At 42.4% G+C, this 131,971-nt stretch overlaps 5 protein-coding genes, 1 non-coding gene and 1 pseudogene across 14 annotated transcripts in view; 3 read left to right on the top strand and 4 right to left on the bottom strand.

The window, feature by feature from the left end:
- Positions 1-6,371, bottom strand: part of CCNJL (cyclin J like) — a 105,623-nt gene extending 99,252 nt beyond the window's left edge. The window contains exon 1 of the mRNA XM_043464811.1: positions 5,731-6,371. The gene's annotated coding sequence lies outside the window, so the exon portion shown is untranslated. The remainder of the gene's footprint in view (positions 1-5,730) is intronic.
- Positions 6,372-10,307: 3,936 nt separating this feature from the next.
- On the bottom strand, positions 10,308-69,054 carry C1QTNF2 (C1q and TNF related 2). Of its 3 annotated transcripts, none has more exons than XM_043464807.1 (4): positions 69,001-69,054; positions 68,082-68,159; positions 13,769-14,021; positions 10,308-11,078 (listed from the first exon to the last, which is right to left on the bottom strand). In XM_043464807.1, exons 3-4 carry the CDS (start codon positions 14,010-14,012, stop codon positions 10,465-10,467), a joined length of 858 nt encoding a protein of 285 aa, XP_043320742.1. In that variant the 5' UTR covers positions 14,013-14,021; positions 68,082-68,159; positions 69,001-69,054; the 3' UTR covers positions 10,308-10,464. The 3 variants fall into 3 exon arrangements, with proteins under 3 accessions (XP_043320742.1, XP_043320740.1, XP_043320741.1); XM_043464805.1 differs by lacking the exons at positions 68,082-68,159; positions 69,001-69,054 and adding exons at positions 19,123-19,185; positions 32,308-32,369; XM_043464806.1 differs by lacking the exons at positions 68,082-68,159; positions 69,001-69,054 and adding an exon at positions 32,308-32,447.
- On the top strand, positions 20,853-20,955 carry LOC122441086. Its single transcript, XR_006269229.1, has one exon. It is a non-coding gene; the product is annotated as a U6 spliceosomal RNA (small nuclear RNA).
- ZBED8 (zinc finger BED-type containing 8) lies at positions 63,588-69,063 on the bottom strand. Of its 2 annotated transcripts, XM_043464804.1 has the most exons (4): positions 69,001-69,063; positions 68,082-68,159; positions 67,269-67,310; positions 63,588-66,021 (listed from the first exon to the last, which is right to left on the bottom strand). In XM_043464804.1, the coding sequence occupies exon 4, from the start codon at positions 65,970-65,972 to the stop codon at positions 64,188-64,190; it is 1,785 nt and encodes a 594-aa protein (XP_043320739.1). In that variant the 5' UTR covers positions 65,973-66,021; positions 67,269-67,310; positions 68,082-68,159; positions 69,001-69,063; the 3' UTR covers positions 63,588-64,187. The 2 variants fall into 2 exon arrangements, with proteins under 2 accessions (XP_043320739.1, XP_043320737.1); XM_043464802.1 differs by lacking the exon at positions 67,269-67,310.
- A 1,747-nt stretch (positions 69,064-70,810) lies between these two features.
- SLU7 (SLU7 homolog, splicing factor) lies at positions 70,811-86,031 on the bottom strand. Its single transcript, XM_043464795.1, has 16 exons — positions 85,919-86,031; positions 84,047-84,230; positions 83,060-83,213; positions 82,662-82,742; positions 82,200-82,364; positions 80,352-80,420; positions 77,090-77,137; positions 76,766-76,897; positions 76,406-76,503; positions 76,177-76,244; positions 75,903-76,042; positions 74,996-75,157; positions 73,537-73,641; positions 73,330-73,401; positions 73,105-73,221; positions 70,811-72,419 (listed from the first exon to the last, which is right to left on the bottom strand). Exons 2-16 carry the CDS (start codon positions 84,214-84,216, stop codon positions 72,240-72,242), a joined length of 1,761 nt encoding a protein of 586 aa, XP_043320730.1. The 5' UTR covers positions 84,217-84,230; positions 85,919-86,031; the 3' UTR covers positions 70,811-72,239.
- Positions 86,032-90,820: 4,789 nt separating this feature from the next.
- On the top strand, positions 90,821-98,342 carry PTTG1 (PTTG1 regulator of sister chromatid separation, securin). Of its 6 annotated transcripts, none has more exons than XM_043464801.1 (6): positions 90,821-90,920; positions 91,378-91,478; positions 92,423-92,604; positions 94,090-94,183; positions 97,305-97,463; positions 98,190-98,342. In XM_043464801.1, exons 2-6 carry the CDS (start codon positions 91,388-91,390, stop codon positions 98,267-98,269), a joined length of 606 nt encoding a protein of 201 aa, XP_043320736.1. In that variant the 5' UTR covers positions 90,821-90,920; positions 91,378-91,387; the 3' UTR covers positions 98,270-98,342. The 6 variants fall into 6 exon arrangements, with proteins under 6 accessions (XP_043320736.1, XP_043320732.1, XP_043320734.1 ...); XM_043464797.1 differs by having other exon boundaries at positions 92,420-92,604; XM_043464799.1 differs by having other exon boundaries at positions 90,844-90,967.
- Positions 98,343-120,165: 21,823 nt separating this feature from the next.
- LOC122440813 lies at positions 120,166-123,864 on the top strand (annotated as a pseudogene).
- The last annotated feature ends 8,107 nt before the right edge of the window (positions 123,865-131,971 follow it).

Below are 131,971 nucleotides of genomic sequence, written 5' to 3'. Positions count from 1 at the left end.
TATTCTTGCCACCTCTTCTTAATAGCTTCTGCTTCTGTTAGGTCCATACCATTTCTGTCCTTTATTGTGCCCATCTTTGCATGAAATATTCCCTTGGTATCTCTAATTTTCTTGAAGAGATCTCTAGTCTTTCCCATTCTATTGTTTCCTCTCTTTCTTTGCATTGATCACTGAGGAAGGCTTTCTTATCTCTCTTTGCTATTCTTTGAAACTCTGCATTCAAATGGGTATATCTGTCCTTTTCTCCTTTGCCTTTAGCTTCTCTTCTTTTCTCAGCTATTTGTAAGGCCTCTTCAGACAACCATTTTGTCTTTTTGCATTTTTTTTTTCTTGGGGATGGTCTTGATCACTGCCTCCTGTACAATGTCACGAACTTCCATCCATGGTTCTTCAGGCAGTCTGTCTAGCAGATCTAATCCCTTGAATCTATTTGTCACTTCCACTGTATAGTTTTAAGGGATTTGATTTAGGTCATACTTGAATGGTATAGTGGTTTTCCTTAGTTTCTTCAATTTAAGTCTGAATTTGCAGTAAGGAGTTCATGTTCTGAGCCATAGTCAGCCCCTGGTCTTGTTTTTGCTGAATGTATAGAGCTTCTTCATCTTCAGCTGCAAAGAATATAATCAATCTGATTTCAGTATTGACCATCTGGTGATGTCCACGTGTAGAGTCTTCTCTTGTGTTGTTGGAAGAGGGTGTTTGCTATGACCAGTGGGTTCTCTTGGCAAAACTCTGTTGCCCTTTGCCCTGCTTCATTTTGTGCTCCAAGGCCAAATTTGCCTGTTACTCCAGGTATCTCTTGACTTCCTACTTTTGCATTCCAGTCCCCTATAATGAAAGGGACATCTTTTGGGGGTGTTAGTTCTAAAAGGTCTTGTAGGTCTTAATAAAACTGTTCAACTTCATCTTCTTTAGCATTACTGGTTGGGGCATAGACATGGATTATTGTGATATTGAATGGTTTGCCTTGGAAATAAACAGAGACCATTCTGTTGTTTTTGAAATTGCATTGAAGTACTGCATTTTGGACTCTTTTGTTGACTTATGAGGAGCACTCCATTTCTTCTGAGGGATTCTTGCCCACAGTAGTAGATATAATGGTAATCTGAATTAAGTTCACCCATTGCAGTCCATTTTAGTTCACTGATTCCTAAAATGTCAATATTTACTCTTACCATCTCCTGTTTGACCACTTCCAATTTACCTTGCTTCATGGACTTAACATTCCAGGTTCCTATGCAACAAAACCCAATTCATATATTTATTGTTATTACTTTCCCAAGATTAAGTATTCTATTGCAAAGCTCCTCTATAGGTTAAATTGCAATGGCTACAATAAGAGTGATCTTCTCAAAATCCAAGGTTGCTTATTGTTCCCATCCACTTAAAATCATTCTGTGGTTTTCCTTTATTCTCAGAGTCAAGGCAGAAGTCTTGAATTTGACCTAGCAGCCTTCAAGCTCTGAGCTCAGACCCCTTACCTTATTAGTTTGCAGTGTTCCTCCATCCCCCCATCATGACCTGGGGATCATGGTGGTCATCATACTTTGATTCCCCCAAACTGCCCTTCTGGTCCCACCACAGGGCCTTTGCATATGATGCTCTCACCCCTCAGATACCTTCCCCACCCTGCTTCAGGACTTCCCTGGTAGCTCAGCTGTAAAGAATTTGTCTGCAATGCAGGAGACCCTGCTTTGATTCCTGGGTCGAGAAATTCCCCTGGAGAAGGAATAGGCTACCCACTTCAGTGTTCTTGGGCTTCCGTGGTGGCTCAGTTGGTAAAGAATCTGCCTACAATGTGGGAGACCTGGGCTCGATCCCCGGGTTGGGAAGATTCCCTGGAGGAAGGCATGGCAACCCACTCTAGTATTCTTGCCTAGAGAATCCCTCTGAACAGAGGAGCCTAGCGGGCTGCAGTCCATGGGGTCGCAAAGAGTCAGACACCACTGAGCGACTAAGCACACACACGCCCTGCTTCTCCAATAATTTACCCTGCAGTTTTCAGCTTGTTCATATCACTCAACCAGTAAAGTTCTCCTACCTTGCCATTCTCATGACACCGTCTGGCAGCTGACATTTTACATTTATTACTCTGGTCATTTGTCCAGTGCTTATTGCCTGTGCTAGACTCAAGGGTGCAAGAAGACAGAGACCATGTTTGCATTTTGCTTATCCCAGCATCCCCAGTGCCTAACTCAGGGTTTGGTGCTGAGTTGAGGGTTGTTCAAATATCTGTTGAATAAATGAACTGGCCAAAATTGGTCTCATGATCAAGTCCACCAGTCCAAGTTCAGCTACTCACAGCAGTCAGTGCCCTGGACTCCAGGACTGCCCTACAGGACTGGGCAGGTACCCTGCGGACCCCTACCCTTCTCTCCTCTCCATTCCTTATGGGAGGGGGCTCTTCCAGACCTCCGTGTGCTCAGGAGCTTAAGTGTGATTTGTCTGTGCAGTTGTGCCAGGTGAAGGGGCTGCTCAGAGGTGTTTCAGAATTTAATGCCCTCCTTAGCCTTTCACCTCTGAGGCCCTTGTTCTCCATGTAATTAAGTTCAAACATTAAATGAGTCTTAGAGAATGGGAAAGCCCCATGTGGAATACCAACTTTTCACACCAGGAGGCCACTTGGGGCAATTGTCAGCCTCAGCTTGAAAAGTCACTTGAGGTAGGGATGAAAGTGTGTTGTGAGTTTACAAGGGTGTCGGTGAAAATAAATTCAAGGATGAAGCTGAACTCTTCTTTTTTGTTACTTAAAAAAATTTTTTTTTTCCTATTTCGTCTGTGCTCTGTGGCTTGTGGAATCTTAGTTCCCCGAATAGGGATTGAACCCAGCCCCATGGCAGTGAAAGTGCAGAGTCCTAACCACTGACCGTCAGGGAAGTTCTTTCCTTCTTATTTTTCATCAGGGTCAGTCTGAGGCCAAATGATAAAGCAGGTGATGAATGTCTTTTTTTTTTAAAGTGACTCGCCCAGAGCCATTTGGGGGTGCATTTTGGGAAATTCTGTTTAGGCTTTTGTCTCTGAAGCAGGGAGAGGCCTGGAATTTTGCAGAGGTTCTTAGGAGCCAATAAGTAAGCACCTGCCCTCCTCATGCCCTTGGCTGCTGCCTGAGGAGCTGGACCTCTCAGGGGAGGTTACCGTCCATCTCAAGCTCAGAGCGTCATGGCCAGCGGCCACCAGGGCCTGAGGATGGCTGTGGAAGGGACCCCAGGAAAGGAGAAAATAACGAAAAAGGGACACACGCAGGTTCAGGCCCCCATTACAGAGCAGAATCCAAGCCTTTTGTTTGGTAGTTTTCCCCTCAGCCTGGCCCAGGGGTCGGCAAAGTGGCTGTATTCCAGAGTTGGCTTGAGGAGCTTGTTGAATGGGCCAGGATCCCAAGCCCCGCTGAGGAAGCTGCAGGAGATGTGGCTGTGTCCACAGCCTCCTCTGCCTGGCAGCTTCTGACTCCCCACCTGTCTTAGGGACCACGGGCAAGTCCCCTGGCCTCGCCACACTGAAGCCTTAGGAGGTGTCTGCTGAAAATGAAATCTGTAATCTTTAATAATTTAGGCAGAATCCTGTGTTGTGGGAAGGAAGTATTTGGGGCCCAACCCACACCATGCAGGAGTGCTTCTAAATTTGGGCTGTCCTGATTTCTCTGGGCCCACCGAGGGGCCCATTCATGTCCAATGTCGCTCAAAGTGCAGACTCTAGAATCGCCCATTTGGTTCCAGTCTTAGCTATTGGATCTGATCTTGGTGAGGCAGCAGTGAGCGGTGGTGTGAGGTGAGATCTTAGTTTCCTACCCAGGAATTAAACCTGGGTAGCTGGATGAAAAGCAGGAATCCTAGCCACCAGACCAACCACGGATATAGGCTAAAGATCCAGGGGAAAAAAGATCCAGGGGCAGATGCCCCCAGTGAAAGATGCATTTATCACAGAGGCAAAAACTATAAATGCAGGTCTAAAGTTTATTACTAGGCACATAGCACAAGACATAGGTCGGTTCTTCCAGGCCTTTATTTACCTTTAGCCAATTATCTGGTTTCCTTTTCCACGCCTGACCTGCCCTAGGAAACTCCCCTGAGTGTGCATGCACCCCTCAGCCAAGATGGATCTTAAAGGGAAGGCTTCTGGGAGGAACAAGACTCATGGACTGGGGTTATCCCCTGACTTTTGACCCACAAGGAGACTTTACATATATGTAGTGTCTTCCTTGTCCCAAAGAAAGGTGGTGGTGGTGGGGGGGCAGCAGTAAGCAGAGATCCCGTAATCCTTTACCCAAGAAGGGTTTTGTCCCTCTTTGTCCTTGTTGTGACTATTGCCTTGACTATTGTCATGACTATTACCTTAAGGTGTTTACAAGAGACAAAGACTGGCTGTTTACCCTGTTTCTGTTGTTCCTTTCATTTTGGAGGGAAAACAGGAGGCTGACTGTAAAATTGCTCAACTGGAGCCCACCTATCTCTTGTCTCAGGAAGTGCTAAGAGTTGTAAGCATCCAACCTGAAGCCCACTTCTTTGTGGCCCATGAAAGGCAAATAGGAGGCCAGTTGTAAATGTCTAACCTGGAGACCATCTATCTCCTGCCTCAGATTGACCTTTGGCATTGACCCAAGCTTCTGAGGACTCAACTGTCCCCATCTGTAAAGTGGGAATGGTGGTCATGATAACTGCTCACAGCGGGGTTGAGAAACTGAGAAGAGACGACACACGTAACACCCAGCATGTGGCTAATGTTCACTAGTAGTGAGTCTTCCATCTTCCAGCTCAGGAAACCTAATAATAGCAACCGACAACTGTCTTCCGAAGAAGCAGAGGGCCAGATGTGAAAGTTCAGTGCTTTGGAGCATGCTGGCTTGATACATCCAGCTGCTTTAATTTATGTTTCAGTAATTTCAGGCTCTTTTCTTAGCTCTGCTTTGGAGACCGAAGCACAAATGTTTAGCGCTAAATGGATTCTGAGATCACCTGATCCATCCTTTGCTTCACAGGCAGTAAAACTGAGGCCATCTGACATGAAATGACTTGGCTGAAGCCACACAAGGGATGGGAAGACAGAGCTAGGGCTGGAACCCAGATTTCTTGTTTCCTGGACAACTGCTGTATTCCTGCACTCTGCCAGCTGCCTCTGTAATTGTGAATGTACGCACAGAGAAGCCTGGTGGGCTATAGTCCATAAGGTCACAAGAGCCAGACACGACTGAGTGACTGCACGCACAATCCCTTTAACTGAAAATGCTAGGAAGATGTGTGGCTCTTGGGTTCTTTTTCTTTTCTCTAGCAGAGGGTCATGGTCGAATAATATCATGGATCAGAATCTCTCTTTCTCCCCACCTCCCACCCCCGCCCTTTATTTCCCTTTGGCTCAGAATCTAGAAACAGCAGAGAGAAGACACCAGGAATGTCTTCCAGCCTCTAAGCAGCGGGACTGGTGAGGTTTGTGTGGTAGACGCTCGCCCCCTCGTGGAAAGAGTGAAGATGACACCCACGGGACTGAAGAGTTTCCACCTCTAGGGCCTGGCTGCCCAGGGCGTCTGAGGCATGCTCGCATAACTGGGCCTCCCTTACCTTGCCCGAATGCCGGCACTGTCAGACCCCATCTTTACTTAACATTTTGATGTTTTGTTCATCAAAACCTTCTTTTCTATTAATTTTGATTTATTAAAATGTTGCATTAAAATATTATTTCTATTGACTACTTTGGGGGGCACCCCTTGAATTCTGTGCCTGAGGTGACTGATTTGCTTACCTCCACTTGATCACAGTCTTAATTCAGAAGGTAGCACTGGAAGACCTGCGGTACCTGATGTGCTGACCCCCTCGTCGTCAGAGGCACCCTGAGGCTGGGCTGGGCTGGCCTGTGAGGGCAGTGTGGGTCTGGGGCTCTCCGCACATAATAGTCAGAGCTGCAGATTCCTCAGGCCTTCTCCAGAAGTGAATGGTGACAAAGATGCTCTCCTTCCCCAATCTCCAGCTAGGCTCCTTCTTCTTTACTGGGCCTGTGGATTGTGGCCATAAAGACTTGAACAAACACTAATAAAGCTTTCAACAGCTCAAGGCCACATCCTTAGGATGACCCATCCCCCCACTTAAAGTGTCTGCCTGAAGACACTCAAGGCTGCCAAAAGAATGTACTGATCGTTCCACCCAGCATCTGAAGATAGCACCCCGTTTCCCAGTCTTTGTGGGAGGGTAGGAGCGACATTTTGATAAAGGCCTGTTTTTTTTTCGTTCAGTCGCTCAGTCGTGTCTGACTCTTTGCGACCCCATGGACTGCAGACACAAGGTTTCCGTGTCCGTCACCATGGGCTTGCTGACAGGCATAAAGGCACATCTGAGATTCACCTGGATCAGCCCCTCCCACTTCTGTCATTTTCCATTTCCCTGAGTCTACAGAGCTCCTCCCCCCCAGCCCCACCCCCACTCCCTCATCCTTTTAAAACACTGCTGCGCAAACCAAAGTGATTCCAGTGTGAACTGGACTTCCCTACAGCAGTGATACATGACTGGTTAAAATCAGTCCTTCCCACTTTAACTAGTGGTCAGCTTTGTTCCTGTTTGATAAAGGCTGCCTTTTGAAGTGTGTCTCTTATGAGAAAAGACCCTGGGGCCAAGGGAAATTTTATTCCACAAAGATGCACTGAGTTCTTCATGACCCAGATAATCACGATGGTGTGATCACTCACTAGAGCCAGATATCCTGGAATGTGAAGTCAAGTGGGCCTTACCAAGTATCACTACAAACAAAGCTAGTGGAGGTGGTGGAATTCCATTTGAGTTATTTCAAATCCTAAAAGATGATGCTGTGAAAGTACTGCACTCAATATGCCAGAAAATTTGGAAAACTCAACAGTGGCCACAGGACTGGAAAAGGTCAGTTTTCATTCCAATCCCAAAGAAAGGCAATGCCAAAGAATGTTCAAACTACTGCACAATTGCAATAATCTCACACCCTAGCAACGTAATGCTTAAAATTCTCCAAGCCAGGCTTCAACAGTGAACCATGAACTTCCAGATGTTTGAACTGGATTCAGAAAAGTCAGAGGAACCAGAGATCAAATTGCCAACATCCTCTGGATCATCAAAAAAGCAAGAGAGTTCCAGAAAAACATCTACTTCTGCTTTATTGACTATGCCAAAGCCTTTGTGTGGATCACAACAAACTGTGGAAAATTCTTAAAGAGATAGGCATACCAGACCACCTTACCTGTCCCCTGAGAAATCCTTATGCAGGTCAAGAAGCAACAGTTAGAACTGGACATGGAACAACAGGCTGGTTCCAAATAGGAAAAGAAGTATGCCAAGGCTGCATATTGTCACCCTGCTTATTTAACTTATATGAAGAATACATCATGTGAAATGCCAGGCTGGATGAAGCACAAGCTGGAATCAAGATTGCTGGGAGAAATATCAATAACCTCATATATACAGATGACACCACCCTTATGGTAGAAAGTGAAGAAGAACTAAAGAGCCTCTTGATGAAAGTGAAAGAGGAGAGTGAAAAAGTAGGCTTAAAACTCAACATTCAGAAAAATAAGATCCTGGTATCCGGTCCCATCACTTCATGGCAGATAGATGGGGAAACACTGGAAACAGTGAGAGACTTTATTTTTTGGGCTCCAAAATCACTGCAGATGGTGACTGCAGGCATGAAATTAAAAGACGCTTGCTCCTTGGAAGAAAGTTATGACCAACCTAGACAGCATATTAAAAAGCAGAGACATTACTTTGCCAACAAAGGTCCACCTAGTCAAAACTGTGGTTTTTCCAGTAGTCATGTATGGATTTGAGGGTTGGACGATAAAGAAAGCTGAGCACCGAAGAATTGATGCTTTTGAGCTATGGTGTTGGAGAAGACTCTTGAGAGTCCCTTGGACTGCAAGGAGATCCAACCAGTCCATCCTGAAGGAAATCAGTCCTGAATATTCTTTGGAAGGACTGATGCTGAAGCTGAAACTCCAATACTTTGGCCACCTGATGTGAAGAACTGACTCATTGGAAAAGCCCCTGATGCTGGGAAGGATAGCAGGCAGGAGGAGAAGGGGACGACAGAGGATGAGATGGTTGGATGGCATCCCCCAACTCAATGGACATGAGTTTGAGTAAGCTCTAGGAGTTGGTGATGGACAGGGAAGCCTGGCGTGCTGCAATCCATGGGGTCGCAAAGAGTCAGACACGACTGAGTAACTGAACTTCACTGAGTTCTGGGTCTTCCTCAGTGCCTAAAGCATAAAGGCCTAAAGACAGGTGCTGTCTGCCGAGTCCCACAGGAAGCACCCAGACTTGGAGGAGGGGCTGGTGCCCCAGGATGTCTGGGAAGGCCACCTCCTTGGAACACCTTCCTCAACTGGGCCTGCATCCTGCATCACCTGCTGGAAGACTCCAAGTCCTCACGGCACCTAGGAGGCAGGCACCCTCAGAAGTGTTAGGGGTGCATCAGCCCTCATCCTTGCTATCAGAGACCCCTCAACTGTGTCACCTGCTTCTGTCCACCCGCCACAAACCCAGCAATCTTATCTCACCCTTTCCAGCAGCCCTGGGCCACATCCACGGAAGAGAAGACCCTGGCCTTTTGGTCCTACAAGGCCTCTCTGTGCCTCTCTCCCACCCCCACAAAGAGTGCTGAGTGATCCCTATCATCCCTACCACCCTTTCTGGGGTTTCCTGGCAGGCTGTTAATGGGACATGAGTTTAGATCAGGCCCAGAAGTGGCAACTATGGGGCCCTGCCCATCTTTATCAGGCTGGATTTATCACCCAGGCTTCACAGGGTTGCCACCTGCCTTCAAATATCTACAACCCTAGGGGAAGGGAGAGGAAGTGGCTAAAGATGCTCTTTTAAAAAGAGTAAAAGAAAGAGACAAAACAATTGTTCATAGACAAAGATGCTTCTTGAGCTCAGAAGCTGGCCCTTTTTTTACAGGGAGCTGGGGAAGATCCCAACCACATACTAATCTGCTTGGGCCCCAAACCCTCCCCACCCCATAGGTTTTATACATCAAAGAGAATGGAATTATTTTAAGCACACTCCATTTTGTTTATGGATGGGTCCACTTCTTCCAGGACTACTCCAGGCAGTGTTTCCTGTCCCCAAGGGTCCCCCGGTCCCACTTTTCCAGCCAGAAGTCAGTCAGCACAATCTGCTAGCACTGTAGCTCCATCAGAAAATCCTATCCAGTAACTGACCTGGGGGGGAAAGGGGCCTTCTCAGCACCAGCCTCTCAGATCCCTGCATGCTGGAAACCCCTGGGCCAGGGGCAAGATTCGTCTATAGGCTCCTCACGTCTTCCCGGTGGTTCTCAGGCAGGCTGGAGTACCCCGTGTACCCCACTGAGGGAGAAGTGGGCCTGGGGGTGATTTGTAACTGATAATGGAGCACTTCAGTATGACGTTGACTTGACTCATGCCTGGACCAGATTCAAGGTCATCCCTATCTGACCATCATGCTCACTCTTGCTTTCTCGAGCAGAATGATCTCTTTGCCATGGCCTGTGAGGTTCTGAATAAACTTCCGGCCTCGCATCTCTTGTCCTTGTCTCCTTTCTCACTCACTCATCCTGCTGGCCTTCAGCTGGTTCCTCGGATAGGCCAAGCTCTTTCCTACATTGGGGCTGCTCCTTCTGCCAGGACACCCCTCCCTGCTTTTGTTTTGCTATAGCTCGAGCTTCGGGGCCCAGCTTAAAAATTAACTTCTTTCTGTACTGATGTGGAGGGGACTTCAGATTGCCTTAAGGAGTTGGGGAGCTGGTGATATTCTGTACTTGAGCTACACGAAGGTGACAAGGTGTGCGAATACATGAAAATTCACTGAGTTGTCCATTTAAGATTTGTATACTTCATGTGCATGCTAAGTTGCTTCAGTCACGTCCGACTCTTTGTGACCCCATGGACTGTAGCCCGCCAGGCTCCTCTGTGCATGGGATTCTCCAGGCAAGAATACTGGAGTGGGTTGCCACGCTCTCCTCCAGTGGATCTTCCCGATCTAGGGATTGAACCCAGGTACCCTACTTTGCAGGCAGATTCTTTACTGCCTGAGCCACCAGGGAAGCCCAGATTTTATGTAAATAAACCCCAAAAGACAATATCTAAAAAAAACAATTTCACCCACTTCCCTGTCTCCTGTTCTTCTATGACTCTCCACCAAGGCACATGCCTTTCCATCCTGGTACAATAATTACACTATTTGTTGTCTGTAAATTGTTTCTCCCGTTAGAATGTAAGGAGAACCTTTCTCTGTCTTGTTCACTGAGGTACCTTCTGGAGTGTAGTGCAGTGCCTGTCACATCGTGCCTATTAAGAAAATTAGCAAATGGATAGATGGAAGGATGAATAAAAAAGCTTGGATTTAATGATGGAGGAAAAAGGGGTGGAGGAGGTCAGCCTGAGGTTAGATGCTCCCGACTTCCAGCCCGCAACAGTTTAGGGGTCTTGTGCTGGAAGCCCAAGTCCAGGAGCTACTGGGAGACCCAGCACTGGCCCGTCTACACCTCACTGGGGCTGTCCTGGTCAGCGTAGATGAGGAAGCCCGTGAAGAGGCTGTCGGTCCAGTATGGGTCGTAGAAGAGCCCGTTCTGCTCAGAATAGAAGATCTGCAGCCAGACCTCATCCCCCTGCCTGAGCGCCAGGATGGTGGAGCCTGAGGCCACGTCGTGGTTGCCCGTGTTGGCATCGAAGGTCCGGATGCGATACTGGCCGTTGTGCACCAGGCCGATGGCCAGGTGCTTGTTGGCCAGCGTGATGTCGTAGGTGAAGTAGTAGATGCCCGGCACGCTGCAGACGAACTTGCCACTGGAAGCGTTGTAGTGTCCGCCCTCGTTCATTAGTATCTTGTCGAATTTGATGGGCAGCCGCTCCCGAGGATAGCTCTTGGTCACCGCCACGGAGAAGGCCGACTTGGCGTGGCTGCTGCCGCAGCTGCAGGGCCCCGGGAGGCCCGGCTCCCCCTTCTTGCCCTTGGGCCCCTTCCTGCCGGGTGTCCCGTGCTTGCCCGGGGCACCGCTGATCCCTTTGGGGCCACGTGGGCCGGCCCGCCCAATGGCCCCGGCTTTGCCCTTCGGGCCTGGCTTCCCACGATTACCTGTCCGGCCAGGTGAGCCTGGAAGACAGAACAGCTGGTGTTATGGAGGGGACCTCAGAGAACTAGGCAGAGGGTGGGCTTTGGCTTTCCATTCTTGGAACACAAGGCTTTGGGGAAAGGAAAGAACACAGTCTGTGCACTCACACAGAAATGAAATCATGATGGTATCACCAGGGGCATTTCTCCCATCTTATCTGTAAAGTGGGAATGGTAATATTCACCTTCCAGCATCATGTAGATTGGGGCAAAGATAACTTGTCATAATTCATGCCCTTCCCTTGTCCTCCTGCCTTTGAAGGAAGAGTCTGGTTTGTCTGCCAGGTCAGCCCTTCCCCAGGCTGTGCTAAAAATGGGTTGAGACAAGAATTGTAAGAAGCCTCTTGACTTCAAAGCACTGACCTTCGTGAAATCCTTGACCAGTGCCCGAGATCCCTGCCCACGTGGACAAGGGTTTTTACAGCAGCATTGCTTACAATAACAAAAACTAGGAACAATTAAATGCCTATCCAAAGGGAGATGATGAGAAAAATTATGGTCTATCTCTTATATGCAATTCTCTGCAGGAGTTTTAAAAAAAAAATGACACAGATTTACACATACAATATGAAAACTTCTCTAAAATATACTGTTAAGTGGAAAAAGAAGGTGGCAGAAACTCTGTTTTGTTCAAAGGAAACCACAATGCCCATTACTTTGCACTTTTGAGTGCCTGGCACCTAGTAACCATTTGCTAGATGTATACACTTGGTGTATCCTACAGAACATTTCCATGGTAATGTGTGCCTGAAGAACACCTCTGAGTTTTTAATTCCCTTATTCTAATAATGTGCATTTCTCTCAACACAGTATTTTTGGCTGATGATTATATAAAAACATATGTATTTATGTTCCCCAAACGCAGTACAACATTTTACATTTTAAACAAAATGGATGAGTAACTGGAGTCATATCCAAACACAGTGGTTAATTGAAACAGTTGGCAGGCTGGCAGAGCTAGGGGGGTGGGCAGATGTTTTGGAAAGCATGTTTATGCTTAGTCGTGTCTGACTCTTTGCAATGCTTTGGACTATCCCTGCCAGGCTCCTCTGTCCATGGGGATTCTCCAGGCAAGAATTACTAGAGTGGGTTCCCAGACCCTCCTCCAGGGGATCTTCCGGATCCAGGTGTTGAATCTGGGTCTCCTGTGTCTCCTGCATTGCCAGTATATTACCCGCTGAGCCGTCAGGGAAACATGCTGGATCAATTAAGGAGCCTGCCGCTGGAGGTTGCCAGGTGTAAGCAGTGTCTTAGCGTCACTGCACACAAAGCAAGGGTCCGTTAACCACCCTATGAACTGGGTGATCAGCAAGTAATGCTGCAGATATTTTACATTCTAACAAGGTGCTTTGCTTTTCATATGTATATATACAGGCCTTTTTTGTGTGTGTGATTTAGAGTTTTGGGTTAATGTGTAATGCATTAAAATTTTTCCTATTTTAAGTAATTGGGAAATAAATTCCCAAACAGCATTTTCTTACTGAACATCTAGTTTACAGGAAACAGATTGCTTATGCTAAGTACTTGGCAATGTTTTGTATTAGTATATATATATGTAAATACACAGAAAGATACCAGAACAGGTATGCATTTAACCAGTTAATAGTGATAACCTTTGGAGGATGACAGGAGGATGCTGAGGTGGAGTGAACAGTTTCCAGTTTGTCTGTTGTCTGCCTGGCACCCCTTCCTTTGGAAAACTTCTGTTCACTACTGAATGTGGTCCTAGCGAGGCTGTCAATCACAGTGATCAACTGCCCTCACCACACACACAACACACACTCACACCCAGGGGTGGGCACTTGACCCAGTCCTAGCGAATGGTGGTACCTCACCTCTATGGTCAAAGTGATTGGTTCAGAATGAATACGTGATCAAGAAGAATCAGTCCTCCTGAGAATCGCTCTATGGATCAAGTGGGCATTTCATAAATTCCAGCCTTTGTGAGAACCAAGCCAGTGTACAGAGAAGCAAAGCCTTGACAATATTTGAGCTCCTGGATGCGGCTATTCCTGAAGCTTGGCTCTCAGACTTTCTAGTTGTATGAACCAATACATTCCATTTGGGGCGATAAATTGGGTTTCTTTTTTAATTTTTATTTATTTATTTAAATTGGGTTTCTGTCTCTTGCTACCTAGAGAGTTCTGAGTACTATTTCAGGAGACTTGCTTAAGGTCACTGAGCAAATCAACAGTGCAGATGGGGCAAGAACAGAAAATTGAGGCTCACTGTTCCTTTCCAGAGAATACACCTTTTTTTTTTTAATTAAAAAAAATTATTTTTGGCTGTGCTGTGCAATGTATGGGATCTTAGTTTCCAACCAGGATTGAACTCGTGCCCCCTGAAGTGGAATGTCCTAAATACTGGACTGTTGGATAATTCCTACTCTGTTTTTTAAAGAGACATTAGTTTGGTTTATAAGGAAATAAGATTCATACATATTATTTTTCATAACTTTGCAAACCCCTTTTGAGTCAGATGTTATCAACAGGCAGAGAAGGCACTGGCAACCCACTCCAGTATTCTTGCCTGGAGAATCCCATGGACGGAGGAGCCTGGTGGGCTGCCGTCTATGGGGTCCCACAGAGTCGGACACGACTGATGCAACTTAGCAGCAGCAGCAGCAGTTGTCAACAGGTGGGAACAGGAGGGACAGGCCCTGGGCTTCTTACCTTCCTCTCCGCTCTCCCCTCGGTCCCCGTCCTGGCCATCCTGGCCATCTTTGCCTGGAAAGCCCATTCTTCCTACCATTCCTGAGGGCCCTGGGGCTCCTGGGGGGCCGGGTGGACCCTGGGGGCCAGGCATGCTGCAGATGAGTTGAGGGGAGCCCTTCTGGAAGTCTCTGCGGGCGAAGGCAGCCAGCAGTGGGTCGGCCGCGCAAGGAAGGGCACAGGCCAGCAGCACCCAGGGGATCATGGTGGTCACCTGCGGGAGGGCAGAGAGCTGTGAGTAGGTGAGTCTGGCCACGGAGCTAGCTGGAGGTCAGTCACCAGAGTAAGAGAGGGCACCTGCTCCTCCCTCTCTCTCACATCACAAGCAAGTAGCCGGACAGTGTTCTCACACCCGGATATCTCTGGCTGAGCCACGTCATGGGCTCAGAATACACTTTAGAGGAGTCCTGGATGGGGGAGGCACTCATCCTCACATCCTCGTGCTCTGGAGTGGCAGGACTGAGCCCAGTGACCGTTGATGGGGAGGAGCTGTGGATGAAGAGAATCGATCCATGGTTTCATTCCAATATGTGGCCTGAATGGGAAGTTACAAGGGCAGAGACACTTCAGACTGCTGGTGGTGATTTGTAACTATGCTAGAGGATTCGGGGCAGCACATTAGCGGGTCAGAAGTGAGGCATCAGTTCTGAGTGTCGGTGCCGCAAGCCTGAGCAGCACTGGGAGACGATGGGCACAGCTTTTCTGCCAAGGGCTCCCTGTGTACCAGGCCTGGGCCAGGAGCTTTCCACACGTTACTTAACCTCATAGCATCCTAACCGAATAGATATGAGGAGGAAAGGGAGCTCAGAGACGTTCGCAAGGTGACTAAGGCAGGCAATTAGCGTGGCAGGGCTGGGATTTGATTGAGGCCATGAAGAGCCAGAGCACATGTGCTTTGCTCCAGGCTACGCTGATTTTTTTTTCACTTAAAGAATAATAAAAATAATATACTCACATTGTTATAAAGTCAAATAATAACATAAAGCTTATAATGAATAACCGTGCGTAATCTTCAGCCCCACCCATCTTCCACATCAACCCTCTCCCCTCCCCCAAACTCTTTTGGCTATTTCTTAAGAAATTTATTGACATTAAAAGATAATATGCTTATGTAGCTTCTTTTTATCTGTTTTAAAGTTGTTTGTTGTTTTCTTTTCTTTTGTACTGTGCTGTCTAACATGCAGGATTCTAGTTCCCTCACCAGGGATTGAAACTGTGCCCCTTGCAGTGAAAGCTCAGAGTCCCAATCACTGAACCACCAGGCAGGTCCCATCAATTTCAGACATTGCCTTTTGAATTCCTATTATGACAGATGAGGATTCAGCCCTCTTGCATCACTCAAAGACCCTGTTATCTCCCTCGTGCTGTTTAAACATAATTTTTGACTAAACCAAAATTCACTCTTTGAAGTATTATAACTATTATTTACTGCTAAGCTAAGCACCATACTATAATCACACTTCCTTCATTATATACACGTTTCTTACTGGAGATATTAATAATTTTATTTGCTTAGTTTTCTACATCACTAATTTGTACATTATCAAATATATCAGATAATTTACCTCTCCCATCTATTTTCCTGAAGACGTAAGTCCCAGAGCCCTCCCTCCTCCTGTTCCAACTGTGTACACACTTTACAGCCCAGGATTTTCCTTTATAACCATCATGGTGATTCTCTTTGCCTCTCTCCCGTGTTTTATCTCCTGCTTTACAAATCCATGCCTTCCTTTTATTTTATTTTTTTCACTCTCTCATTTTGGTGACACATATCCTACAATAGCTTCCTGGATAAGAAGTGTGGGATGTAATTTTGGGGGACACTTTGCAAGTCTCAATAAGTCTTAATTTCACGCCATGTTCTTAAGGCTGGGGCAGTGGCAACATGATCACACTAGAGACCAGAGTGTTACATGACCAGAGATTATCTACCCCAGCCCCTCTCTGGGAAGATGCCAAAGCCAAGGTCCAGAGCAGAAATAAGCCACTTATTCAAGATCTCTCAACAAACTGACTCAGTCACTTTGCAACCAATAGTCTCTCTCCTAGGAATGAAACCAGGAGGGGGAATATTCTAAGCAAGACTTTCTGCCTCTAGGATGGGCTCTGAAGCGGTAACTGGCTTTGTGAATTTAGGTAAGCCCTTTTTCATCTTTGGGCCTCAGTTTCTACCCCCTGAAACATAAGGGATTGGAGGACCTCCCTGGTGGTCCAGTGGTTAAGAGTCCGTCTGCCAATGCAGGGCACATGGGTTCAATCCTTGGTCTAGGAAGATTCTACATGCCATAGGGTAACTAAGCCCGTGGGCCACAGCTACTGAGAATGGGTTCTAGAGCTTTCGAGCTGCAACTACTAAGCCCACGTGCCACAACTACTGAAGCCGGCACGCCCTAGATCCCATGTTCTGAAGCATGATAAGACACAAAATGCGAAGCCTGTGTACCAAGGAAGTGACCTTCCCAGATACCCTGGGGGACCAGCCCTTCCTCCAAGTCTGGCTGCTTCCTGTGTGACCCGGCAAACACGATCTATCTTTAGGCCTTCATGCTTTAGGCACTGAGGAAGACCCAGAACTCTGCAATAAAATTGTCCTTGGTTCCAGGGTCTTTTCTCATAAGGGACACACTTCAAAAGGCACAACTAGAGAAAGTCAGCAATGAAGACTCAGCACAGCCAAAAATAAAAATAAAACTTAAAAAAAATCTACCAAAAATAAGGGGTTGGTTTCCACACTCGAGTGTGCATCAGACTCAATTGGAGGGCTTGTCTAAACCCAGCTTTCTGGGCCCAGCCCCCAGAGTTTGCAGTTCAGTAGGTCTGCGTTGGAGCTGGAGGATTTGAGGTATTTTGAGGAATGCTGAAGCTGGTGGTCCAGGGACCCATTTGACTGCAACCTGGGCTTCCCAGGTGGCACTAGTGATAAATAACTCACCTGCCAAGGCAGGAGACACCAGAGACGCAGGTTTGATCCCTGGTCAGGACAATTCCCTGGAGAAAGGCAGGGCAACCCACTCCAGTATTCTTTCCTGGAGAATCCCTTGCACAGAGGAGTCTGACAGGCTACAGTCCATGTAGGGGGGGAGGGTCTCAAGAGTTGGACACGACTAAACTTAGCACACACACAGACTAGATGATTTCTAAGGCCCCTTCACCTCTGATGCTGACTGAGACTCTCAGACTCCACTCTGCCCTCTCTTAAAAGATGCAAAGCCTTGCTGGCTTCTCTGTTCCCACATAACCTTCGTTCGACCACTTCATCAGAGCCTTCAAGCATGACAGGGCTTCCTGCAACCGTAGGACTGGCAGTAAAGCTGAAACACTGTTCAGGTCTCACCCTCAAGGCTCACACTTCCCTCCTGGGCCCTCAGCTCCCTTCACATCCTGCTTTGCCTGGGGCCTGGGAGCCTGTCCAGACCTCTGCGCTGGCTCTGGAAACAGGTTGACTCTGCCCCTCCTCCTTGCCCCTCCAAATCTTTAACCCTGGGAACACATGAGGAGGAGAGAAGACCAGGCCTCCCCTGCCAGGAAGAGGAGTGAGACTCGGGGAGCTGGTCTAGTTCTAGCTCCGTGGCTCACCAACCTGGTGACTTTGCACCAGTCACTTTCCTTCTCTGGACCTCAGAGAAGAAATGTCACAGAAGTGTCCCTGGCCAGGGAGAGATGATTTAGTACCAGACACTGCCTTAAATAACACGTAGTAACAAAGTTACTATCTTTTCAATTTCTGTAGTCCTAATTAAGGAAAGAAAAAAGGTTTCACTTTGCTGACAGTATATCTTTCATGTCTCCATACCCCTTCCTAATATCACTTTTCAATAAAGAACACTGTCATCTGTGGCAGTGCACACCCATTCTTACGAAATTTTGTGCAATTTGGAAACCTTGGAGACCTCCAGACAGGACTACGGTGCCAGACACCCTGGGACAGAGCCTCTGCTGGGGTGCAAGGAAGGTCTGTGGCCTGATGTGAGGAAAGGGACTCAACAAGGGCACAAGTTAGCCCTGGGGATCTAGTCCTTTGGAGAGGATGAAAAGAAGACCTAGTGGGTGATAGAAAGAGTGTGTTAAAAATCCATATTTTCATCTGGGCACCAGGACATATGAGAGGACATATTGCATGCTCAATCCAGGGGTCAGGCCAAAGTGAAGAACTGACAAAGGAGGACCTTTTTTTCTTGTTTTGTTTTTAAAGTTTTTTTTCTTTCTTTTTATTTATTCACTTATTTTTGGCTGCACTGGGTCTTCATTGCTAGGCACAGGCTTACTGCAGTTGCAGCGAGCTGGAACTACTCTCTAGTTGCAGTTCACAGGCTTCTCACTGTGCTGGCTTCTCTTGTTGCGGAGCAGGCTCAGGAGTGTGGCTCTAGAGTTCCAGCTCAGTCGCCGTTGTTCAGGAGCTTCGCTGCCCCAGGGCCTGAGGGATATCCTGAGCCAGGGATCAAACCCATGACCCCTGCATTGACAAGCAGATTCTTAACCACTGGACCACCAGGGAAATCCAAAGGAATGGTTTTGAGAGCTCATTTCATGACTCTGGGCACTCTTGGATTTTAAAAGGCAAACTCTGGGAATTCCCTGGTGGTCTAGTGGCTAAGATACTGTTCTCCCAGTTCAGGGGGCCCAGGTTAGATCTCTGGTCAGGGAACTAGATCCCACATGCTGCAGCTAAGAGTTCACATACTGCAACTAAAGATCCCGCACGCCACAACAAAGACCTGGCTCAACCAAATATATATATATAAAATGCCACCCATGAGGCTGGGAGGGGGAGACCTGTGGACATGCATCTGAGGATTGCATGCCAAGTTGGCGGCTGGGAGAGCAGCTGCTTGCCGCATGGAAGGAGGAAGAGAGCTCTCTGGGGCACAGGAGGGAGCAGACTGCCTTCTCACCCTCCCTGGTACATGGAAGGTACGAGACATTCTGCAGTAGGAGCCAGCCTGGGCCAGAGGGACCAGGACAGGAAGTGAAGGGCCCAGCAGGGATAATCATGCAGGGTTATCTGAAAATGAGAAGCCTGGACTTGCCTGCAAAATGAAAGTGTGACAGACTGCTTCACTGTTGTTACAGTCAGAGGGCTTAACTTGGGAACACCCTAGGACCCCCACAGAAGGTACCCCCAAGAAAGAGACATCATCGTTTCTGCCGGGTCCAGGGGAGCTTAGCCCTATCCCAGCCATGAAACAGGAACCACACCCACCCCTGCCATCTGTCCCATTAGTGCTTCTTCTGCTCCTTCCTTCAACCTGGAAAGAGTTAGCTAAGGTGTCCCAGCCAGCATCATGGCTGCACTGTGGGACAGGAGGAGGCCTCACCTTTGAATGATGATTGAAGAGCAGATTACCTGGGAGTAGACTGTCAGGCGGAAGGGGGAGCACCTTTGGAGAGGAAAAGTTAAAATTTTACCTCCTTTGCCTTCTGCCTCTGTAACTCAGCTTGCTCCTTGCAAAGTCTAGATCATGTAAGCCTCAGAAAGTGGGGACTCACAATACTAGGAACTGGAGCTTATCTCACTCACCCTTGTCCTGCTCTTTGCAATTGTCCTAGCCCCTGCAAACCTGAAAACCTGCTTAATCATGCCTGTCCATGTATAAAAACTCTGTAACTTTGTTCGGGGCTCAGAGCTTGGAGTGTTAACTCCTCTGGGCCCGCTGGCATAATAGACCTGAGTTCTCCAACTCTCCAAGTGTGGTGCTTGGTTTCTCGAGTACTGGTTTCTGCAACACCTTCACTGGCTAAATTATAAAGGGGCATGTGTGCTGAGCTGCTTCAGTTGTGTCTGACTCTTCGATCCTATGGACTGGAGCCCTTCAGGCTCCTTTGTCCATGGGATTCTCCTGGCAAGAATACTCGAGTGGGATGCCATGCCCTCCTCCAAGGGATATTCTGACCCCGAGATCAAACTCTATGGCTCCTGGATTGCCAGGTGGGTTCTTTACCACTAGTGCCACCTGGGAAGCCCTATAAAGGAGCATTATAGTACCCAAGAATACTGGAGTGGGTTGCCATTTCCTTCTCCAGGGGATCTCCCTGACCCAGGGATTAAATCTGGGTGTCCTGCAATGCGGCAGATTCCTTACCATCTGAGCTATAGGGAAATCCCTATAAAGGAGCAGAGGGAGGCAAAAATTAAGCTGCAGTTTAATTAAGCTGCTGTCTTCTGGTGCCTACTGTGCTCAACATGGGCCATGTAGTCAGTGGTAGAGACGGGAGGTAGACTTAGGAAACGTGGTGGAAACTTACATGTTTGATATACTTTTGGAAAACTGTGTCCTAGAGTCCCCAGGCTCCATCGTCTTCCCTTGTCTGCTTGACAGGAGTCTTGCAAAACTAGTCTTGGTGTTACTTGTGAGCTGGGACACATCTGAGACCCCAGAAGAGAAACCCACTTCTCAAAGCAGATTTGAAATAATTTGAAAAGTTGCAACCTGCAGGTATTTGGACGAGGGAAGGAGGGAAGAAGGAAGGAAGGAAGGAAGCAGGTGGGAGCAAGTCTTCCAGGCAGATGAGAGAGTCTGTAAGACAGGCAGGAAAGACAGAAGGTCAGAGGAGAGAGAAAGGTGAAAGGGGAACCCTGTGCTTCAGGTTGGCTCCCCTCTTGCTTCTCATCTCTACTCCGGACACACAAGCCCGGCAAGAGGGAGCAGGCTCCGCTCTCCAGCCTCTGTGGACAGCAGGGGATCTGGCTCAGTGAAGCTGGCCCAGGGCAGGCCCCAAGGGCTGGGTGGAGGCATGGGGCTCTGGACGGGAGGAAGGGATTTCTCTGAGCTGGAGCATGAAGGTTCCTGCAGCTCCAGCCAGCAACTGTTTTGGAAATAGAGGCGGGGAGACTAGGTTCTGACTCCAAACCCAGAGGGAGGGAGAGGAGAGTTTCCTTCCCTCTGCGGCTCCTCCAAAACAACCAGCTCCACACAGCCCTGTTCCCAGCCTACTCTCCACACCACAGTGGTGAAAAAACTAGGGGTGAGTGCGTGGAGAATGGACAAGTGCCTAGGCATCCAGACAAGTGAACTCTTGCTGAGTTTTAAAAATAAAACTTAGGTGCTCGCTTTGGCAGCAAATATACTAAAATTGGAACTATAGAGAGAAGATTACCATGGCCCCTGCACAAGGATGACATGCAAATCTGTGAAGCGTTCCCTATTTTTAAAAATAGATAGCCAGTGGGAATTTACTATATGACACAGGGAGCTCAAACCAGTGCTCTGTAACAAGCTAGAGGGGAGGGATGGGGTGGGAGGTGGGAGGGAGGTTCAAGAGGGAGGGGACATATGTATACCTATGGCTGATTCATGTTGATGTATGGCAGAAACCAACACAACATTGTAAAGCAATTATCCTCCAATTAAAAATAAATATATTTTAAAAATTTAGAATTAAACTTGAGGAGAGCCTCAAGGGACCATCCAATCCAACCTGATCGGTTACAGAGAGGGAAACTGGGACAGAGGCAAACTGACTTAACTGGACACCTAAAAAGTTCCTGGCACTGTGCAAAGCTCTTTACTGGAATTATTTTATTTGAAGTTTACAATAAACCCTACAAGGCAGTAAACTTACTGTCTCATTTTTCATTGGAAGAAACAGAGGCTCTGAGAAGTGAAATGATTTACCCCAAATCACACAATTTGAGTTCTGGGGAGACTATTTGAACCCAAGTCTGACAGGCTCTGGAGACGACGTGTAATCTACTACACCTTGTTTTCTTCTCTGCTATTTTTTTTTTCCCTTCTCTGATTTATAGAAGAGGAAACTGAACTCAGAGAGGCTAATTTGCTCGTGTTTATACAACTAGTTCGCGGCAGAAGTTATATTTGAATTTGGGTTTGGCTGACCCTAATGCGCAAATGCTTTCCATTATGTCAGCATTTCTTAGATTTTTCTTCCTAAATATCCCAAATCATAGCAGAGACCTTAAAGCATAGGCCAAAGCCATGCACAGCAATAGAGAAATTTCTTTGATATCTTTTTATTATATCATTTTATACACACAGACACACATGCCAAACATACACACATATATAAAATACATAATTTGGAAAATGTAAAAGTGATGCTTTTTCTCCCTCGGGATATTTGAGATTGACATCTGAGGGAAACTCCTGTCCTCTGAGGGGCCCAAACGTGGCTTAGCCAAGGTGATTAGGAGCAGTCTCCTGAGCCCTGACATCCCACCATTGGGATGCCCCTTTGGAAGGTTGATGGGGTGTTCCCAGGGGCTGAACCAAAAGATGAGGGTGCAGAAAGCACCTCCTCCCAAGCACCATCAGCTCATTCCCTGCTTAGACCTGGCAAGTACCTCTGCCCAGGTCCCTTGCTCCCCTGATGGCCATTCGCCTGCTCAAGCCAGAGGGATCATTTACAAATGTAACTCAGCCACATCACTTTCCGAACAGTCTTACTCCAGTGGCTGCCGGCTGCAAAGAGCAAATATTGGAACCCCTGATGTGGACCTAAAGGAAATGGCCCCTTGCCTCCATCCTAACCCAGGCTAGTCCCCTCTCTTCCTGCACTCCCCTCCCCTTCAGGCCAAGCTCTAACCCACCCCTTGGTCTTCAAGCTCCATTCCACCACCTTCTTTTTTACCTCATAGGGCACAGGGCTCCACCCCTCCTCTGGGGAGAGGGCTTGCAGAATATTTTACACATGGCAGGTACTCCATAAATATCTGTTCAACTGGTAAGAAAAAAACGTATTGGTCCTTCCTTATATTTTGTTTACTTATTTATTTGGTCACATTGGGTCTTAGTTGCAGCATGCCGGATCTATTTCCCTGACCAGGGATTGAATCCAGGGCCCCTGAAATTTAGAGTATGGAGCCTTAGTCACTGGACCACCAGCGAAGTCCCCTTCCTCATCCTTTGAAAAAAACTCTCTTAGTTCCTAAACTGTCCTTGCTGGTGTGAGTTGAACAGGGAAGGCTGCATGGTAGTTTTCCTGCCGAAGGGAAAACAATATTAGCTGGTTCAACCCCTAAAATGGAATCATGAGGTGCTGAACTTGGATGAAGTTCTTCAGTCTGGTTTTAATTTGCTCAGTCCCTGAGTTCCTCATCTCTCAGTTAAGTAGCTAATGATTCATAAAGCTTTATGTTCTAAGAAAACAGGAGGAGCTAAAGGGCCTCGGCCTGAGGTCCACTGTCAGGACCTCCTCCCTGCTCTTGTTCATGGTCCTCAGGGCTTCATTCCCAGGGGCCCTCTATTCACAAAGTGACGTGAGAAGGGCCAGCAGCGGGGACATGGGTCTCTCACTGCCTCCACCTGAATGTGGCCGCCAGTGCACACTCCAGAGACACTTGTCTGGGCCTTGAGGCTGCTGAGCTGAGTTTTGCACAATCTTCCTTGGAGACTGGAAGATATAAATTGTGCTCAAATAAATTTGACCTGTTAGCTAGGTTGTGACATGCTGACAGGTTAAGGTGGTGTTTCTCTCAGTGCCAGGAGCTGTAGGAAACACAGTCATTAGTTTCCTCAACTATCCAATGGGAATAACAGTATACTCGACTCATGGAGTTTGCGCAGGAATAACAGCTAATGCATTCAAAGCTTCTAGTCCCAAGTGTGACCAAGTAAAAGTTCAGCAGCTGAAGAGAACTCTGAACTCTGCCTAACTGCCTTCCCTTGGAAGCCTTCAAAGAGCTGCCTGCCTCATGCTTCCGGTCTTAGGGCTAGTGCCTCCTCAGAGAGGCCCACCCCTGCCTGTTTGCTCAGACCACCCTGATCTTCCTTCCAAAGCACTTGGCCCAAGTTGTGATTATATCTTTTTTGTTTCTCAGCTCATTAACTTTCTGCTGTCTGTCTTCCCCCTAGAGTGGAAGGTCCAGGAATACAGAGGCCCTGCCTATCTTGCTCTCTGTTATGTCACCAGTGCCCAGAGCTCAGCTCAGCTGTTCAACAGCCTTGAATGAAATGGTCACTCGTATGTAATAAAAGAGCAACAGGAGCAAAAGGATGACAAAGCCACACTTGGCTACTGAGGGAAACCCAAGGAGACCACTGGTCTTGGATTCAGAAGAGGTGGGTCCCGGTCCTAGTTTTGTAACTCATTGGCCATGTGGCTTTGGAAAAGTCATTTCCTCTTAGCTGGGCCTCCACTTCCTCACCTGTAAGATGGAGATCATAACCCTCACCCTGGCTGCCTTACAGGGTTCTTTTGAGAATCTAATAAGATAACCAAAGTTGAAAGCAAAACGTTATACAAAAGTCAGAGCCTTGTTTAAAACAATAACTGCCACCAACTGCAGCGGAACTAACAGCAGCACTTTCCTGACCTCCCAGCAGAAGCCCCTGGAATGCTTCAGGGGAAGGACACCTGACTCTGAAAATCCCTGTGTTTGCAGTTTAAAGAAAAGGGCTGGTGGTGGGAATGGGGTGGGACTTGCTCGTTGAAAATTCACGTTGATGGGAGTGAAATTCCATGATGAAAAACATTGCATGCCCTCCCTGAATTCCAGGAAGCAAATTGGAAACAGCTTCTCTGAGAAGCTGAGAGAGGCCCGATGGGAAGAGAGGGGCTGGCTGCCGGTCCTCCCATAGGGCTCACGGAACCGGTCCCCCTTTTCCTGGTATCTGGAGACGGATGCCCATGTGGAAACACTGCAGCACCGAGTCTAGACACAAAGGATTAAAAGTCATGGGGCCTACTTGCCAGGAGACCTCCGAAAATATCTGATTTGCTGCTTTCTCCTTCTCCCACCCTCTGCCCCTGTTTTTGGCTCAGTCTAGAGAATAAAAAGGGTCCACCGCCAAAACTCCTAACTAGGCTTAGGAGCCAGCTCTCGCGAGATTTGCCTCAGCTGGGAACGCTGACCGCACACCGGAAGTCAGCTTGACGGGCACTGCAGTATGCCACCAAGTCTGACATATAGGGCCAATTTCTTACACACCAAAACGCGTGACATGTGGTGGGCGTGCAGCCCGCTCTCTGGGCCCGAGGCTGCTTCACATGGGACCTCAGCTGCGGTCGGAGTCAGACTCTGAGGCGGCTGAAGCCAAAGCCGTCTTGTTTCAGTGCTGCTGCTAAGTCGCTTCAGTCGCGTCCGACTCTGTGCGACCCCATAGACGCAGCCCACAAGGCTCCCCCGTCCCTGGGGTTCTCCGGGCAAGAACACTGGAGTGGGTTGCCATTGCCTTCTCCTGTTGCAGTGCTACCCACAGCTTTCTCTGCCCTGGAGACCAAAGACCCTAGTGAGAGAAGCAGGCAGCTGATGTATAGGGTGTGAGGACGGGCGAGGAGGCCCGAACGTGTTCAGAGCCCTGTGTTCAGCTTTTACTGAGTTCTGCCCTCTACGTGGCCTTCCAAAGTGCTGCCCAATAGGAGGAGGATATGAGTCACATGTGTCTTTTTAATTGGGTTCACCGCCACGTGAGAAAGAAGCAGATGAAATTAATTTTCTTGCTATTTTAGCCCAATATATCTCAAATACCATCATTTCAACATGTAGTCAGTGTAAAAGTTGTTGAGACATTTTACATTCTTTAATTACCACTAAGTCTTTGAAGCCCAGTGTGTATTTCACACTTGCAGCACTGGCCACTAGCTATGGGTCCTTCTACAGGTTACTTATGCTCCCTCCCTCATCCTTATCCCCCCTCCAAAATGGGGGGGGGGAGGGATAATAATGGTACCTAACTTAGAAGGCTTTTATAAGGATTTAATTTTCCTAGAGTAAGGCCTGGTATAGGGGAAGAGATAAAAAAGCATTGCCTATTCTGTCCTTCTGAAAAGCAAACAAGGTGATGGATTTTTTTTTTTTTTTTTTGATGATGGAGTTGAAAGGAAACATGATACAAAAATTCAGACCTTGTTTAAAATTGTCACCACCAGAAACTGAATCAATGAAAAATTACCCTCACCTCTCCATGAGTCCTGTGGCATTTCACCTGGAGCCTCTGTATTCTCCTAATAAATTCTCCATTTTCAAGTAAGATAGTTTGTTTTTCTGTCTCTTGCTACCTAAGGAGAGTCCTATGGAGGCTTGGCCTTCACTCCTGCCATTCCATCAAGAGGGAAGAATGGAGGTGTCTGGCTTGGCCCCCTACCCCTGATCCATTTGGCATGTTCAGGCTCCACAGAACAAAGATAGGGGAGTCAGTCAGAGTGTTGATCTCATTAACTGACAGGAGGGCCAAATGGGCTATCATGTATGCAAATACTTGGTACCGTGACTTAGAAAGGATGCCTAATGGTGTGGCTTATTCTTATTGTGTTGGAGCCTAGACATTGGGGATCTGAAGATGGAAAGATGTGGGTGCTGCTCTTATAGGGCACATGATCTGGTTATACTGAGGGTCCCACTGGCATACCTATGTGACCAGGAGAGAAACAAGCCTTGCTCCTCCTTTCTCTTTGATCTAGGAGCCCTAGAGGAGCATCCAGGACCATACAGAGGCAGAGGAAGGAAATTTGGGAACTAGATGATCCCTTGGAATGGTATGGAAGGGACTATGCTTGAGGATTCAGGAACTAAGGGAAAGGAACAAAGTCTGTACTCTGAGGGGTTGGGGAGAAAAAACTGGTTTCCTTGACTTCCTTGGGCTTGCTGGTTTCTAGGAATTCACTTCCAGTCAGGCCATGATGGGCATTCAGGGTAACTTTAAAGGTGTGACACAATGCTAGCCTTTGAGAGCACACGGCTGGACTGGTGGTTAAGAAGTGGTTAACACAAGTCTGCACACAGTTCAGAAGTCAAAAAAGAAAGACATCACCTGTTTCCCTGGCAAAAAAAAAAAAAAAAAAAAGAAGTGGTTAACAGTCATTTTCTAGCTGTTTGACCTCTGTAACATTATTTAAGCTCTCACTTTTCTTGTCTGTGAAATAGGAAAAACCATGTGTATGGTCTTATTTGAAGTATTAAATTTGAAAAAGCATGGTATAGAAATATTTATTGTTTCACTTTATATGTGAAATTTGTCAAGAACCTTGCAAGGATATTCTAATAGGTAAGCAGAAATACCTGTCATCCTTCAGCAGGTGAGTATTGAGTTACATCAATTTGAATTATTTGAGGACTTTAGGAATGTCTCCATGAATAATTTGATTGCTCATACCTCATTATAGAGTAATTGTGAATACTAAATAGGATCATTCAGTAAATAGCTCACAGTAAGCCCTCAGTAATATTAATAATGGTATTATTCTGATATGATGATAAAATTTGAAGACAATGAAAGATATAATGGGAGAAGGATAAAGGAGCAGACCTGGGTCTGCTGTGTCCTCATCTGTAAAATGGTGAGAACAGTGACCTTGTGAGGAGTTGAAAAGTTGTGAGCTTTGGGATAAACAGCATCGAAGGCAGTTGTAACAGTTGAGGTGATTTTATGGCATGGCATGAATGCAAAGGTGCAGGATTTCTATAGGTGTACCCTACTTTAAACAAGGATCTAAAATTGGAATTTAATCATTCAATGATCAGTTTTTTGTTGAGATTGCAATGTACAAGGACTTCTGGCTGAGAGCTGTGGAAGATGGTCCTGCCACTGATGAAGTTATAATCTAGACAAGAGGTGACCAGCTGGCTTATCAATGGCCTTATGCAAACCACAGACTGCACTGTGCTTTCATTCATTTATTTATTTATTTTTAACTTTGAAATTGTTGCCAATGTAAAATTTGGGAGATTTTATGTTAAAATCGAGATTTCAAAATAAAATACAGAATATATCTAACCAAGGAGGTAAAAGGCTTGTACTTAGAAACTATAAGACTTTGATGAAAGAAATTAAAGATGACAGAAACAGATGGAAAGATATATAGTACTCATGGATGAAATAATTAATATTGTTAAGATGACGATACTACCTAAGGTAATCTACAGGTTCAGTGCAATCTCTATCAAAATACTAATGGCATTTTCCACAGAATTAGAACAAACGATTCTAATATTTGCATGGAAACACAAAAGACCCCAAATAACCAAAACAATCTTGAAAAAGGAGAACAAAGCTGAAGGTATCATGCTCCCTGATTGCAAACAATACTACAAAGCTACAGTGTGGCTCTGGCACAAAAAGAGACACTTAGATTAACGGAACAGAATAAAGAGCCCAGAAATAAACCCATACTTGTATGGTCAATTAATCTATGACCAAGGAGGCAAGAACATATAATGAGACAAAGACAGCCTCTTCAAACTTGATGTTGAGAAACTGAACCACTTTCACATATTATATACAAAAATAAACTCAAAATCGATTAAAGACTTAAATGTGGGACTTGCAATCATAAGACTCCTAGAAGAAAACATAGGTAGTATGCTTTTTGACATCACTCTGAGCAATAATTTTTTTAGTATGTCTCTTCAGCCACAGGCAACAAAAGTAAAAATAAACAAATGTTACTACATCAAATTAAAAAGCTTCTGCATAGCAAAGGAAACTATCAACAAAATGAAAAGACAACCAACTGAACAAGAGAAGATATTTGCAAACAATATATCTGATAAAGGGTTAATATCCACAATATACAAAGAACTCATACAACTCAGCAGCAAAACAAACAAGCAAACAAAAACAAACCTGATGAAAAATGAACAGAGGACCTGAATGGACATTTTCCCAACGATGGCCAATAGACGCATGAAAAGATGCTCAATATCACTAATCATCAAAGAAGTGCAAATCTAAACCATAATATCATCTCACAGTTGCTAGAATGGCAGTTATCAAACAGACAACATGTAAATGTTGGACAGAATGGGGAGAAAAGGGAACCCTTGTACATTGTTGACAGCAATGTAAATTGGTGCAGCCACTGTGGATAACAGTAAGGAAGTTCCTAATAAAATTAAAAGTGGAACTTCCATATGATCCAGAAATTGTACTTCTAGGTATTTATCTGAAGAGAACAAAAGCACCACTTTGAAAAGATATGTGTACCCTTATGTTCATTGTAGTACTATTTACAATAGCCAAAATATGGAAGCAACCTAAGTGTCCATTGATAGATAAATGGATAAAGAAGATATAGAATATTATCAGCCATGAAAAAGAATGAAATCTTGACATTTGTGACAACATAGATAGACCTAGAATGAACATAGAGGATTTTATGTCACAGGCAATAAGCCAGCCAGAGAAGACAAATACCATATGATTTTCACTTACATGTGGAATCTAAAAAACAAAACAAATGAAAAACATAACAAAACAAACAGAGTCATAGACACAGAGAACAAACAGATGTTTGCCGGGGGGAGGCAGAGGAGACATGGGTGAAATAAGTGAAGGAGAGTAAGAGATAAAAACTTCCAGTTACACAATAAATAAGTCACAGAAATGTAACATGCGGCCTAGGGAATATAGTCAATAACATTGTAATAAACTTGTATAGTAACAGATGATAACTAGACTTATTGTGATTATTTTGTAATGTGTAAAAATATGGAATCACTGTGTTATACATTTGAAACTAATATCCTAAGTCAGTTGTATTTCAGTTAAAAAAAGATTTCCAGGCACCCCTGCAAACGTGGCGCTGTGAGCAGCCAGTACGGAGTGTTCAGGCTGTGGTCTGTTCCCTGCGCACCATCTCTGCACCCAACGTGCCCTGCCCACCATGGCCCTGGGGACCCCGCTCTGAAGATGGTGTGGAAATTCACAGAAAAACATGAATGGGTAACAACAGAAAATGGTGTTGGAGCAGTGGCAATCAGCAGTTTTGTACAGGAAGTTTTGGGAGATGTTTACTGTAATCTGCCTGAATTGGGGACAAAATTGAACAAACCAGGAATTTGGTGCTTTGGAAATTGTGAAAGCTACTATGGAACTCTTTTCTCCTGTATCAGGAGAAGTAACTGAAATTAATGAAGCTCTAGCAGCAAACCCAGGACTTGTTAACAAAACTTGTTATGAAGATGGTTGGCTGATCAAGATGACACTCCATAACCCTTCAGAAATAGATGAATTAATGAGTGAAGAATATGTGGGAAATACACAAAGTCTATTGTGGACTGAAAATGGAATCCCTAAATAAACTAGTTTGAAACAAAAAAAAGATTTCCAGCTGTTTTTCAGGATCTGGAGGACCTGGCAACATTCTGGCAGGGCACCAATTGACTGCCTCTTGGACAAGGTGTTATGGGCTGAACTGTGTTTCTCCAAAATTCATGTGTTGAAATCCTAACCCCTGGGACCCTAGAGTGGGACTATACTTAGAGACAGGATCTTCAAAGAGGTAATTAATGTCAAAGTCATATTGATGAGTCCTAATCCAATATGGCTAATATCTTTATAATAAAAGGAGATTAGGACACAACACCCAGATCAAGGGATGACCATGTAAGGTCACAGTCAAAAGGCATCTGCCAGCCAAAGAGAGAGGCCTCAGAAGAAATCAAATCTGCGATCACCTTAATCATAGACTTCTAGTTTCCAGAACTGTGAGAAAATACATTTTTGTTGTTTAAGCCCTCCAGTTGTGTTACTTTGCTAAGACAGCCCTAGCAAACTAATACCCAGGACCTACGTTCTTCAGTGTCCAGTCCTCACCACTCCTAAATGCTATGCATCCTGTTCACTTATGTATCATGCATGGTCTCTGTTGGCATATGAGTTTGCAACCCCTGATCTAGAGGAAGAGGGTATTCTTCATATGTGTTCTCCATATAAGTTGTGTGTTCCTATTTCAGAGCTCTCATGTTCATTTTCTCCTTTCATTTTCCCCAAACTTCTAAGAGGCTGGTTCTGTCATCCCCATTTGGCAGGAGAGAATACAGAGCTCAGAAAAGTGAACTCATTTTTCCCAGGTCAAAGCTATGACAGAACCCAAGCCTTAACTAACTGGGCAACTCTGTGTGTGTGTGTGTGTGTGTGTAGTATAAGCCAGTGTGTGTGTGTGTGTGTGTGTGTGTGTGTGTGTGTGTGTAGTATAAGCCAGTTATAGCAATCCACAAGTCCAAAGGAAGATTATTTTCTTGAAAAAATATTTGGCATAGAATTCCCTTCACAAGTGAAACCTAGATTAGAACTTGATTAACAGAAATCTGACTTATGAAGCAGTTTATCTCATGGAGGCAATGCCAGCTTAGCAGGCCTCTGACCTGGAGGAAGGAGTAGGGGAAGCTATCAATGAGCATTTGGGAGTAGAAAGCATTGAGCCTGGGACTGTGGCAGAGAAGGTCCAGTCATCTATGTCCAGTCTGCAGGTGAAGATGAGAGGAGGAACAGCAAGATAAGAAAGAATGGAGGGATGTGCAGAGAAAGAAGTAACTTCCTGGGGGAACTCACTGAATATCTCATGGAGGCTGAGTGGCTTTCAAGATGCCCCAGACTTGTGAAAGAGAATTCGTTTGTGTAATGGCACACTATACACAGGAACAAAGGATATGCAGATACAGAAAGATGAAAAAGCAAGTTGCAGCAGGGAATGTCAAGTATGACTTCTTTGAGTTAAACAAGACAGATACAGATAAATAGAGATGTATATCTATATTGTGTATATATAGGCAGATTATATATATATATATATATATATGAAATTTCTGCAAGGACACACATCTTGTTAAAGGGGTTACCTCCCAGAATTGGGAAAGGGTGTGTGGGTTTTTACTTTTCACTTTCCACCTTTATATACTGTGTGAATTTCTTAAGATAAATGTTGTTTTGTGTCATTTAAAACAAAAGGTAACCCTAAGGCTTGAGGACTGGAAGATAGGCAAGGTTGTGTTCAGTGGGGTCTCTGGGAGATGGCAGGTCTAAGGAGGGGACCCTTGAAGGATTCGACGCAGGAGAGTTTTGCAGTCAAAGAGCAGAGGATTGCGCTGAGGTTGTGCAAAGGCCTGACCTGAGCCGTGAGAGGAGCAGTCCCAGAAAGGGGCAGTGGCAGTGGGGATGGAGAAATAAGAACAAAGGAAATAAGACAAGGCTTGGAGAGAGGCAGCAGGGAGGGAGAGTGAAGAGCATTGTGAAGAACTGAGTGCAGATCTCAGCTTGCGGGTTGCAGATCTCAGCTTGCCCATCTGAATGATATATTTAATTAATGTCAAGAGTCAATGAAATAATGCACTTGATAGGTAACTATGATTGTTAGCTCAGGTGTTGGGCTCAGACTTACCAGGGTTCAAATCCTTTTACCACCAACGGCTAGCTGTGTGACTTGAGCAAGTCATTATTGTCTCTGAACCCGGTGCCCCTTCTGCAGGTGGGGATAACCTGTTGTCACGGAAATGATGCTGGCAGGGCCTGGCACAAAATAAGCGCTCAACAAACCGTCGAGCTATTACCATTACTATCAAGAAAACCACTGAGCACAGATCCTGCCACAGGCTCTGTAAGCGCTCAGTAAATGTCAATTCCTGTTGTAATTCATAAGGCAGAGGACGAGAGCCAGGAATCTGCGGGTTGCCCGGCCTGCGATGAGGGGCTGGTGGCGGTTCCCTCCCTCGCACTTCCTCCTACCCCCGCAGTCATTGTGCATTCTCCCGCTCCCTGCCCGCACTTAATGTCCCTGCCGGAGGGCAGCGGAGGTGCGGGCCGGGCGGACCGCGTGTGGACACTTACCCTCACCGCGGCCGGCCACGTCCAGGGGCGTCTGCAGCCACGAAGCTCTGGGCCGTCCCGCCTCCCGCTGCTGCAGCCCAGCCGGCACCCGCCCCAGGCATACTTTTCCCATCCCGTCATGGGCGGGAGAGCGTTCCACCCGGTCACGTGGGCTGGCCCGCAGAGCGGCCGCGCACTCTTGGGCTCTGATTGGAAAAACCTTTCGGCTCCTGTGACAACTTGATTGTGTCTATGGATCGTACCGTGCGTAGAACTTGTCAGTGCTTTTGAAGATGTCTGTGCAGGAGAGTGATCCTTATCCTGGCGTTTGCAAGGGTGTGGGTATGTGGCACGTGTCTAATGAGTCCTGTGTGTGAGCATGCGTCTCACTGTGAATCTAAGAGTACTGTGGACGTGACAGCTTATAACAGAGTACCTTTCCATGTGTACTGAATGTAAGGGTGCTCCAGAGAGATCATGAATTATGTGTATGTGTTTAGTTTTATGTGTGTGTGTGCATAAGAGCATGTGTCCAAATATACATCAGGGCTATGTCTGCACATACACATGCATATATCCAAGCTTGTAGCTTGGTGTGCAACAGAAGTGCTCTTCAGTTGTGGTATGTACACACTAGTGGTTGGATGTCTATGTTAGGTGCACGTTTAAATGTGTGTATGAGTAGGCAATGACTGCTTATCAATGTGTATGTGTATGATACTGTGAGGCACCTGTTTGTGCAGTGTTTATATGTAAATGTACCTTGGTGTGGGTTTTGTCCAGATGTGAATGTATGCACACACATAATAATGGATGGGGGCCCCTGTGGCCCCACCCTCATCTCCCTCCTCCCCATAGGATGAGGCTTCACTGACCTCACTAACTCTCTGGCCCAGCCTCAGGTCCTTGAGAGACATGCCCCTGCTGGAGGACCCCAGCCCCCAGATGGGCAGGGTGACCATGTTTAGGTAGCAAGCAGACACCAGAGGAAAGAAAAGTGATTAGAGGCCTGGCTTTTGCTTTTCCCTGTTCCTTCCCCTGCTTTCTTTCATTAGCTACCAGCATTTCACCTGGCTGCCAGAGCATCTGATGAACAGATGGTATATGACCCAGGGTTTATTAATGCAGATATGCATTCAAATTCTCATGCTGGTTCCACCACTGTAGACACATCAGTTACCTCGGGTAATATTTCACTTTCTGAAAAGTAGGGAGAATAATAATTACATTACTTGCTCTGTCTTTCCCCCCGGAGTTGTGACACTCTCTCACAGAGAGGTTTGGTAAGCCATCGAGCTATGTAGAGAATTAATATTAAGTAAATATTATTTGAGGATGAAAGTTAGGGGCTCAGCAAACATTTAGTAAACATCTAGTATGTGTCAGCCCCCATCTAGGTGCTGGGGATCTAGATGCACCCATACTCAGCTGTATCTGACTCTTTTGTGACCCTAAGGACTGTAACCTGCTAGGTTCCTCTGTCCATGGGATTCTCCAGGCACGAATACTAGAGTGGGTAGCCATTTCCTCCTCCAGGGGATCTTCCTGACCCAGGGATTAAACCCATGTCTCCTGTGTCTCCTGCATTGCAGGCAGATTCTTTACCACTGAGCCACCTGGGGATCTAGAGGTAAACCAAATAGACTTGGTGCCTGGCCTTGTGGAATTTATAATCTAGTAGGGATGATTCAGGTGGCTTCATGTGAAATGTATTACAGAAGAGGGAGATACTGAATATGAAACTGGGAGGTCAGGGGAAGACCTGGGGCAGCAGCGTTCAGTTGAGCCTGAGGGATGGCGGGGGCTTGTCTAGGTGTAGGGGAGTTGAGAGAGTGAGAGCTCTAAACTCTCATGTGATAACATGTGAAGTGGAGTTTAGTGTTTCAATTCACAGGTGGTTGGAAAGGGGACCTTGGTCTGTTCCCAGATGTGTCAGGAATAGACAAGGTGAGGGAACCTGGCTAAGGATGCCTGGAGGCCATTCAGAATCTAAAGGGCTCAGGAAAGCCCCTCTCCTAGGGTAGGTAAGAATCTCTCTGTTATCCACGGGGCTCCACTGTGACTCAGGTTGAGATCAGGGGCACACCCTTGTTGGCCAGAAAATGGTTAATGAATAGCATAGGGAAAGGCAGCGGTGCCACACTTAGCATCGGGCAAGCATCTAACAAGTGTTTACTGGCTGCGTTAATGGGAGTGGATGTTTTCCCAACTTTTGGAGGTGCCCTGGAACCCAGGTCCCCTGAAGCCGAGGAGATTCCCGGGGACCTTGTCCTGTGGGTCTTTGCAGTGGTGATGGTTTCACAGAGCAGGAAATCTAAAATATTCATGACATGGCTATTTCGGGAGCTGCTTCTAGCTACATGGGGGCTCAGGACTTCTTCTCACTAACTTATTTATGTTTTTTATTCAGTCCACAAACATGTATGACCTGTTATGAATGTGGAGACAGGGAGATGAACTTCTGGTCTACAGGAAAATGAATGTGAGCACAAATTAAGATACAAAATACAATATGTCAGAGGAAAAGTACAATGTGTTATAAAAAATGAGAAGGCTTCCCGCCTTTGATTCAGTTCAGTTCATTTCACAGTTTCATTCATGTCTGGAGAACATGCTCACCGTTGAATGAGAGAAGATGAATACATTAGGATACTGATGACCAGAGAGGGTTTACAGTCTGATAGGGGCAGCCATGTGCCTGCCAGGGTAAATTTGCTTTTCCACATCTGTCCACGCCTCTCATGAGTGTGCCATCCCCTACCGCAGAGGTTCTTGTTGTTCACTCACTCAGTCATGTCTGACTCTTAGCTACCCCATGGACTGCAGCATGCCAGGCTTCTCTGTTCTTCACTATCTCTCTGAGTTTGTTTAAATTCATGTCCATTGAGTTGATGATGCCATGGCTGGAAAACTAAAAACCCGTTTACTAGGCTCCTTGCTGCTGGGTTCCTGTTTGAGATTTAGGTTTAGTTAGTCCTGTGTGCTTGTGCAAAACCTGAATTCAAAACTGAGTTAGGAAGAAAAACTGATTGAGTTTGGAGAGGAGGCAACAGCCTGGGAGAAATCCATTTTGCTGGGATCAGCCCAAAAGGCACAGAATGGCTCTGGAGTTCTGGCAGTAGCTCCTGGTCTCCAGATTATATCTAGGATGGTGCGTTCCTGTAGCCAGAGACTGGGCCAGTTCACCTCTGAACTCTAGCTTCCCGATTGGATGTGTGTGTGGGGCAGGGGGGCGTGGGGGTCCAGTACTATGGATGGTGTTCTGGGAATCATTCCTGGATGCCCAGGCAGAACTCGCTCTGTGCTGATTCTGAACTCACTTGATTTTCTTTGTTAATTCCATGTTTCCTTAAAATAGCTAGAAGAGTTTTATCTCTTCACTTGAACCCTAATTGGTATGTTATGCTGTGAAGTACAGGTGCCAGAAAAGTCAGAGAAGGAATATGAGTGCACATAGGAACAAGCAGGGAAGAAATCCAGAGGACTGCAATTCTTTCCCCTTTCAATTTCACCTCCTACCCTCAGCCCCTCTTCCACCCTATAGTCAATCTGCAAATGAATTAATCAATTGAATTGATTGTGTCAAACAACTACAGTGCACAAGGCACTCTGACGTTGAGTGTCCCAGTTGTGAACAGATACACAAGGTCTCCACTTATGCAAAGACGGATGTTCTACCAGGACTCAAATATTTAACACAGAATTCAAAATCATGGTAAGAGTTATGAAGGGAAAGAAGAGAGAACTGTGGGAGAAAATGATTGTGTGGAGTCTGCAAGAGAACTTATTTTGATTGGGAGGTCTGGGAAGATCGTTCAAGTAGGTAACATTTAAGGTGAGCCACACAGGAATAAAAAGGAGACAACTGTGCCAAGGGCAGAGGAGGTGCAGGAGAGGTGTCAGGCAGCAGGAACAGAGTGTGGAAGACCCATGTGAGCCTTTCTCAACGTCTTCCTGTTGCTCCCTGTGTAATAGCCATAGGACAATGCCTCAATCCTCAGCCTTTTTGTAGCCTCAGTAACTGAAAGCCCTCTGTGATTTGTCATCCTCCCAGACATTTCTCCTGTTTTTCCCATGTGATGGTGTTCCTCAGTCTTGGCATTAGTGACATCTGGGACTGGATGAGTCTTCCACTGTGGGGACTGTCCTGTGCCCTGTTGGATGTTACCGCTGGCCTCTACTCTCTAGGTGATAGTACTTAGGCCTCTGCCCCTAGTTATGACAAACAAAAGTAATTCCAGACATTGCCAAACGTCCTGAGAGGGGCAATGTTGCCTCTCTTTGAAAACTGCCGCCTCCCTGCCTGCTCCCTGCCCCCTCCGCTTTGATCGGGTGGTCTTGCTGGCTCCCAAATGCACCTTTAACCTTGTATGTTTCTGCACCTCCACTTACGCAGTTCCCCCTAATCATTACCTGCTCTTCTGCCCCTCCACAAAGCCTTACCCATATTTGTACAAGAAATGCATGGCTCTTATCTACCCAGCATCCCTATGTCCTTTGGTTGTATTGGATGACTCTCATGTGTTTGAGTGCCTGCCCAGGTGTGTGGACCTGTGACCTTTCCTTCTGTGTCCAGTTAAGAGCCAGAGGCTGAATGTGAACCAGCCAGCCCCCCAAGCTAAGCCAGCCAGGCTTTCCATGGGCTCTCCATGGAAGGACACTCTTCTCTTCTGAACTGTTAACTCTGAGTATAGAGCCCTAGACTGCCACCAGCAGGGAGCCTGCCACTTGGAGAGGGCCTGCTCCAAGCCTGTGACCACATTATTAGAGCCTTTTGTTCAGAGACTTGCGCTAAAGCATTCACATTCTCTGTTCTCTCTCACCCCCCTTAAGCTAGTTGGGATTGTTTCTGTCAGTTATCACAAAAAGTGTCCTAATTCAATTTCCCTCAATGCCTGGTTCAAATCTCTCCCCTTTCATGAAATCCTCTCAACTTAGGACAGTCTGAAGGAAATGTTTGCTTTGAATCCATTGCTGGTGGTTTTCTGGAGCCAGCAGTCAATTCTTTGCCTCTTTTCCCAAGTTTGAGTTTAGTGACATCAAGCCGCTGTTTGAAATCATCATAGAATAATTATACCATGGAAATCAGCGAATACTACAAATCAGGGGTCTCTTTTTCCCACTGCAGCCAGTTCACCAGCATACTACTGTCTAAATCTTCTCAGTTGTACCCCCATTTGAATATTAATCATTCACTACTTTGTGACATCTCTTGCTTTTCTAATATGGTGAAGTTGGGAAGGCAAGTGCCCTCAACGTAGGCTGAATCTAAGTCTTCAGAATCTCAAAGGAGGAAAGGTCTTGAGAAATAATTTGGTCCAAGGTCTTCACTTCACACACAAGGACAAAGAGATCCAGAGACCTTCAGTGACTTGGTAGTTAGTTGTGAACTAGTAGTAGTTAGTTGGTAGTTAGTTGGTAGTTAGCCTGAGATCTTTTGACTTACACGCATTATTAAAATACAGGCCTTCCTGGTCTTCCTCTGTGCCTTTTTCAACCTTTCCTTTCTCTGATTTTGGTACAAAAGAGGGTTTTAAAATGATTGTTGAATCACTCCAAATAGCTAACGGCCAAGATCCAAGTTGTCAGTGCTTACATTCAACAAGGGACTTCGAAGTTGTGAAGTCTCCAGAATGAGATCATTCCAGATGGGGTCTTAATAACGTGGCAGCACTGGGGAGACAGCTGTTCACAAAGGGGACTTGCTACCTTCCCGTGGAAAGATCACAATGCTGGAGTGAAGGTTGGCTGCCCTGGGTGTTACAACACTTAGAATGAAACAAGATGATAGTTGAATTGCAAGGAAAGCTTTGCAGATTTCTAAAAATTCAAAATACACTATTTTTTTTTTAATATAGCTGTTCTATATCCAGCAATTTATCCTGGAAGTATTCATATGGGTATCCATTGCAACCTTGTTTGAACTAACAAAAGACTGGAAACAATCTAAATGTTAAGCAATAGGGGACTAATTAAATAAAGCATTATATATATATATGTAGGTATGTACACACACAGGCAGAACTCTATGTACTATTATGGACTTTTCTCCAAGACATACTGTTTAGTGATAAAAATAAGGAACAGAATGGTGTGTATAGTTTGCTGCCATTCAAATTTTTAAAAAAAGAGGAGAGGCTTCCCTGGTGGCTCAGTGGTACAGAATCTGCCTGCCCATGCAGGAGACATGGGTTCGATCCCTGGTCTGGGAAGATCCCATATGCCACAGAGCTACTGAGCCTGTGCTCTGGAGCCCGAGAACTACAGCTCCCGAAACCTGTGTGCCCTGGAGCCTGTGTTCCACAACAGGAGGAATGCTCGCAGTGAGAAGTCTGTGCACCACAACTAGAAAGTAGCCCCCACCACCACAAGAGAAAAAAAAAAGCCCACACAGCAATGAAGATGCAGCACAGCCAAAAATAAATAAATAAAAATTTTTAAAAAAGAAGAGGTGAGGAAAACACAGATGCACATGGATGTATGAGCATATTCTATCTCTAGGAGGATATACAAAAACTTGTAACAGCAGAAGTTGTCTCTGAGAGAGGAACCGGAAAATAGCAATAAGAGAGAGTTCTATTTTGTTGCTTATGTCTTTTGGAATAATTTGACTTTTAAAACAATGGAAATCATTACTTAACACTCAATAAAATAAAAACTAAAGAAATACTGTGTTGTGCTTCTTAGAAATTCTTCTTTTGCTCTGATAGATGAGTTAGATCTGGGGATGTGGCAGAGAGTTTAGGGAGCTAATAATAATATCCCACTGACAATTATATACTTACTTTTTGGAAAAAAAAATTCTCAAAGAACAGTTTGTTGCAGTCTTCCACTTTTGGGACAAGTACAGTTGAAGGAACTGGGGTCCAGGAGCAAGGCCATCTTCCCAAGGTCACACAGTGAGAGAAGGGCAACACTGGGATGAGAGCTCAGAACTCGCCCAGGCTTAAGTTCCTTCTTATTGGCCATGTTTAGCTGGGCAGAGGGCTTCAGCAAGCATAGTTTTCATGGGAAGAAAAAGAAGAACCAGAGAATTGTAAGGGGCTCTTCTGGTCTGAGGTTTCAGGAGAGTTAAAGGCCTGAGCCAGCTACAATGTCCCAGCACAAATGTCCCAGCACAATGTCCCAGCTACAATGTCCCAGCACAAATTAAGTCAGACCAAAATAGACACCACTTATATTCAACGGGAAATGACCCAGAAAAGATCCAACCAGTTTCCAGATGTAACTTGAAAGGCTTCAGTTGGAGAGGCTTCATTTTGGAATCTGATGCAAAAGCCTCTTGATGAGATTTCTCAACTCAGTTTGTGGATCAAAAAATGAACAGACGTTTGATTTAAGGGAGATGCTCTGTTAAGAAAGTCTAGAGCCTTCTGGTTTGTAGAATCAAGCTTAGAGAAAGTAGCCTATGAGTATAGGAGGCAAATCTTTGCCACGCTTTGCAAGCGTAATTTTGGGAAGGAATATGTGAAATATAGGGTCTGTCCCTGCCTTTTGGCTGAGAGGAAGAGCAGACATCCCAGATTGAGGAAATGAGGCTTGTTGAAACTGCATAAATGAGATTTACCTTGTGGCTAGAAAGAAATGTTTTATTCTGTTAGCCGCTGTGATGTGGAAAGAGATTAATTTCTCTAAACCTTGTATTTTAAAAGATTTCTGCAGATTTAAGAAATACTTAGAAGACACTTAACTCTACACATCTCATCCACTTTATTATAGGTATGATAAAAAATTTAAAAAGCACACAAGAGACTGTCTAATGTGCTACTGATTATGAAGATAAAAGTTTATGTGCACACACATTTTTAACCACTCTTTAAAGACATGCAACCTGGTAGTCTTCACTGTACTGTCTCCATTTACCATACGCCTGTTTCACATTTTAAAAGTAAAACATGCTCTTAAAAACCTCAAAGGGGGGAAAAAAAAAACTCAAAGGGAAAAACATACCTTTATAATGGAGAGATCTGGTGGCCAATCTGTTAATCAAGTAGGGAAATCTAGCATTACCAAGTGCATGAAACCTGACGTTTACATGATACATCCAGGTTTTAACCTGACTATAATTAAACCTTCACACCTAACCTCTGATTAGCAGAAAGCATAGGGAATAGAGAAACTAGGTGAACACAGGAGAAAACAATCAATTCAGAGAGTGAGGCATTCTTCAAAATGTTAATGTCATATAAATATTAAAAGGAGGTTTAAAAAATTAGGAGTAAAAATTTTGGGGGGCAATTGGAAGAAGTTTGAATATGGTCTGAGTATTAGACAATATTAGGGAATTATTGATAATTTTCTTGTGTGTGAATAGTGGTTTTGTGGTTATATAGGATAACGTCATTCTTAGTGGATGCACGCTGAAGTATGGAAGGAGGAATCACGGTGTTGGGAACTTATTTTTAAATGGTTTAGAAAACACACATGAACACACAGAAACTCACATACACACATGAACAACCCCTCCACTCCACCCCACTCCTGCTACACACGCACACAGAGTTGATTAATATTAAGCTGTATTCTTAGTTTCAAACTGAGCTAGGTGATGTCAGGGCTGGGACTCTGCAAATGACTTTTCTCCTCTGCCATTGGACCTTCTGCTAGTCTGCCTGTAGGGGGCTCTAGGAGAGAATTAGTAGTCTAAAGGAGTCGCAAAGAGCTTGCTTGTTTGTTTTGCTTCTGTTGCTCTCAGCCGCACCCAACCAACAGTCCCTCACCCTGGGAATGACATTTATTTTCTGTAGAAGCAACTTAAGTTTACATTTTTTCCACAATCTCAGAACCAGCCTCATTATGCTTCTTCAGACACACCTGTTGTTGCTGTTCAGTTACCCAGTTGTGTCTGACTCCTTGCGACCCCACAGACTGCAGGATGCCACACTTCCCTGTTCTTCACTATCTCCTGGAATTGCTCAAACTCATGTCCATTGAGTCGGTGATACCATCCAACCATCTCATCCTGTGTCCCTTCTCCTCCTGCCCTCAATCTTTTCCAGCATCAGGGTCTTTTCCAGTGAGTCAGTTCTTCACATCAGGTGGCCAAAGTAATTGGAGCTTAAGCTTCAGCATCAGTCCTTCCAATGAATATTCAGGACTGATTTCCTTAGGGTTGATGGGTTTGAACTCATTGCAGTCCAAGGGACTCTCAAGAGTCTTCTCTAACACCACAATTTAAAAGCATCAATTCTACTGTGCTCAGCCTTCTTTATGGTCCAACTCTCACATCCACACATTACTACTGGAAAAAACATAGCTTTGACTATACAGACCTTTGTTGGCAAAGTGATGTCTCTGCTTTTGAATATGCTATCAGGGTTTGTCACAGCTTTTCTTCCAAGGAGCAAGCATCTTTTAATTTCATGGCTGCTGTCACCATCTGCAGTGATTTTGCAGGCCGAGAAAATACTTGTATCAGCTGGCTAATGCCTTCTCTGTCCCAGCTCCATGGGACCCCTAATCCAAGCTTCTAAATTCTATTAATCCTGAGCTCTTCTCTTATTTTCCCAGCCCTAAAGATGGTAGCTGCTTTCTGTGTTTACTACAGTATTCCTTTTACCTTTCTAGTTCTCTAATACCTGGTTGACAGTTCTTTAAATTCTTTCTGCAAAAGTAACTGGTGGTGTTTGCGTCTCCTGACTGAACCTTGACAGATACAGAAATTGGAACAATGGATCTCAGGAAACAGACCCCCTTTTTTTAGGTGTTTGGGTTTGTCTTTAGACTTGAGTGTGATGTTGAACTCCTTGTCATGGAAATGAGATGCTAGTAACTCAAGGCATGGAGTGGCCCTGATTAATCAAATTGTTGGCTGTAGATTATTGTGATAAGGAACCTCCTGAGGACTTCCACTGCAGGGGTTATAGGTTCAATCCCTTGTTGGGGAACTAAGATCCTGCATGCCACAAGGTGCAGCCAAAAAAAAAAAAAAGGAATCTCCTAAAGCAGGTATTGTAGGAAGCAAGTACAAGAGCGAAAAAGCAGACCCCAAGAAAGGCATGCAAAAGCATTATCAATCTTGCTGACCAGATACCTCAAGACGTATGACTCTTGAATTAAGTCCAGAGGGAACAGAAAACATCTTGAAAGCAGGATGTGTGCCTGGAGGTGGGAAGCCATCATTAGGCTGTTCCATGACCTGGCGTCTCTGAGTCAAATGTTTCTTGTATCTGGGGCTTTGTTATTTAGACAGCAACCTAAATCATTAGTTAAAAGTAAGTCTCTCTTAGTTAATCTTCACGTCACACTCCTAGCCTATCTTTAACAGCCATATGGCTCCATATGCTTCTGAGGGAACGTTCTCCCTTGCACGTACTGCCCTGCCTGAAAACATACAATAAAGCTGACTTGATCAGTTTGGGTACCTTCACCTCGGAGCGGTGTTGGTCCCCTGACCCTCGCTTTCAATTCTCTTGTCTTTCTCATTCTTTCTCTGTATTGTGCTTTTGGGAAACCCTGGCTTGTTGAGTTGGACTTGACAAGTGGCGGCCAAACAGGGACCTGAAAGTGAAACCAGCCTATGAGGCTCAGCTCGGAGCAGCAGAGAACACGGGGAAATCTAGCCGGTGCGGCGGATGACTGAAGTACTTGGTAAGTACACTCCCGAGGATTTGTCAATCAGGGTAACAATGGGGCAAAATCCTTCTAAGCATGCAGAATATATGCAGGTCTTAAAGACTTTGTTGAAAAGCTCGGGAGTGCAAGTCTCTCAGTCTGCTGTTAGACTTATTTTCTGCTATTGAAAAACATTGCTATTGGCTTGATCCGGCCCAAGGAACTTTAAGGTATAAAGAATGGCAAGAAGTAATGCATTGCTCGTGCCGAGCTTATCAAAGTAGAGAAAAAAATACCCTTGTCAGTATGGTCATTAGGAAATCTCATTCGCACAGCTTTGGGTCCACTACAATCCGAGGTCTCCGAGTGTGATGATTCCACTTCTCAAACAGAGACACAATTAGAAGAAGAGTTACATATATATGACAACAGTGATTCAGAGGAGGAGAAAAAACCTTTAAAAACAAAAATTAAAAGAGGGAAATGGTATGGAAATAATGAACAAATTTTGTTTGCTAGAACAGCTTGCCTGTCTGCACCCCTGGGTGAGTCTCCTCCTTTTGATCTGGAGACTCCTTGGGATGATGGCTTTATGTTAAAGCCACAAGTAACCATTCCCAACCCGATCTCTCCATTTCATTGGGGAATTCGGGGAGTCCGTATGGCTCAGTTACAAGGTGACGAAGATGCTTTAGCTCTTCCTGTAATAGTGACACAGGTTCCACCCAGACCTCAATTCCCACATAGAGGATTAAATTATGATTATAACCCTTTACCTTTTAAAACTATTAAAGAGATCAAACAGGCTTGTACTCAATATGGAACTAATTCTCCTTATACTATGGGATTGATTCAAGGTTTGTCACAGGCAGAAAGACTGATCCCTCATGATTGGGGGATGGTTGCTAGGACCTGTTTAACTACTTCTGAATTTTTACAATTTAGGACATGGTGACAAGATGAGGCTAGTCAGCAAGCTCATAGGAATGCAGCCGCCAATGCCCCCCACCCCCTGCCCCGTTAACATTTCTTTAGAACAATTGATGGGATCTGGTGCATATTTTGGGATTCAGGCCCTTAACAAAAGAAAAACTAGAAGGTTTAACCACATTAGTTAATGAACAAAAAGAATTGGGACATGTCATAGAATCTACCAGCCCCTGGAATTCCCCTGTTTTTGTTATAAAGAAAAAATCAGGAAAATGGAGAATGTTAACAGAAGCTATAATTGAATAGTTATTTTTACCTCATAAACAAGTAAAATTGCTAACCACCTATATAGATATGATCAGCAAACTGATTTTTTAAAATACATAATCGTACTCAACATCTTTCCGTATATGATCCACATAATATCGTCCCTCTTTCAAAGGAATAAATTGAAATTTATATATGCAAAATATTGAAAGGCAAATTGCTCTCTAATTTTATAGGTAATACTGTCATTTTCCATCATCTAAACTTATTAATTTTCTAAAAAAAATACCCTGATACTACCCAAGATTACTAAATCAGACCCTATAAAAGATGCTGATATTTATTTTGCAGATGCAAACAAAGATTTTAAATCTGGATATTTCGGCCCTATAGGAAAAAATTTGACAATCCCAATATTCTTCTGTACAAAAAGCTAAATTAGATGGTATTCTTACTGTTTTGACGGATGTAAATGCCCCCATTAATATATTAGTTTCTGATTCCAAATATGCTGTAAAAGTCACATCTCAGATTGATTACAATCCCTATGTCCAATCTAATAATATATCAAATATTTAAAAAATTACAGTCAGTAATAAATAATAGGACTTATCCTTTCTATATTACCCATATTCGTTCCCATAGCCAACTTCCTGGACCATTAGTGGCTGATAATGAGACAATAGATACCAAACTTATCTCTTTTATGACACCCACTCAATTTCAAGAATTAACTCATACAAATGTAAAAGGACTACAATATAAATTTAAAATTTAACTGCAACAAACATCATTGCTGTGATACCATCTCACAATGCCCTACATGTCAACAAACTAACTTCATCCCATCTTTACCAGAAGGTGTTAATCCTTTAGGATTATACCCCAATGTTATATGGCAAACAGATGTAACTCATATGCCATCTTTTGGAAATTCTGGACTATTGACACGTTTTCAGGAATGATTTTTGCTTCACATCATGTAGGAGAGACTACATGTAGAAGATACTCTCCATTGCATTTCTCATTTTAAACAAGCCTTTGCATATATGGGACTCCCCAAAACTATGAAAACAGATAATGGCTCAGTCTATAAAAACCATACTTAAAAATTATTTTTTGAAGATTCGTCAATTCAACATATAACTGGAATTCCCCATAATCCTCAAGGTCAAGTGACAGTAAAAAGAGACCACTACACATTAAAACAAACATTATTAAAAACAAAAAGGGGGAGAGAGGTATGGATTAGGGCCTAACTCCCCTAAAAATAAACTTGCTGTAGGCTTCTTTATATTAAATTTCTTGGATATAAGGGGAAGTAATGAAAAGCCAGCAGTCGAAGTACATTGGGATGAAGTACAAACATCTCATGAAATAATTGGTAAAAAAAGAACAAGCACAGACAGTTCACCAAAAAATAATATGGGAGGATGATAAACAGTGGAAAACAGGGCTTACGCTTAAACAAGGACGAGGTTATGCTCTTATTTTGACAGAGGACAATGAACATCCGTGGATCCCAAAATGAAAAATCCAGTATTGGAAAGAAAAGTACATGGTTTTGTTATAGCCATGCTTTCCGGGAAACAAACTCACTCAGAAGGACAATGCAAATAGTGGAGTGCAGTTTATTACATCGGCGGGCCCAAGGCAGAGTCTCCTCTTAGCCAAGGGCCCCGACCAGCGATTGTGAAAATCTTTTATACCCCATGTGTACGGGTCCAAACCCACCAGCCCAAATCCCTTGAGGCTTACAAAGGAAGGGTAAATACAATCACAATAACCCCATCATTCACGTGTTATGTGTTCAAACAGTTAATAATCAATAAGCCTGTGGTTACATTCCGATAGACACTGTCCGGAGGCAGGGGTGATTAGTGTCTGTTTTCTCTTAGGCAATGAGTGACCTGGATGTGATCTTCAAGATTCCTCTGCCCAGATGGGGTCTTATCCTTCCATTGTCATTCCCACAGGTGCTAAGCACAGAGTTCAGAGTCCATTGGAGAGGCGGCCTAGCACGATCAGCACGGACAGGCCTGAGATGGGGTCCAGGCCCTATGAATTCCTTCTTCAGTTTGACTTAGATCCCCTGTTTGAGCCACCAATTGAAGCCATGTCTCAATTAATACTTATACCAGGTCCATCCAAAACTAAACGGACACAGACCGCCATTCTACCCACATAGGGACAAATAAAGAAGCTATCCCAAGAAGCTGAAAAGATACTACATAGGCGAAAACTTCCTAAAACACCTGACAACCTGTTCTTGGCCATGGTAACATTGTTAACAATGGCGGTAAGTGTACAGGCTAGTTCCAATGATTAATATTGGGAGTGAGCTTCCCCGGTGGCTCAGATGGTAAAGGTGTCCGCTTGCAATCGGGGAGACCTGGGTTCGATCCCTGGGTGGGGAAGATCCCCTGGAGAAGGAAATGGCAACCCACTCCAGTACTCTTGCCTGGAAAATGCCATGGATGGAGGAGCCTCGTAGGCTACAGTCCATGGGGTCGAAAGAGTCAGACGTGACTGAGCGACTTCACTTTCTTTCTTTGTATGTTCCTAACCCACCTCTATTACGACCAGTTACATGGGAAGATTCAACAGTTCCCATTTTTGTGAATGGCTCAGCTTGGCTTCCTGGCCCCTATGATCAAAGTCTCCCAGATAAGCCAGAAGAAGCAGGATATATATTAAACAATTACACTATTGGGTCTGCAAGTACCCACATTTGCATTGGACATGGAGAGATCTATTTAAAAACAGATTATCAAAAATGGTTATCTGTTGTTAAATCTACTAAGGATGATAAGACTTCCTTTTTTCTTGTAACCACTCTCACATTTTTAGAAAAGGAAAATAACATAATACATTATAGTCCTCCTGATATTCCAGAATGTATCATGAGGATAGGACATGGAATAGAAGATTGGATACAATGGAATAATTGTAAAGGAGCAGAAGGCCATCTATTGATCAACACTACTGAAGGTCCCATAATTGATTAGGGACCCAGAGAGACTCCAAAATTAAAAGACACCAATATCCCCAGTCCTTGGATATACCAAGGGACTCTTCAGTTCAGTTCAGCTCAGTCGCTGTCATGTCCGAATCTTTGCGACCCCAAGGACTGCAGCACGCCAGGCCTCCCTGTCCATCACCAACTCCCGGAGTTCACTCAAACTCATGTCCATTGAGTCGGTGATGCCATCCAACCATCTCATCCTCTGTTGTCCCCTTCTCCTCCTGCCTTCAATCTTTCCCAGCATCAGGGTCTTTTCCAATGAGTCAGCTCTTTGCAACAGGTGACCAAAGTATTGGAGTTTCAGCTTCAACATCAGTCCTTCCAATGAACATTCAGGACTGATTTCCTTTAGGATGGACTGGTTGAATCTCCTTGCAGTCCAAGGGACTCTCAAGAGTCTTCTCCAACACCACAGTTCAAAAGCATCAATTCTTCAGCACTCAACTTTCTTTATAGTCCAACTCTCACATCCATACATGACTACTGGAAAAACCATAGCCTTGGCTAGACGGACCTTTGTTGGCAAGTAATGTCTCTGATTTTTAATGGGACTCTTAATACATTTGGTAATGAATCTTTGGTTTTGCATGGAGTAGGATTTGCCCTTCCCTTTCCACATCTAGTTCACTATCCTATTCATAATGAGATATGGAAAATACCTATGGCTTTGAAAACTCTTGAGACATGGAATGGTTGATATACTGAATATATTTTAATGATCCTAAAACAACTTTTACAAAAAACTCTACTCATAATATCCAAGCTGGTGTTAGACTTCCTTTTATATTCATGGTTGGTCCAGCTAATTATGATAAAATTACAGGACTTACAAATTGTTTACAGTGTTCCTTTTACACATGTTTAGATAATACTATCCCATCCAATGACAGCTTACATTCTTAAAACTAGAGTGGACATTTGGATACCAGTAGATTTACAAAGAATCTTGGCAAGAAAGTCCTACGCTGTATGCCATTGAAGAAATTATTAAAGGTTTAAAATGTGCCAAAAGATTCATTGGAATGCTTATAGTTGCTATTTTAGGTATTATGGCTATCACTACCACTGCCACAGTGGCTGGAGTAGCTTTACATCAATCTGTTCAAACAGCACAGTTTGTACAAGAATGGCATAAGGATGCTGACATTTTATGGTCCACTCAACAAAAAATAGATGGAAAATTAGCTTCTCAGGTGGCTGATCTCCAACAGACACTAATACTGTTGGGAGATCAACTGGTTCGTTTACAAAAGCAGCTAAGATTAAAATGTGATTGGAATTACACCTCTTTTTGTGTTACAGCACATAAATACAATCAGTCAAGGTTTAATTGGGACAAAATCAAGCAACATTAAATCAAGAAAATATTTTTCTAGATATTCAAGATCTACAACATGATATATTAAAAACCTTTAATAAAAAGTTGGATATAATTTCTGGATCTAATTTACTTGCTACTATTGCTAGTGGTATATCCTCTCTAAATCCTCTTCAACAGATGAAGCCCTATAGATATGGAATTATGTTAACCTGTGCTATAATTTTAATTGTTTTCTTTTGCTTCTGTGTAGTCTGGAGAAGAACAGCAAGAAGACAACAACATCACCAACAAAAATTAGCCTTTCTTATAATTATTTCGCTTGCTGAAAAACAAAAAGGGGGAGATGTAGGAAGCAAGTACAAGGAAGAAAAAGCAGACCCCAGGAAAGGCGTGCGAAAGCATTATCAATCTTGCTGACCAGATACCTCAAGACATATGACTCTTGAATTAAGTCCAAAGGGAACAGAAAAACATCTTGAAAGCAGGATGTGTGCCTGGAGGTGAGAAGCCATCATCAGTCTGATCCATGACCTGGCGTCTCTGAGTCAAATGGTTTTTGTATCTGGAGCTTTATTATTTAGACAGCAACCTAAATCATTAGTTAAAAGTAAATTTTTCTTAGTTAATCTTTATGTTACATTCCTAGCCTATCTTTAACAGCCATATGGCTCCATATGCTTCTGAGAGCACGTTCTCTCTTGTATGTACTCCTCTGCCTGAAAACATATAATAAAGCTGACTTGATCAGTTTGGGCATCTTCACCTTGGAGCAGTGTTGGTCCCCTGACCCTCACTTTCAATTCTCTTGTCTTTCATTCTTTTGCCGTATTGCGCTTTCACGAAACCCTGGCTTGTTAAGCCAGACTCGACAGGTACCTTGGGGGGGACCCAAGTGGCTGCTGGGAATAACGATGACTACAAGGACTGTGGGGTGAGATGCCTCCTTCTGAGTGCTCTGGAGTGCTTACAGAAAGAAAACACACTCAGCCCTTTAACATCTCAGCTCAAGTCCCAGTCAGAGAACTAGAGAGAGTCTATGACAGCCCCTAAAGGTATCTCAGATCCATCAGTTACTAACTCAGACACAGGATTTCACTGTGAAGGTTGCAGAATTTAATGTAGATTGAGTTCACAGCTGATGTCCCTCAGTGAAAGGATGAGTATTGAGGAAGTGGCCTCAGGATTTGGAATGAGGACGTCCAGGTGGACTCAGATGAAACTGAGAATTTTAACCTCTAAGTCACTCTGAGCCTTCCCCTTCTGTGTCTGAGATTAGGCTTCCTTTGCTTGAAGTCCCTGTAATACCTTCACCTGAGACAGGTGACTGAAGGAGATACCTATAGTCTTCAAGACCTACCTTACTGCTCTTTGCTGCCATTAAACCCATAACTAGGGTCAGATCCAGCATATTCCAAGGCAACAAGTACAAAGTCTGAACCTGGAGGAAAGAATGTATAATCCAAAAGAACTACAAGATTTTTCTAATTTATATAGGCAGAAACCTGGTGAATAGATGTGGGAATGGGATTCTAGGAGCATTAGACCAAAAAAGGCAGGATATAACAGGCCAAATGCACTGATATGGGTATACTTATCAGGGATTCTGGACTTAATATGTGAGCGTGTGTAAGAATTCACTTACTTTGAGAACTTGGACTGAACAGTGACCTACACATAATGAGTTTGAGATCCCAGAACTTCCCTGGCACAAAGTAGAGAAAGGAATTCAGAGACTTGGGGAGACAGAAATGTTGGTAAACTTGTATGTATGACCTTTGAACTTCCCTCACCCAATACCCCCAGTGCTATATGGTTCAAGAGGGCCCAGAGGGCACCCCTTCCCTGAGATACTGAGCAATACATTAGTGAGATCACTGATATCCTCAAAAATCTCTGTGGTGGCTGTTCTCTGTGGGCTGGTAGGATGGTAGAAGGTGCTGCCACTGAGATGGGTTCATGGATTTTGGTGGGGTCGATAGGATCCTGGAGTAGCGAGGGCCACGTGGCAGTGTTCAGTCATGAGGGATAAGGTGGATGCACTTAAAGCACAGCACAGACAAGATGGAAATCAGAATGTTTTGACCCACAGGGATTGCTGATAGTAGCTGTGGCGGTTAATTTTATGTGTTGACTTGGCTGGGTCAGCAGGTGCCCAGATATTTGGTCCAACATTATTCTGGGTGTTTCTGTGAGGATGTTTTTGGATGAGGTGAACATTTGGGATGAGGTGGGCTTTCAGTAAAGCAGACTGCTCTCCAAAATGTGGGTGGACCTCATCCAGCCAGCTGGAAACCTGAATAGAACAAAAAGACTACCCTCAAGCAAGAGAGCATTCTGTAGATGGCTGTCTTTGGACTGGAGCTGCAGCACTGTCTCTCCTGGCCCTATGGTCTCCTGGCTCACCCTGTAGACTTTGGACTTACCAGCCTCCATAACTGTGTGAGACAGTTCCTATCATTAATCAATCAACTCTACTGATTCTGTTTCTCTAGAGAGCCCTGACTAAAACAGCAGCTAAATGGTACGGCACATCTAGGAATGGAATAGATAGACAGTCTACTAATGTACTGCTTGATCTTTATAACAGGAAAAGCATGAGGTCTGGTGCCCAGAAATCTGATTGAAGTCACTACAGAGAGAATCAGAATCTCTCCTCCAGTTTCTAGACCTAAGTCAGTTGTCAGATCCAGAGCCCCTTGATTGAAGGACATGTTGAGTTCCCTTAAGAACTCCACAACAAGGCTTCCCTGGTGGCTCAGTGGTAAAGAATCTGCCAATGCAGGAGATGCAGGTTCAACAGTAATCTGGGAAGATTCCCCCATGCTGCAGAACAACTAAGCCTGGAAGCTGCAGCTATTTAAGCTTGTGCACCCTAGAGCCTGTGCTCCACAATGAGAAGCCACTTCAGTAAGAAGCCCTCACACTGCAAAAAATAGCCCCCACCCTCAGCAACTAAAGAAAAACCCATGCAGCAATGAAGACCCAGCACAGCCAAAAAAAAAAAATTAAAAAAAAAAAAAACTCCATAACATTGCCACAAGTATATACTAGAGACTTCCTTCAATACTTCCTCAGAGACCTGTAGTCTTCAATAGGTGATTTAGGATTATGAAAAAAGGAAATCCTCAGGTCTTTTAGGGATTAAATAATAGGCACTCACCCTGAATTAAGGCTAATTCCTGGGGTCAAAATACTACAATGGTCCTCCAGTTACAGTGAGAACTGGTGGTGGTCAGGTAATGAGTGCAGTATTGGCCCAAGCTAAAATTACAGAGAGCCTAATAGGTCTGTGAACCCAGTGGTTATATCTCTAGTTCGTGAATATGTAATTGGAATAGACGTACTCAATTCTGGCAGAATCCCCAGATTCACTCTCTGATCCATGGAGTGAGGGCTATTATGGTAAAAAGGGCCAAGAAGAAGTCCCTAGAAAGTCCCTTCCCTATCAGGGTGTGTGTGCTTAGTCTCTCAGTTGTGTCTGACTCTTTGCCACCCCATGGACTGTAGCCCGCCAGGCTCCTCTGTCCATGGGATTCTCCAGGCAAGAATACTGGAGTGGGTTGCCATGCCCTTCTCCAATATATCTTCCTGACCCAGGGATCAAAAAAGAGTCTCCTGCATTGCAGGTAGATTCTTTACCATCTGAGCCACCAGGGAAGCCCCTCCCTACCAGATTAGTAAATCAAAATGTTACCACATTCCTGGAGGAAAGTGCAGAGGATTAGTGCTACCATCATAGGCTTAATACGTATCACACCCCCATTTAAATTCAGCTGCTTTTCCTGTGCATAAGGTTGTCGGATCTGGACAATGACTGTGGATTACTGTAAACTGCACAGATGATGACTCTAATTGCACCAACTGTTTCAGATGTGTAACTCTACCAAAGAGAATCAGCATAACCCTTGGCATATACCAGTAGTGATCTGGCAAATGCTTTTGCCCCTCTATATCAACTTAACTCAGATGACCATTATATCTACTACTGTGGGCAAGAAGAAATGGAGTAGCCCTCACAGTCAACAAGAGTCCGAAATGCAGTTGCTGCTGCTAAGTCATTTCAGTCGTGTCCGACTCTGTGCGACCCCACAGATGGCAGCCCATCAGGCTCTGCCGTCCCTGGGATTCTCCAGGCGAGAACACTGGAGTGGGTTGCCATTTCCTTCTCCAATGCATGAAAGTGAAAAGTGAAAATGAAGTCGCTCAGTCATGTCCGACTCTTTGCGACCCCATGGACTGCAGCCTACCAGGCTCCTCCGTCCACGGGATTTTCCAGGCAAGAGTACTGGAGTGGGGTGCCATTGCCTTCTCCACTGAAATGCAGTACTTGGATGCAGTCTCAAAAACGACAGAATGATCTCTGTTCACTCCAAGGCAAACCATTCAATATCACAATAATCCAAGTCTATACACTGACCAGCAATGCTGAAGAAGCTGAAGTTGAATAGTTCTATGAAGACCTACGGACCTTCTAGAACTAACACCCCAAAAAGATGTCCCTTTCATATAAGGGAGTGGAATGCAAAAGTAGGAAGTCAAGAGATACCTGGAGCAACAGGCAAATTTGGCCGTGGAGTACAAAATGAAGCAGGGCAAAGGCTAACAGAGTTTTGCCAGGAGAACACACTGGTCATAGCAAACACCCTCTTCCAACAACACAAGAGAAGACTCTACACATGGACATCACCAGATGGTCAACACCGAAATCAGATTGCTTATATTCTTTGCAGCTAAAGATGGAGAAGCTCTATACAGTTAGCAAAAACAAGACAGGGAGCTGACTGTGGCTCAGAGCATGAACTACTTATGGCCAAATTCAGACTTAAACTGAAGAAAGTAGGGAAAACCACTAGATCATTCAAGTATGACCCAAATCTAATCCCTTACAATTATACAGTGGAAGTGACAAATAGATTCAAGGGATTAGATTTGATAGAGTGCCTGAAGAATATGGATGGAGGTTCATGACATTGTACAGGAGGCAGTGATCAAGACGATCCCCAAGAAAAAGAAATGCAAAAAGGCAAAATGGTTGTCTGAGGAGGACTTACAGATAGCTGAGAAAAGAAGAGACGTGAAAGGCAAAGGAGAAAAAGACAGATATACCCATTTGAATGCAGAGTTCCAAAGAATAGCAAGGAGAGATAAGAAAGCCTTCCTCAGTGATCAGTGCAAAGAAATAGAGGAAAACAATAGAATGGGAAAGACTAGAGATCTCTTCAAGAAAATTAGAGGTACCAAGCAACATTTCATGCAAAGAGTGGCACAATAAAGGACAGAAATGGTATGGACCTAACAGAAGCAGGGGCTATTAAGAAGAGGTGGCAAGAATACACAGAAGAACTATACAAAAAAGATCTTCACAACCCAGATAATCACTATAGTGTGATCACCAACCTAGAGCCAGACATTCTGGAATGCAAAGTCAAGTGGGCCTTAGGAAGCATCACTATGAACAAAGCTAGTGGAGGTGATGGAATTCCAGTTGAGCTATTTCAAATCCTAAAAAGTAATGTTGTGAAAGTGCTGCACTCAATATGCCAGTAAATTTGGAAAACTCAGCAGTGGCCACAGGACTGGAAAAGGTCAGTTTTCATTCCAATCCCAAAGAAAGGCAATGCCAAAGAATGCTCAAACTACTGCACAATTGCACTCATCTTACACACTAGGAAAATAATGCTCAAAATTCTCCAATCCAGGATTCAACAGTATGGGAACTGTTAACTTCCAGATGTTCAAGCTGGAATTAGAAAAGGCAGAGGAACCAGAGATCAAGTTGCCAACATCCGACGGATCATCGAAAAAGCAAGAGAGTTCCAAAAAAACATCTACTTCTGCTTTATTGACTATGTCAAAGCCTTTGACTGTGTGGATCACAACACACTATGGAAAATTCTTAAAGAGATGGGAATACCAGACCACCTTACCTGCCTCCTGAGAAATCTGTATGCAGGTCAAGAAGTAACAGTTAGAACCAGACATGGAGCAACAGACTGGTCCCAAATTGGGAAAGGAGTATGTCAAGGCTGTATATTGTCACCCTGCTTATTTAACTTGTATGCAGAGTACATCATGCAAAATGCCAGGCTGGATGAAGCACAAGCTGGAATCAAGATTGCCAGGAGAAATATCAATAACCTCAGATATGCAGATGACACCACCCTTATGGCAGAAAGTGAAGAAGAACTAAAGAGCCTCTTGATGAAAGTGAAAGAGGAGAGTGAAAAAGTAGGCTTAAATTCAACGTTCAGAAAACTAAGATCATGGCATCTGGTCCCATCACTTTATAACAAATAGATGGGGAAACAATGGAAACAGTGAGAGACTTTATTTTTTGGGGGCTCCAAAAATCACTGCACATGGTGACTGCAGCCACGAAATTAAAAGACACTTGCTCCTTGGAAGAAAAGCTATGACCAACCTAGACAGCATATTGAAAAGCAGAGACATTACTTTGCCGACAAATGTCCATCTAGTCAAAGCTCTGGTTTTTCCAGTAGTCATGTATGCATGTGAGAGTTGGACTGTGAAGAAAGCTGAGCACCGAAGAATCGACGCTTTTGAACTGTGGCGTTGGAGATGACTCTTGAGAGTCCCTCGGACTGCAAGGAGATCCAACCAGTCCATCCTAAAGGAAATCAGTCCTGAATATTCATTGGAAGGACTGATGCTGATGCTGAAACTCCAATACTTTGGTTATCTAATGCAAAGAACTGACTCATTGGAAAAGCCCCTGATGCTGAAAAAGATTGAAGGCAGGAGGAGAAGAGGGCAACAGAGGATGAGATGATTGGATGGCATCACCGACTCAATGGATACGAGTTTGAGCAAGCTCTGGGAGTTGGTGATGGACAGGGAAGCCTGGAGCGCTTCAGTTCATGGGCTCGCAAAGAGTCGGACACAACTGAGTGACTGAACTGAAATCAATTTCAATGAATACCACAAGCAAGTTGTTTTCACCTTGCAGAACCAAGAGATCACCTTCACAGTTCTGCCCTAGGGCTACATCGACTTAATGTCTGCGATAAGCTAATCTGCAGAGATTTTGATGATCTTGCCATTTCACAGATCATCAAATTTGTCCCCCTCACTGATGACTGACAGAAGGATCTGATAAGAATGCAGAAGAAACTACTTTAGATGCCTTAGTAAAATGCATATGAGTCAGAGAGTGGGAGACAAACCTCATAAAAATTCAGGGACTCATACACTGTGGTGAAGTTTCTAATGTGCTAATGGTCTGAAGTATGTTGCAACAGTCTATTCCTTTTTTAAAAAATTATCTTTAAAAAAAATAAAATAAATAAATAAGCAAAAAGCAAAAAATTGTCTTTTTTAGTTGAAATATATTCTGACATAACATTGTAAATTGGGACTCCCCTGGCAGTCCAGTGATTAAGACTTTGCCTTCCAATGCAATCAATCCCTGGTGGGGGAACTAAGATCCAATGTGTCTCCAGGAGGCAAAAAAACCAAAACATAAAACAGAAACAATACTAACAAATTCAAGAAAGACTTTTAAAATGTTCTACATTTAAAAAAATCTTAAAAAAAAACATTGTAAGTTTAAGGCGTACAACATGTTGATTTGATACATTTAAAAATTATGTTTGCCATTGTAGTGATGTTAGCACCTCTGTCCTGTCACATAATTATCATTTCCTTTTGGCGATGGGAATAATTAAAATCAGTTTCTTAACAAGCTGATGATTGTAACACATCGTTGCTGTCTACATTGCACTAGTCCTTTCAAGGTACCTCTCCTGCCACTACAACAGAGGCACAAGGCTTGATGGGCCTTTTTGGCTTTTGGAGGCACCATACAGCACCTTTAGGTGTCATTCTGACCCGCAACACTGCCAGTGAAGACCAGAGTGCCAACAGGTTCTGCAGCAAGCCCATGCTGTAGTGCTTGCTACTCTGCCTCCTGAGATACAGCAGATCCAGCAACACCTGAATGTGGCAAATACGGATTCTGCATGGGTTCTTTGGCAAATGCCCATAGGGGAATGGAAGCATAGACCCTCAGGATTTTGGAGCAAGTCCATACCTTCTCTTTTCTTCACACCCTCTTTTGAAGACTGCTATTCTCCTCTTGAGAAATAGCTCTTGGTTTGCTACTAGGCCCTGTCAGAAGTGAACACATGACCATGGGATTGGGTGCTGTGTGATCCAGCAAGTCATAAACTGGAGTGGGCACAGCAATCATCTCCCTTGAGCTGAAAAGGGTTAGCGATCATGCAGGTTTGGAAGGCATAAGCAAGTTGCTTGAAGAGGTAACCCAGCTCCTGTGACAGTTACTCCTCCTGAAAGCCTTCCTTTCCTCTCAGTCTGTAACTCCTGGCTACATGGGGAATTCCTTAGGACCAGCTGACTAGGAGGAAGTAATTTAGGTCTGGTTTACAGTTTTTTCTGCCCAATATGCTAGAATCAGCTGGTTGCTGAAAAAAATTCTGTAGCATTACCATTCCAATCAGGTATGTCTGTGAAAGATCCTACTGAAGGGAATCTTCTCAGGGAGCAGTTTTGAGCAGTACATTTGATTGTCTAAACTGAGCATGATCCAGAAGTATGGATCTAAACTCTAGTATTCAAGGTCAGTTACTCTTTTCTTTTTTAATATTTATTTATTTGGCTGCACCAGGTCTTAGTTGTGGCACACAGGATCTTTAGTTTTGGCATGTGGAATCTAGTTCCCTGACCAGGAATTGAACCCAGGTCCCCTGCATAGGGCTTCCCTGGTGGCTCACAGTAGTCTGTCTGCAATGTGGGAGACCTGGGTTCAATCCCTGAGTCGCGAAGATACCCTGGAGAAGGAAATGGCAACCCATTCCAGTGTTCTTGCCTGGAAAATCACATGGACAGAGGAGCCTCACAGGCTACAGTCCATGGGATTGCAGAGTTGGACCTGACTGAGCGACTTCACTTCCTTTTTTTTCACCCCTGCATTGGAAGCGTGCAGTCTTAGCCACTGGACCACCAGGGAAGTCTCACTCATGGTATGATGGCTGGGGAGGGTCTTGGAAAGAAAAGACTTAAGAAGACAAGTGACAAGAGGGTCTGGGGGTGAGATATATGGAAGGACCTCTCAGTGGGCAGCACTGAAGGTAATTGTGCTCTGGAAGAATGTTCACCAAAGGACTGTGCAAACATGAGAATGCACTCTGAAGACATACAATTACAGGGAACACGATTAACCAAAGCCCTAGCTGCTGCCCTCTGATGCACACCACCGCACCTGGGCTGGTTCACACTTCCCACGAGCTGTTCCCAGCCAGTGACTGACAGAGGCAGGGATACTCAGTTCAGTTCAGTTGCTCAGTCGTGTCCGGCTCTTTATGACCCTATGGACTGCAGCACACCAGGCTTCCCTGTCCATCACCAACTCCCAGAGTGTACTCAAACTCATGTCCATCACGTCAGTGATGCCATCCAACCATCTCATCCTCTGTCATCCCCTTCTTCTCCTGCCTTCAATCCTTGCCAGGATTAGGGTCTTTTTTTTTTTTTTCATTTGGCAATGATAACCCTATATGCAGGACAGAAAAAAAGAGACAGAGATGTATAGAACAGACTTTTGGACTCTATGGGAGAAGGCAAGGGTGGGATGATCTGAAAGAATGGCACTGAAACATGCATATTATCAAGTGTGAAACAGATCGCCCGCCCAGGTTGGATTAGGGTCTTTTCCAGTGAGTCGGTTCTTCACATTAGGTAGCCAAAGTATTGGAGTTTCAGCTTCAGCATCAGTCCTTCCAATGAATATTCAGGGTTGATTTCCTTTAGGATGGACTGGTTGGATCTTCTTGCAGTCCAAGGGACTCTCAAGTCTTCTCCAACACCACAGTTCAAAAGCATCAATTCTTCGGTGCTCAGCTTTCTTTATAGTCCAACTATCACATCCATACATGATTACTGGAAAAACCATAGCTTCGACTAGATGGACCTTTGTTGGTAATGTCTCTGCTTTTTAATATGCTGTCTAGTTTGGTCATAGCTTTTCTTCCAAGGAGCAAGCGTCTTTTAATTTCGTGGCTGCAGTCACCATGTGCAGTGATTTGGGAGCCCCCCAAAATAGTCTCTGTTTCCATTGTTTCCTCATCTATTTGCTATGAAGTGATGGGACCGGATGCCATGATCTTAGTTTTCTGAATGGTGAGTTTTAAGCCAGCTTTTTCACTCTCCTCTTTCACTTTCATCTATGGCAGGCCTATTCCTGTGACAGCTGCCTTTGGCTTGAGGACTTCCTATTGGCCTTGGTGAGCCTACATTAATGAAGAGGAAGCTCTCAATAATCAAGAGGACAAGATGATATACTTTGCAGTGATGGGTCAGCCTTTCTCCGGTCATCCTAATGATTGTCCTATGTGCCCACATACAGCAATGGCCACACTGGCAAGAATGGCTGCTCAACAACATGCACCTCCCTCCACCAATACTGTCCCACTGAGAGCCTGAGCTGCCAACCGCAGAGACCAATACTTAGCCCCAGACATGGGCACCTGGTGGTAGATCTACTACATTAGATCCCTTCTATCATGGAAGAGGCAGCTGCTTAGTCTCACTGGAAAAAAGACACACCACCTGGATGTGGCTTCGTCTTCAGTGCCTCTGCCAGCCTTATTGTGTCCTTGTATCTTGCACCACACTGTACCTTGTCAAGCGGCAGCAAAGGAGGGTCTGTTAGTCTGCTTGGGCTTCCAGAAGAAAATGCCATAGACTGACTGGCTTAACCAAGAGAAACTCCTCAGTTATGGAGGCCAACAAATCCGAGATCAAGGTGTGGCAAGACAGGTCTCATTCTGACCTCCTTTCTTGGCTTGTAGGAGGCTGCCACCTTTCCGTGTGCTCACACGATTTCTTTGTGCACTAGAGATACAGGGCGAGACTTTCATAAAGGCATTAATCCCATTGGGCCAGGCTTCCACCCTCATGACTTCATCTAAACCTAACTTAACTCCCAAAGGCCACATCTTCAAATATTATGCATTGGGGTTATGACTCCACCATATGAATTTGGAAGTGGACACACACATTCATGACAGAGTGCGGCAACATATTGACAACCTATGGAATTTATTGGTCTTATCATGTACTTGATCACTCTGAAGCACCTAGTCTGTTACAATGAGAGAATGACCTACTTAATACTCAGTTACTTGCAATTGGGAAAAACTAATCTAAAAGCTAAAGTTCTTATAGGATGCAATTATGCTTTGTATTGGTCACCAATGAATATACTTTTTTTAATCCTCCAAGCTGGAATACATTAGTTTGGGAATCGGGGTGGGCACCTAATTCACAGAATCTTTGCTTCCCATCCCTGCGACTGTGGCTCTATTTTGGTAGTCTTGGTTCCCAAGGGGGGAATGCTTTCACCAAGGGACCTAACAGTGTTTCTACTGAATTGGGAGTTGAGACTACCACTGACCATATTTGGCTTGTGTCGTGGGGGTTAATGCCAGTGGGCCTGAAATTGGTCTCTTCAAGGCATGGCATGTCCTGATGGATGGTGCTGTTTTGTAACCATGTATCTGAAGAGTTTTAGGGTGGTTTGTCCCAATTTATTTTAGTGTTTATTGTAACAGTGAGATAGACGATTTATACCTGAGACTTCTTTTATGCCCACTCAAAAAAGTTGGTTGTTGGGGCTAGTTTTTAGGCAACAGAATAAACGGCACTGTTATTAAATGTGAGGAGTTAAGACTTCTGTTTCCTCATTCTGGGGAGAAGGTAAGCATCTTTATTTGTACAGAGGACAGTTACATCTTAAAAGAGCCACAAAGCTATGTTTATTTGTATAGAGATTCAATTATAGGATGAGCAGCCAAAAAGATGGTTACTAAGCTATTGTTTTTCGGCTTCAAACCCACCCTCTCTACTTCCTGTCATTTGCTTTGTCATGCTGGGGCTGGGACCTCACAAAGTACACTTCTTTATCACCCAACTTTCTGTTAGGCCCTGTAAATAAGGGGTAAACAAGAGACATGGTGGAAATCTAGAGGAAGGACCAGGGATTTGCTCCTTCCTCTTTTGCTTCCTACTGCTGACAATATCATCTGTGCAGCAATTCTTCACCCTGACAGTGCAAGTTACTTTAGAAGCAGCAGTTGGTTTAGGTTTTCAGTGTTTTCTGGAGCCAGCCTCATCATACATGCTTAGAGACAGCAGCACCAGCAGGCTGGCACCCATTCCCAAGACTTTTGAGCTCCTAAGACATTAATACCAGTCAGGGCCTCTTCCTCAGACACCTGAGTCTCATTTCCAAGGGACCCCTCATTCAAGCTTGTGTCAATAATGTCAGCCTCTTGTTTATCTAGCCCTATTGATGCTAGCTGTTTCGTGCATTTATTATCTCTGTGACACCTCAGTATCCCCTTTTGCCTTTCCAGTTCTCTAGTAGCAGGTCAGTGATTATTCAGTGATTATTGTAGATACTTTTTATTTAAAAATTGGTACAGTTTCTGTTCTTACTGGAACCTGTTGGATACAGGGACACCTATACATTTATATAAACAGATAACTATAGCAAAATGTTAAGTTTTTGAATCTAGAAAATAACCATATGGGTGCCCACTGTATTACTCGTCCAATTTTTTGGTATGTTTAAGACCTTTCACAACATAGCATTAGAGATAAAGGTCTCTTGAGTATTTGGATAAATATCAGTACCAGAGTAAACAAGTAAATCTGATAAAGGGTGAAAGTGTCCAAAATTCTAGGTTACGTCTTTTGTTAGTAGAAGGAAATGATCCATAGGAACTGTGATTGCTCCAGAAACCAAGCTGATGCCATTACCAAAAAGAAAAAAAAAACCAACAAAAAGTCTATTTTTCTGTTTATATCTAGGAAAGGGTCTACTATGTCATATCATCAAAATTCAAAACTTAAGCAGATGAAATATGACCTCTGTAGAAAAAAATGAAAAGGTTCCCTAGGGAAAACTTGTCCAATTGTTTCATCTTATAGGGGACAAGTAAGAGTTGTCCAAAATTCATAGTAAAATTAATGAAGTCAAAACTTTCCTGTTAGCCATTCATAAAAGACTGGAAACCAAGTATATGAAATAAGTCTCTCGGTTGCATGTGACAGGAAACTGCAGAAAAGGGAATTCGTTTATAGAACTAAAAAGTTAAAAAAGTATAATGCATTTAGGTGCGGAAGCAATGTCGTAAGGAATCTCTCCTTTTCTTGGCTTTGTCTCTGCTGGCTTCACCCTCTGGCAGGGAAGTTGACAAATGGAAGCTCCAGACTCACACCCCTTTTCTAAAGATGTTGAAAATCAGATATTCGGGGAAATTGTAATGAGAGTGAGTTTGCTTTTAACCAATCATGCACTAAGAGTGACATCTGCTGGTCATAAAATTATGTCTATACTTTATACGCCTTGACTTCTTTTTGCAATTATCAATGACCTCATACTGTGAAAATATAAGAAAAGAAATTATTTCTTCCTTGGAAGAAAAAGAAACATATAGGACTTAAATCTGCCAATACACATACCACTGTAGATTTTTTAAATTTAAAGAAAAAATTCAAGTTTTCATTTTAGCAGACACTGCAGTCTCTTTCATTTGATCAGAGGAAAATGAACTGTTCTAGAATTTAAAAAAGAATAAAGAACTTGGTTAGCCATTGCCTTTAAAATGTCCTTTGGATTTTTGTTACAGAGCAGAAATTACTGAATTTAGTCTAAGAAAAAATTTTAGTGGACTAACGGCTGGCTATCACAACTCATTTGCTTTTGGCATTTCATCCTAATTTTGCTATTGTATTGTTAGGTCCCAGGCTTCATTCATGCCTTTGCTCCCATCCCTACTTCCTTCCTATCTTTAGATATGCATACATATTAAACTTCATGTATACTCTTCCAGATTTTTTCCTGTATTAGCTTTGGAAATTTCTCCCACTGCTCTTGATGTTAGATTATACTAGAAAAAATTAGGACTTATATTTTCTAACTAAAATTTTTATAGAAAAGAAGGGGTGTATTTATATTCATTGATAAAGCATTTTGGTGGATAGTGATAAAGTTTAGTTTTGTGTAGGAAATATAAATTTCAATTTGCATACTCAAATGCCATCTAAATTTGATAGACTTCATTCCCCTTCAAGTTAAAAAAATTTTTTTTCAAAAATGCTATGATTACCCACCTTAAAAACTTTGTGGACACCCCTGATTCTTTCCATGTGAGAAATTCCATGAGGGAAAAAATTCTCAATCAAATGGCTATGAAGAATCAACAGGGGAAATAAAATTAATACTGCCATGACAAAAAACTGGAAGTAGTAGGAGATGGATGCTTTATAAATTCAGTCCTCACATATCATCTAGAGGAGTCAATATATAAATTCTGACTCTTATAAGTCAAAACTGGCATATGTATATTTGGTGTAACATATTACTTAGATATTTTGGGGGGACCATAAATTGTTAAAACAGCAATTGTTAAGGTAACTGGGTAGGAAGGGGACTGTGGCTTTTCATTATATGACTCAATTCTTCTCCAGCCTTGAGCATACAGTACTTGGATAAAACTGTATGATTTTTATTTTTGAAGTAAAAATCCTAGTTTCTTCACATTTACAAATAAATCTAGCCAAATTATCGTCCAGGAAAGTATATTAACCTAGAGTCCCATGGGGACCTTTTTTTTGGTGGCCCTGAATTACTACAGTGACTTCATGTTAATTTCTCTATTATTTATATTTTGATCCATTCAAAAGTTTTGATCTTAGAAAAATACACACAGCATAAGGTATAAAATAAGTGAAGAAACTGGGGCAAAGGAAAACCAAGTGTAGGAAAAATAAGATGAGGTGAGAGGGAAAAGAATCCATTGGAACCATCTGGAAAGCTGGTTGAGAATGAAGCTCCTTGGCCCAGGCCAGTTAAATTAGAATCTCCTGAACAGAGCTCCGAGTGAGTGAAATAGCTCAGTTGTGTCTGACTCTTGTGACCCCGTGGACTGTAGCCTACCAGGCTCCTCCCTCCATGGGATTCTCCAGGCAAGAATACTGGAGTGGGTTGCCAAGATCTCCAGGGGATCTTCCCAACCCTGGGATCGAAACCGGGTCTCCCGCGTTGCAGGCAGACACTTTAACCGCTGAGCCACCAGGGAAGAACAGAGCTCTAGGGTCTCCTCTTTAGCTGCCCTGATGACTTGGAGTCTAGATGTAACTTAAAAGAAGACAAGGAGTGACTACCAAGACATCAGGATGTTTATTAGTGTCATGGAATTTAGAGCATAGAACTAGAGGAATGGACATTGAGACTAACTCCAAATAATACATGTAAAAATAAATCTTATATTAACTAGGATCATCCTTTCTTTCACTATTATATTTCATAATCCTCTTCTGATAACATTACCTCCCTAAAACAACCCTCAAGGACATGGGAGGACTCAGTATGTCATTTCATCCTTTGACTTTGACTTTTAACATGAGATGGTATATTCTGGGATGTCTTCTCTTTTTCTCTTGGCTCTATTCATAGCCTATTATACCAGGTAGCTTGGATATTCCAGTGCTTGGGTGTCTTTTTTATATGCATCACATCAAAAGGCTAAACAGATACCTAGAAGAATCCTATGTATTAATAGCACTTAATCTTTTCTGCTGCTTGTGCTCTTATTCTCAAAACATATTTTCACATCTCACAAGAAAATCGAAAGTTAAAAATGCTAAACTTTTAAAACATAGGATTTGGTATATCATAAATATAAAAGAGAGAGAATTATAGCTTAATTTTACAATGGACTTGAGAATATGTTAAAAATTATACACAAAAAGTTTGTCATTTTACAGTGACTTCTGCTGCAGCTGTAGTTTTTGTTCAATGATATCTGAGAAACGAGGAACTTTTTTGGAAATAGCCACACGGATATCATCACTCATATTCAAGCAGCTTCTGGGCTTTGTTTTAAAATGCAAAAGTGATGAAAATGCCAACTCACAAAGGTATGTAGTTGCAAATGGTATAAGGATTTCTAGCGCTGTCTTTGCCAGGCTGGGAAACACTGTGAATTGAGCACACCAGAAATCCTCAAGCTTCATTGTCTCAAATTCCATTAGGATTTGGCCACTAGCTCGTAATTCAGCAAGGTCATTTTTCACTACATAACCATCATCGACAAAGTCCAGGTTAAAAAGAAATGGATCCAGTATCCATTTACTTGCCTCATCAAGATCTCCAACAGAGAAATAGCCATGGAAGAAGCTGCTCAGCTGTTGCAGGTGCAGTGTTATTTCAGCTGCGATGCATAAAGCTTCATTATCGGAAACAACAATTTCTTCAAGAAAAGGAAAGTTGGTAAAATTTCTTTTCTCAATCCGCTTTAGCCAAAATGGAAACTTCCTAACAAAGGCAGACAACTTCTCTCTAGCTGATACTGTGTTCATTCCAGTCCTTTGCATAGATGCACTAAGTTCATTTAGGTGTTTGAATAAATCTGCAAGGTATGCGAGGTGAACTTTAAACTCTTTGTTTTCAAAGCCATCAACTAAATTGCTGCTTTGGTGGTGAAGAAACTGATTTATTTCTTCATGCATTTCAAAAATATGAGTAAGTATTTGGCCTCGGGAAAGCCACCTCATTTCCGTATGGAAAAGGAGAACACTATACTCTATTCCAATTTCTTCAAAAAAAGCCTGAAACAGGCGATGATTTGGCGCTCGCCCTTTGATAAAATTTATTACCCTCACCACAGTAAAAAAAGCATCCCTCAGTTTTGTAGGCAATGTCTTTGTGACAAGTGTATGAGGGTTCAACAAACAATGTGTGATCACGATATGAGGTACCTCTTTTTTCACACAGCAAACAAACTCTGAATTTTCTCCTAGCATAGAAGAGGCACCGTCAGTACAAACAGAGCCGCATACATCGAGTGCTATCTTATGTTTCAAAAAGAAGTCTCTGAACAGGTTAAACACATCTTTTCCCTTCATTGTTAACTGCAGTGGTTCACAGAACAGGAATTCTTCTACAATCTCTCTCTCTCTTATGTACCGTACAAATGCCATCAGCTGACTGCAGTCATCCATGTCTGTTGTCTCTGCAAGCTGAATACCCACTTTAAGAGGACTGGCTTTGATATCTTCTAGAACTTGCTGTAAGATATCCTGGCTCATTTCATCAATTCTAGAATGGATTACATCATCTGATAAGGGTACCTGCTGAAGCTTCTTTTGTGCATCTGGTCCCAAAACTATTTGTGCTATTTCCAGTGCACAAGGTTTCACTAATTTTTCAGCTATTGTATGAGGATTCTTCTCCTTGGCACATAAATATGCAAACTGATATGATGCCTGTAGTAAGGCATCTTCCTGAGATGCAACCCCAAAGGTTTTCAGGGTTTCACTCTGATCAGCTTGTGCTGGCACGTGTTTCAGGCTACTGAGATCATGCCCACCTATACCACCATGCTGCCTGTTAAAATGGTCAGACAGTTTTGATGGCCGGAGGTCAGCATTTGAAAACACCGAGTTACACAACACACACTGTGGGCGCTGAGTTCCATCAATCTCTGTCATACAGGTGAACCAGTAACGAACATAGTCATCGTCCCACTTGCGTTTCTTCGACATGGCACCCCAAACTTCTCACGTAGTATTCCACAGATGTTGAAGATTTTTGCTTGGAAGTAAAATATAACCCAGACATTAAAAACCAGTGGCTAACTGAATTAAAACAAAGCCACTTCTCATGCCATCCTGTTATCTGTGTACATGTCAAGAAATATCCTGTAACATGTCAGTTCAAAGTAAGCCATGACAATATGACAACTTAAATTGAGCAAACTCACAGCTAAAGCCCTGGAACAAGCACCTTGCCAGCAAGTTATATATGAGAGATTAGGGCTTATGCAAATTGTGAATACCTACTAAGTTCTCTATTGGTGAGCTGCAGTTATGGCTTACTTTGTTTTTAGTGATGTATATTCCAAACAAATCTGGTACATTTTGTATCCCCAGAAAAGGCATCTCACTGCCATCCCTTCCTCCATCCTATGCCAGAGATGCATGCACACCCCCCAGTTATGAACTAGTGAATGGAGAATGAAGTCTTCACTAAATACTCTAAGAAGGGCAGATTTTGACATGGTGGCTAGTTCTTTCTAATATATAAGGATTTAAATCAAATAGTCTATAAAACTCTTTTGATCCTTGAGTGTCTTTGACTCCAACCTAAGCAGAGAATTTCAAACAGGTCTGACTAAGCCACCTTTGACACAGAAACAGGATACGCACTATCAGTCCATGATTCACACTGTCATATAAAAAAAAGTAAAACAAGAAGCTCAGGAGAAACACAACTATTCTTGTTACTGAAATTTCAGAAAAAGTTCTCTCATAGAAGAAATGCCTTAACTGCTTCTCGGCCTTTTGGCTAAGATCAAATGTAGAAGAAAACCCTTAATTATAGTAGGAAAGGATGTGGAAAGCAGGCATTCTCTAGTTTAGTAAATAAATGGAGGAATCATCTAAGCCTCTTCCTAAAATACATATTCTTGGACCCTACACTCAGATATTCTGATTCCCTAGCTCTGGAGTAGGGGCCCCAAGTACGCACTCTAAATAAAGTGTTTTAGATAATTTTTCTGAATAGTACCCAGAACAGGAATCTCTTAATGAGATTGCCTATCACAATCACTTGGAGCACTTCTGAAAGAAAACATGTCCCTGCACCACCTCAGAACTACTACATCATCATTCTCCAGAAGTAGGACAAGAGAATCTAAAATAAAGTTGTCCAGGTGATTCTGATACATATCCAAGTACACACACAGATTTAGAGGAATGAACACACCCCCAGGCCAATTCCTAGCCTTATAGATATTCTAGGTTGCTAAGTAAACACTAAATGCTTTAACACCCATTTACCTTTTCTGAGTTGATGACAACTTCCTATGAAAGCTGAGGGACCTAAAAAGAAAGATACTTTTTTTTTTTTCTCTTTCTCCCTCCTGAGCAATGAGTAATGGTATAATCCACATGTAGGCTCAAATATACCTTAGCAAACAATTCTATCTCCCATATAAATGATTCCCAAAGTTCTGTGCCACAGAATGTGGCTGAAATAATGTAACAGGGGTACACTGAAATCCAAATACCCACTTTAGCCATAAAAAAATCACAGAAAGCAAGCCCAGAATATTTACTTAAAGCCCTAGCTTGCTAGAGGCTCTGCCAAGAATAACTAGTTGTAAAACATACTTCTGTGTAACTAGTAAGTTGATTTGCCATATGATTGCTATCGACCAGTTGAAAACTGAAAGATGTCTGCCAGTCGGTAAAGACAATTTAGAGTTGATCTTAAGCTTTGTCAAGTGAGGAGACCATGGGCAGACTGTTTAGAACCTCTCCTAGCTGATAACAGCATTATGAGATGAACATAGAAAAATGCTTATCTTTCTGTATACTGTTATGTATATTTTGGGGGTACAGAGAAAGCGAAGGAGAAAGCTTTACTTCAAATGATTTTCTTTACTTCAGGTTTACTTCTAATGACTTCCAACTAGAAATTATAGGATGAGTTAAGAGTACATTCCTATCCATTCTATGCTACTCACATATATTTTGATTGAAGATTTACCTGTTTGGAACAAGAGAATTTTTAGAAAAATTCTTCTCCCTCCCCCTCAAAAAGGGAGAATAGGTAGCAAGAAGTTTTAAGATCCTCAAAGATGAACTTACCGCCCAAGAGGCTTTCTTGTGTTATAGAATCTCACAATTCTCACTTGTTCCTTTGTGGTATTTAGCAATCACAATACCCTAAAATATGTAAACATTAAAAAAAAGCATCAACTTATTAAGGAATTATTATTAACTGAAACACTGTGATAATGGTATGGTTGTGTTTTTTTAAAAGTCTTCATTATTAGAAACACAGACTTAATTATTTACTGGTGGAATGATGTCTGGGCTCTCTGAAATACAGTACTTCAGCACACACACACACAATGGGGGTAGAAATAGAATAGGACTGGTCTTGAGTTGGCTGGGTGATGGGCACACATCATTACACCGTACTCACTCTATGTATGCTGGAAATTTCCCATAATAAACAGTAAAATAAACAAAAAGGCTTACTTACTAAGATAGACATAATTAGTTTTCAGGAAGATTTTTTTTTGAGAAATTTTGAAAGCCATCTGAAGATGCAGAATGAAAGAACAGATACAACAGAGTAAAATGTTTTGCAAGTTTATGAAGGGTAAATATGAAACAGAATCACAATTGAGAGAAAAATCAGTTTTTCTGGAAGTAAACATTCATATAACAGAAACACCCAGGGAAGGCTAAAACATCTATTTCAGCAGTGACAACATCAAAGTGCAGCAGTAAACCTTAAATACCAAACCAAACACAATCAAACTTCTACCTGGCCTCTGCCTATGCCAGTCCATGGTAGGTGCAGGTATCCAGGGAGGCAGAGGGTTGAAAATTCACTATATTTACGTTATTAAAAGCAAAAGCCAGGAGAGAAGGTACGGGAAAGCAATAGCCGAGCAAATGCTTCAGAGGCAAACGCCTGGGATGTTGGCTTTGTCACTTAGAGGCTGGGACCTGTCCAAGCTTCAATCCCTCAACTGGGGATGACAATAGTACCTACCTTATAGGGTGGTTGGGAGGTTTAATTATGAGCGTGCATGTAAACGACATGGGCTCGTAACTGGCAAGGCTTGTTGGTGTATTATAAAGGACGGAGCATTTAAGAGGCTGCCCGGGCGAGCTAAGGACGCCGGTGGCGCGGGAAGAAGGCTGCTCGGTCTCCAGCCGACGGCTCCGAGACACAGGCGCAGGCCCAAGGGATGCTCGGGCTTCTTTTAGGCGCCCGTTTCGGGTTCCACTTCCCTCTCCGTTCAGGCTGGGGCTCAGCCTCCGGGCGCTGGAACTAGTCTAGGCGGCGGCTCCTCGGGTGCGACCCGGGGGCAGGACCCTGCGGGGCGCGGTATGATAACTGCGCCCGCAGCGTCCTCCACTCCCGCCGCGCCGGGCTCCATCCGGGTTCTCCTGGAGCCTTCCCGCCCGCAGACAGGGCGAGGCGAATCCCCGCACGCAGGCGCACTGGCAAACGGCTAGGACCCCGCCCCCCCCCCCCCACCGCCTCCAGGAAGGAGCACGCGCGCTGGTTCTCTTTTCAGGTTGTGTACGTGGAGCTGGGAATTTTCTGCATCTTGTGTCTGCAGAGAAGATGCATCGTAGAGTCTCAGGGACGAAAGGCACTGTAAACCCACATAGTTCTGCTTTTTAACATTCAGAGCACTAGAAATAAAATTTTATATTGTCAGGCTTTGATCTTGGCGATTATGAAGCTCCAATAATTAACCATTTTCCTTGTGGAATCAATGAGGAAGAAGAGAAGGAAGTTCCTTTTACTTCCAAATTAAACATCCAGGCAAATGAGACAAGCTGTAAATTCTGTCAAGATAAAACGGGAGAGGATGGGCTTGTGTCCTCTTGCCCACGCTGTTTGCCCCCATCTCCCCATTAATTAGAGCGTGTGGGTGAATTTGCTAAGAATCATCATCCATCTTAGAGAAATGACTTTTAAGATTCTTTTAAACAAGACTTTTAGAGAAATAAACCCATATCAGATTTTAGAGAAAAACTCTAAAGTAGAAACTAGAAAATGTTGAATGAAACAAACCTAAATACAGTCCTTTTTCCTGTTTTAGGGGTTTTTAATGAAATCACATTTTATTCATTTTGGTAGTCAGTCTTGTGAGAAGCATCCCACAAGCCTAGGGGAGGGAGAAGTGTCAAAAAATGTGGGACAGATACCTCATTTTCAGGTATTGAGGGTGAACCTGATAAAAACACCAAGAACCTGCTTATGGTTTCTGTCAATGAGAAACTGCAAAAGACCAGCATTCCTGGTCCAAAATCTGGGCCTTCAATGTTAGAGAAAGGAATAGGCTTTAGAGTCAAAGACTTTGGTTTACGTCCTGACCCCAAGCTTTTACTGTTAGGACCTGAGCAAGCTACCTGGACTCACTGAGTCCTTATGCTTATTGTGAAATACAGATATCATCCTATTACTCACCCCATGAAAGTCTTCTGAGGGATAACATGTGCAAACTATAGCACATACTTCCAGCACTCAAGTCATCTATAACTGAGATAATAAAATCAAAGCTCATATCTTGAGTAATGTTCTAGATGTTACCATTTATCCAAAATGAAACAGAAATAAGACATGATTTCAGATATTATAGAATTCTCCCTGAAATCAGCATAAATTAGGTTTCACAAGAGAAAACAGAAGCCCAGAAATGTTAGGTGATACATTTTTTTGAGTTAAAGTGTCCTGAAATTTTCTAACTCAAATGTGCAGAAGCTAACTCAGTCTTCCTGCCAGTCCTATAAACTACTTTTCTGCCAAATATTTGAAATAATGCTGCAAACCACTCACAGTTAAATATTTTTAATTATATGTCTTTATCAACAAAAGATAAATAAAATACAAAGTAGACACTAATATCAGATTTTACATTGAACCAGCCTATGTTAAGGTAGGAATATGAAAACATAAATTTTTGACATTCTTAAAGTAGGTAAGAATTAGATTTGTTTGCATCACTGTTTTAATTTCATACTGGTCTGAATTTAGATACAATGTATATCCACAGTACTAGACAGTTTGATTCAGTTACTTTCCCATCAGCAGTATTTCTGAGATGTTAACTTAATGCAATATTCAAGTGGGATTTGGTAATTCAGAAAAGCCAGTGAACTGTTAAAAGTCAATGTACTTGTGTCAGGGGTTTTAAACAGGTTGTTTTCACCGATTCCACTCTGTCAGTGTTACCTTCCCAATGTTATTAGAAGAAGCTTAAAAATCATGTCATTTTCAGATACTAATAGCCCTACAGGCTCTGCTTGTAATATTCTGAAGAAACCTTCAACTTCAGGTTTCACTTTTTGCAAATTTTACGAAAGAGACACCTGCTGGCTATAAAGATTAAGTACAAGAGATACTCTACAATCTTTTAAAAATCTAATATTCATGACTGCTATATAAAGGCAATCACAATTAAAATAGCAATTAGTATCACAAACCATATCCTCTGTGACAAAGGAGAGGATTTCTGTGTCTGAATACTCCTGTCCAGAATGGTAAAAGACCTAGGACTGATCAGTCAACACTGACTCAGGGTGAAAAACTTTTTTCCCCCATTCAAAGGCTAACACATTTAGTTCTGAGTATAAGATACAAGGAAATGTTTTGAAAATCAAAATTTTATAACCAAGTGGGAAACAGAATTTTTACTGCACAGACTTGACATCAGGGATAAAGTTATTCACACGTTCTACAGATTTCCTTCCAGTAATCCAAAGCTCAAGATAGGTTATCAGTTTCAGATCAGAAAAATATGAGAAGGCAAAAAGAAATGATTATTAAATAACTACAGTTATAGTTACTATTAATTAAAAAAGAAATGAAGCCCTTGTTTCAAGAAAGAGTAACTAATTGGCCTTCACAATGAGTCCTAACACTAGATAAAGGGCCATAAAAATTGAGGAAACAAAGTTTGAAACTTAATAAATAAATGTTGAGAAGATATTCATGATAGGTGGAGAACTAAGATCTTTTCCCACATCACTAATATAAAATCTGAAATAAAATCTTAATCTGCACTTAATGTACCACTTTATTTCTTCTTCTTTGTTCTTCACTGTGTAATGGAATAAATTTATTATGAGACTTTTGGATGCTTTATTAGGCAGTCTCCTTGCTTCCTGACTTTAACGAGAATAGATATGGGTTTTTCCATTGATAATCAACAGCAAGAATCTAAAAGAATGCATCAGCAGAGTCTATCTTGGGTCACCGTCAGTGACGAGTTACTACTGTCCAAGGAAGGAGGCCATGGGGTCATCTGGCCTCTGACGTTTCATTCTGTAGGCCTCCATTTCCTCTTCAGTGGGTTCCCGAGTTTCATATATGCTGTTGTAAGGTCGCTTCCTCTCATCGATCTGCATGATCTCCTTGACGTGAAGAAGACGGGCCTCCTCTGCATTCAGTGCCTATAGTGAGAAGAAATACATGAGTACCATGGCTCTGAGTCAGATCTCTTTGGTTCAGAAGTGGCAGAGTACCAAAAGACCCCACTGACTATGAACTGTTACATCAAAAACCTAGAATGCCTCAGCTTGGGAGTCAGCTCTATCGCTGTCAAGCTACAACTAATCATTATTTGGCTCAAAAATTTTCACAGAGCACAAAACATTCTATGACATTTTCAATGTTAAAGAAATTTTATTTAACAACAAAAACTGAATGAGATTCATTTTACTGACAGAGCCAGCAACTGACGCTTTTGGTGGGAATACAATTCTGACTTTTCCCAAGACTTGCTGAAACTTAAAAAATTATAGAGCTAGATGGCAATTCTCTCTGGAGAACATGTCAATAGGCAATTCTCTCTGGGGAACATGTCAATAACTCTAAAATAACAGCTATACCAACCATTTTTCTTCTGTGCATTAGTGATATTCAACAAAAGTTCAAAAGGCAGGGAGTACGGAGACATACCAAATCTCCATTTGTATTCTAGACCTGATAGGTGACCCAAGCAAATCACCCAGTCTTGGGGTTTGTTTGCTCATTTTTAAAATGAGCTTGGGAATAAGACAAGATAATTTTCTAAGATTCCTACAAATAAAGACGGCTGTGGTCACTTTTACTATTTATTTAGCCTTCACAAAGTACCTTTTTCAACTTCTCATGCTTCTTTTCCTCCTCATCACTCTCTGAACTGCTCTTTCGATGCTTCCTCTTCTTCTTCTTCTTCTTCTTTTTCTCCTCTTTTAGTTTCTCCTGATGCATCTGAGGATTTACACATAGTGTTATTAGTGCAAAATCAAAGTTCTAGTGCAAGTTTTAAAGTCTTCCCTTTAAGACTTAAAAACTCAGGACAACTGATCATGGACATACCTCCATGAGGGTTTGAGGTTTTTTCACAGATTCTTCTCCAGTTGCATCATTTATAATACATTCCTCTGAATTCTGTGGAAAAATATATGTAATCTAACTTGAGTGTCTAAGAAAAAGTTAAATTTGAAACATAAAAATATATGTTTCATACAGATTTTTGATCTAAGAGCTTTGGCTGTTTTTACGAACTAGAGGACAATTACTTACAGCAATCTCCTTCCCAGCTTCTCCAGTACAATAGGAATATTTGAAAAAAGAGTGACAGCATTTGTATCCCCATCGGCCTTCTTTCCAGTAAGATCCCCAGATATGCTGCAGAGAGAGAGAGAGTTTATTTTAAAAGGAGCCTGAAACAGGTTTCTCATATACTGTTTTTCTTTGTAAAAAACATCCTCTCTTTAATTAATCGTATTATTTTAAAAACCTGAAGTAGAGGTGATTTACCATGTCATGTTAATTTCAGGTGTAGAGCACAGAATATATACATATATATATATTTTATTTTTCCTCTTTCAGATTCTTTTCTCTCATAGATTATTAAAAAATATTGAGTATAGTCCCCTGTGCTATACAGTAGGTCCTTGTTGGGTTAGTCTCACATGCTGGTGATAAAAAGTGAAAATTACGGGGACTCCAGGGTTAGCTAACAGGGAGAGTGTGTGGTTACAATAATCTTACATTCTATTCTCACTCTCCCCCCGAAAATTAAAAAAATTAGGCTACTCGACTTCTCTTGAAAAATTCAGAAGGACTGGGAAATTCTAGGCACATTCACACTTGTCAGTAACTGCCTGTTGCTGACCAGTGGATGCTCCTTTTAGACAGGGCTCGTGTTCTCTAGTTTGTAAAATCTGCCTGGCTCATTTCACTCATACATGATTACTGGCCTGGTTCCTATTTGGTAACAAGGTTTTTGACTCTTACTTAGAATGACAAGTGTAGTCTGGGGACTATTAAAGTACAGCAAATTAAATAAGCTTTATCATGTGATACAATATGCAATATGACATATACTTTGTCATCTATGAAGTGTCTCTGTCAAAATATTTAACTTGTATCAAGCCTTTGTATCTGAATTCCTGTTTATAGGAAATACACGGAATAAAGCAACAATATTACAATAAAAATCAATTAAAACACAGATGAATGATAAAGAAGATGTGGTATACAACGGAATACTACTCAGCCATAAAAAAGAATAAAATTTTACCATTTGTAGCAACATGGATGGAACTGAAAAGGCATTGTGCTTAGCGAAGTAAGTCAAAGACAAATACTGTATGATATCACTTACATGTGGAATCTAAACAAATACAACAAACTAGTGAATACAAAAATAAAACTAGTGGATACAATAAAAAAGAAGCAGACTCACAGATCAAACTAGTGGTTAACAATGGGGAGGAGCGGAGAGGAGGTACAGGGATTGGAGAGTGGAAGGTACAAACTACTGGGTGTAAGACAGGCTAAAGGATGCACTGTACAATGCAGGGAATAGAGCCAATATCTTGTAAAAACTGTAAATGGAATATAACCTTTAAAAATTGCTAAAAGTAACAAAGTTAAAATACAAAAAACCAAAATACAACAATGATTTACTAATGAAAAATATAATGCAGAGCAAAATGCTAACAAGGACACAATATAATTCTAGTTCAACACATACTGTATGATTGTTGATCTTCACATCTTCCTCATACTTGGAGCAGGCGACAGCCCGCTCCTGTCCTTTGATGACTGTCCCATGTCTTGAGTACTCCACATAGTCTTCAGTCTGAGCTAAAAGCAATTCAGCTGGAGGAGCATCCAAGTGTTCTTGACCACCATACTAAAAGAACATTGAACATTATTAAATATATTTTACAAAGATTTGCATTCAAATCTTTACTGAGGGGTTTATTTCCAATCACAAAGATTAGAGGACTAATCTTCACGGGCTTTGTTACATAAAACACAGTGAAAAAAAAAGCCACCAAACTTTCATAGGCAAATAAAAGATGTCTCAATTGCTATTCATCTGTTGAGTGTGGTGAATTACAAAATGCTCATATAAAATTCCCCTTATCCTGTGTGCATGCCCATTTGCCACATGATTTTGCTTCTTTATCCCTTGGATCTGGGCCTGGCCATGCTGTTTGTTCTGGCCCCTGGAATATTGGCAAATATGATGTAAGCAAAGACCTGAAAAACACTTGGGCACCAGGGCACACTTTGTTGCTAATCTCTGGTATCCTGAGAATGTCATGTAAAGAAGCTGGGCTAGCCTATCAGAGGACGAGAACCCACGTGGGGTAGAAGTGAGGCTTCCATGGGACAGAGGAGGCCTGCTACCTGCTAGAAACCAAAGGGAGGCCATTCTAGATCATCTGGTTTCAGATAGGCAGGCTCAGAACAGGAGACCCAGCTGAAGTACAAAATGGTGAGAAATAAGAAATATCTGTTCAAACTATTAGGTTTTGAGGTGGCTTGTTTTGCTATAAAAGCTCACTGATACAGTTATACTGATACTGTATACCAACTGCACCTAATCCCGATGGATTAAAATGGACTGTGTATCGTTTGGTCACAATTACCTTTTCCAGGATGCTTTCTTTCTGCTGTTCTTTGAAGTCTTCTTTCTTGACTTTGAAGGACTTATACAATAACTCTAGTTTTGTAGGATCTGCTTGTAGATGCACTTCAGACCCTTTGTCATAGGCTTCCCAAGCAAACACTAGGGTAATTAAAACCATCGTAATGAGTTGTCAGCTACATTGTTTTCAGGCTTCTTGAAAACAAGCTTTAAAAACTGCCCCCAAATTTCTTATGAGCTGACATAAAATACCTTGACATAGAGGAAACACTTACATTGTGTCTGGGCCATTGATATGGTATCACCTGTGTATCTAACGAAGTTATCCCCCGCGTAGCTGACTCTGTTTAAAAAAAAACAAAACAAAAACTGTTTCAGAGATTAATTTAAGGAAATTTTTTTCTGACCCAACCACAGATGATACTCATTTTAATTCAGATTGAATTTTATTAATAAAAACTTCCTTCCCTACTCTGAAATCTTTACAGTCAACTTGTTACTTACTCATCTGGATTCTTTCCAGCATTCGCATAGGGATTCTCTCTCATCGCTCTAGTTTTGGGATCATAGTAAGCAGAATTTGGATCTAAATTCCGCAAATACTAGAAAGAAAAAATGTTTTAAGACCTGTTAATGTTTACTTTCATCAAAGATTTTAGCAGACTAGTAGGAGGAGACAATTAAGTGTGTGTATGTGTGTGCATGTCTGGGGATACAGTTGAAGAGAAAGAAATCCAGAATGATATACTTTGGAATGACTGAGTATATTACCCATATATTATCCAGATACCATGTGAGTAGACAAAATTTAGGTTGGGAAGACAAATGTTTTCTGAATATGTATGTTAAGTTGGCAAGGCTTACTTTTGCAATATCTTCTCGAATCCTGAGATTCCGGACAGTAATTCGTCTCTTAGAGTCAAAATTCTGTCCAGGCATGTCAATATCATCTGCATATTTATCTTCATCCTCATCTTCACTGTTATGATCTTTTTCCTGAAAGAGGAAGAGAGAAGGGGAAAATGTTTTAAGAGAAAAAGAGCAGTATCTAGTTCTTATATTCCCTTTAACCCAACCCTTATTCCTTGTGTTCTTTGAGCCTATTATTATTATCATGAGTTATTACTAACATTAGCCATCAGAAATTTAAACCTTAATGTATACCCTGATAGGATCTGTATGTATTACCGTCTGAGAATTCGGTTCCTCTTCTCCCCACTGATGTTTCGGAGAATTCTATGCCACAAAAGAAGAAAATGAGTTTGTGATTTTATTATACTGAATCAAATGATTATTTAACACTTTTAAAAACATAGTTAAAATAATAAATTTAACTGAACAAATTCTCATATTTCTCACCTGCAGTGAGCACATAAGTTTTAAACACAAGCATGTCATTGTGAATAATTTTATCACTGTCTACAAATCCAAAATTTTCATTGATGATATAATCTTGATGATTATAATCACAAAAATGTAATAGAAAGACTAAGTTGATCAATATACCTAATAAATATTCATTTCATACATGTTTATCTTCAGACATAACATTTTCATTAAATTTCACTGTTTTTCTATTAAGGCCAAAAAGGAAAGTTACCAGGATCATGTAATAAGTATCTCTAGAGCCAAAACAGCCTTTGTAAAATTTTAGCAATGAAGAAATCTACTCAGGTGACAATATACTGTGATTTAAGGAGGGTGTGAACTCCATGCCTCAAAGATACCCTTTCTTAATTAGCAGTTGGTCAGGATATTCTCTAACTCCACAAAATGCCTGGAACAAAGTGCTCAGTATTTCATTATGTCCCTTTAAAAGGCTTCACAAATTAAAAAGAGTATCTTATAGCTCAGTAGGGGGATGTGGAAATATGTATGTATAAAAATATATATATATATATATATATATAGTATATTGGTGGAAGCAAAAATTTTAGTATAGCCTTTTAAAATGCTTGCTAAGTGATAAGTCATCAGATTTTATATATACATATTCAGTGCATCAACAACTGCACTTTTAGGAATTTATTGTAAGGAAATTAGTATGCCTATTATAGAAAGATGTATATGTTATGTAAGATGCTAATGTTGTGTACTACTGTACAGATAACTGGGAAAAAAACAAATCAACAAGAGATGAATGGTTATATAAATTACTGCACTCAATAAACTGAACAACCATTAAACTGATTAGTCCAAGGTGCAGAAAAATAAATATGTATACTTTGTGTTCCCTAGTAGGTGAGATGGTAAAGAACCTGCCTGTAATGCAGGAGACCCAGGTTCCATAACTGGGTTAGGAAGATCTCCTGGAGAAGGGAATGGCTACCCACTCCAGTATTCCTGTTTGGAGAATTCCATGGACAGAGGAGCCTGGTGGGTTTCAGTCCAGTGGGTCACAAAGAGTCAGCCACAACTGAGTGACTAACATTTTCACTTTTCTTTTTACTTTTCATACTTTGCTACCTTTTTTGTTTGGGGAAAAAAAAGAGGGAAAGATGGGAATAAGATTATATATTGTATTTGTTTGTATTTACACAAGAAACTCTGAAAGGATCTGTAAGAAAAAGAAAAAAGATTATGGGGGGTGAGGTTTAGAGATAGGATGGACTGAGGCAGGAGTGGGAGACTTTTCAATGCACATCTGTCTTAAATTAATTTTGATTATTGAACCATGTGCATTTATATAAAAATAAATGTTATAGGTCTACATTTAATGATACAGAAAACAAGTCCTCATTGCACTGTATATTATTCAATTGAAAAAGTAGATGATAAACGAGAATGTAAAGATGAATCCATTTTAAAAACATGTTGTATTATAATCATACACATACATGGATATATGTGAGGGAGTGAACTGGGACACTAAAAGGCCTACTTTAAAATGTAAATGGTTAACATAAGGAATATTTTTCTTCTTTATAATTTTCTATATGTTTTTTCTGAGTATGTTACTTTCAAAATTGGAAATTTTTTTTAAGAATTTTTTTGAGTTCTTGCAAGTTGCTAGTTCAACAAAGGATATTTATGTTGCTAAATCTTTATAATAGACACAGTCCTACTGTATGCAGTTAATCTTCACATCCAAATGGGCAAAACTCTCAGTCCCTTACAAACATTTAAGTATGCTTACTAGGAAAATAAATTTTCTTTTTCTTCTTTCTTCCAGAGTTGGTAATGATTAATAATCACAACACTAGCTACCAATTACCAAGTGTTTACTGTATGATATGTATGCTAAGCCTCCTGTGTGTATATGTGTGTGTGTGTGTGTGTGTGTTGGGGTAGGGGGTGGGTAGGTGTCGTTATCTCTGCTTTAGAGATGATGAACTGAGGCTCAGAGAAGCAAACTAATTTTTCCAGGACCATCTTGCTAGCTAGGGGCACAGCTGGATTTTAACATAATCTCTCTGTTAACTTGTGCTTTGAACCTGCCTCTGTAACTGCTCACTTGGTAATTAACTTACCTAGTTCTGTTTGGTTTGTAATTATACTTGCTAAGGGTCCCTTTCTGGAGAAAGAAATGGCAACCCACTCCAGTACTCTTGCCTGGAAAATGCCATGGACGGAGGAGCCTCGTAGACTACAGTCCATGGGGTTGCAAAGAGTCGGACACAACTGAGAGACTTCACTTATTAAGGGTCCCTTTTAGAAATTTAAACTTGATAACTCGAAAATGTTTTTTACTTACACCATAAATTTGTTAAAAAGAAACTTTCACAACTCTAATAAGCATAACTTAACTATTAAATTGACTGACTGGGGAAAAAAAATAGGAAAAACCCTGTCTGCAATACATCCTTTTTTTTTTAGTTTGAAAATTCTTTTTGCCTTACATGTTCAAAGTGTAGGAAACGCTAAAATAAATAAAAAGAAAGATTCACTAATTCTATACTAAATGAGAATTAGTGTTTTAATTTCTATATTAAATGAGAGCTAGTGTTCTAGTCGTCTTCCCTGTGAGGTAATATGATATTTTACATGTGTCATTAAAATATGTGTTATCCGGTGTTGTTACTAAGCTTTGATGAAAGCCATTTTAAGAGCTATGCAACATTCTCTCATGCAGGGGAAGGATAGCTCACTTCACTAATTCCTTATTAAACTATTTTCAATTTCTTACTGTTGTAAAAAGTGTTGAAGTGAACATTTTTGTGCAGAATGATTTTTCTGAATACTAGAACATTTTTAGGATGGATGGATCTACTAATTTAATTCCAGAAAAGGTATATAAATGTTTTATGGCAATATTCTCTCCAAAATGACTGCATCAATTTATAGTCCCTTGAACCTTTAATGTGTCAGTTTTACTCTTTCCCCTTGATAGCACTTCTCTTCTCTCTCAAATTTCTTCTAACTGGAGAGATATAAAATGAATTTTTGTGTCAATCTTCATTTTTTGTTTACTAAGAATTTGAAATTTTTTAACGATCATTTTATTACTTACAGCCTGTTCCACTAATTTTCCTGAGGCTAATTCTTCTTGGAGTTTTTGGGCTTTCAGCGTTCGTTTTGCCTAAGGAAAAAGAAACATTTGAAATTTACTGTCAATATTCAATATATTTATTTTCATTTATTTATTTGGCTGTATTGGGTCTTAGTTGTGGCATGCAGACCCTTAATTGTAGCATGTGGGATCTAGTTCCCTTCCCAGGTAGTGAACCCCAGCCCCCAGCACTGGGAGTATGGAGTTCTGGCCAGTGGACCACCAGGAAGTCCCATCAAACGAAGATTTAATTTTTATATGAGTTAAATGCATAAGTTTACTGTTTTCAGAAAAGGTCACTGGACAAGGTTGTCTTGTAGCTCTAGACCTCTGGCTCCTGAAGAACACGAGTTATAGGGAATTTCCTTGTAGTCAAATGGTTAGGACTCTGTGCTTTCACTGCCAAGGGCCCAGGTTTGATCCCTGGTTGGGGAACTAAGATTCCACAAGCTACATAGGGCAGCCAAAAAACAAACAAAAAGTGCCCCAAACTACTCAACACTGTAGTGGCCTAAAAAAGGATGTATGTACATATATATGCAACTGATTCACTTTGTTGTATAGCAGAAACTAACACAACATTGTAAAGCAACAATATTGTAATAAAAATTAACTTAAAAAAACAGATGAATGAATAAAGAAGATGTGGTATACAATGGAATACTACTTAGCTATAAAAAAGAATGAAATTTTGTCATTTGCAGCAACATGGATAGACTTGGAGGGCATTATACTAAGTGAAGTTGGTCAGAGAAAGAAAGTACTGTGTGGAATCTAAAAAATACAACAAACTATTGAATAAAACAAGAAAGAAACAGATTCATAGATAACAGAGAACAAACTAGTGGCTACCAATTGGTAGAAGAAAAGGGGAGGGGCAATAGGCAGGTAGGAGATTAATAAAAGGGGGGTTATTATGGGATTATATGAAATCGTGTGTGTGAAACTTTTGAAAATTGTAAAGCACTGTAGAATTTAAAGAATCTTTCATTTAATAAAAAATAAATAAATAAAAAAAACCCCAAATGGAAATAAGTCAGATCCAATTGGCCATATTTAAGCAGAAGTTACAAACTCCTGTTTGAGTCAGGCATTAATAGAAACTAAGCTAGGCAGAACCAGGGATAAACTGCAGACAGCAAGCCTTGCTGACAAGGAGCCACTTAACTCCAGATGACTGACTCTTCTCGGCTGGCCCAGGATTACTCTTACCACATATTTCATTGTTTGAGAAAAGATAAAATTCAGATTTTATTAAACTGTGAAATTCCATGGTCTTAAATGTTAACTCTACTTAAAAAAAAAAGGAACACAAAACCAAAAAACAGCAGTGACTATGTTTTTTAAAAAATGGGAGTGAGTAGGTGAAATCATAACAGAAAAAACTGAGGTTAAATTAAAATAAAATTCAGTTTCCTGAAAGGAGTTATCCTATTCTTCTTTCCCCACCCTCAAATGGTATGTAAGACAACTATAAAACAGGTCCATAGGCAAGATACAGTCTGGGAGCCAAGAGTTTATAACCTCAGGAAGCCAAAAGTTTTGAACACTAATCTATTCTCATGCTTCCAGTATATCCTGCAAACTAAATCAGGGAGTAACGGACAATATGAAAATAAAGTAAAAAGAAACTGCTGCCAAACAGGGTTAGTATACTGTTTATTTCACTATTCAATTAGGCTTACTACTACTACCATAAAAATGTGATCATTTTTATACTGCATAAAGACAAAAAAGAGTTGCGAAGCTAGAGATATACCAAAATATACATTCTTTAAGGACAGCAGGGAAGCAGTGAACTGTGCTCACCAGGTCAACTTTGGCATACTCTTCTACAATTTTCATGTGTTCTTCTGGATTGTAGCCATTCCACCGATCCCTCTTCCCATCGTAGTCAAACATCAGCTGAGGCTGGACATGTTCATCTGGAGCTATGTTAGTCCCTGTAAATTTTGCTCCAACTCGCCTAGGTCTCTGGAAAACAGAGTAAGATTAAATTTTTCCCCTAAGTATTTGAAGCCATGTGGAAATTTCATATAATCTTTACAGAGCAGCGTGAACATACCATGGGACTTTATGGTTTATTCAATTATCAGTTAGTTCTCCTGCAAAAAATTTTGATGGTGCTGAACTAATTTCATTCAAGTTAATGTTTTCATTTAACTTGTACCTAAATATAGGTCATTTAGAAAACAGAATTAAGTTCTCTGACACAAATAAAGAAAGAGACTCTCTGACAGCAGTTTCCAAAATTCTCAAAGGTGAGCTTACCTCAAAACAGTCTTTCTTTTTGTGTGTCATGGCGCCACAGTTTTCACACGCTCCTTTTCGGTATTTAGTAGTTATGGAATTCTATAAGCGGATATAAAGAAAACCAAAGAAAATTTTTATTTATCTAAATAAGTTAAGAATAACTTTGGCTCTCATTACTGTACTGTCTAATGAAATGACTTATTTGTTAAGAGGAAAACCAGTTATAAATGAGAAAGCTTAAAGACTTTAGCAATATCAAATTTATAAAATATAGAAACTAAAGTAGTAGGTATTGTGAATTCTAATACCAGATAAAAGGTCATGTAATCTGTTTATATAGTATTACATTAGAGGTTCTTATTTAAGTTCTTAAAAATCTCCATTTCTACACACATATATACAGGTTGCATACCTACCTCTTTTACACCCCTCTTGTACCATTCTCCTGATGAGCTGTACTGCTTTTGTTTCTCTGGCTGTGGTCTCTGGTGCTTTAAAGTAGGCCTTTTTGATGGATCAATATACCATGGCACTGAAGAAATATACTGAGGAATATGAGGATTGATGTCTCTGTAATAAAAAAATTTTTTTAAACAAAGTTGTAGACTGTAAGGGTATCTTTACAGAATGTAAGGACAGAGATATTGCAGTGGGAGGGGGAGACAAAATATACTTGTTATCACTATAATAAAAAGAATTAAAAATAAAGTATATTAGAGTGAAAAAATTTCGAACAGAGAAACTAAAAATAGTCATATAACTAAAGATGTAGGAGAGATGAAGGAAGATAGGGATATATGTTAGTGAGATTAATCTTTTATCAGAACAAGAAATTAATTAATAACGTCGAGTTGATTATAATAATAGTAGTATAGGTATGTTATTTAGAAATGTGGAGGTATCAACCAGAAAAACTCAAAACAGATTGACAAATTCAGTCCTTGCTTGGTACCTGAGAGGGACTGGTTCCAGAACCTGCCTCAGATACCAAAACCTGTGGAGGCTCAAGTTGCACAGTTGGGCCTCTGTATCCATGGTTTGGAATCTGGAGATCCAAACAGTGGCAGATCGTGTGGCACTGCATGTACTTACTGAGAAAAATAAGAGTATAAGTGGACCAACACAGTTCAAATCTGTGTTGTTCAACGTCAGCTGTAGTCACTTGTGTACAGTAGGACAGGGAGTGGGAAGAACTAAAAAGGACTATAGTTATCATTACAAGTCCTTTGTTATTATTTATTAAACTTTATACATATGAGTTTGATACAATAAATGAAAACATAAATGATGGAAATGGTAAGGATGGTTTCCAGTCAAAGCAAAGGATGAGAAATAGGTAAACTAAGTAGACATGAATTTGAATTCTGAATGAACAGATCTTGCAAAAAAATTTAAGTACTTACTTTCCTTCTTCATCAACTTCTGCAGGGGCATTACCCAATTTTCGCTGTTCTTCAAGCTCCTTCTTCTTTCTCCAGTCCTCTCTAGTCATCTTCTTTGGTTCCTCCAAACTCATTTCTTTGGACCCTGATAAGGGGGCTGCATTAGCTGCATCCACAGCTGCAGCTGACATGGTTATCTGGCCTCCTGCATGAAAAGGAAGAAATATCTATTAGAATAAACTAGGCCTTCCTGAATTCACCACAGAAACTATCAAAAGTACACCCTAATAACACATACTGTGGGTTATATAGAATGTATCATATGTTCTTTTTCTTTCATAGCATCTGTAAGGGAAAGGTCTCTTTCTACTCCACTAAAGTCTTTACATACTGTTGCAGTTGTGCTTTCAACTCTATTGGTTAAGTGGAGAGACATGCACATACATTTAAAATTTCATGAGACTCATTCTTTCATGTATATATTCCTGATTTCCTCTCTACATATGTGTCTCAAACTTTTCTACCACATTAATCCTTAATGAGTACACAGGGTCCTATCTCTGTTCCTCTTAAAAACCGGATGCTTTAAGATCACCTATATTCATTATCTCTATTTCCACATTATCTGCTGCCCTTCTCAATCATTCCCCTCCCCGCTCCAAAGATACCTCTAAGTTAGCAATGTGCTAAGTCCTCTGGACATTTTTTAGTTCTGTTCCTCCCCCTTTTCTTTTGATATATTCTTATCCTTTGGCTGATATGACACCATATTCCCCTGGGTTTTTTTGTACCCCTATCACTGCTCCTCCTGTATCCTTCGTAAGTTCTTCCACTTCTGCCCAGTTACTTAATTTTGGATTCCTCAAGGCTCAATTCTAGGCTTCCTTCATCACTCTAAACTCCACCAGAGGACAAGTTCATCTATTTCCAAGGTTTCAATAGCCACGATATACAACTGCTGACTCTCCAATTTCTCTACTTCAGATCTTTTTTCTGAGCTTCAGATAAACACAGTCCAATTGCTTACTTCAAAGTACCTCCACTTAGATGTCTCAAAGAAATCTGAACTCAACTAGTCTTAATTCAAATTCATAATCTTCTCTATGAAATCTAATCTTCTTCCACTGTTCCCTCTCTTGATGAAAGATACCACTATCCATTCCTTTTCAGAAGTGTTCCAGCTAATTCCCATACCTATTTCATCACGAAGTACTGTTATTTTCACTTTCTGAATATCACTCGAATTCATCTACTTCTATCAATAACCTGAGTGTATTACTCTTCCCTACTAGTCTCTTCTGATTCCTGCCAATCAGTTTTCCACACTGCAGTGTTATTTTTTTCAAACACAGATTTGGTCATATCATGTCCCACTAACCAAGCTGAAAACCCTCAAATGAAACGCTGTCCAAGAGAAATATACCACCAGCCCTATATGTCATTTTAAATATTCCATAAGCGTATTAAAAAAGCAAAAAGAAACAGATAAAATTAGTTTTTTTGCACTATTTTGCCTAATTACCAACACATTTTCATTTCAACACAGGAAAAAATAAGTCAATTCTTTAAAATCTGATACGGATTTTACATGTATTCAGATTGGCCAACATTTCAAGCGCTTAAGACCTACAAGCACAGTTCAGCTCCAATAGCACCTTATAATTCTTACTTTAAAAACCACTAAAGACACAGTCCTGGTCTGACTGGGCACAAATACCACTACTGAGGCCTAGGACAGCTGCTTCCTTGGTTCTCGGTCCCCGTTCCCTTCTCAACCTGGCGTTCATCAATCCCGTGAGGATATTCCTAAGAATTAGGAGCCTCTGGCCCTCTTCCCCGAGTTCTCCACCTTCACTCTCCTCCTCGTTCCAAGTTCTCACAAGATTTCCTTACCCGGTCCCAACGCTGCTGACCCTGGTACAGTTCGACAAGAATGAAGACGATCGCCAATGTTTACTTCCTGACTTCCTCCCTCTCCCGGCACCCACTGCAGCACTTTCCGGGAGACCCACACATGCGCACTTGGGCCTCAGGGGGGCCCAAGCGAAACTGGTCTCGCGAGATCTCGAGCTGTTCCTTTAGCTCTACAGTAGGTCAGTAGAATGGGTTAGGTTTGAGGAGGTGCTTTTCTGCTCCGTAGTTTTCAACTCTTAGACTCGACGAGTATTACGACATAAAATAAAACAAAACAAATTTCATACGGAGAGCAGACAATAGCGTAAGCATCGCTAGAGCGCTACGAGGTGCGTGAAGTTAAAATAGTTAAAATCAGTATTAATTAGTAGCCAGGTAGTGTAACACGCTAGGGACAAGGTAAACACAAAATTGTCTTCCTCTCCTCGAATTTACATCATATAGAGTGAGAAAGACTGAATTATTTAAGTAATTTACAGTTCTAGAAAGCCGCTATGAAGGGTGTACTAGGTGCTTTGAAGACATAGGGCAATTCAGCAATTGTGACACCTCACCCCTGATGTTGATACTGTATTTTACCATTAGGAAAAAAATACTGTAAAACGATTTCCATTGTGGAAAAACAATGTCATAGATAGCTCAACCTTCCTTTAAAGAAGAATATGAAATAAAATACTGGAAAATAATAATTTTGGAGTACAGTTTCCCCCCTCCCCCCTTTAAATCCTATCTGTTCTGGTAACGTTTTATTTTTCAAAACAATATGTGCTGCTTTCAGATGTCAAAATGACATCCTTGCCTCTAAAAGAATCTCATCATAGTCTTATTAAGAAATTTTAGTGCATAGAGCATAGGAATGTATATATTCATTTTGATTTTACAGGGCAAAAGTTGAAGGAGTGGAAGTTGTCAGAAAATAGTCTGAAAGTGAGTAGTCTATCAATCACTCACACTTAATTTTTATCTCTTTAATACAATTCCTGAAATTTGTTTGAAAGTGTTAATGTCCGTTTAGTTAAAACTACCAGGCACAAGTCAGGGAACACATCTCCCAGTGGAATTATGGAATGTGCTGGACAAGAGGGAAGAACTTTTTGTAAGGTTCAGATTCCCCCTTGGAGTATTCTGAGGAGGGTCTGAGGAAGCAGGGATCAGGCTGTTTGATAAACTGGGATCAATTAGGATCTTGGTGCGGTTGTGAGGTGAGGGTGGTTTAGCAATTGGATATCTCCAGTAACAGTCCAGGGCGTAGCAAAGTGAGTTTGGGGCATCATTAGTAAGAAAACAGAAGACTTGGTTGTGGCATTTTACAGTTACCTTGGGAAACACTGCTTCCTGTTGTAGGAGGGGAGACTTAACCTAGGGAGATAGAAACTTTGCATCCAAAAACCTCAGGAGATAAAAAATTCCCACTTGGAAGCTGTAGGTGCTGTTAAAGAGAAAAGCCACAGGCCCAAAATGGCTTCACTTGTGCTAAAGCCCTTGATACAAAATTTATATTTAATAACTAACCTAATCACAACTTCAAAATACAGTCACCAGAAATGTAATCCAATCAACCAGTTGGGAATTTCCTGGTCAGTACTGAAGAAGTAATCTGGCACATGGCCCCTTTCCATTATCTCCTCACCCCCACCCTGCCTCTCAGTGGAAGAAGAGGCAATTAGCTGTGAAAACCTCCCTGTTCCTTCTTTTCTCCCCTCCAAGGAGGTTCTGGCCTATAATTAATCCTTTCTTTTATTTTACTAATAGCTCCCATGCCCCACCCTTTTTCTTCTAAAAACTTCTGTTTGTACAACCCCTTGGGGCACCCTTCTGATTGCTAGGTGGGAGGCTGTCTGATTCTTGAGTCATTTAATAAAACCAATTAGATCTTCAAATTTACTTGACTGAATTTTTTTGACAGTGTTGTGCAGACTTGGTTTCAATATGAATATTTTTGTGCGCTAATGATGTAATTCAGAGCTGAGGTACTTAGAAGGAGATATAGGGAGGAAATAATGGGAGGGTTACAAAGGTCTGTCTAGTCAAAGCTATGGTTTTTCCAGTAGTCATGTATGGATGTGAGAGTTGGACCATAATCAAAGCTGAGTGCTGAAGAACTGATGCTTTTGAACGGTGGTGTTGGAGAAGACTCTTGAGAGTCCCTTGGACAGCAAGGAGATCAAACCAGTCCATCCTAAAGGAAATCAGTCCTGAAGATTCATTGGAAAGACTGATGCTGAAGCTGAAGCTCCAGTATTTGGCCACCTGATTCTAAGAACTGATTCACTGGAAAAGATCCTGATGCTGGGAAAGGTTGAAGGCAGGAGGAGAAGTGTTTGACAGAGATGGTTGGATGGCATCACTGACTCAATGGACATGAGTTTGAGCAAGCTCTGGGCGTTGGTGATAGACAGGGAAACCTGGCAGTCCATGGGGTTGCAAAGGGTCGGACACGACTGAGTGACTGAACTGAACTAATAAACTAGGGATAAAAGACAGAGGATATGGAAAGAGTAAAAAACATACGCACTTTCTTCCCCTCTTTTCTTCTTGATGTCTAGCACAGTGACTAACATTTAATAAATATTTATTGAATGAATGAGTCATTCAATGTTTTGGCCCTGAGATGCCAGGGAAGAAGGGACAATGAACTGGTATATATTTCGAACCATATCTATGCCAGGTAGTGCTAAGGCTTTTGTGAAAGAGTAATGTAGGCTTAACTCCTCCCTCCCAACTTACCTGCTAAGTTAAAAAGTATCTGGTGACCTGTTGGGAGTAGAGTTTGGATGGCACAGATCATCCTTGGTCTTTTGAATTGATTTCTTTATCTTGTTTAATATATTTCCATTTACCATAGAAGGGCTTCCCTTGTGGCTCAGCTGGTAAAGAGCCCACCTGCAACGTGGGACACCTGGGTTCAATCCCTGGGTTGGGAAGATCCCCTGGAGAAGGGAAAGGCTACCCACTCCAGTATTCTGGCCTGGAGAATTTCATGGACTATTCATGGAGTTGCAAAGAGTCAGACAGGACTGAAAGACTTTCACTTCACTTCACCATAGAAAGGAAAAGTTCACCAACTTTTTAAAGCAAAATTTCTCCACATGTCTTGGAAATCGGAATTCATTTTGTATGTCTTTATAATTCCTCTGTTCTTTTCCTCTTGTTTACCTTTCTGTCCTTTCCCACCAGCTTTGATGAATATATTGTTGAGATGTTAACGGTTTAAAGTAAGTATATTGGTACTTGCCTTGCAGTCCAGTGGATAAGACTCTGCTCTTACACTGCAAAGGGCACAGGTTCCAACCCTGGTTGGGGAACTAAGATACTGCATGCTGCGCAGTGCAGCCAAAAACAAAGTCTTTATTAATTGATAGAATTTTAAGTTCAGAATTGTGTACTCATTATATCGTTTTGTTCCTAGGGTTGCAGAGTCAGACACGACTGAGCAACTGAACAACAGAATCTGTATAATGGAGACAGCATCCTAACCTGAAATACTGATGATAGTCTTGCAATTATGAAAAAATCAGTACACTTAAAAAAAAATTGAAGTCTAATTGACTTAAAATATTGTATTAGTTTCAGAATCACTCCATTCTTAATTACAAGTGAAGAAGGAATTCATAGGGCCTGGACTCCATCTCAGGCCTGTCTGTGCTGATCGTGCGCGGCCACCTCTCCAGTGGACTCTGAACTCTGTGCTTAGCGCCTGTGGGAATGACAATGGAAGGATAAGACCCCCCTCTGGGCAGGGGAATCTTGAAGAACAGACACTAATCACCCCTGCCTCCGGACACTGTCTATCAGAATGTAAGCACAGGCTTATCAGTTATTAACTATTTGGAATGTAACTGCGGGCTTATTGATTATTGACTGTTTGAACACATAACACGTGAATGATGGGGTTATTGTAGTTGTATTTACCCTTCCTTTGTTTATGTAAGTCTCAAGGGAATTGGGGTAGTGGGTTTGGACGCGTGCACATAAGATTTTCACAAATGCTGGTCGGGGTCCTTGGCTAAGAGGAGACTCTGCCTTGGGCCCGCCGGTGTAATAAACTGCACTCCACTATCTGCATTGTCCTTCTGAGTGAGTTTGTTTCCCGGAAAGCGTGGCTATAACACAAGCACAACAGAATGACACAAACTTGCCATTTTATCTATCTGTACTTTCATTTCTTCGTAATTTTCAATTTTGCTCTGCTAATATTCTCTAGATCTAATACGGGTTCTCCAGGCCAGGATACTGGAGTGGGTAGCCTTTCCGTCCTCCAGGGGATCTTCCCAACCCAGGGACCAAACCCAGGTCTCTTGCATTGCAGGCGGATTCTTTACCAGCTGAGCCACAAGGGAAGCCCTTCTATGGTAAATGGAAATATATTAAACAAGATAAAGGAATCAATTCAAAATGAGGGAGACCTTGGTTTCGATCCCTGGTTTGGGAATATCTCCTGGAGAAGGGAAAGGCTATCCTGGCCTGGAGAATTCCATGGACTGTATTGTCCATGGGGTTGCAAAGAGTCGGACAGGACTGAACGACTTTCACTTTGACTTTGGACACACCAAAGTGTCTCAGGAAAAAAAACAGAAAATTGCAAAAGCCAACTCTGTATCTTGTTATAACATTAATAATAACTTTCTTGGAATTAAAGACCGTATTTACTCTCCTTTATCTCTCTGAGGGGGGGGGGCGGGGGAGGTTAAAAAGCAACCATTAATAGACATCCACGACCAAGTTGTGAGCGGGTTTGATTTTTTTTCCTCCCGGGGAACAAACGACGAACTTGCGGGGAAAAGCTTTCAGGGCGGAGCCCAGGGAGCGTAGGTTCCTCCCATTGGTTCTTCCGGAGCCTCCGCCCCGCCCCTGTCCCGCCTCCTGGATGGATGAACCAATAGGGACGTAAGTTGTGGTTTAAACGCGGAGTCGGGCGCGACCGCTGGAGCCGTGTCTTGCGAGAGTTTGGCTGTTACTCCGAACGTGGGTGAACCGAGAGGTACCGAGTGGTTGGTCCGGCACGGTCCAGCGGCGTAGGAAGCGGGAGTAGGCTTTATGTGTGGGGGCTCTGGGGCCTGGGGACCGTGGTCCGGGTGTCTGGGAGCCGGGGCCTGGGGTTTGGGGGCTAGGACTTCCCCGGAACGTCAGACGCGCTCACCCGGCTTGAGCCACGGTCTTGAGCTACGTGCGCGACCCACGGCAGTTTGGTTCCAATGAGTACCAGGGCCTGTGCCAGTCCCAGACCGCCAGCTTTTCAGGAACTTAGGGCCCCTGACGCAGGCGTCAAGATTTAAGAACTGGATTAAATGCTTGTTGGCTCAAGATCCGGCTTCTACCCCTGCTTAGCTCCTGTTTTTGCGTAGACGTCCCCAGGGTAGAAAGTTGGGTCAGTGCTACAATTTAGCTTCTTTCATCTTCCTAACTCCCAAGGTTTAATGAGTGTTTCACACCTCTAGTTGATCCAGAATGGCTACTCTGATCTATGTTGATAAGGAAAATGGAGAACCAGGCATCCATGTGCCTCATAAGGAAGGGCTGAAGCTGGGGTCTGTATCTTGTAAGTATACAGGCGGCTATCAGGTACACAGGTATTGTGAATCAGTGGTGGGTGTGGCTTGGAGCTGGGGGAGGCCCAAATATACTTTGTGGGCAGTTGGAGTCGTGCGTGCTAAGTCGCTTCAGTCCTCTCCGACTTTTTGCGGCCCTGTGGACTGTGTAGCCGGCCAGGCTCTTCTGTCCATGGGATTCTCCAGGCAAGAATACTGGCGTGGGTCGCCATGCCCTTCTCCAGGGGATCTTTATGACCCAGGGATTAAACCGGAGTCTCTTAAATCTCCTGTATTGCCAGGCGGGTTCTTTACCAGGAGCGCCACCTGGGAAGCCCAGTTGGAGTCGAGTTTACCCAATACTCTTACTGCCAAGTACTTATGGGTCTCTTTATGTTCAGTATCTTTTTTTTTTTTTTTTTTTAATTATTTATTTATTTTTGGATGTGCTGGGTCTTTGTTGCTGCCTGGCCTTTTCTCTAGGTGCAATGAGTGGGGGGATACTTTCTATTTGTGATGCCCAGGCTTCTCATTGCAGTAGCTTGCATTGTTGCAGAGCATGGGTTCTAGGGGATGCTGACTTCAGCAGTTGAGACACATGGGCTCAATAGTTGTGGCTCCATAGCACAGGCTCAATATTTGTGGCACATGGACTTAGTTGCTTTGTGGCATGTCGGGGTTCCTGGGTCAGGGATCAAACCCCTGTCTCCTGCGTTGGCAGGCAGATTCTTTACTACTGAGAAACCAGAGAAGCCCTCATGTTCAGTATCTTAAAGAGATTATTTAAGAGGGTAGTGAACTGAAGTGCTGTTAGGCATAGGACCATGCCACTGTCAAAAATGGGGGTTAAGTTTGGCTGTGAGAATTAGGCCAAGTTTATAGGCACAATCAGCTTTCAAGTTGCACAGGTGTTTACTGCTGGAATGATCTTACAGTATAACTTTTTCTTTAGCAGTCAAAGCTTTAGATGGGAGATCTCAGGTTTCAACACCGCGTGTTGGCAAAATGTTTGATGCTCCACCAGCTTTACCAAAAACTGCCAGAAAGGCTTTGGGAACTGTCAACAGAGCTACAGAAAAATCAGTTAAGACAAATGGACCGCTCAAACAGAAACAGACAACTTTCTCGACCAAAAAGGTAAGTATTGGCTATAATTAAAGACTTCAGCACTTTGACTCTTAAAATGATTACTAGCATCTTACCTGACCTTCTCCTCTGTGAATGGAAGGAAATAGAGACTAGCAAAGCAGATTAACAGAAGAGAATCATCATACAGTCTTTATGGACTTCCTCTATACCTTGAGATCACAGGAGCAGCTGTTAATATTTTTGCCTCACCTGTCTTTAACAAGTGTCTTAGACTACTGAGTACTGTGAGGGAGGGTACTTTGCAAGAGGTCATGATGCTAATATAACAGCTCAGGTGCTGCCATCCTCTTCCCCTCCTTTCAGAGCAAGCACTAGCTTTGTAGGTTATAACTTGGTAGCATGTTGACCTTTGTACATGTGTTTACAAACTGTAGGTCAGTGCATCCCAGACTGAGAGGACTTGGCTGTGAAAGATAACTTTAGCATGTGAATTAGCACTGCATTTCAGTAATTGAGTGTGTATTAGGAAAAAAATAACTAGTATACTTGATGTCAGACTGTTACGTGTGGTTTTAGGATAAAGATGTCTTTTTTTTTTTTTTTTTAAAAACTGAGTTGAGTAAGAGAAATGCTAAGTGTAGGTATTGTAAGGATATAGCAAAAATGATGAGAACGTGACAGAACTGAAATGTGGGAAGCCTTGTCCTAGTAATTTCCTCTAGGCATGCACATGTTATGTAAGAATAAATCAAGACTCTACAAGCTACCATCTTGGCCCACCACCATCACGGACTGCCTACCAGTTCCAGACTAGAGAATTATCCACGGTGGGCCTCTAAAGTCCTTGACTGTCTTTGACTGTCTCTTACTCAGTGTGTGTATTTGAGGAACACAAATTGGTTTTTAATATTAACCCAATAATTCAGGTAACACAGATGGAAAATCACATTTCCAAAAGCCAAAAAATGGCTTCTAGGATTAGTTTCTATTCTGGGTGATTTATGCCCTTTTTCTTTTCTGTTAGGTTAGGTTGGGCGATTGAGTCAATTAGCTCTGAATTAACTCTACTCTGGGGCTTCCCTGGTGAATCCGCCTGCAATGCAGGAGACTCAGGTTCCATCTCTGGGTGGAGAAGATCCCTTGGACAAGGAAATGGCAACCCACTCCAGTATTTTTGCATGGGAAATCTTAACAGACAAAGAAACTTGGTGGGCTACATAGTCCATGGGATTGCAAAAGAGTTGAACACGACTTATTGACTAAAAACAGACTCTGCTCTGCATTTTGATAATTTATGCTAACAGCTGATAATACTTGTATTTCAGCCTTAACTTTTGAGCCATGATACTAGAATTGATTGCTGAATTGTATTTATGTGTGATTTTGAGAATGAGGGATTATGGTTTCTTAGAAATTGAAGACAAAATGTGGTGAAGTAATCCCATGGCTTGAAGAATCTCTCCAGTCTTTTGTACTAATCAGTTGACAAGGCTTCCACTCCTATTAATGGATGTTTTCTTGGGTTTCTTTTAGATTACTGAGAAGACTGTTAAGGCAAAAAGTTCGGTTCCTGCCTCAGATGACAGCTATCCAGAAATAGAAAAATTCTTTCCCTTCGATCCATTAGGTAATCTTTTGGTATTGTCCAAATGCTTTAGCTTTTAGTTTCTCTTAGTATCCAATTCAACTGTAACTTGATATGGCTCTGAATATGACATGTGATCTAAAACTAGAACAAGGCTGTCTGAATCTGGGGTGCTTTGGACAAATAACTTGTGGATTTATTTTTAAGGCATCATCTTAAGTCAGAAGAGGAATCAGAGCAAAGATGGGAGAACATAATTCTTGTCCTCAAAAGCTAAAACCACCTAGGGGGGGATTACTTGTTCAGTGTTAGCAGACAGCCTTCCTAGCAAGCCCACTTTTAGAAAGTGAACTTGATGTCAAGTTGAACAATAAAAAACAAGCCTGAAAAATCCACATAGCCAGTGAGAACATGTGCTTTTTGACTTCTTCAACCTCGTACATGTATCTGAAATATTTTCTACTGTAGAATCGGCTTTTTTCAAGCTTTAATGTACTCACATTAAGGAGAGTAGACTGTATGCCAGGTGCTATTGGCTTAGGATGTAGTGGTTAACAAGGCAGGCCTCACCCTGAGGAAGCCCAAGATTTGGAGGGAAATTCAGACACTGAACAAATCCTTTCACTTGGAGTGTGAGCCAAGGAGAAAAACAGGGCTTGTTAGTGGGGACTAAACCTAGCCTGGAGGAGCAGGAAGTGTTTCTCAGAAAGTGACACCCAGTGGAGGCTTGAAGGATGTAAGGAGATAGTTGGGTGGAGAAGGGGTAGGGCTGGGCACCCCCACTGTAACAGACAAAAGATGTTGAGGCAGAAAGAAGGACTGGAGAGGTTCTGGAAAACTGAAAAGCAGGGTGAGGGAGGACACTGGTGAGGGGTTGGTCAAATCACACGGGGTCTTTGAGATTTCTGAGCTGGGTTTTTTGCCTTTTGATCCAAAGAGCATTTAATTATTCCACTAGTATACATCTGGGCTGTTTCTGGCTTTTATATATATTACAAAACAATTCTGCAATTATTGTTGAGAGTTTGTGAGTATACCTAGAGAGTAAATGCCAGGAAGAATTACTGGGTCTCAAAGCTGTGTGATTAAGTTTTGATAAAATGTAGTGCATCTCATCATTACCATTCAGGAAAATGAGGTAGATTTATGCATATTGAGGGCTTCCCAGGTAACTCAAATGGTAAAGAATCTGCCTGCAATGCGGGCAACCTGGGTTCAATCCCTGGGTTGGGAAGATTCCCTGGAGAAAGGCATGGAAACCCACTCCAATATTCTTACCTGAAGAATTCCTGCATGAACGGAGGAACCTGGTAGGCCACAGTCCATGAGGTTGCAAAGAGTTGGACACGACTGAGCGACTTACACTTTCACACTTTAAGCATATTGGCCAGGAAAGAGGACTATGTACAATAGCTCTGTTGGGGGAAAGAGATATTGCTAAACTGCCTTCCAAAATAGCATAAGTTATTGAAACCACCTTCAGTGGATGAGGATGGCCGCTTTCCCCTTGTTCTCTACCTGCAAATGTTTTAAAATTATCAGAAAGATAATTGGTATTTTATTGTTTAAAATTGTGGTATGTGAGTGTGCCTGAGCATATTTGACTATTGGTCATTTGTAGTTTTAAATTTTCTGTTTATATCTTTGTTTTCTCTTGATTTTTGTGACTTTCTTACACTCTGTGTCTGTGTGTGTAAAGAACTCTCTGGATAAAGGTAATTAGCCCTGTGTATTGCAGACTTATTTCCTCTGGGGTCTTTTGTCTGTCTGTTTTTTTTTTTACAATTCAGTGGTTTAAATTAAGTAGTCACATATACTGTTTCTTAAATTTGTTTTAGGACTTTTACACTCTTAAAAAGTAGTGAAGACCCCAAAGAACTTTTGCATGTTGTTTATATATCCTATATTTTAAATTAAAATTGAGAAGTTAAAAAGTGTTAATTTGTTAAAATACAATAAACCCATTACATTAATGTGCATAACTTAAAATTTAATGAGAAGAGTGGCGTGGTTTTATGTTTTTGAAAATTTGCTTAATCTGGCTTAACATAAAACAGCTAGATTCACATGGGATTGTGCATTCCGTCTGAATTTTTTGGTTGACGTATATGAAGAAAATCTGGCCTTTTGCAGCCATGGTTAGGAAAAGAGAAACATTTTAAGTCTTTTCAGATAAGTATAGATAGTTTTCTTTGCTATTACACTAAAATTCAACTTGTGGCTGCTTCTGTATGCATAGTTGCAATGTAGAATCTGAAACCATTTCAGTAAGCATTGTATTATTCTCTGACACTTAAATCCATTGGTCTGTTTTGCACTTTGAATGTATCTTTTATCCTGCATTTATCACCATTGATCATTTAGAAATACTGGTTTGCTAGGAAATGTAGGTCATCCACAAGTTGAAATGTTTCTTTATGCATGTCAAGAGCACACTCATTAATGCTCACCACTGACCTCATCAGAAAAGTCTTCAGTAATGGGAAGCTATCAAGCTAATGACTGCAAATAAGTTTTCTGAAATTTTAGGGTTTTTTTTCCCCTTGCAACTGTGGATTTTATCATTGGCAACAAATACTACTTCTCTTGAACTGGTAGACTTTCATTGCTTGGAGAAAATGTGCAACACATATCCAAGTCTGAGTTACCAAAGTTTGTCTTTTAGTTCTTTATAGTAAATGGTGTCCAGAAGTAACACCTCTGGTTTAGCTTGCAAATCAAATAATTGCACATATCATTTTTCTTGGAAAACACCACAGTACTTCAGTATATGATAGAACTGTTTAATGGCATACTTCACAACTTATACAGAATACTATAAAGACATGTTTTCAAGGGTTGAGAGCTCATAAAATTAATACTTTTTTATTGCATATGGTAAAGTGATATGTGAAACAGGCATTTTTTTTAATGCCAGTGAAGGGTAGTGAGAAATATACTAAATATAATTTATTGCCACTGCCTTGATTTGTACTAAGGCACAGAAGTTTTATCCTCTGTTGCTTTTGGACCACCATTGCAGATGTCAGCACAGTGGGAAGAGGTATTAGTATTATTATGAAAATAGTTTGAGCTCCTGGGCCCCATGAAAGGGTCTTAGACTGGCAGGGTGCCACTCACCACCCTGAGAACTGCTGCCCTGACAAAGTGCTTTCTGTGGCAGATTTTGAGAGTTTTGACCTGCCTGAGGAGCACCAGATCGCACACCTCCCCTTGAATGGAGTGCCTCTCATGATCCTTGATGAGGAGAGGGAGCTTGAGCAGCTGTTACATGTGGGTCCCCCTTCGCCTCTGAAGATGCCTCCTCCGCTGTGGGAGTCTAGTAAGTGAACAAGTGCCCTTCTAGAAGGGCTGTAAACAATCTGTGTCATAACACTTCCATTACTGTGAGGATAGGGTTGTGCAGAAGGCTAGTAATTTCTATACTTCAGACTGAAGGGATAAGGTTTCAGGATAATGAAAACTATTCTCAACTGGTACTGTTTTTTAGTTGCAAATGCCCAGTAAAATTAAGTCATTCTGGAATCTGGACAGTCTTACATTACAAGCAAAACAAGGTGAAATTTAGTGTATAACTTTTTATATTAAAAGTTGATGTAAAATAAACTTGCTTGAAATGAGAGTTCCAAGTTAATCCAAAGCTCATGTAGGATAAGACCCACACAATAGCAGGAGGTTTTAGGTCTTGGTTCAGACTGGTGGTCAAAAGCCATTATCAGCATGTTTTCTATTATATCTGATGGAATAACTTACATTATTTGCCAGATTACACTAGTGATAATTGTTGGCAGTTACTTGGGTCTCTAAGAATGATAGAATTTGGGGTACTTCTATGATTTATTTCATAATGAAGGTTAATTCTGGGACCATAGCCACATTCCAAGAAATAAGTGAGAAGGTGTATGTGTATGTATGTAGGTGGGGCAGGGGTAATTCATGAGACAAAGGGGAAAATAAGAGTTCGAGTTCATGATTAAAGTGAAACTAATGTGTGTGTTGATGGACATGTGGATTTGCAGATACTGAATAAGAAATTCCTGTTTTCTAGATCTGTTGCAGTCTCCCTCAAGCATTCTGTCCACTCTGGATGTTGAATTGCCACCTGTTTGCTGTGACTTAGATATTTAAATTTCTTAGCACTTTATAGTTTGGGTATGTATTAATAGTTTGTATTAATAAAGCAATTCTTTGTTTAACAGACTCTTCCTAATATTGTGGTTGGTATTGTTTAGAATTTGCTTAAAATGTAGCAGGCTACAGGCTGCACGGCCCTTAGCCCGCTGTTGCTGTTGGTGCCTGCTACCGTAACCTTGCACCCTGTCCAGGCAGTGGTGACCATGAGACTTATTAGTGGTCCTGCTCAGCCATTGGTATGTGCTGTGGTGGGCCCTTCCCCCAAGCGACCAGCTGTCAGTGAGTGACCGTTAGTGGTCTGCTCAGCCATTAATTGGTGCTGCAGTGGGCCCATCCCCCAGGTAACCAACTGCCAATGAGCGACTGTTAGTGGCAGAAGTGGTGGTTGTCAGGTGGAGAGTGAGGTAAGAGAAAGATCCTGGCCTTTTCTCTGGGGGCCTCCAGCTCACCCACCCTCAGCCCAGTGAGTGAGCTTTGGGGCCCAGGGAACCGGCTAGGAGTTGTCTGTGTCCTGCAGGGCTCCAGAGCCCTCACCAAGGCTGGCCACTGGCCCGGCCCAGACCTTGAGGAGGCGATGAACCTCTCCCCTATCCCTGTCTCTGTAACCGAATGGCAGCGGCCGTCAGTCTGGGTCACAATTTTCGGGACCTATCCCTGCCATACGGGCGACCTGAGGAGAGTGAGGGCCAGCTGGGTCCTGGGTGCCTGGCTCCCTCAGCGATGACCAGGGTCTTGGGACCTGGCCCTGAGGGAGCCACAAACTAAGTTCTGCCTCCTCTCAGCCAGAACCCAGACCTTGGAGTGTGAAAGTTGTACTGGGACCTGGTCCTTTCTTGTCAGAACAGGGAATAACTTTTGTTTAATGTAACATTTACCTGACCATGACCTGACTTCAAGAACAAAGGATCTGACACAAGAAGTTCACAACAATTAACCATTCTCCTCCCTCAGCTTTCCTAGAAAAGGGCTTTGCTGCAGGCTTTTGGGGAGTTTGGGGGTTTTGAGACATGAGCCAACCACCTCCTTGCATGGCCCTCAGTGAACCTTTCTCTGTACCATACTCCAGTGTTTTGGTATTGTTTGGCCCCCCCTGGGTGTAGGGCACACCAACTTGTATTTTGGTAATAAAAACTGTGAAAACTAGTAGACCTGTTTAACAGATGAGAGTCTATAATGTGATGAGAAGTTTGTCTAAGTTGAAAAACTTACCCTAAAACCCTCTGATTTAACAGCTTGCTTTAAAAGCTGCCACTGTTTTTCCTGAAACATATACCTCTCCATGTATACTTTACTCCATTTTTGTGGCCATTAACTGGTGACAGTTATTAGACCTCTTAATTAGAAGAGCCACTTCCAGCTTATTAAGTGTCTATTGCTAGGAATTCTTTATTGCTGTTTCTATCTAGTTTCTAATGACTTCAATACCCTGTATTCAGTGATCAAAATTTGAAAGGCTCTAAATCTCCTGAGAATTCTGCCTTCTTGAGCTCTTCAATTGGGTTCTTTGAAGACCACAGCAGATAATTTACTTGTAGTGAGATCCACTCTTTACCTACAGGAAACTCTATTTAGTTGATAACTCTGTGTTGGGAATTGTTTTTAAGTCTTTAATAAGCATTATGTTTCACGTTCATGATCCTGTTTTTCAGATGAGGACATTGAAGTTTAGAAGCTTCATGTACCAAAGGTATGAAGTGCTAGAAAATGATAGAACTGGTATTTTGATTCCATAACTGATACTGGAATCAAAATATCAGTGCTAATGTTTGCCTCTGGATTTTTTTTCTTATTGGGCAGAGAGGGCTGATGATGATTTTAGAAAATTGTTGCCACTATTTTAAATTAGTTTTCACATATATTTGGATTTAGAGATTCTCTTTGAAAGGCAGACCTGTTAAATAGTAGGCCCTTGTTTCCAGCACTTGGTCAAGTGGTGATAGAGTGAGTGCTGGCTGCCTTTTAGGTGGAGTGTGGGTTTTCTGTCCTCTAGACCCTATGTGAGATGGCTTGAAGGGAGAATTGAAGTATTCCTCTTATTCTGTCTCTTCTGTGACCCAGCCTATTTAACTCACTTAACTTGCCTAGCCAGGCAGTCAACTGAATTTGATCCTTGCTTAATACTAACCTATACAGGAAATCTTTCTCCTGAAATGTCTGTAGCATCTATAGTCAAGTTAGAATGTGAACCCTTTCCCATTATTATTAGAGGAATCTACAAGATACTAGGCATGCATGAAATGACAGGAACACACACAGTCACTGGTCCTGACTTCAAAACTTTGACCCTTTAAACGTTACTGAATGAGTCTGGATTTCTGAAATCAGTAGATTTTTGAAAGAGAATAAGACAACTTGGCACTTGACTTTAAGAGGGTTAGACCTCACATCCTCAGGTATAATCAGGCCAGTTTGAAAAGCTAACCCTAATCTGAGTGGCTTTCATACCCTACAGTACATTTAGAAACTTTGGAAAGTGGTTTGTTGTGGTGGAGGAAACAAAGATCTGGGAGCAAGGTGACTGGTCAATTCTTTACCAGGTCCTTGGGCAGACCTGAGCACAAATGATCTTCTCTTCACTGTTTATCAGAACTCAAAGTGCTTAATGTTTGTTGACTTTGAGAATTTTAAACAGATGCTTCTTTAACATAGATAATTCTCTTTTTGTGGGTATTATTGCTGTTTGTAGCAGTTTATGTTGTTTGGCTTCATTAAGAGAAAGCTTATGAGAAGGCTTGTTTGGAAATATGATGTCCTAAATGTAGAATTAAAGTTTATTTCTTTCGATCATACCGTTCCCCTACACTGCATTTAAGCATGATCTTATTTATGTAAGGTTCGTTCACACCTAACTTATTTTTGCATTGGCATTTTTTCAGGTTTCAATTTCCAATTAACCTTCAACAGGAACGCAATTAGAATTTTCAAAAAATATATTGTTAGTATTCTCTATTAGACTAATTCTGATCTAACCTGTATAGGAAGGTTAGTCCCTATACCAAGTCCCAAAAGGGTTAGTACTATGATAGAAATCCTAATCTGACTTTGTTCTTTCCAGTAATCTGATCATTTATCACTTTAGTCTCAATGTGCTAGGAACTAAGCCTACTGTGGTTAAATACCGATGTTGCCCCTGCACTCAGATGCCTGGCATCCTTGGGGAGAGAGGTATCGAATGCCATTGTGATACAGGAAGATGCATTGGGGTGGGGAGGACCAGGACTTGGGGAACACTCCCCAGCCCAGTCGAGGGAAGGCTTCCTGGGGAAGTACATGTGGATGGAGGCTTGATGGAAGAGAGTTCTGAGCAGAGGGAACAGCTTTTGCAAATGGCAGGAAGCAAGTGGACACAGCTTGCTGAATGAAAATTGCCTTTGTTTTTTCCCGGCTTTAGGTTTGAGCAGCAGTGTGGTTGCAAACAAAGGAGAGTGAAGCAGGGACCATGTGGCTGTTTGAACTGTGCAAGGGGTTTTGAGTTTGGCATGGGGGTGTTGGGTGCCATGGAAAGATTGTCTTTTGTTTTTCATTTATCACTTACTTAATAGTATTTTTCTGCAAAATCGTGGCAAACTATTTTCAGCAATGAATATACATATATCTTAAACTGTATACATATACCTCAACTGTATATAAAACCAAAAAATATCATTACAGAAAAATTTGAAATTTTGACAAGATATGTAGCAAAATCCACTTACTGAAAAGAGCATATATGGGGTGGTTAGTTGTGCTGCCTCTGTATCAATATACACTTTGAGTATCATCCTTCTGAACTATTGATGCATTTAATTTTTTCTTATATCTGCAAATATAAATTTCACTAGTGTTTTCCCTTTGAAATGTAGAAACAGTTCTGCAGTGTTCCAGGGATCCCATAATGAGAAATGCTCTTTTGTGTATACCATCTTGAGTTCTTAAAAGTTCTTTTGCTCTCATAGAAACCATGTATACTATTTCTAAGGTGCACTATACATTTAAAAAAATTTTCATTTTATATTGGTGTACAGATGATTAACAATGTTGTTACTTTCAGGTATATAGCAAAGTGATTCAGTTGTACATATATATGTATTCTTTTCCAAGTTCTTTTCCCATTTAGGTTGTTACAGAGTATTGAGCAGAGTTCCCTGTACTATACAGTAAGTCCTTGTTATCTGTTTTAAATATATCAGTGTATACATGTCCTAAACTCCCAATCTATTCCTTCTCTGCACCTTCCCCTCTGGTAACCATAAGTTCTCTAAGACTGTGAGTCTTTCTGTTTTATAAATAAGTTTATTTGTGTATATATATATATATATATATATATATATATTTTAGATTCCATGTATAAGTAAAATCATATGATATTTCTCTTTCTCTGACATACTTCACTTAGTATGATAATCTCCAAGTCCATTCTTGCTACTGCAAATGGCATTATTTCATTCTTTTTAATGGCTGATTAATATTCCATTGTATGTATGTATCACATCTTCTTTATCAATTCATTTGTTGATGGGACATTTAGGTTGCTTCTGTGTCTTGCCTATTGTAAACAGTGCTGCAGTGAATATTGGGGTGCATGAATCCTTCTGAACCATGCTTTTCCTCTGGATATATGCCCAGAGGTGGGATCGATGGATCATATGGTACCTCTATTTTTAGTTCTGTTCTCTATAGTAGCTGTACCAATTTACTTTCCTACTAACAGTGTTAGAGGGTTTCTTTTTCTCCACACGCTTTTCAGCATTTGTTATTTGTAGACTTTTTGATCATGACCTTACTGACCAGTGTGAGGTGAGGTATGGTGGTTTTGATTTGCATTTCTCTAATAATTAGTGATGTTGAGCATCTTTTCATGTGCTGCTTGTCCATCTGTATTTTTTTTTTTTTTTTTTTTTGAGATTTAGGTCTTCTGCCCAGTTTTTTATTGGATTTTTTTTTTTTTTTTTTGATGTTGAGCTGCATGAGCTGTTAGTAAATTTTGGAGATTAATCCTTTGTCCCTTTTTTGGCGAGTAGTTTCTGCCATCCTGTAGGTGGTTTTTTTTTGTTTATGGTTTGCTTTGCTGTGCAAAAGCTTTTGAGCTTAATTACATCCTATTTGTTTATTTTCGTTTTATTTCCATTACTCTAATAGATGGATCAAAAAAGATATTGCTGTGATTTATGTCAGGGAGTATTCTGCATATGGTTTTTTCTAAAAGTTTTGTAGTATCTGGTCTTACATTTAGGTCTTTAATCCATTTTGAGTAATTGTATATGGTATTAAAGGCTATTTTAATTTCATTTTTTTACTTGTAGTTTTCCAGTTTTCCCAGGACCGTTTTCCATTGTATACTCTTGCCTCCTTTGTCATAGACTAGGTGACCATAGGAGCGTGGGTTTATTTCTGGGTTTTCTATCCTGTTCCGCTGATCTATAGCTGTTTTTGTGCCAATACCATACTGTTTTGATGACTGTTGTTTTGTAGTATAGTCTGAATTCAGGGAGCCTGATTCTTCCAGTTCTGTTTTCCTTTCTAAAAGTTTCTTTGGCTATTAAGAGTCTCTTGTGTCTTCATAAAAATTCTAAGATTTTTTGGTCTAGTTCTGTGAAAAACACCATCAGTAGTAATTTGATAGGGATTGTATTGAATCCATAGATTGCCTTGAGTACTATTGTCATTTTGACAGTAATGATTCTTCCAATCCAAGAACATTGTATGTCTTTCCATGTCTACAGATATCCATGTCTACATATGTAGATTTACTTTATCCTTTTTAATGAACATATTTTCCATTGTATAACTGTATCATATTTTCTAATTATAAACTATGCAATAGCAAACATCCTTGTAAAAACACCTGAGGACTCTTGTATGAGGGGTTTCCTTGTACATTTTTGACTCTTTCTTGTGCTTTCTTCCTATCATTTGTCATCCTTCCAGTTCCAACTCCTTGATTCCTCCTGAATCCTTAGTCTTGTTTCCACTGTCATCTCAAGATCATTTCTTCATCATCATCATGATCTGCAAGAGAGTCCAAATTGGTCTCCCTACTTCCAGAGCAAGTATGAAAATATCTGTAAAGCTATGTGTTCATCTCTTACCAGGATTATCTTATGTGTGTGTGTGCATGTGCACATTTGGGAGATTAGCATAGTCTAAATTTATGAAAATTTGTGTATTAATAGCATTATACCATTGGAAGAAAGAAAATGCCCTTCCTTCTGGAACCTTGAGGGCCTGGAGGTATGAGAGATTGCCTTCCTATTGTTGATTACCCACTGAGCTCATCGTGGAGTTGGGAGCGTCAGATTTTAACCTTGCCTTGACCTGCTCTGAAGGTTGTAGGATGTCTGAACATCCAGTTTGTGACTTAAGTTGGAGATTGGGCAGCTGATTCTGGGACAGCCTCAAAAGAGGCTAGGGATTGGATGCAGTACTGTATCTTTGAAAACTGAGGAGCATTCCTGGAGAAAATCATCTTCTGTAGCCAGTTAGCATCCCTAAGGATTCAGGATCAACTAACTTTGGGAGCTGACCCCATGCAACATGGCCTGACAAGTTTTACACTCATATTTATCCTCCTACTTTGAGTCAACTGTTTTCATACCTCCTCTCTTTTTTTTTAAAGTGGCAAAAAATTTTATTTAAAAATTTTTTATTTTATATTGGAGTATAGTTGGTTTACAATATTGTGTTAGTTTCAGGTATATAGTAAAGTGATTTATTTATACATCTATCTATTCTTTTCCCATACATGTTATTACAGTGTATTGAATAGAGTTCCCTGTACTATATAATAGGTCCTGTGGATTATTCATACCTTCTCTACTCTCTATTACCTTTCTCCCCAGCACCCCTGCCTCTCAGGTAGTGTACCTCCCTGTAGCAGAGGAAGGCTCCCACCAACAGTCATTTATTCTATAAGCTGCCTGAATCTTGCCAAAGAGGTGTCCTTCCTGCTGTCATAGGCTAGTGTCTCCACATATGCTCTGGGTCACCTCCCCTCTTTAGTTATCTTCCTCTGCATTTTGTTTTATTTATTTAATTCTTGCAAATTCTTTAGTCTCAACTGCACCTTTAAAAAAATCCTTCCTTTTCTCCATATCTTTCTTAAATGTCACATTGTAAGGGCTCAGTGTTGGCCTCTTTTCTCACTCTACAAGCCTTCTCCTTGTGATCTTATTTACTGCTGCGGTTTGGAATCCCACCTCTGTGCTGTGTTTGTGTCTCTAGCCTACTTCTTTCCCCTGAACTCTGAGACCCCTGTCTATAGTTGCTTACCTGAGATATCATCTAATATATATAAATTAGAACTCTTGGTTCTCCTCTCCCAAATCTGCCCTTTGCTAGCCTTCTCTACTTCCATAAATGGCATTTACTCACCTCAAACCAAACATGATGGTTCTGCTTCTAGTATACATTTCTAGTTTTAGTTTACTCGCTTCTTCCCCACCCTTCCAATGCAAGCTGTTATCTCTCATGATGATCAAAGTCCTCAAACTGGTCATTCTGCTTCTGCTCATGCCCCTTCCAGTCCATTCAAACCATCGACCAGAGTGACAGTTGAAAAGGCCAATCTGTCAGTCCACTGCTTAGACTGTAATCTAAGTAGATTCCCATCCTACCTCAGGTAACATCTGGATTTGTCTCCCTGGCCCTGTAAGCTCTGCCTGATCTGGGCCCTACCTGGCCTCCCAGTGTCCCCCTTTTCTGTCCTCCCTCTCCCATGAAGCCAGCTGTCCCTATCTTTCAGCTTTTGAGCTCACTGTTCCTTCTCCCGGTGTGGCCCCTGCAGGAGGCATCAGCTGGTTTCATGGCAGATACCTCCTGAGTTGGGCTTCGCAGGTGGCACTTGTGGTAAAGAACCCACCTACCAACGCAGGAGACATAAGAGATGCCGGTTCAATCCCTGGGTTGGGAAGGTCCTCTGTCGGAGGGCACAGCAACCCAACTCCAGTATTCTTGCCTGGAGAATCCCATGGAGAGGAGCCTGGCAGACTGAAGTCCACAGTGTCACATGGAGTCAGACACGACTGAAGTGTGCAGGCACACCTCCTGAGGGCTTCCTCTGTGGCTCAGCTGGTAAAGAATCTGCCTGCAATGCAGGAGACCTGGGTTTGATCCCTGGGTCGGGAAGATCCCCTGGAGAAGGGATAGGCTACCCACTCCAGTATCCTGGCCTGGAGAATTCCATGGACTGTATAGTCCATGGGGTTGCAAAGAGTCAGACACAACTGAGTGACTTTCATACCTCTTGAATTGCATTTCCATTACCCATTGCTGATTCCATGTAAGGCACAGCTGATGCTCCCTGACCTCACCTCAAGTGGAGAAGTTGCTCACTTCCCATCATCTTACATTTCACATGGTCATCTTCAGCTTCCTTACCTCACACACCTGTGCACTCTACCTCATCCTGCCAATTCCTTCTGTTAAATGTTTCACAACGGCCTGCTTCTTCCAGTGCTTGTCATTCCTATTCAGACCACCATCTTTTCTCACCTGGGATGTTCTAACAGCTTCTTATTCCTACTTTAATATTATTTTCCCTAAAACCATTCTCCAGGTGGCACCCAGAACAAGTTTTTCCACTCAGCAAATGTTATGGTATCATTTAACTTCAGACACTGTAGTTTTCACCTCTAGAAATTTGATTAGTTTTTTTTTTAAATATCTTCTGTGTCTCTAATCAATGTTTTAAAAATACAGAATGCAGTTATAATCTCTGTTTTAATGTTCTTGTCTGCTCATTCTGACATCTATGTCAACTCTGGGTTGATTTCAATTGATTTTTTTGCTTGTTTTTCCCCCTCTTTACAGTTCATGTTTTCCTACTGCTTTGACAATTTTTAATTAGGTATCAGATGTGAATTTTACTTTTTTAACGGAGTACTTTTACATTTCTAGAAACATTCTTAAACTTTGTTCTAGGATATAAATAAGTTATTAGTACTTGGAAACAGTTTGATGCATTTGAATTTTGCTTTTAAGGTGTTTTAGACAGGACTCTGTTCTTCCCTGGTGGCTCAGTGGTTAAAGTGTCTGCTTGCAATGCGGGAGACCCGGGTTCGATTCCTGGGTCAGGAAGATCCCCTGGAGAAGGAAATGGCAACCCACTCCAGTATTCTTGCCTGGAGAATCCCATGGACGGAGGAGCTGGTAGGCTACAGTCCACGGGGTTGCAAAGAGTCGGACACGACTGAGCTACTTCACTCACTCAATCACTCAGACAGGACTAGGGTTAATTTCCCCTTAGTACTGACGTACAACTTTCTTACTATGGTTTTCCCATGTATCTTATGGTTTTCCCATGTATCTCTATAAAATGAATCTTTGTATTACAAATGAGGAAATGAGGCTTCTAAAGTTTGTGAAACAGGTGACCGGTTGTTGGAGCCGAGTCACACTCATATCTGTCTGGCCCCAGTCTGTTTTTTCCTTCAGCTTTATTGAAACATAACTGACATAAAGCACTGTGTAAGGTGTACAATGTGTTGATTTGAGATACATATATTACAAAATGATTACCACTATAGTGTTAGCTAATACCTCCATCACATCACATGTTTATCTTTTTTGTGGTGAGAACATTTTAAGATCTGTTAGCCAGACATTTCTCCAAAGAAGACATACAGATGGCTAACAAACACATGAAAAGATGCTCAATATCACTCATTATCAGAGAAATGCAGATCAAAACCTCAGTGAGGTACCATTACACGCCAGTCAGGGTGGCTGCTATACAAAAGTCTACAAGCAATAAATGCTGGAGAGGGTGTGGGGAAAAGGGAACCCTCTTACACTGTTGGTGGGAATGCAAACTAGTTACAGCCACTATGGAGAACAGTGTGGAGATTCCTTAAAAAACTGGAAATAGAACTGCCATATGACCCAGCAATCCCACTTCTGGGCATACACACCGAGGAAACCAGATCTGAAAGAGACACGTGCACCCCAATGTTCATCGCAGCACTGTTTATAATAGCCAGGACATGGAAGCAACCTAGATGCCCATCAGCAGAGAATGGATAGGGAAGCTGTGGTACATATACACCATGGAATATTACTCAGCCATTAAAAAGAATTCATTTGAATCAGTTCTAATGAGATGGATGAAACTGGAGCCCATTATACAGAGTGAAGTAAGCCAGAAAGATAAACACCAATACAGGATACTAATGCATATATATGGAATTTAGAAAGATGGTAACGATAACCCTATATGCAAGACAGAAAAAGAGACACAGGTGTATAGAACAGACTTTTGGACTCTATGGGAGAAGGCGAGGGTGGGATGATCTGAGAGAACAGCATCAAAACATGTATATTATCAAGTGTGAAACAGATTGCCAGTCCAGGTTGGATGCATGAGACAAGTGCTCGGGGCTGGTGCACTGGGATTACCCAGAGGGATGGGATGGGGAGGAAGGTGGGAGGGGGGTTCAAGATGAGGAACACATGTAAATCCATGGCTGATTCATGTCAATGTACGGCAAAAACAACTACAATATTGTAAAGTAATTAGCCTCCAACTAATAAAAATGGGAAAAAAAAAATAAAAAAACCAAACAACAGATCTGTTAGCAACTTTCAATTATATAATACACTATTTAGCCAGAACACCATGCTGTACATTAGATCCTAGGAACTTATTTGTCTTATAACAAAGTTTGTACCCTTTGACCAACATCTCACTCTACTTGTTTCTATAAATTTGACTTTTTTAAAATCCACATATAAGTGACACCATACATATAGTATTAGTCTTTCTCTGGCTTATTTCACTTATCATAATGTCCTCAAGGTGTATTCATGTTGTTGCAAATGACAGGATATCCTTCTTTCTCACTGCTGAATAATATTCCATTGTGTCTGTATATATGTATATAACATCTTTTTAATCCATTCATCTGTTGATGGACACTTAGGTTGTTTTTGTATCTGTGAATGATTCTGCAATGAACATGCAGCAGACATCTCTTCAAAATCCTGTTTTCATATTCTCTGGATGTATACTAGGAGTGCTGAATCATATGGTGGTTCTATTTTTAATTTTTTGAGGAATGTGGTTAAGACTCTTAGTAGTCTATTCACTGTTCCATAAATTATGAGGTTTTACAGCCTGGCTGTTGGGAACAGATGCTATTCCCAGCTCTGTCTGAGCTCTGGCATTCTTCCCTCTAATCCTGTTTCTTGCATGCATGTGGTGGACTCTGGAGGGAGACCCCCTGCAGATTTTCAGGGTTCTCTCTTCCTCTCTAGTGCGCCGGCTGCCATGGTCTTCCCCGAGTTTCTGCTCTGTTTCTTCAGCTCTGGGGGCTGGCTCAGCTCTTCTTTCTTCCCCACTTTGTGGCCTTGAAGCCCTCAAAGCAATATGCTGGGGCAGTTCTAGAATTCACTTTATTTGTTTCCCGTTCCTCAGGGATTGCTGTCTTTTCTTGCCCAGTGTCTATTCTCCTGTAAACCATGTTTCTTAGATTTGTCTTGGTTTTAGTTGTTTTCGGCAGGAGGGTAAATTGGTCCTTATTCCATTCCATCTTACTTGGTTGAAATCAAAAGTTCCCTCCAGGTATCATCTTTTCTTTTTTTTTCCAGGTAAAATTACATACATCAAATTCACCATTTAAAAATTTTAACCATTTAACGTGTACAATTCAGTGACTTTTAGTACATTTGCATTGCTAGGCAGCCACGACCACTACCTAATTTCAGAAAATTTCATCACCCCAAAAAAGAAACCCATGCCCATTAAGCAGTCAGTCCTCATTTCATTTACTTTTTAATAAAGCCTATTTGCCCTTGGGATAAATTCTACATGGCTCCCAAGGTTATGTGGTGGCTTCCAGGGACATGATGATGTGACGAATCACCTGGAAATCTCTTCCTAGTGACTCAACTCACACCCATCCATCCTTTAGCTCTCCACAGAGACACTTCTCTTACCAGAAGCTTTTTCTAATACCCTAATATTGAGTTAGGTTCCTTTCATTTTGCTCAATTAGCCCCAGACCCTTAAACTTCTAGTGCTTATCAGACTAAGGTGTATCTGGCTGTCTCTTCTGTGACCCCGGCAGCTGGCTGAGGTCTGTCTTCTGTCTTGCCTGGAATGTGGTAGGTGTTCCAGTATTTGCTGAAATGAGGGACTCTGTCCAGGGAGATCTGGTGACTGCGCTGTGTCCAATGTTAACATCAAGCAGAGTCAGGGCTGAGGAGCCATCCCTCATCAAAGGCTTCCACAGAGAGGTGTAGGCAGAGCACAAATATGGGGGCTGACCTCCCGTTCCATCCTCCCCTCCCTCTGCCCTGGTAGATGATTGTTTGTGTTCTGAGAAGTTCCCAGCCATTGAGGTAGAAATGTGAACCAGTTTTCCCTCTTCAGTAATTACTACCAGTGGTGTTTTGTTGACTTTGCCTTTATGTTGTTCAGTCACTCAGTTGTGTTTGATTCTTTATGACCCCATGGACTACAGCGTGCCAGGCTTCCCTGCCCTTCACTATTTCCTGGAGTTTGCTCAAGCTCATGTCTCTTGAGTCGATGATGGCATTGAAAGATCTCATCCTCTGTCACCCCCTTCTCCTCCTGCCGGCAGTCTTTCCCAGCATCAGGGTCTCTTCCAATGAGTCGTCTCTTCACATCTGGTGGCTAAAGTAGAAGCTTCAGCATCAATTGTTCCAGTGAATATTCAGGGTTGATTTCCTTTAGGGTGGGTGGTAGGTGATGTGTAACAAAATTTCAAGAGATTCCATAGCTCTCTGGTTACTTTTGGTTAAAATGAATTTGGAGCTTGGAATAGAAGGCTCAATCCTATTTGTCTAAAAACTCCAGTCTCAAACTCATCGCAAGCCTTCTCCCTGTGGCCCAGCACAAGCTAGAGCTGGGACTGAACCAACACTGCACGTTCTTCTCTTGACCCTCCTCCCCTGCCCTGAAGCTGCCAAGCCCCTCATGGGTCTTCTGCAGCCCTGTGCTGGGGGGCGGGGGAGGTGGGCAGCTGGAAGAAGAGAGAATCTCCTGTGTGACCAACTGCATGTTGGTTATGGGGAGTGTCCTGGCTTTGCTCTGGTTGTTGATTCTGTGCAGTGCTGGTGGCCACCACTGTGTGGGTATGTGTGTGTGATCACATGCTTCTCCATGGCTGTGGACCCCTGCACGCCTGAGAATGGCAGCCATGCCTCTTCCCACACTTCTCCCTTATGGGACTCATCTTGCTTGGTCCCAGGGCCATCCATGGCCTCTGCTCTTCCATTAATAACCACCAGGGTCCACAATAATAACCATGGGGGCCTTCGAAGGCCACAGAGATTTGGATGGGGTGAAGGTCTTTCAGGCACATCACATCAGAGGCTCTTTAGACTCCATAGTCCTGGGCTACTCTGGCAGGAGAGCCATCTCTGGGCCAGGAGCAGCACCATTGTTTGAGTTCATGTCTCCACAGGCCAACGATCCCCTCTCCGTCCCCATGATGCAGTGAGAAGAGTACAAAGGACACTCACCACGTTCTCAGACACTCAGGATGCTCCTCACCATGCTCAGCTCTATTGGTGGCACCAGGAGGGCCTATAATTTCTGCAGCTCAGCAGGTGTGCATCTGGGGGACACCTTCTTGCAGGTGTCCTTCTTTCTCCTTCTTGCAGGTCCCCCAGTCTTCATATGAGATTTGTTTAGAGCTACTCTTGGCTACAGGAGGGGAGGAACCATGCTTTCCCGCCATGGACATGGGTTTTCCCTTGTTGCTCTGTCGTGTCAAACTCTTGCGACCCAACGGACTGTAGCCCACCAGGATCCTCTGTCCATGGAATTTCCCAGGTAAGAATACTGGAGTGAGTTGCCATTTCATTCTCCAGGGAATCTTGTTGACCCAGGGATCAAACCCAGGTCTCCGACATTGGCAGGTGGATTCTTTACCACTGAGCCACCAAGGAAGCCGTGGTTTTTCCCTGCAGACACCCAAAAGCTAACTTTATCAGGCTTTCCTTCCCTGGTGGTTGATGGTTGGTTCTGACATCTCTCAGCAATCTCAGAACAAACTTTAGAACATGCCGCGCTTAGTGGCTTTTGGGGACCTAAGCCCCATGTGCTCAAGCAATGGGAACAATGGAATGGCAGATCTTCCCTTCCTCCCTAGCTCAAGTGATTTCTTGCAGAGGCGTGGTTTATCTTTGCAGTCTCCAAGTCCACAGCCCTTTTGGGGGTAGACAATCAGTTTGTGGGATTGAGTTACAGCAGGAAGTCTGACAAGTGGCTGCTGGGTGTTGTCTGTGTCCTAAAAAACACCAGTCATGTTGGATTAGGGTCTACCCTAAGGACCTCATTTTGTTTTAATTAGCTCTTTAAAAGCCCCATCTCCAAATGTAGTCACATTCTGAAGTACTGGGGTTAAGAATTCACCATATGAATTTCAGGTGTGGTGAGGAGAGACCCAATTCAGCCCATAACAGATGTGTGTTTCTATTAAAGAGGCAAGGCTAAGTGGTAATGGCATAAACATAACTTAGACTTCACTTTTAAACCTGTTAAAACTTCAAATAAAGATTTTTGACAAATTCTGAAAAATTGGTAGATGCTTTGCAGTTCAAAATTTTATGTAGAAAATGACTTAACTTTTTAAAAATTGTTTGAAATCTGCATAATCCAATTTCCTTTTTCATGTAGAAAATATCTATTGAGTGCTCACTAGGTGCCAGATAGCATTCTAGGTACTAGGAATATAGTTGAATAAAATGGATACAAATCTCTACCTTCATCCTAGTTGGAGGAAACAGACTATCTACAAAATAATAGTAAGTTATACCATATGCTATAGTGATAAGTGGCATGGAAAAAGTAAAGTAGGGAAGAGAGTGTATGTCCTTTGGGGTGGTGGGTTGAAATTTTAAATAGATTATAGATGATCACATTGAGAAGGTACTTATGAATAAAAATTTGAAAGAGGTGAGGAAGGAGTCTTGAGGACATCTGCCTTTAGTGGGACTGTCTAGGCAGAGGAGAGAGCAAGTGCAAAGGCCCTGAGCTAGGAATGGACTTGTTTGAGAAAATGCAGAGAGGTCAGAAGGGCTGGTGGGTTGTGAATAACAGGGAGAGGACTGGGAGACAATGCCAGAGAGGTAGGCAGGGACTAAATCATGTAGAATCTTGAGAGCCGTGAGTTTGAGGAAATGAATTTGGATCTGAAGTGTTGGTCCCTGGGGGACTAAAGGATTGTTGGGGTCAGGGTATCACTGAGCCAGGAAGATGGAGAGTGGGGTGCCTGAGGATCAGATTATAGACAGTTTGAAGTTGTTGGTAGTGATATCATCCTGGAGATGACCACAGCAGTCAGGTAGTGGAAGCCAAGCTCATTAGAAGAGAACTATGGGAATTTTGAGAGCAGGGTCTTAGAAGGAATAAACAGAATGAAGGAGTGGTTTTAGAGAGAATGGCACTGAGCTAGTAGTTAAATTCTTCAAGCAGGGAATGGACTGACCCAGGCATTTGCAACAAAACAGGCAATGGATGGTATATTCTGATGATGAGAGATTGTGAGCTGGGGTTTCAGGGCAGAGGGAGGGTGTGTGGTCTGGAAGCAGCAGTGGAACAGAGGGCCCCTCTTAACTGATGATCATGGGCAGCTCGGGAGAGATGGAAGCAGGGGGCCATGTTTCCCTCTGGCTGTGAAAGGCAACTGACTTTTAGGATATTGCTGTTGATGACTATTTAATAAAACCTAAATGATTGTAACTTCTTAATATTAGGCTTCTTAGTCTAGATGAAATTGAGTGAGGGTTTTTGAGAAGTTCTTTTCCTTAAAAATGGAATAGCAGGAATTAATCATTGATGCTCCTTGGTCTTCAGATAGAGGCATCTAGGATTAAGGCAGAGCCTCTCTTTACTGCTTGTAGGGTTCCATCTTGAGGCTCATCATTGCCTTGACAGGCTACATCCAGAGCACAGTGGGAGAAAACGCTGACAGTGGGAGACATGCAGTTGCCAGAAGAGCAAGAATGGAGGGAAAAAGAGAAAGAAAAGGTGTTTGAAAAGTCAGTAGGAATGTTTCAGGTGGAATGAATTTCTGGGAGAAGGGACTCATTCACCCTATAGATGGGTGGTCACAAAGCAGTGGTTCTCCAAGGGTGTCTGGGTCTCTATTAGGGATGTGTGAGGTTAAGACCATTTCAGTAATCACACTAAGATGTTATTTGCCCTTTTCATAAGCATATAGTGAAGTTTTATAGAAGTATGACATCATAACTGATTGACTGCAGTGGCAGATATGAAAACCCCGCTGTCTTCTTGTAGACCAGATATTAAAGAAAACTGCAAAAATGTGTAACAGTGTCAGTCTCACTAAATATTTTTTCAGTTGAGAACGTATTTTTCATAAAAATATGTTAACATTAAAGGGGTTATTACAATATTTAAATAAACTAGTATATATTTCAAATTCCCATTTTGAGTTGTAATGCTGTATATACTGATAGATATAATCCTTATAAGCAAAACAAAAGCTCTTTATGGTCCTTAATAATTTTTAAGATTGTAAAGGAATTTTGGGATCCAACAGTTTGAGAACTAATAGATAAGAGGCCAGGCTCTGGAGTTAATATGCTTAGGTGGGAATCCAGGCTTTGTGATCTTAGGCAGGTTTCTCAACCTCTCTGAGACTTTAGAGAGTCTATGTCTATGAACTAGGCCACCTCAGGCAAGTGTTGTGAGCAAGTGAAATAATGTATTAAAGTCACTTTGGACAGTGATCATTTGGGTACAGAGTGATCATTTCACAAATGTTGATTATTACTTCATGTAACAACTGACTGAGTGCCTAACTCTTTGCTAAGTGCTGGCAGGATGTAAAATGGCATAAGTCACAGCTCCTACTCTGAAGAGGTTTGCTGCCCAGCAGGGTAGAGATTTCTGGATTTGTAGTTGGCATCTGCGAGTTCAATTTCCAGCTCTACCCTTTACTAGTGACATCACCTTGAGCAAGCTACTTCCTGTGGGTAAAGTCAGATAATAAAGGCATTGGGACAGTCCACTGAGGAGACAATAAATTCCTGCTGTATTTTCCAGGCATTGCTGTCCCCAGAACTTAACACTTGGATTTGTCCTTCTTGAAAATTATGCTACCCTTCTCTGCTTTCCATTTCCAGAAGCTGCCTTTCTTCCCGAGATAAGTAACTATGCCAGTAGAGGGCAACTTCTGCCTTCTTATCCACCCATTGGCTCCTTTCTCTAATTGGGAAATGTTCTAGCTGAGATGGCTGGCAATCGCCAGTTTTTGTCTTCAGGACACTCACAGCTTTGTGAATGTGCTAAATTTTGTCTGAAAATCCCGACTCATTTTTTTAATCAGTCAATACAGATTTACTGAGACCTCTTTAAATAAAGGGGCTTCCCTCATAGCTCAGTTGGAAAAGAATCCGCCTGCAATGCAGGATACCCCGGTTTGATTCCTGGGTTGGGAAGATCCCCTGGAGAAGGGATAGGCTACCCACTCCAGTATTCTTGGGCTTCCCTTGTAGCTCAGCTGATAAAGAATCCGCCTGCAATGCAGGAGACGTGTGTTCGATTCCTGGTTTGGGAAGATCCCCTGGAGTAAGGGAAAGGCTACCCACTCCAGTATTCTGGCCTGGAGAATTCCATGGACTCTATAGTCCATGGGGTCACAAAGAGTCGGACACGACTGAGCAACCTTCACTTTTCACTCCCTTTAAATAAAACTGAAGGAAAGGTGTTGGTGGAAAGGAGATTGTGGGTGTCGCCACCATCACCTGACACTGCGGATCATGGACTCTATTCCGGGCCCCGTTAAGTGCTTCACTTGCAGCGTTTCCTGAATTCTCAGAACACCACCACGGGGGTAGGTATGGGCACTCATTTTTAACAGCTATAAGCCTGGGCTCTGATTGGTTAGGTAACTTGTGTGAAGTCCACTGTGGTGGAGCTGATTCAAATCCAGAGGAAGTATGCTGATAGCAGAGGAGGGTGAGATGGCTGTGAGCTGGGAGGGGAGGCAAGATCTGGACAGAAGGAGAAGACCGGTGAGAGTCTTGTCAGGCAGGGGCAATGGTCTCCAGTGGAGCCCTGAAAGTAGGGAGTAGGTCTCACTGCTCCAAGACGGTGGTTCTCAATCTTGTCAGGCACAAAACGCCCCTTTCTTTAGAAAGTATTCTGTAGCACCCATTTTACTATCCTGAAGTGAAATTATAAAGTAGCACATATCTGTGTTTACATATATGTTTACACTTAATACAAAAGCAAAGTATTACTTCGTATCAGTCGAGTAGCAGGCTTGCTGGTGACACAGACCAGAGAACCGAAGGTGCCGGGCGAAATCCCCAAACTGTCCACCAGGGGGCGGTGTATCCCTTCCTCGGCTGCGAACCGCTCCCCAGTCCACGCGCGGTACCTTCGGGCCGCTCCCCTCTCCCGTCGCAGGGGCCTCACGTCACACTCCTCCTGAGGTGGCGTGATTGTCTCCCTGATGGCTCCTCAGTGGTCCGGGGCGGGTGGGGAGTGAAGAGAGGAAGTCGCGGAGCACGGAGCTGACCTCACCAAGTTGGTGTGCTGGATTTCTAGTCACATGAACTTGCCAGGATTAGAGTCATGTTCTTTCGAGTTTTACTTTTGTTGTTGAATCTTTTGCTTAAAAAGCGATCATGAAGCTACATGATTGTTTTATTTTCACTGAAATTATTTTTTTAGGTTACTTTGTATTATGGCAAGCTGTAGAGACCTGGGGCTTACTTGTGGCTCAGCTAGGAAAGAATCCACCTGCAATGCGGGAGACCTGGGTTAGATCCCTGGGTTGGGAATATCCCCTGGAGAAGGGAAAGGCTACCCACTCCAGTATTCTGGTCTGGGGAATTCCACGGACTAGTCCGTGGGGTCTCAAAGAGCCGGACACGACTGAGCCACTTTCACTTTTCAACTATTCATTTAATATTTTTCTCTAGTGGATTTTTCTTTAACCTAAATACATATATTTAAATAGAAACCTTAAATAAATGTATACATGTAAAGCTTATATCACTTGGCTTAACTAGTGATAAGTGGGATTTGGCTTAAAACCCCCCCAAAATAAAGCCAAATTACTACATTCTTATTTATATCTTGGTTATTTATATCTTGGTTTCCCACTAAAGGTTCATTGTCTCTATAAAAAAGGAGCTTAAGAAGTATTAAAGACATTGCCATACCAAACCAAGACTATCCTTAAAGTAATCAGAGAGCTAAAAGAGAAGTGAAAGGGAATATTTTTCTCACTATGTAAGAGAATCCACATTATTTAAACTTTTATCTGTGTGCCCTGAAAATCATCTACCATACAACAGTGGGTAAAAAGTTTCCCATTCTGGAGACAGGTATAGCAGATGGCTTCCTGAACTTGGAGTCAAGGGACCACTTACTAGCTGTGTGTCCTGAACTTGTCACTTGCCCTCTCTGGGCCTCTCGGGCCTAACCTGTAAAACGAGCTTAGAAAAGGTGCTCTCTAAAGTTCTTCTGGATCTAATAGTTGAAGACTCTGAAGCCCTGATTCTCATCTGAAGGAGATCTAGGACTTAAGGTGGGTATCCTTTTATTTTGTGCTTAGAACCTTTGAAGGGGGTTGTTGAAAACCACGGATTCCCAGAAATTCTGACCAGCACTGTCTCTACCTTGGGATAGAGTGTTTAGAACCTGGAGATACCTGGATTTAAATCCTTGCTGTGCTCCCTGTAAATATTGTCCTTGCTGTTCTTCGGGCACGTTTGTAACTTTGAGCAAGTTACCCTCTTCGGCCCCCGTTTCTCTAATTATACAGTAGGGACAGTGATAGTATTTATCCACATTGTGAAGATGAAATTATAATGTTAGGTGCTTACTCCAGTGCCTGGTCCATCTCTCAGCAGTGATTCCTATTTATTATGGTAATTCCTAAGATTTATTTATTTAAAGTGAAACTTGGAAGTAAGCCACTGGGGGAAACTGTTTGGCGGCCCTGTCCCCAGTGTCTTAAAACTGATGAAATGAGTGTTTACCAATAAGGGGAAGCCTAGTCTGAGAAAGGTGACTGTGAATGTACAAGGCTGTCTAACTTACACACGGCCTTGGTTCTAATGTGAAGGCCAAGTGTATTTGTGTGGGTTTTAGGACTTTTGAAAAAAATATTTTTTTTTAAAAAAGCTTTAGCTGAGCAGCTTGTGGCTTTCCAGCCCACAGGTTTCCTGCATCTCTGCCTGGCCCCTTGGTGCAGGTGTCTGCATGTGTGCGTGTGGGACCGAGGAGAGTGTGGCGTGGTGAGGTGGGGAATAGCAGAAGATCAGAGTTCCCCTTGAAGGCCCCTGACCTGCTCCGTCACCATGGCAGGCCTGTTCTTGCCCTTGTGGGGCTGGGCAAGGTGGCTGGGGCAGCAGAGCCTGACATTTGAAAGAGCAGGATCACTTGTCCTGGGCACACCTGTCTTTGAGATCTTGCTGCCACTGCTGGGACATTCCTGACCAGGTAGAATTCTCCTGATGACATTTTTTTGGGATGATCATGTGACAACTCCCTGAAGCATAGAAAGTTCTGTTATTAGAGCTGTGGACCTGGATTTTCATTCTGTCCTGACCACTAATGAGCTCTCTGACCTTTCTGAACACTTCTGTTTCTTCCTTTCTTTATTTGTAAAATAAAGGTTAGATCATACCAGTGGTTTTTAAGTTACAACTTATTTGTGTATGTGTGGGGTAGATGTCCAGAGCCCTTGGACAAACTGATGAGAGTTATAGAGACTCTGTCTCCAGAAAAACAAAGAAAAGAAAGTGAAGTCGCTCAGTCGTGTCCGACTCTTTGCAACCCCATGGACTGAAGCCTACCAGTCTCCTCCATCCATGGGATTTTCCAGGCAAGAGTACTGGAGCGGGTTGCCATTTCCTTCTCCAGGGGATCTTCCCAATCCAGGGATCGAACCCAGGTCTCCTGCATTGCAGGCAGACGCTTTACCATCTGAGCTACCGGGGAAGCCCAGAAAAACATAGGTCCCCACTAATTTTGTATAAAATTTGAGGCTGTTTCAAGACACCCCTGGAAATCCTTCTGTGGAGTCCAGGTGGCAAACCACTGTTTCTATGCTTTATTTAGCTTGCAAGCTTCCATGAAGCCCATGCCTTCCAAGTTGGCTTTCCTGCTGAACCTAAAGCACATGAAGAACCTGTCCATTTATAAATGTGTGTTTAGCATACTCTCGTTCACAGTCCAGCAAAGTGAGCCTCAGCCCAGCAGGGGCATGAAGGAGCTGAGCTACCAGGGCCTTTGCATGTGGCTGTGCAGGTTTTTCCCTGTACAAGGCATCCCAGTTGCTGGCCACACCTTTTCCTGTTCACACAAAAGTGGAACCTAGGCCAAATGTAGCCCTTGCAACATATACTTGGATACGAAAATATAAGGTCCAGCAGGAAATTCTCTGCCCACAGACTTGACCGGAGGCTGACTCTCCCTATTTGGGCTCAGTAGACAGTATTAATTAGTGGCTGGAGAAGAGGGGTCATCGAGAGACCAGAAATATGCACTTAAGACTTGGGCAAGACTGAGATCCTTGAATGAGTTAGGATTCTTGTGGAAAGTGACTACATATGTTGGAGTTCTTAGCTTGCAGACAACAGAAACCAATTCAGCTGACTTAAGCAGGAAGGGGATGTATTGAAAGCATGTCAGGTGGTTCACAGAAATGTCAGGAAAGCTACAGAACAGGCACGAGATACAGAGCAGTGACCATGGAGGTGAGGCCTCACCAGAATAGCGGTCTGCGTGATGATGCAGCCTTGGCCTCGCAAGGATGCCGCTGCCATCAAGCAATCCCAGCTTACCTCGCTGCCTCTGGTGATTCTGGATGGAAGGTGTAGCTGTTGCCACCAACCACTAAGATGAATCCTTGAGGGCTCCATTTCATTGCATGTAACATCTGATTGCTTGCACATGGATCATGTGCTTGACCATCCCAGCTGCACAGGGTCCTGGGAGAGTGAGTGACTGACATTTTCAACTTCTCTGTTTCCCACCAAGACTCTTAAGTGGGGGACTTCCCCAAACCATCTCAGGCAGCCCTCCCAAATCAACAGACATTCTGCAGACACAGCAACCAGCTAGAGGTGGCCTGAGTAAAGAGAGCTCTTGAAGGCTGGAGGGTGTTTCCTGAAAGTAAGGACAGGAGGGAAGCCAGACCTTCAGTGGCCTGGAACCAGGAACTTGAACATCAGCGGAACACTTCCTCTAGCTCTCAGCTTTGCTGCTCTGGGCTCCTTCATTTTCTCTCTCTGCTTTCTGACATTTTATGTCCACAGTCCAGGAGGTAGGGTCATGTGGTAAAAATGGGGTGTTTGGAGCCTCCACCTGTGGCTCTAAGGGTCCCTACCTGGAAGGAGAGCTTGGCATTCACTATAACGGGTAGCTTCTACCCACTTTTTACCTTCATTCTGGCTGCCCCGGATGGGTCTCTGCTGTTCTACATGGCTCCCCCATTGTGGAGGCCCCTTTAGATAACCTTGACACACCTCATATTTTTTTTTTCTTGAGGCTGTGCTTAGCTTTTCCAATATTCCCAGAATGTCAGGTCTTCCTCATTTTACTGGTGGAGGGTCTAGGTTTTCAGAAAATAAGTGAATTAAGATTCTGACCATCCCATGAGTGAGCTGGTGCATTCACACAGTGCTTTAGAAGAATGTTTAGCATGTGGAGAACTCACAGGTGTTAGTGATATCATTAGGGTTTCTTCTACATTCTCTCCTCTTCTCTCTTTCTCTTTCTTGGCACCCTCTGTCCCTTCTTCATTTGTCTTTTCCAAAAATATGTACTGCATGCCTGTGTGCTGGGTACCATTCTAGGTACTGAGAACTCATCTGTGAATAAGATACAATTCCTGCCCTTCCAAGGCTTTTAGTTCAGTAGGAAGCAGTGTCATGATATGATTTAGAGTAAAAGAAAATTATTTTTATCAGAGAGCCACAGTTTGACGGAGGTTTTTCACCTGAACCTAACTAAACAACAACAGTAATATCCAACTGACCTGTACTCTTCAAAACATGGCAAGATCAAGCAAGACAAGAAAGGGCTGTATATTGAATTTGCACATTGAGGATACATAACAATTAAATGTAATGTGTCATTGGGATCAAATCCCTGATTGGGAAAAAGCTATTCTAAGGAACATGATTGGGGCAATGATGAAATTTTGAAATGTACTTTTGTTTTTTAAGGTAAGAGTATTGCATCGTTGTTAAATTTCCTGGGTTAGGTAACTTGGCTTGTTCTTGTTCTTAGGAAATAAGAGAATGTCCTTGTTCTTAGGAAATAAATACATGTGAAAGTGTTTACGTGTAACAGGGTATGATGTCTACAACAGAGTGTCAAAAGGTTCAGAAAAAAATATATGTAGAGAGAGTGATAGAGCAAATATGAAATGACTTTAAAAGTTGGTGAATCTGTATGAAGAGTATAGTTAAGTTCTCTATTCTTGCAACTTTTCTGTAGAGGTGATTAAGTTTGTTATCTTGCTGTTAATATTTGTTTTCTAATTATTTCATCTGTTCTTTGATCCTTTTTTCTGTCTTCTTTTGGATTGAGAATTATTTAAAAAAATGGACTTTTTCGATAACTTTTTTAAGTGGTCGCTTTAGAATTTATAGTATACATCTTTAACTTATCACCACTCACTTGCAAGTGATATATCACTTCATATATAATATGAGTTTTGAACAATATATTGCCATTTCTCCTCACCCTCCCTTTGTGCTATCGGTGTCATAACTTTGTACTTTCCAATATATTATGACCCCTATTGTACATTGTCAATATTTTTGTTAAACAGTCAATTATCTTTTAAAGAGATTTAAATAACAAGAAAACATTATTTTTCTCAGTGCTCTTCCTTTGTGTAGATCCAGATTGTCACCTGGTATCTTTTCCCTTCTGCCTGGAGAACTTTCTTTAACATTTCCTGTAGCCTAGGTCAGCAGATGATGAATGCTTTCAGCTTTTGTACTTCTGAAACAATCTTTTTTGCCCGATTTAGGGCTGGCAGGTCTATTCCTTTCAGGGCTTTAAAAGTGCTGCTCCCCTGTCTTCTCGTCTTGCTTTTTTTTTTCCTAATAAGGAGAAATCTGCTATTTTCCTTATCCTTGTCGCCTTGTGGATAATGTCTTTTTTTTGCTAGATGCTTCCTCCCTCCCCTCTTATCACTGATTTTGAATAATTAGATTATGATGTACCTTCCTGTGGTTTTCTTCATGTTTGTTGTGCTTGGGGTTTGCTGAGTTTCTTGGATCTCTGTGTTTATACTTTCTGTCAATTTAGAAAATTTTCATCCATTATTTCTTGAGTTTTTTTCTTCCTGTTCCCACACCCCCCACCCTCTTTGGGGACTTATAACTCACTGATGCTCTTTTCATTCTTTCCCAATGCTTACTTGACAGGCCATTCCTAGACCTCGGCCTAGAGATGCAGATTCCAGTGTTCTGGGTTGGGACTTGGGAGCCAGTACAGTATTTTTTTTTTTTTTTTAATTCCTTTACTTTAGACCTCATTAGAAGCTGAGCAAACACAATGTTAAAGAACCCTACACAGAGGTAACTGAGTTTGTGCTCCTGGGGCTGACATATTGAGTTGCGCTGCAGCCTGTTCTTTTTGTGGTCTCCCTAGTCATCTACCTGATCACAGTCATCAGCAATGTGAACATGATTTTGTTAATCAGAACTGACTCAAAACTTCACACTCCAGTGTACTTCTTCAGCTACCTTTCCTCTGTAGATCTCTGTTATGCCGTCAGCGTCACTCCTTAGATGCATGTCACTCGCTTATCCAAAAGGAAATCCATTTCCTTCCTTGATTGCTTTATACAGTTTGACTTTTTCATTTCCTTGGGGCTCACAGGTTGCTATGTGCTCACAGTGATGGTTTATGACCGTTATGTGGCCATCTGCAAACCCTTGTTATAAGGCAGTAAAATGTCCCAACGTGTCTGTCTCTCTCTCGTTTGTACTCCTTATAGTTAGGTAGGTAGGTAGGTTTAGTCGCTAAGACCTGTCTGACTCTTGTGACACTATGGGCTGTAGCCCGCCGTGCTCCTCTGTCCGTGGGATGTCCCAGGCAAGAATACTGGAGTGGGTTGCCATTTCCTTCTCCAGGGGATCTTCCTGACTCAGGTATTGAACTCGGATCCTCCTGCCTTGCAGGCAGATGCTTTACTGACTGAGCTGCCAGGGACACCCACTCACTCCTTATATTTATGGCTTTGCAAATGGTCTTGCACAGGCCATTCGGATGCTCTGTCTCTCCTGTGGACCCAATGAAATCAACCACTTTTATTGTGAGAACCAACCTCTCTTTGTCCTGTCCTGCTCAGATACTTATGTCAATGAGACTGCCATGTTCGTGGTGGCTGGTTCCAACCTCCTGTATTCTCTCACAATCATCTTCATCTCCTACATTTGCATCTTCCCAGTCATTGTGCGTATTCGCGTGGCAGAAGGCGCAAGGCCTTCTCCACCTGTGGATCCCACCTGACAGCTGTCACTGTCTTTATGGGACGCTGTTCTGCATGTATCTGAGGCCCCCTTCTGAGGCATCTGCCAGTAGGGTATTTTTAAACCAGTCTCTGGGAGATGCATCTGGTCCAGGACCATGTTAATTAATTTTATTTTATAACTTAGAATATATTTTCAAACTTAAAAGTTGCAAGAATAATTGTAAAAAATTCCAAGCACTCTTTAACCAGATTTACCAGTTGTAGACATTTTGCTGTATTTACCCCAGCCCCCCAACAACAAACACACACGCTTTTTTACCTTGGACTATTTGAGAGTAATTTACACTAAGCCCCTTTACTCTTAAATCCTTCAGAGTATATTTCCTAAAATGAAGGCTGTTCTCTTACACAACCACAGTAGAGTGATCAAATTCAGGAAATGTAACATTGATACAACAATACTGTCACCTCATCTTTAGTCCATATTCTGATCTCTGTGTTTATTCTTTTTTTAAAAAAAATTACTTATTTTTAATTGAAGGGTAATTGCTTTACAGTGTTGTGTTAGTTTCTGCCAAACATCAACATGTATTAGCCATAGGTATACATAGGTCCCCTCCTCTCCGGTTCTTCTTATAGTTATTCTATATCCAGCCTGGGATCTGCCTGAGGTCATGAATTCCACCTACTTGTCCTATCTCTTTAATGACCCAAGGGTCAAAATGTGACAAACACTACTGTAAAACTGGTTGGTAGTGGGAGGAGAGGGAATACACGTCCTGAAAACAGCTGAAGCTGAGGAATGGCAGGACCGGTGAGGGGTGGGGGGTGGGGGATAGGGGGTGGGCAAGAATTTCCTGCTACAGTCTCTGAGGGGCTTCCATGGACCCAGGGCCAGCATGTGAATGCTCCAGCCCTTCTTGCTGCCCTGCTGTAGGTCTTAAGTTCCCCAGTATGAATGGCCTTATTATTTCCCTTGCACTTTCTGCCCTACCCCCACTGCTTAAGGCAAACAAGTATGTCTCTATTATGTGCTACTGAGAATAGGAAAGGAAAGAAAAACATGAATGGTGAGAAGAATGGGAAAGATAAGTAGAAAAATGGAATAAATCAAACTGCTCTGCCTTTAGATCCACAAATCGCTGGATGACTTTGAGCAAGTTGAAAAATAGTTTCCAATATCAGAACCAGCATCAAATTAAATGGCTCTTACTTTCTGTATTCTGAGACTGAGATAATGTTGTCAGGGCCTTGGAAGTTGTTGTTATTGTCAGATGAAAGAATGGGAGAAATCTGCAGACAAGGTTATATACTTATGCATATCCCACCTCATCACACAAGGATATCCACCTTCATGTGGATTTTGCCTGAGTTTTTTTTTTTTTTTTTAAGGGAGTGAAAGGGGGATCTCAGTGCACATGACATTGATGGGGCTGAAAAAAATTCCTATTTAGAAATCTGATACAAAAGCCAAAGTCATCATTCTCAAACCCAAACTTGATTCTAACTCATTGGCCAGACTGGTGCTTCTGCACAGGCTTTGGTAGGTGCTCCCAGACCATGCACCTGGAGGCAGTTCTCCCAGCGTGCAGACTGGAGCTTTAGGAGCATGGCTTGTGCTCGGTGAAGCTGGCACTGAGAAATGCCCAGGGAGTGATGCCTTTGCTTGCAGGTATAACGCCTTCCGTCGTGATCGGTCCCACTGTGCCTCCTTTCTGTCCACACCCCACGTCCCAGTCTCTGTACAGCCATGCCGCCCCTCTTCAACTCCTCCAGATCTGGTGATCATCGTACTCCCTGTCTACCTGCTTAGAGTATTCTTCCCTGACTCTTTGTCTTCTTAAATCCTGCCTCTCTTTCTTTCAGTTCTCAGCTTTGAAGTCACTTCCTAAGCCTTCACCGCCACCCAAGCTTGGAGTAGGGGCCCCTACCTGAAATCCCAACATGCCATGAATTCTCCTGACCTAGCAAGGTTTTGGGAGAAGGCAATGGCACCCCACTCCAGTACTCTTGCCTGGAAAATCCCATGGATGGAGGAGCCTGGTAGGCTGCAGTCCATGGGGTCTCGAAGAGTCGGACACGACTGAGCGACTTCACTTTCACTTTTCACTTTCCTTCACTGGAGAAAGAAATGGCAACCCACTCCAGTGTTCTTGCTGGAGAATCCCAGGGATGGCGGAGCCTGGTGGGCTGCCGTCTATGGGGTCACAGAGTCGGACACAACTGAAGTGACTTAGCAGCAGCAAGGTTTTGATGGACTGTTACCCTGCCTGCACTCTATGGTAGATGTGAAGGCCTATGAGATCAAGTGCTGTATTTCCTCTACTGTTATATTCCTGGCTTATATCATACTCTTTAATGTACAATAAGTGCTTAATAAAGATTTATTGGATGAATTAGAAAAGCTGGCTCAGATTTGATAGTTTGGAAATTAAAACAAAAAGGGTGAATTGTCTTTGGCAATATTATACAAGCTCACATGTACCCACCCGCCTCCCTCTGTTATGGAGCGCTCAGATTTATTGCCTTAACCATAAATCTGGAGTTTATCTTGCGCTTCTTCCTCATCTTCCCTAGCTAAACATCTAAGTGGTCTTCAAGCCTGAGATCTTTCAGGGTCCCTCCTCTCATTTCTATTCTCACTGCCAATACCCTCATCACCTCTGTGTTGGGTCAAGAAACTCCATTGCTCCTCAACTTGCAGTGTCTCCTTTGTACTGGAATCTCCTCATCACAGCATATGAAATCTTGCCCTGATGGGTCCACTGGGCTCCTGTGATGGAGGTACCCATGCTGGGCTCTTGGCCATTCCTCAGGCATCTTTACTGCTTTATTCTTTCATCCTTGTTGCTTCCTTTGCAAGGAATCCACCCCACACCCATACCTATTGAATCTGTCTACTTGCGAAGCTTAGCTCAGATTCTCTTTTAAGTTTCTTAAGACTAAAGATATCCCTTACTCTCTGGATCTGTTTTGTTCCATTTGTGAGTTCATATATCATCTTTGGGCAGGGAGGGACAGTTGATTATCAAGAACTAAGAGGTTCCTGACTTTGAGGGAGTGAGTGGCTGGTGTTCAGATAAAGAAAGACACCTGTCATAACCATGGCCTGTGCTCATCACCATTAACAAGGACCAGGGCTGGGCATCTCACCTGCCTTATCTACCTTAGTCTTCATCACAGCTCTTTGCGGGTGAGTGGGGGAAGTAAGTTCTTTAAATATCCTGATTTTGCAGACAAAGAAACAGAGGATCAGGGAGGTGACTTGATTTTCCCACAGTTGCCCAGCCAGGAAGTGGTGGATTCTTGGTGTACCTGGAATCTGCCCCACCTCCCTCCAGAGCTTGAGCTGGTGCCTAGAAGGACCTGAGTGGGTAGCTGCTCCTAGATATGTCGCTTTGCACATAGTGAATGCTCTAACAATCTTTCAAATGAATGAATGCTTTCCACTTGGTCTTGACATTATAATCTTTTGTTGTCTTCTACCATTAGCATTGATAACAATATGGTACATAAATGCAGGCCTTTTGTTTATTTAAATAGAAGTGCTGCATGTGAGTGATAAAAAAAATTAAGTAGTGCAAGAGCATATAGAATGAAAATGAAGTTTCATTCCCTGTCAGTCTGCCTAGTCTAATCCCCAGAGACAACCACTGGTAACAGTTCTGTTTATCGTTCCGGAAATATTCCATGTATAAATCAGCATACGTGAATATGGGTTTCTTTAAAAGAAACGCAAGTGGGAGCCTACTATGCATTGCTCTGCATCTTGTTGTTTTCATTTAGAAATGGGTTCTGGAGGATTCCATTCCTCACATGCAGGTCTGTGGCTATCACTCTAAGAGCACTTTAGTGTTCTGTAGAATGGATGTGCCAGGTTTGGTTTGATGAGCACTTATGTTGATGGGTATTTAGTTTATTTCCCCTGTTTTGCTATTACAAACAATTCTGTGATGAATACCCTTGCACACACTTCTTTGCCCTCATGGTAAGTGATTTGTATCCTCTTACATGCAAATGTGTACATTATGAGATAACTCTGGGTAATTGCTTCCCTTTTAAAAATAGGAGACCAAGACACAGAGGTTTTTATGAATCTTCTCAAATGAAGGGAGGGAAGGAGGGAGAAAGGGAGGAAGTCAGAAGCCTCTACATTTTTAGAACAGGGTCAGGTTGGAAGGTTAAAAACATGGAAAGATAATGCTTCTCCCCTGTTAGTAAAAATCGTTACTTAATATAACAAAAATGTTCAGATGTGTTTTCACTGTGGTGTTTTTATTGAATTATCTTTTGCTTTCAAGACATTCCTGGACTTCCCTGGTGGTCCAGTGGTAAAGAATCCGCCTGCCAGTGAAAGGACATGGGTTTGACCCCTGGTCTGGAAGATTCCATATGCCTCGGGGCAGCTAAGCCTGTGTGCCACAACTGCTGAGCGCATGCATCACAACCACAAAACCCATGTGCCCTGGAGCCCGTGCTCCTCAACAAGAGAAGCCACTGCAATGAGAAGCCTGCACACTACAACTAGAGTAGTTCCTGCTCTAAAGGCATAGGGGAGAAACTGTTTAAGAGAAAAGACATTCCTTTCTTGGTTGCCCTGCTTTTTCTGAGACCCGAAACCTGGGCTTAGCCTGCCTTTGATAGTGGCCAGAATGAAGAATGGGGTAGCAGGAAGAACAGGGGTCCCTGGTCTGGGCTTAGCCAGAGTCAGAGCTCAGAGTACAACAGAGCCTGAGTTCACAGCCCTTATTCCAGCCGCCCACCCTACAGATGAAGAAACTGAGACTCAGAGAGATGCCATGTGACTGTCAGAAACTAATTGATATCATCTTAACGCAGGTCTGCCAACTCTCAGGCTAGTGGCATTTTTAAGTAAGTGAAACCCTAGGCAGCTGCCTGTAAACAAATATAGCCCCAGTGCTTCATTTTTATTTCACAAGTGAAAACAGGCAGCATCAGGAGACCCATGAACCTACTCTGGGTCAAGGTTCTGTTGAATGTTGGCCATATCCTGCCCTGAAAGGATGTGCTGCCCAGATAAAACTATGATTTATGATCTCCTGGTAGATGTGGAGAGCAACAGTCAGTGGGTCTCAGGGGCCTAATGTGTGCTGACACTGCCCATAATTCAGACATTTGGATGGTCCAGAGGATGATGGTCAGCTGTTTCTTAGATAATATTTCAAGGCTGGCCCTGGTATTATCTGTCTCGTGCCCTGTTGATGTAGCTTGGAGAACTCCCAGATACCACACTGATCTAGGTAAGATCTGAGCTGGCAACATTTCCTGTTGAAAGAACCTTGTAAGTCAAAACTTTCCAGCGAGCATGCCGTGCGGCTTTGGTGGTGATGTGAGTCCTTGGGGACAAGGAAACTCCTGGGCGCTTCTTGGTCTTTACATGCACACAGCCCTCCTGTTTATTTTTTCTTCATTCTGGCCCAAGTGTGGGCAGTGTGGTGTGGTGCTTGGAGAGTAAGCTCAGGAACCAGCAACGTCTGCATTCACATCCACTACTCAGAGCAGTGGGGGCTTGAGTTACTTAAATCTCACTGGGCCTTTCGCCTGGACAGGTGTGTGATTCTTCCAGTGGACCTGTAAAAATAAAGTTAAGGAGTTTGGTGATTTATTAGTGGCTTTCTGGGCTTTCACTTGCATTACAAAGGCCTCTAGCCTGAGAGGAAATCAAAGTTGAAGCTGGGGAGATAAGGGCATGATTCTGGACCAAGGCTGCTGTGTTTGGATCCCACAGTGGATTCTTCCCCCTTCCCACTGTGTGACTGTGGATACCTCACTGTGCTGGTCTTTGCTCAAGTTCCTTCAACCCTAAAAGGGGTAACAACAGTACTTAAGTCACAGGTTATTATGAGGATTGTCTGAGATATGTGTGTAAAGTGACGCAGATCTCATGAAATATATGTGTTAGGTTGTATGCATATTCATATCTTTGACTCCCCTGCTCCCTCCTCCAAATACAGTGTGCCTTTCCTTTTTCCTACATCTTAATATCCTCTAATTGTTGAAAGTATATGATGCTCACACACAGGTGCAATTCACTCATATTTATTCATTCAACGAACATTCATTAAACTCATCCTGTGTGCCAGTGACTATGTTCAAGGTACTGGGGACACATCAGTGAACAAGATAGACATAAATTACTGCCCTTGGGGAGCTTACATTTATTTGGAGAAGACAGATGACAACGAAGATAATAAGTTGTGTGTTAGAAGATGATGAATTGTATGGAAAAAATAGTGGGGAGTGGATAAGACAGGAAATACTGAAGTGTGTGGGCTGTTTAACATGTGGGCACCTCCTTGAGAAGGTGAGAGTTGATCAAAGCCTTGAGGTGGGTAAAGGAGTGAGCCGGGGGGACAGTAGAGAGGAGAGTTCTGAGGGACGGCAAGGAGGCCTTTGTCACCCATTGGAAAGGGCAGGGCTGGTGGTAGAATATGAGGTCCCAGAACTGAGAGGTGGTGGGTTGGGTGCAGATTTCCCTGGGCTGTGTAGGCCATCAGAGGGATTTTAATTTTGCTCTAAGTGAGACCAGGTTCCAGTGGAGATTTTTGAGTAAAGGAGTAGCATGATCTGATGTAGTTTTAAAATAATAATTTAAAGTAGTCTTTTCAGCATTGGTCATTTGAACAAAGACTGTTAACAACCTAGATGCCCATCAGTAAGGAACTGGTTAAACAAACACAGCTGTAGAAAAGAAAGCTTGTTCTGTATGGATATGATACAGTATGCAATGTACTGAATGTTCATGTTCTTCCAAAATTTGTATACTGAAACCTAATCCCCAATGTAGAGCCTTAGGGAGGTAATTGGGTGACAAAGGTTAGTGCCCTTGTAAGTAGAGAGAGGGAGAACTCGCTTTTTTCTCTCTCTGCTCTCCATCACCTGAGTATACTACAAAAAGACGTCCATCTGCAAACTTAGGAGGAGGGTCCTTATCAAGAACCAGACCTTGCTGGTGCCCTGATCGTCGACTTCCAGCCTCCAGCACCGTGAGAACTAAATGTTTGTTGCTTAAACCACCCAGTCTCCGCTATTCTGTTACAGCCACCTGAGTTGACTGAGACAGTAGCATATACAAGTTACAGTGCTGCTGCTGCTAAGTTGTGTTAGTCATGTCCGACTCTGTGCGACCCCATAGACAGCAGCCCACCAGGCTCCTCTGTCCCTGGGATTCTCCAGGCAAGAGTACTGGAGTGGATTGCCATTTCCTTCTCCAATGCATGAAAGTGAAAAGTGAAGGTGAAATTGCTCAGTCATGTCCAACTCTTCACGACCGTTATGGACTGGAGCCTACCAGGCTCCCCTGTCCATGGGATTTTCCAGGCAAGAGTACTGGAGTGGGACAAGTTATATTATCAAGTGAAAAATTGCAAAGTGCAGTATCTGTACCATGCATCCATGCAGAGATCTCTGTTTTTATGTTAAATATGTCTGAAAATGCATAGAAAACTGATAGCCCATGGGGACTTAGATACTCTGGAGGGTGGCGAGAGGAGGACATCCTTTATTTATATGCTTTTGTCTCTTTTGAATTTTGAGCCATGTGATTATATTACCTATTCAAAAAAAGAATGATCAAAAATAAAAAGCATACATGTCTGTACCAAGTCAGATGATTAAAATTTTGAATATAAAGAAAAAGTTAATAATGGTCCCTTCTGTCTTCCATCTCTACCCTTTAAGAAAACCAATGATGTATATCTTTTCTATATCTTTTGCTATGTTTAAACATGAGTATATAAAACTTATAAATCCATCTATGTTTTCTCCTTAAAAGTAAGAAGCCAGCAAGAAATGGGATTATATTCATTAGTCTGCAAGTTACTTTCCCCCATGCTTCATAAAGCACTGTGGCCATTCTGTAGACCAAGCCAATAAAATTAACATTTATTATTATTTTTAATAGCAAAAGCATTCATCATATGAATGTGGCATAGTTTATTTAACATCTTACTACTTGGGGGACATTTGTTTTTAGTGTATGTGTGTGCCTGTGTATATGTGTCTTTGTGTGTGCTACTTCTAACAGTGCTATAATGAACATCTTTTTATGTCTTTTAACTGCTTTCAGATACTCTATCAGCTGTTTTGGGAATCCTGTGGGGTGAGGACAGACAGTTAATCTTCTTCCTGTTTGTGAAGCACTGCAGTGGGTCATATGAAGAGCTGGGATCTAGTCCAGCTTGGCCATTGACTGACTGACTGTGTAAACTCTGAGCAAGTCTCTCCCCCTCTCTGGGTTTCAGTCTTT

Source organism: Cervus canadensis, chromosome 4 (assembly GCF_019320065.1).
Source record: "Cervus canadensis isolate Bull #8, Minnesota chromosome 4, ASM1932006v1, whole genome shotgun sequence".
NCBI lineage: Eukaryota > Metazoa > Chordata > Mammalia > Artiodactyla > Cervidae > Cervus > Cervus canadensis.
This window is presented reverse-complemented; position numbering and strand designations above follow the sequence as displayed.

Coding starts and splice junctions, on each gene's coding strand:
- PTTG1 (XM_043464797.1), top strand. CDS start 91,388: ATGGCTACTCTGATCTATGTTGATAAGGAAAATGGAGAACCAGGCATC. Junction 91,479..92,419: donor GAAGCTGGGGTCTGTATCTT/GTAAGTATACAG, acceptor CTTTTTCTTTAG/CAGTCAAAGCTTTAGATGGG. Junction 92,605..94,089: donor CAACTTTCTCGACCAAAAAG/GTAAGTATTGGC, acceptor GGTTTCTTTTAG/ATTACTGAGAAGACTGTTAA.
- C1QTNF2 (XM_043464806.1), bottom strand. CDS start 32,427: ATGACGGGATGGGAAAAGTATGCCTGGGGCGGGTGCCGGCTGGGCTGC. Junction 14,022..32,307: donor CGTGGCCGGCCGCGGTGAGG/GTAAGTGTCCAC, acceptor GCCCTCCCGCAG/GTGACCACCATGATCCCCTG. Junction 11,079..13,768: donor AGGGGAGAGCGGAGAGGAAG/GTAAGAAGCCCA, acceptor TCTGTCTTCCAG/GCTCACCTGGCCGGACAGGT.
- ZBED8 (XM_043464804.1), bottom strand. CDS start 65,972: ATGTCGAAGAAACGCAAGTGGGACGATGACTATGTTCGTTACTGGTTC.
- SLU7 (XM_043464795.1), bottom strand. CDS start 84,216: ATGTCAGCTGCAGCTGTGGATGCAGCTAATGCAGCCCCCTTATCAGGG. Junction 76,504..76,765: donor TTCGAGAAGATATTGCAAAA/GTAAGCCTTGCC, acceptor TTTTCTTTCTAG/TATTTGCGGAATTTAGATCC. Junction 76,043..76,176: donor ATCAATGGCCCAGACACAAT/GTAAGTGTTTCC, acceptor TAATTACCCTAG/TGTTTGCTTGGGAAGCCTAT.